The following is a 144,179-nucleotide window of genomic DNA, read 5'->3' as shown; positions in this document are numbered from 1 at the left end:
ATCATCCTCTTCTCCAGGCTGAACAATCCCATTTCCCTCAGCCTGTCCTCATGAGAGAGGTGCTCCAGCCCTTTGATCATTCTCGTGGCACTCTTCTGGACTCATTCTAATGAGGTCCATGTCGTGCTTGTGTTGCGGGCCCCAGAACTGAATTCAGGACTCCAGGCTGGGTCTCACAAGAGCAGAGCAGAGGGGGAGAATCACATCCCTCAACATGCTGGCCACACTTCTTTTGATGCCATCAAAAATGGCATGGTTAGTTTTCTGGGCTACAAGTGCAACTGGCTCGTGTTGAGCTTCTCGTCCACACTCTCAGGTCATTCTCCTCAGGGCTGCTCTCAGTCCATTATCCACCCAAAGATCTTCAAAGATTTTGAAGGTCTTTTCCAACTTTAATAATTCTATAATTCTCCTACAATGGGCCTTCATTATCCTAGTCTTCAAGCTTTTGTCTATCCTAGTCTATCCAAGCCTTTGCTTTCAGGGACTTCGGCGCTGTGGCTACAGCTCTTGCCCACAAAAACTGAAGCAAAAGAATTATTGAGTACCTCAGCCTTCACTATATCCCAGGTGACCAGGTCTTCCATTTCCTTCCAGAGAGGGCCCACAATTTCCCTAGTCTTCCTTTTAATCACTGGTGTGCCTATAGAATCCTTTCTTGTTGCCTTTGATATCCCTCGCCAAATTCTAACAGGGCTTTAGCTTTCCTAACCCCATCCCTGTCATCTTGCACAATTTCTTTGTATTCCTCTCAAGATATCTGTCCTTGCTTCCACCCTCTGTAGACTTCCTTCTTGTGTGTCAGGAGCATCTTGTTCATCCATGCAGGCTTCCTGACATTTTTGCCTGACTTCCTCTTTGTAGGGGTGCATTGCTCCTGAGCTGGGAGGAGGTGATCCTTGAATTCGAACCAGATTTCCTGGGTCCCTCTTCCTTCCAGGGCTTTGCCCCATGGTACTCTATCAAGCAGATCCCTTAAGAGGCCAAACTCTGCTCACCCAAAGTCCATGGTAGAGACCTTGCTGTGCTCTCTCCTCACTGTCCTCAGGATCCTAAACTACACTATTTCATGGTCGCAGCAGTGTGGTGGTTATACCCAGCTGGGCAGCTGAACTCCACCACAACCAGTCTCTCACTCCCCCTCCTCTTCAATGCAAAAGAAGGAGTAAATATGATGAAAGGGGCACAAGAGTTGTTATGAGAACAGGGAGTTCACTCAACAATTATCATCATGGGCAAAACAGACTCAACATAGGGAGATTAATATAATTTATTACCTATTGCTAACGGACTAGAGCAGTGAGAAACTAAAAGCAAAACAAAAACACCTTCCCCCCCAACCACCCTCTTCCACCTCCTCCCCCTGAGCAGTGCAGGGGAACAGCAAATGGGGGCTGCAGTCAGTCCATGACGCTTCGTCTCCGCCGCTCCTTCAGGTCCCTCTCTGACCCTGCTCCCCGTGGGGTCCCTCCCACAGGATGCCGTCCTTCCCCAACTGAGTCTGTGGGGGCTGCCCACAGACAGCAGCTCTTCAGGACCTGCTCCCACATGGCTCCATACCACGGGGTCCATCCATCCCCCAGGAGCAAACTGCTCCAGCACAGGTCCCCCATGGGTGGGTGGCAGCTCCCCCCAGACCCCCTGCTCCTGCGTGGGCTCCTCTCCACGGGCTGCAGCTCCGGCCCGGGGCCTGCTCCTGCGGTGGCTCTCCATGGGCCGCAGCCTCCTCCAGGCCACATCCACCTGCTCCACCGGGGGCTCCTCCACCCATGGAGGGGCTGCAGCGTGGAGATCTGCTCCATGTGGGACCCATGGGCTGCAGGGGGACAGCCTGCTCCACCAGGGGCCTCTCCACAGGCCGCAGGGGAATTGCTGCTGTGTGCCTGGAGCACCTCCTGCTCTTCTCCTGCACTCACCTGAGGGTCTGCAGGGCTGGCTCTCACTCTTTGCTCTCCCAGCTGCTGTTGTGCAGCAAGTTTTTTCCCCTTTCTTCAATCTGCTCTCACAGATGCCCAACCAGCATTGCTCACTGGCTTGGCTCTGACCAGCAACGTGTCCCTTTTGGAGCCAGCTGGAGCTGGCTCTGATCTGACACGGAGCAGCTGCTGGGCTCTGCTCATAGAGGCTCTACAGGCCCCCACTACCAGATCCTTGCCATGTAAACCCAGTACAGGCAGCCAAGGCTGCCCTTGAGTTTCAAATTCTCCACAAGCATCTTCATGTCAGTGAGAGGTCCAGTACAGCACTCTCCTCATAGGCCCCTCTATCACTTGTAGAAGGAAGCTATCATCAATGCATTCCAGGATCCTTCTGGATTGCCTGTGTACTGCTGAATCATACCACTGGCTATATAACCTATCACAAAAGGTACCAGGTGGCTTTTGTAAAGTATCACTCTTTTGGAGGAAAAGATTGAAAGGTTAAAAAGTGTGATTGTTCAACCAGGTTTTCTACAAAGACACTGGGAATTTGATTGCATGGAAAGCTCATCAATGACAGGCTAGCCCAGCTAGGGATAAACCCAACTGGAATAAATACAAGTTGCTGGAAAAGCCTCTTCTGTTTTTGGAATAGTCTGGACAGTAACACACTTCTAGAAATTATTATAATGGCCTACTAACTACTGTTACTAGGGGGAGAGGATTTGTAAAAAAGGAAGAAAGTGGTTAAGTATAGGATAAACAGATGTCAAATAAATATTTTATTGTTCCTTTTCTGCTTGTTTTATTTTGATTACTCTGGTTTAATGCACCTTCTGAGTGTGTGAGAAGCTGTATAAAAATAAATACACCCCAACAGAAAGGTGAAAATTCCCAGAAGCTGAAAGAGGTATCTACGCTCCTTTTTTATATAGGCCGTATGTTAAAATGTCTCTTCCTCACATATTGTGGGATTAAAATAAAGTGGAGAAAAAGACTCAGAATGTACAACTGGGCACATAAATCACTGGTCTCAATAGGCAGCCAAGACCTAATGCTGGGAATATTAAATGGTCCAGGCAAGGGAAAAAAAAAAAAAATCTTTTTTGAAGGTTAATATAGTAGCAATACTATTCTTTATCTTAAAGAAAGAATGAGAAAACTAAGAAAAGTACTGTTGAGCAAAATTAGCAATCAAAGGTAGCAAGTGTGGCAGTTTGAAGGAGGTGACAGAACACAAGAAAGATTAAGAAAAGAGGTGTGAAGAATCCCCAAGAGTGAAGCTGTTGGTGGCATTTAAATTCTTGCATCAAATTAAACCATTTGCAACTTGGCTTCATTATATCTTGTATATCATGGTGTCACACACTGACATTCCAGAGACACAGACTTTCTATTTGTGAGCAGGACTTTTCATGACTTTACACGTTAGCAGTGGAGAGAAAATCATTACAGTGATTTGCACTTGTATTCTGTACTGGGAGCTTGAACACAGAATTTACAGCCAGAATGTCTTCTGCCTTTGTTTTCAGCTTGGAAATAAGACAAAGGCATAGCTTTGCAGAGCCCAGCTAGAAGTCAATAATAAGAGTGGGAGCAAACCCTACAAGCCCTACAACACCAGCCACAATTACATCACAAACTAAATGCACTACTTGGATTATCTGTTGTTTAAAATAGACGTCTTTAGTATGCTATCTATGTGAATAAAAGCATAAACATTTCAGCTATCAACTCATCAGAACCGCTTGAGCAAGCATAAAATATCTTCTTGGCACCAGGTAGTCATCCTCTTAACGCGATTTCTCTCTCAAACTTACTCTTCAGCCACATGCTAATGGGTTCATCTTAAGATAGCAAAGCGATGCATGTTTTTAATATCAGACTTCCCTTGCATTGGTGAGAGCTACAGATTTTTTGCTGACAAGACAGTTTTAAAACTACATGAATGGTACATGCTTGTTTAGAGGAAAAATGAGGTGAGTAAGAATTCTGAACCACAAATGATGTCATGTGAAAGTCTAAAAAGTGTTACAGACCACTTTGTAAATGCAAATGAAGTAAGGTGAATAAAATGAGAGTCCAACAGATGTTTTTTTAAAGAGACTTCATTCTTTGAAATTTGGGGTATGTTTCAATGTTTATTTTCTGATTTTTTTTCCATGTTTATACTGAGCAGACAGTCTTGAAGCAGATCACCTAAGTCCTTTTGGTTCATCACAGTTTTTAATTTTCCCCTAAGTCCTTGGGTATTTTTATTTATTTTTTAGAGGATGAACAAGGCCTTCTAAAACCAGAAAATAAGCCCTGTCTGATTGGTCACAGAGCCCTCTGGGCAAAGACTGAAGTACTTGCATGGTGAATACTGCTAATGATTGAGTGCTGTGTGAACTGAAGCACAAGCCGCTTCCTGCTAGAAAAGGCCTGTGATGACAGGCTCACCCCATGGAAACATGATGTCTTCCCTTTTCATCACTGAGACAAATCGGCATGGGTTTCCTCTGTTTCTGCCATCCTCCAGAAGGTTTTCATCCATTATTCATCCCCTTTCCCTTTATAGGCAAGCATGTATGAATTTCTGTCCATTCTTCTCAAGACCAACATCGCGCCCCTCCCCTTCCCAGCTACACTCATATATATACACATTCTCTTTCCCCTAAAGAAAAAACAGAAAAAATAGAGGCAAGTGGGGAGAGAAGATTGCTTATGAAATCTTCATTGCCGAAGACAGCAGAAGAGCTTTATGGACAGTTTGAATGAGAGCCTCACACTGTCTTGAGCTGACTCTTCTTGCAATAACATCATCAGCACTGTTTTATTTTCAACTCAGCACCTCAACAGTGAAGGACTTCAAGCACTTTGGGCCCTACTCTCACACTGCAAGGAACCACTGACTTCCTCTGTGTTCCTGTGGGTGATGTGCCGTAGAAGATCAGTGAGAAATATGAGAGAAATCCACTCCTGTCCTAGGTTACCTTGGTCAGGTAATCCCTTTCAGATTTGTATCAAATTCCACTTAATACCATCAGTTTCTGTGGTCTTCTTTTACCTCCCTGCCACAGAGGTCCTCTCAACTGTCCCGCTGACAAGTCAACCTATTTCTGATGTTTCCAAGTGCCTGCAAGGAGATGGTATCAGATAAGCACTGGGATGAGTGACTGGCTTAACTGATAAAGTTGCTAATTAAAGCCCTGTTTTCAACACTCCTGAAATATTTACTGGGCCAAAATTTAGAGCACAGGGGAAGTTTACTTTTGACAATGTACACTATTTGGTAAATAAAAGGCTCTAACAATTTCAAAGAAAGTCATGGTAAGAATCTTGCAAAAACATTTCCCTCCTCAGATAAATGTACAAATGGTACAATTCACTTTAGAGTTTTGTAGGTTTAACTGTGAAAGTATCTTGTAAACACTGAGGCTAATTCACTAAAAATGCTGAAGCATTGCAAGCACAATCATTTTATAATCTCAACTATTCATTTTCAATTCCATATTACTAACATTTCAAACTGGCCAAAAATCAAAATTACTGGAAAACTGAAAATGGGTTAAAGGAAATAATTTCTTTCCTGTCCAGTATAAGGTTAGATATCTAGTTACTGGCAGGACTATACAAATGAGATACTGAAGTCATATTAGGATGGCAGTGACAAAGCAACTACCTACACCAAACCACTAAATGCACCCAGTGTAAACTACATGGCTCTGAGACTGAGCTGACCAAACCTGAACTGAGTCCCTGTTCAACCCATTGAAAGGCTACTCCTTTTCTTTCAGGTATTGGCAAAATTACCAAACAGTTCACTGGTTGTTTAAAATACTACAGAAAGTCTATCATAAGTAGAAATACTGTTGAGGTTTTAAAATGTTCTCAGATGCCTCATGTGCATGCACACCTGTTTTGTTACTTGCTTGTAATATTCCCAGATGGTAAATGATGAACACCTATTTTGAAATAGTGTGATGAGCTGCACTGCACTCTGTCTGGTAATGAGCAAAGAAATTTCTCAGCACATTTTTTATTTAAATTCTGTAACAGTGATTATTTACTGTGAGGGTAAGAGAACAGATGGTGAACACATACCTGACTGATATTTACAGGTTGCACGTGCAGCAGCAGATCAGGACTTTTATTGGTATTGAGGCAACCATTCTAAATTGCAGCTCTGTTACTTGCTTACTTTTGGAGAGAGCTTCTGCTAATAAGTGGAATGGAAAATGAAAGATGATTACCATTGAAGAATTACACTTATATCTCGATAGCCTTGTGTTTGATATATTCATATTTCATAAGGTAATTCAGTTCAGGCAGGTTGTGATAATAGCACTCATTTATAATCTGGTAAATTTAATTTAACATGGGTAATGCGACAAATCTGAGTGCAGGTCCTGAATAGATCCCAAGAAAAAGTACAACATAGAATTTTTTGATCCACATTAAGGACATGATGGAGAAATCCAAAGTTACTGATGAAGTCCAAAGATGCTTGGCTCTGGACAATTCACAGAATCACAGAATCACAGAATTGAAGGGGTTGGAAGGGACCTACAAAGATCATCAGGTCCAACCCTGTTACCGAAGCAGGTTCCCTAGAGAAGGTTCCCCAGGTAGGCATCCAGATTGGCCTTGAATATCTGCAGAGAAGGAGACTCCACTACCTCCCTGGGCAGCCTGTTCCAGTGTTCCCTCACCATGAAGTTCTTTCGCATGTTGGTGTGGAACTTCCTGTGCTCCTTTTTGTGACCATTGCCCCTACTCCTGTCCCCACAAACCACTGAAAAGAAGTTGGCCAAATCCCTGTCTCCCACACGTAAGGTATTTCTAAACATTAATAAGATCACCTCTCAGTCTTCTTTTCTCAAGGCTGAGCAGATCTGTGATGCTAAGTCCACCAAGAGCATGCTTTAATTTAGTGACATAGTGCTTTGTTAGCGCTATCACTCAAGAGAGATGATAAAAGCAAAGTTATCATCTATACAATTATATTTTCTTATAATGACAGGGTCACCATTGCTGGTATTAATTCTGCTTTCTAATTATATTTTGGATCAGGCAAACTCATTCCTTCCAGTTATCCTGCAATAGTTTATTAAACTCTTTGTACCATGCCTTTAAATCCCATTGAGAGATGCTTACATTGCAGCCATGGCATATCTTGGTGATGATGCTATTTCAGACAAAAATGAAGAGCTCACACCTCATTTTCTTCTTCTAAGCCAATGAATGGTACAGTTGTCAAGACTCTGCATGATCTTAAGCTACTTTGCAACACAGATACCTAATATTCATTAAAAGACCTCACTTTACAGTTATGAAGTTTAGAATCTCTTTGTTATCCACAGAACAGAAAAGCGACATCACAATGACATTGTTAACTGATCTGGCAACACAAGGCTTCATCCCTTATTTAGCCTCTTAATAGAGAGTACTATATGTGACTCTAGCATAACCTTATGACATTCTCTTTTGCATTCGCAGCAACAATTTTAGATTTCAACAACACAGGCTGCATTTCAACTGAAAGCCTAGTAATTATTGCAGGAACTTATTTCTTATTTTTCCTCTTCTTCAACTCCTCTATGAATTTTGTTCAACTTCCCCACTCCCAGCTCCCTCTAGAAGCTCTGCATATCTCTGGGAACAGCCTGCCTTTAGCATCACTACTCCATTGCTCTACAGAAGTCAGGAGCAGTAGCAGCTCTGTGAATCCTGACTTAAAAGCAATGTACAGCAGAAAGGATGCTAGAGAACCTGTCATAAAAACAGGAACCTAAAACTTTAAAAAAGCTATCACAAAAATTGTCTAAAAGGTCGTTAAAGCTGTAGCTTTACCCCACCGCCTTAGCCTGATCCTGTTCCCAAGTCAACATTGAAGACTGAAAAGCAGCCTCAGGCCTCCTTTAATCCCATAACTGGTTACAAAATTCCTTGACAGAAATTCAACTAGGAAACAGTTCTACTGACATGAGTCTGATCTCACACGCCCTGTATTCAACCATACAGGACAGCTGAAGTGAATAGAGGATTTTACTTTGGTACGAATAATTTACAGGAGTAACAGTTTGAACAGAAAACTACACAGAGCTAGGTATGTACTCTGCAGATCATGACTGTCTGTGAATGTTTGGGTTTAGACCCTAAATCTAATTTTGAATGACATTGGAATGTTTTGCCAATATTTCTTGGAGTAAGCCCTTAGCTCCCCACAAAGCTCTGTTCTCAGCTACCAGTCTACTTTTAAACAGTGTTTTGATTTACTTCTCTTTTCAAATTATTTATAAACCCTTCATTTTTTTCTTCTTTTCCTCTTCCTGTTCCACCGTGATGTCCACATCTTTTCTTCTTGACAACCTTACACCTTCTTTCCTTCTTAACAATCCTGTCATCCAAAACACACTAAAATTTTTTGAGAAGAGGTTGCTCAGGGATGTAGAAGAGAAAAGTCTCTGGAGACTTTTGTAAATCATCCTACGCATAAAGTGTAGAACATAGAGATCATTGTATGCAAGAAAAATGAAAACAAATCAATAAAGCAAAAGAAATTATGGAAAATTACAGGTGTGGAGAAATCAGATAATACAGCCAGATTCTGAAATTCCAAAAGAATGATGAAGCTATATAGTATGAGCGTCTCTCCATGTTGTGGAAAATAGTGCACCCAGTAAATGATAATAAAGTAAAAGAATGAAACATATACAGTGAGGAAGAGCAAACATTCCCTAGGAGGCGTGCTTACAACAGCAGAACTAGAAAGAAGTGGGATATTCACTGGCTTCCTTCCAACTACAGATAACAATGACTGGACCTTGCAAATGGTAGAAGACAAACATGAGGTTTGAAGGCAAATTCTTTTAGAGAGATCACAAAATGGAAAAATTCAACAAAATCTGTACTTTCATCTTCATGTCTTTACTTGACAGCTTGCTGGTCTGTAAAGTTACAGGGCGTTTTCATGTCCAGCAATAGCAGAGATGTAGAGGGGGGATTACTCTAGCAATCCTTTGCCCTGTCAGAAGAATGTTGCCACAGATGTCTGCATCTGAGTACTAGCTTGTATCTAGCTTGTGGTAAAGCTGACACATGTAAAATCTCTACACATGATTTTCTTCCTAATTTATGCTTTGCCTTTAATCTGTCTGGAACTTCCATGGACAACAGTAGGAATAGTAGCAAACAGTGCATGCGTGGGTATTGGCAGAACCATTAGGAAGAAATGCCCTGCCGAAATCAAAACAGAAGACTTGCCAAGCAGAGTGCTTTGGAAAAGGAAAGCAAATCCTGGCAACATATGAAAAAGCAGATGAGACAAAGCATTGTAACTTTGAAGTCTCACACGCAGGCTCGCAGATTACCTTCCAAGGGCAGCTGTTCTCTTTTTTACAGCGATTTCTGCCCATGCAAGAGTTGGACCATCCCCTTTAACTGGGAGCAAGATATAAACACATCTCCTACCAATACTTTGCACTACACAATGTATTACAAATATACAAACACTGGGAGCTAACATTTTTATGGTGATTTTTTGATTTTTTGACAACTATGCAACTATGAACATCAAATGGCTAACTAAAATAATTTGATAGTTATTTGATATTATTTGATAGAATAAGCATTTTTCTTTTCCTTGTTTTATGTCTCCTCTGAATATCTAGTCTTTTTCCTTTTTTTTCCTTTTTTTTTTTTTTTTGCCAAGTGGGGAATTTGCTTTAAAAAAGAAAAAAAAAAAAAAAAAAAAAAAAAAAGACAACTAAATTATCTGCTTTCCCTCAGAACAATGCTCCTGCCAAAGGAGCTGTGAATAAAAGCCAGCTTTCACTGCCTTCTCGAGCATCTTCCATGCTTTCTGACTCCACCAGATCTGTTTCACAGATGCCTTCCTTGGTAAGAAATCAGTGTTATCTCTACTCCCCTACACAGTACTGCCATGGTTTGATACTATCACTTACGCAATGCTCCCATCTCCTATCTGGTTAATTAAAAATATGCACTTCAGCTCAGACTGAAACAATAATCTTACAAGAGATTCTATAAGACCAAATATTGAGCCAGCTGGCTATATTTTCTAATGAAGTAATCCAGTTGTGCTTTCTAGTCGGAAATTGGGTCCAATATTGTATATCATAGAATTATATCTTTTATGGTTACCACACAAGCAGCCTGTGATCCTCTGGCTTCCAACTCTCTACTATCTACATACCCCACAAATACAGACTTTACATATGGCAGAAAGAACTCAGCTTCCCAAGATAGCTCCACAGGCTTCAGTGGGGTTACTCCAGGCATGAGTTTATACTCTGTAAAAACAGCAAATCCACTCCTGTATCGAGCATCCCCCCAAGTGCTCTGACAAAGAGATGCCTTGACATAACAGACTGTCTTTGGATCAGTGCCTGCAGAGAACACATTAGCCACTTTCCTTCTAGCAGTAAGTAAACAGCTAGACTTCATGCATGGCCTCCAAAGGAAGGTCCTTTGCAGTCTTGTTTGTACTGACAGCTGCTATTTACATACCTTTGAGAATGGCAACGGGTTTGACACTGTCTAGCTCTCCATATAAGTCAATAAGGTTGCAAGAGTTATAAATCATGAAATAATATTTCTTGCAAATAAGCCCAGAGTATTTAAAATAATCCTAAATAAGACAGCGTGATTATTTCTCAAAATAGCAGTAGAGAGAATGGATTGCCTGGAAAGCTGGATTTCAGTTCATCCAGATGTGTGCAATGGAATCATTTTTGTTTTCTTACAGCTATTAAAAAGTTATCCATCTTAGCTTTCACCGTGGAAAATTACTAAACTCGGGGGCTAGTCATGAATGACACGAGAATCAATTTAATAGAGACAAAAATATGTCTGAGACAAAACTGATTTAGAGACAGGAATGATTTATAATGCTCTTTCCCCAGTATCGGCTGTTATTTCCACTGCAGTCACTTTAATCTCAAATATCTGTAATGTGGCGTGTAGCTAAAAGAAGACTCCAGAGCTTGTTTGGAAAGACGGGGAGAAAAAAACCCACAAGTATTAGCATATAAAAATATGAATAGCTCCCCAAATATGAATTAAGTACTTTTTTTTTTTTTCTACCAGACATGACCAACATTACTGGAGCCTTTTCATCAGCTGTGTGGAAAAAAAAAAAAAAAAAAAAAAAAAAAGCTGTGTAGCAGGACAGTACTCAAATAATTCCTATGTCCTAACAGGCAATACTCCCCATTAAGGTAAAAAAAAAAAAAATAAAAGGCAAAATATTATCTGGATTTTTTTTCCCAATGGAATCATGTACATCTATACAACATCCTCTATGAAAGCACAGCAGTATGTAATAAGTAAACCAATACTAAGGAGCAAACATTCACCTGACATTCTCTCCATCAGCTTCATGTGCACCAACTCATACTAGATTTCCAACCTTGGTCTATTCTTCTGTTTGGAAAATTTACTCTTCTATTTACCAATTCTGCAGTACACTTCTAAAATACTACTGCAAAATAGCATGTTTGGATCATCACAGTAAATTACTCCCATGGGAGTGTTTACAAGTAAAAATAGTAAGAACATTTAAGTGTTTTTTTCCCCCCTTTCTCCTTGTAAGTGCTATGCTGTTTGCAAACAATGCCAGACTTAGCACTGGATAGAGTCGTCCACTGAGTAGAGACCAAATCATGGGAGAGGTAACAAAAAAAATTCAGTCCCTGGATAAATTAAATCCTTGGCCTCTCTGCTCAAACAGCCAGCAAGGATCTCAGCTGAAGCCAAACATAGTAGCAGTGTTTTACTGCGATGCAAATTCATCTTCACTATGATCTGAACCAAGACAATCCAAGAGATTTTCAGTCAGCTACAAAATGAACATCCTGAAAGAAAAGAAGTCAAACAATGAGATGAAAAAGGTCAATAGAGAGAAAGACTACAATATAGTCACTGCAAACAAAAGTGTAGGCTTTGGTGAACATGAAAACCTCATCAGCCTCTTCAATGACTTGGAAAGGACCTGAACAGTGTGAAGTGGGTTAACAGTTGATTTGCACAGTTTGTAAATACATCTGGGAGCTGCTAATGTGTGACTATTGATTTTGTGGTGTGGAAAAGGTAGAACAGGTGAGTTGTGAGGACAAAACTTTAGGCTATACCAATGCTGCAATGACCTTGTTCTTCCTCTTTAACATACAGACAAGAACTGGACTTGGGATTTGTCTGTGTTATCCTGGGAATAATTCCTCCTTTCGGAATTGCCCTTTTGACTTTTACTCCAGTCCTAGCTTTGCACTGAACAACTGAATCTCAAGCTCACTCTCTTCTGAATACAGACAACACTCATGCTGTTATATGGAGATCTCAAAAGGGATTAACAACGAGAAACCAGTCAAGATCCATTGGTGTCTGACAATCTTTCTTTATCAGAAGAAAAAAGAAAAAAAAGTTTTCTGCCAGTAAGGTCACTGCTTTGACAGATTGTGTAAAGAAGCCAGGGGAAGGTGGGGAGTATGCAAACTAGACTGCTCCCAGTTGAAGTATGTGAACAAAAGAATGACAGAGACCATGATAAAAGTTGATTGTGTGAGTAAAAAGGCCAAACCACTACCACATGCCTGATGAAAAGGCAGGAAAGATGTTGTCCAAACCAGGACTCCCAGGAGAGATGAGATCACACTAAGCGGGGGAGGAGGGTACGTACAGGATGTTGTTTTGTAACTGTCTAGTGTTTTCCAGAGTAAAAGTGATTGTGGCTTGGCTAAGCACAAGTTCCTCGCCTGCAGCCTACTTTATCCCTAAAGACTAGAAACAAGAGCTCCACCACCAGGTAGGCTCTCTGGAAGTGCATCAGTACAGCATGGTGCTGGGAATGCCTCTTGTGAGCAACATCTCTGGAAGACCAAACCTATCTATACAGATGGAGCTGACTGCCCAAGAATTGTGATACTGCCTCAGATTCCTGAAGCATAGAGTTGAACTGCCCAGTACCCAAAACCTAGAGGTTGGAACAAAACTATTTGGTCATGGGATGACTATTATCATAGGGGGTAAAGGGCTTCCCCATAGCATTCTGCCTTCGAGCTAGGTCTTCATTGAAAGGGAGTTAATTTCCATTTCTTAATGCACATACAGCCTAACATTTATGCTATCCTATTTAATGTTCAAGAGCCTTTTTACATAATATTTTAAAATATCTATAGTTTGCCAGATTATTTATTAGTGCTGCATTCTTTTCTATCAGGGACACAGCTTTAGATGAGATGTTAGCTATTTCTAACTTCTCTGGCAGGAAATTTATTCCTAGAGGCCCTTCTCCTTTCTTCCCTGATTTCTGGTCCCTCATGTACTATCCACTCTCCTTGATACTCTATTATCTTAAACTCATATTAGTTATTGCATTTTCCAGTACTGCTTTCCTTATCTTTTACACTCTCTACTTCACTATGTCATTGTACCGTTCCTCCTCTGCATTTAATGTTAAAGTCCGTGGCTGTATCTGTTCCACGCTCTGCATTACTTTTCCTGGTACTCTGATTCACTGGGCCTTCTAGGCTTTAGATTCTGCATAGTCAGCTTCCTCGAAGGACTGAGTCTCAGTTTCCATTCATGTCAATGGCAGGCTCTGGCACACAAGTGTGCATTCTGTTAAGACTACAAGAGACAGCATGCACTGATGGTTATGCAAGTCCTCTTGATACTAACTATTGCTTCATTCTACATGTATATCTTCTGTTTATGCCTTCAAATACGGTATTCCGTCTTGTCAACTTTTCTTTCATACTACTAAAGTTTTCTCTGGCACAGTGTTGTGCTCTTATTTCTCTTAATTATCTTCTCATTGGCTTAATTTCAAGTCTAATTAAATTCTAAAACTAATTAAACATTCTCAAGCTCCCTCTTATCCATGGTTCTACTTGGCAGAATTAGACATACTTCTTACTTCAGTTAGAAAAACAAATCACAAAAGCTGGACATTGATTTATTAAAACAAATTGTGCATCACCTGTTTTGTAAGCAAACTCATTACCTTGCCATGTATGAATGAAAGAACCATCTGAAACTTCTCTACTACCTTATTTTCTAAGTTGTTTATACACATTATAGTCTGATAACATAATGTGTTAAGAACACTGTAGACCTTGTCATTAGAGCTTTTAAGTTTGTGAACTTAGAAAGAGCTGTGCTGCAGGATTTAGGATTTTTGTTTTTCTGTTTTCTAGCCCAGTCTCCTATAAAGCAAATACATATTTCTAAAATGTATCTTCCTTTTGAATACTATTTCTTGCTCTCTTTTTTTTTTCAAAGTTCCATCTACTTCTGTTACTATCGATCTTTAAAACTGCTCATCTGTCTTGGCTGAATGTTTTGTTTTTTTTGATGCAATTTTGATGCAATTTTTATAAATTATATCATGGGAGGAAGGTGTTGCATTATTTTCATTTATGAACTGAGCTACAGCAATGAGGCATCTGCCTGAGAAAAGCAGTGTGGGCCAGAAACAGTCTTACTCTACTTTATAACATACTATGTTAATTTATGAGTATGATGCAAATTACATTGAATTACTAAAGCTTTTCAGTTATACCAGCTAGAAGAAGAATTGGTTGGGATAATCAGAGCTCTGGGAAAGCTATTCTAGTTTGTCATACCCCAGCCACAAAACAGCTTTGACGATTGAAAGGATCTTCAAAGTCCATTAGGAAGATCCATTCCTTAGGTTGCAAGGAAGGTCTCTGAGGCCCTGCATATGACGTACATCAGCCTCATTGCAATCCCAGTATCTATTGACCCAGCAATCAGAGGACAAGAACAAAACTGTGTGGTGTCCTTTGTCCAGCTTTGGTCATTCCACACTGACTGGAAACAAAATGTCACTTGGCTGAGGCGTCAAGTTCACCGAGGGGGCAGGAGCATCATGCAACGCAAGCTGTTTGTTATCCAGCTGACTTCCTAAGAGTATGAAGAAATGGACCAAATGTTTGGCTATTAGGAAAGATATGAAGGCAGATCATCAAGACATATAGAGTGCATGTAAGGACAGTCTGCATTGAAGACTTACACATCATTAGGACCACTCCATGCATATAATCACCTAAATAGGTGGATGAAGCAGCACAAAGAGATCACACAGATATTAACTGCATTTTTTTCTGCCTGTGTCTGGACCTTTTGTATGCACCAAAAACCCAAAGACTATATTTGTCCAATCGAATATACATGTAAAAATCATCATGACTTTTCTACTGCTCTGACCCAGTAAGATGAAGGCAATTTTATGGTGCTGTTATAATCCTTTAGATTTATAACCGAGTGTATTTGCCAGATGGTACTTATGGGGACAGTTAGAATAGACAGCAAACATCAAATATTTGATTAACCTTTACAGACACAACAGTGTACCAAAAAAAAAAAAAAAAAAAAAAAAAAACAGGCTGCAAATCTCAGAGTCGTGCAGCAGTACAGTAAGGTGAAGGTTTTCCAGACACTCAAATCAAAGAAGAATGCAGCTCCCTTGGGCAGTTAACAGATATGTCCAAACTGGGGGAGGGGGTGGGGAGGAGAAGTGTGTTTTCGGTAACAGGAGTCAGCTTCCAAACCCATTATTAGCTGTAAGCTGTATTTTCAGAATTTTAGTTCCCACCGAGGTCACAGGGGAGAGCACAGCTGCTATTCATAGCCTTTTGGTCCCTCTTACACTGTAGGGGAGAGAAATAAAAAAGAGGAGCACAGAGGGAGAGAGGGGAGCTTTGAGTATAAAGTAGATTTGTACACATTGTCTTACTTTTCACTACCAACATATACAAATGAACTTTACTGGTCATCATTTGAATGACTCTTCATGCCTAATCAAAATAAAATCCCATTTTTTTTCCAGTATGGGGGACACACTGCCTAGCCCAAGAGCATAAGCTGTGACTGGGGAAAGGGCAGGATGTATTTGGATGTACTGTACTGGAAGGTCATTTTCCATAGGCTATCAAACAGGCATGGCATTGCTGGGGATAAACCCAAGTATCTGAGCTCAGTGACCTCTTTCCCACACCATAACGTAGCCCTGAACTAATGCAGTTAAGCTTTTGACAGCAGGGAGGACATATGTACAGGAGAAAATATAGCTACACAGACTATATGATTTTCATGCAACCCAAGCTTCAAAGGACTTTTTTTTAGAACAGATTAATTGAAAGATTAATGGGCTTATATCTATAAAACTGGCAAGAACATCTCACTTATGAATGTGAAAGAGTTTCACTTTTTTGCTTATATGAGAGAAACATATACCAAGAATTAAACTCATAGATTTTAAAGCAAAGAGAGGTAATTTTCCAGTGGGGCATCAAATGAAACTACCTTTGTGAAAGGACTTGATTTGGAAGCAGAATAAGCAAAGATTCCAGAGATTTTTGTATGATGGTCTTGGTGATGTTCTGTACCAGCTGTTGGTAAAGGCTACAGAGACAGAGTTTTCTACCCTATTGAATGCACAGAATATCAGTGGCTGTCACTTAGAACATCAATCAAAAGTACTGCTTTACATTTACACAGCTCACAGACTGCTCTGTTGTGTGTTTTGTTTTGTTTTGTTTTGTTTTCCCAGCTGCCTAGAGCTTCAGTGCAGCTCTGGCAGCAACCAGTATGAGAAACAGCATCATATAGTCATAGAAGCAGAGTCACAGAATGGCTTGGGTAGGAAGGGATACTGCAGATTCATCAACCCCTCTGCCATGGGCAGGGACACCTTCCACTAGACCAGGTTGCTCAACCTTTGTTTTCACCATCAGACTACACTTGCTGGAGACTTGTTGACTTCTTCTGCTCTGGGAGAACTCCCTAGGAAGAAGTGAAGCTAGTTGTTCTTCTACTTAGAAGTCACATTATGACATAAAGCAGGAAAGGTAGTCATAATTGATAGCAAATGATTTCCACAGATGTGACCAGCAATGTGAGCAAAGACAGAAGCCTGCAGTTCTCAGTGACATTGTATCTTCACTAATCTACATTTACCTCCCATATGGACACTGACAAGTTTTCATCTAAAAGGCTGGTATTCTTTCAAGCTACATGGCCTCTTTAAGTTACACAGGCTGCTGTACATTTCTAATGCTTTGCTTGATAACAAGAGAGTTTGCAAACAAAAACTCTTTTTGGTCTTTACAACATACTGTGCATTTTTCTCTTTCATCTCTGGATGTCTCTAAAGAAATTGAATGAACACAGCAAAGAAAATCAGCAGAGCATAATATGGCCATTAGTGTATCAACTGCAGTGAGTGCGTTTATGAACCTGTCACTCAGAGATTAGACTAGACATGCTACTCTCATCAAAGGCTTCAAAGTCAAGCCTGAATACTCAGCCGACTTTCCCAAGATGGGATTCTCCTACTCTCAAAACAAACATGTCATTTATGTCTACGCCAGAGAGCCCTCTCATATAATGCCACATCAAGTATAATTAGTTGCGTTATTGAATCCAACTGCTCCAGCATCAAATTCTCTGTAAGTTCCAGTGTGGCTGACTTGCTGCCTTGCAATTTGCCGACATCGTTTCCGTATGCAATGGGACTGCTCTGAGTTCATTTACAGTTCCACTGAACTGTAATCTAGTGAAGCCTAATGGCTTAGAGCATTAACTGAAAAGCTATATTCCCAGGTCAGTTACCATTCTTGGCAAGTTGCTTAACATTTTAAATAATCTTTCTTTTAAACTTGTTATTGTTATATTTAGTATACTAACCTCACAATAATTTTGTGAAGATTGATTAGTATTTATAAATCTTCTGGCTTAGATAACAGTCTCTGTTGAAATACGAATTATTGTCACACCTATTAAAACTGCTTCTCCTTGATGCAAAATCACCATAATGGAAATGGTTTTAGGCACTTTTGTTACTCTCTCAATAGAACCTACACTGCTTGCACAACAGTTAAAGTACCAATATGAAGAACCTCCCTGCTCACAGGTCATAATGATTCCAATTTTATAAATGGGGAAGTTTCTCTTTCTTTCAGTTCACAGCTAATTAAGGACATGGCAACACAATGCATAGCATCAATTAGAACAGAAATCCATTTTTTGCCAGTAAATTTCAAAATATGTTCTTTTCCAGCATAGTGGAACATCACTCAGTTTGGTTCCCACTTTGTAATTCTGTGTTTGAACTCCTGCACAAAGTCAGAATGAAGGAGGACATCACTGGAGTACTTGTGATTGTGAATGTGTGTGTGAAAGAGGTTGAGTTTAGCTAACAGAGCATAAAGCTAAGGGAGGAAGTTTTCACGAGTTGTAACAGAAGTGAATGAACTTTGAGGTCTGTAAATGTAGATCGATGCTTATTTATTTTTTCCTCTTTGCTAGACTGAGAAGGAGACTCTGAGATCTGCAGTTGTAGGCTTTTATTGCACCTAAGTAATCCAAAGAAAACCATATTGTTGTTTTCCTCCTGCTGACTCCTAGTGTTGTGAGCTCTAAAAATTTAACCAAGGATATTCCAGTACATTATGTTTTTCTTAAAATCCCTGTTCCTGAAGAAACATAGTTTTCTGTTTTTAGGCAGGAGCATCCCATACCTACCTGAAGCACTCAACTTGCATTCAAACCCTAAAACTTAGGCAGACAGGATCTCCCTCTACAGGCCTCCACAGACATTTCCTTCTACCCCTTGATGCCAAAGGCATCCTAGGGCACTGTCCCACTGTAGTCAAAATGAAGCCACAGGTTGGCTGGCCTGGGTACTCCATGAAGTTTCTGGTTTATGGATGCACATCCCTCATGTCTGAAACTTGAAAGGCAAAAGACAAATAATTAGATGTTTTATGACTTGCCGAGTCATGATTTTGGAGACATCCTTGTAATTTTGGGGATCTGTTTATTGAATATCCGTAAGCACTGCACAAGCCCTTGCATATAAATATTCCAGCTCTCAAGTATATCACATCATGTCTCCTTCTGTCTAAATTGAGCCCGAGCAGCTTCCTACTCCTGATGGCATTAGCGACAAGCCCACAAGAGGTTGTCTGAGAGGCTGTTGAGAACAGCAAGGGCTGCATGTGTGCATCGTTGCATACTTCAGGCTTTTAAGCTAAAAGGGAATTCCTTGTGTTTGGACAAGCTGTAGTGGTTGATGTTTACAGCTCCCACTGTGTGAAGAAGGAAACTGAGGGTTAAATACAGAGGAATTTTCTTTTGTAACCTCAGTGTTGATGATAGGGTTTGCAATGCTGCCATGTGGCTGAGCAAATGTTCTGTTTATTACGAGTATGCGTATACACAAATAAATGCATGTGATGCTTTGGAAGAATCCTGAGAAGGGCTTTTACTTCCTTGTAAAAATGTCAGTGAACCCACAGGTGCATCCCAAACACTTCTCAATGTCTCTGCCACTCAGAGCCATTTTGGTACCAACAGCTTTGTCTGTATTTCCTGCCTTGGTAATAAAGTCCCACACCAGAAGGGTCTAGAACCTCCCTGTCCTCCGGTGAAAAAAATATGCTGTAGGCAGGCCATCTGGTATCAAACAGGGAAACTGTAGAGACACACACAGCTTTGAAGGATCCTGCAATCCTTTTTGCTGATTGCTGATGGCTGCAGTGGTAATAGAGGACTGTGACTAGGAGGAAGGCACGCAATCTGTTGGAGATTCAGTATGAAATGATTTCTGTCCAATTCTTCTTATAGTTATGAAGGTTTCTCACCAATAGTCTTGAACACCACTGTGAACAGCAGTGCTTAGGAAAAAAAAAAAAAAAAAAAAAAAAAAAAAAAAAAAAAAACAGTGTGCTAGGAGCCTTGAAAGGAATTTGGAACATATTGTTTACTGGATGTTAGCAGCTACTTGAAATTGAACTTTTTCTGTGTGTATACATTAACATCCTCCAATCCCACAGGAATTATACACAAATATCCAGCTCTACTGATGGAAAACATGACAGGGTGCATTTGGCAAAGATTTTTCATTCAGAACTGACTTCCCTGCCAGGAAGTTTTGAAGTTTATGCAGTATTGTTCGTATGGCACCTACCCTTCTGCAAACCATCAGTGCAGCTTAAAAAGCTTCCTGATTACATCACTCCTTTTCATTTTGTTGCCATTTAGTAAAAGCTTCCTCATAGTGGAAAAAAGGTAGGATTGTTTGTCTCAGCCATATTAAATATTCTCATACAGCCTCTTGTCCTAATTCCAATCAATTTATTAGTAAAAGTCATGACAGATTTAACGTAAGAAAGAATGGCCCAAAACAGTGATTTGGGGCTTTTTCTGTTTCTGGATCTTCCACATTTCTTCAGGAGAGGTGGGACACCAGCATAACAAACATAAGCTGAGCAACACCTTGATTTCATTAGCTGTTTTTCACAGACTACTAATAGAAAACCCCTATCCTACATGTAAATCATTACATCACAGAATGTGACTTGTGCAACTTTCATCTCTACCAAGCTGGTAAACTAGTCCTCTGCAGGATTACTGCCCATGATTTGGGCCATAATACCTTTGCAGGTAGTTTTCTGCAAAATCTATCAGACAATAAAGGAAAAGACACCTCTTCAAAACTAGATATTTGTCCACATGTCTCAGAGTACCTCTCAGTTTGTAGAGTATGTATGTACAGTGCACCTATTACGGTGTACTCATTTCTAACAATGGGGAAGTGAGGAGCAAAGGAATACCTTTTACAATACTTTCAGGAAAGTAACACCAGAGGAATTAGAAGCACGCCAGAAATTTTCACAGTGGAGAAAAATAACCTTCACAAGGGATGATGCAGAGCAAGAGGCTCATGTATGTATTGTAAATAGCCTACAGTACTCCAAGGGACTGCTGCCCACAGATGACCCGCAGCCAAGCAGGAGCAGTTTTGGTGGACTTTGGCCTGCAGGGACACCTCCTGAGAGGTTGTGGCTCACAGGAGACCCAGAGCAGAACAGGGACACCCCTGAGTGACTGCAGCTTACAGGCAACCCCCCTCGGAGGAACAGAAAAGAGTGGCAAGAAAACCTGAAGAAGCAAAAAGCAGCAGAGAAAATGAATGAGAAACAAAGAGTAGCAGAAGAAAAGTAGTAAGAAGCAAAGTGCTGGAGAACAAAATCAATAAGCAAGGAGAGGAGAAGAAAAAAGAGTTATGCACACAACACCAAACCTCCCAGGTCACCTCTCACCTGACTGGAGTAACAGCGACAGATTCAGTTTAACCTGAAGCAAATTAAAAAAAAAAAAGTGGAGCCTGGGAAAGAGGGATGGAAGGGTATTTGGCACAACTGCTTATTTTTAATTTTTTATGTACTCTTTTTTTCACAATACCCAAATCAGTGACCATAAGTCTATTCAATATAAAATACATAAAAATTCCCAGAATGGAGAAGTTTTGCCTGTGATGGATGCTCACATGCTCTTGCCAATAGGATGTGCTTCCACAGAGTGGATCAGCCCAGCAAAGCTCCAATTCTTCCCCATGGAAGTACATATTTGTCCTCAGTAAAACTGACCAGAACCCGCAGTGCCTGCCTCCCATCAGGTGTCCCAGCCAATAGTTTCCTTTCACTTCTGCAACAAAAAATGTCATAAAAACTTATTGATAGGCCAAGCCTAAAGCTACATGAGTATTTCAAAATATTCATTATTAAATTTGGAGGGAAGCAGGAACGGGAGTTATATTTGGTAGTAAAAAATTGCAGCCCAACAAACAACCAAAAAAAAAAAGTGTAGATATTATTAAACACAGAGTTAGGTGATTGTCATGTTACAGGTGAGGCTTTAACATTTATTTTTTCTTTCACTACAGTCAGCAGTAAAACATGCTTTTACTTCAATAGGAACTGAATGGAGCCATTAAGTAGAGTTGAACTGTTAGGCCATATGGCCTCTCTCCTTGTAGTTTTCTTCATGTTGCAGGTATTTGTTTCTGTTTTGTGTTTGTATTTACATTTTCTTGGCCCTTTTAGTGCCCTAAGGAGCCATTTATAAGTGGTCATAACACAGTAACCCACAAAATTACAGCCCTATAAATTATTCCCTCAGGCATTAAAACAGCCTGGGAAAACACAAACACAGACAGACTCAAAACTTTCATTTAACAAAATTTAGGCCATATTGGCAGTGGAAAAAAAAAATCATTTCAAAAAACAAGAAAACACTTTGAAATATACTTAATTTTTATCTACTTGTGTTATAGATAGACATCATTTGTTGGATAATATATAGTAATACAAGAATTAACCAGACCTTCCGTATTATCTAATTTGTCCAAAGTGATGTTTTTATTAACAGGAAAAATGAGTTTTATGTAAAAACAGTGAATATTGCTAAATGACAGTGTACTTACTTGTCACATCATTTACAAAGTGAAACGCTTAAAAGCCAGGAAATGAATAAAGGACATCTGAAATCTTAGACTTGCCACGTAATAAAAGAAAAATAAACTGACGTTTCTTGCAACGGTATCCTAGAATATCATCCATGCATTTTTTCTCCAAGCTTCTATCTGACACAAGGACCTGTTATTTTTAATCAGTGGGAAAAAAGGCACGAAGCGACAGATTTGGAAAGATCGACAACTTTGCAGATCCTGTGGACATAAATGATCACTCTTAGGTTCTGTCCCAAGGGGGTTTCTGAAGTGGCATAGGCTGTGTTTGCAGCCTGTAGGAGTGCAGACAAGAGGGAGATAAGCACGCTTATGTTCCCTATGTTCACGTGCAGGTTCCTGAAAGCAGAATATGTGTAACTCAGAGAGACACAACCACACCTCTAGACAGGATAGCTCAGGATAGTCACAGGCACATAACGTTGGGATCCTCACAACTAGTTTACACGATTTCTGCAATGTCATGATGCTGAGGTAAGGACAAGGGCAACATTGGCCAAAGCATTCTGCCACAAGACTGAGTACCCCAAAACTCTTGTGGCTGTACTCAGTTGCGTAGTCATACACTCCCTCACTCATACTGAGAAACAAGAAGCCACACTGAAAACTGAGAGCAAGGCAGGAAAACTCTGACTAAATTGACATACAGATTGCCAGTTGGTTCAACTACAGATTCTCAGAGGTTTTCTAACATGCCCTACCCTACTTAGCTTGTGAGATTTGGCAAGACTCCAAAAGAAGTTGATATAGGCATACACAGTCTCCATTTTAAGTTCTAGTCAATTGATATTACTTTCTTCATAGGAAGATTTGGACTAGAGATGTAATCGCAGAACACTTCAAACTAAAGTTTGCAAGAAGACAAATGTCTCCATGTTAATCCTAGAAACAATAACAACAAGAAAATGCCTTTGTCAGTTGTTTCCAAATGTTTTTTGACCTCTTAGTCCTAGAGATTATGAATTTCAGATGGTTGTATTGGATGCCAAATATATTAACTCAAATAATCAGTGCCCTGGGGACCCACCTCTCTAGGAGACAGAGTTCATCAGTAGAATGTGCTGCAGGACCTGATTTTGGCACACGTTAGTATAAAATCAAGCCCAGGGGAAAGAATCTTAGAAATCACCTTAAATAAATGTATGGAATAAATTCATGGTTATACATTATTTTTCTGGCTACAATACTGCTGTCATAGGATTTGTGGAATGTTTTGTTCCCTCCTTACTATGAAAAAGATGAAAAGTAGGTGAGAAACCACGTTTTTCAATAGGATGAGCTACTGAAGAGACCATACATCTGCTGGAAAGATAAATGGAGCTGTCAGTCCACCTACAGTTATGGGAAGACTCTGCGGGGTAATATGCTGGGGTATTTTAAGTCTCTACCATCTGCAAAGAAACAGCTCCAACTCATGTCAGTGGTGAAATAAGATCTAGAAGAGCAAGGAAAAGATATAACGTAGTTTCTCAGAAAGAAGAATTTGAACTGAGCAGGGAGACAACAGGCTACTAAGGAGCAACTCTATCCTGAACACAGACTCACACAGAATCACAGAATCATCTAGGTTGGAAGAGACCTCCAAGATCAACCTCTGACCTAACACTAACATGTCCTCCACTAAACCATATCGCTAAGCTCTAAATCTAAATGTCTTGTAGAGACCTCTAGGGATGGTGAGTCAACCACTTCCCTGGGCAGCCCATTCCAATGCCTAACAACTTTTTTGGTAAAGAAGTTCTTCCTAATATCCAACCTAAACCTCCCCTGGTGCAACTTTAGCCCATTCCCCCTCATCCTGTCACCAGGCACATGGGAGAATAGCACCTCACTACAGTCTCCTTTAAGGTAGAGAGCGATAAGGTTGCATTTCTCTCCTAAAGCATTGTGCACATTTTCTCTGGGGTATCATTTGGTGTTTTTTTCCAGAAGGTATTGAAACATTGTTCTTGCCAATAGAAAATTTCTCTAATTACAGATAGTCCTCAGTTCAGTCCTTCTAGATGCTTTACTGACAGGGACTGTTTGCTGGCCCCGAAGCCAACTGGCCACATATAGAGCACTCTACCAATGTCACCTTCCCCATCAACCCATGTAACCAGGGTAGTATCACCCAAATCCACTGCTGGAATGCACTTTCTTCCCCTCCCCCTGGATGATCTCTGAGTTATGGCCAGCTCCTGTCAGTGAAAGTGCCTATTGGTTTCAGCCACAAACAGGGACAACGCGTGCCATGTTACAGTTCCCTGGCCTTCTATATCCTACTAACATAGATAGAAATATTTAGCACAAGCTTGGACCAAATGAAGGCAAACAAGATCAGCTTAAGGCACTGATGCTTATGAGAGTAGTATTGCCCCCCTTAGAGGGAGATTAAAAAAATCTCCATAACCATCCTATAAAGTAGGACCAGAGAAATGACTGTCTTTAAAATCTTTTTCTGTGTCTAAAGAATAATTCCTTCCTGATCATTTTAACGGCAAGAGAAATATACCATTTTAAAACTCAAGTCTTTACATTCACAAAAATGAAATGTTACGGGCATCATAAATTTTATGACATTACTACATATAAACCTGTTTTCATATTGAGGGCAGACTGTGCCCAAGTGTCACGTATATATTTTAATGAATATTTTTATAAAATCAGTTATGTCATCAGAGATGACTTATCAACATTTGAGAGCTGAGTTAATTTTTATTTGTATACCTACATTCAGTAAAATTCACAGAAATAAGATGTGATTTACTGCAGAGTGTAGACTGACAGTTTTAAACAACTGCTTTCATTGCAGAAGTTCCATAAAGAAACTAACCAACAGTTATGTAAAACTCCAAAGCCACACATAATTAAATTTTTTACAGAAAAGTTGAATTATACATAGAGCAAATAATCTTTTTAAATTAAAATACTGTCTTCAAAACTTCTCAGAACAGACTTCCATTGATTGTTTTTGAAATTAAGTTATCAGGATACTAAGATTAGTATTTATTATTTGTCAAGTGTCTCAACAACCCATTTGACATTATGCAAGTCCATCCAGAATACGTAAGTGGCCTTCCAACTTGTCACATGTATAGTGTTTCTCAATAACTACTTCTGAGTTCAAATCATCTTTGACTTTTAATAAAAATACTAAAAGCTGTGTAAGTGTAATTTCCATGGATTATGGGGAGATCTGTAGGTTCACTACAACAGAAAATAAATTGAATAGCTGTTTGCCATATGGACATGATCATGGACAACCAGTTCTAGGTGGCCCTGCCTAAGCAGGGGTTTGGACCAGATGACCTCCAGAGGTCTCTTTCGACTTCAGCCATTCTGTGATTCTGTTTATATAAAGTAAAAACTGGGGAAAAAAAAAAATCCACTCTCTGAAGAGATTTCAGTCAATATTTTGGATATTCTCATGTTACGTGGATTTTTCCAGGGTACATGATCATCCAAGCAGAAGGTAGCAAATAGCAGGGCTTTACTGATACAATTGCATGCAAAATGTTGACTTACCTCCACAGGATGGACTTCATGTAGGGACTATAACCACTGAGAGGCAATTGTGTGAATTTAAAGCTTTCTAACTTGAGCATTCTGATTTCTAGCAGGATTTTCACTGAAGGGATGACCACACAATTCAGTTCTACATCCATCCTAAAGCTGTACGGTTTCTCATCCTAGGACAGCTAAGGCAATCTATAACTAATAGCACAGATGGGAGCATTGTATTTGCCTACCTTTGTTTCCAGCATCTTATCTGGCCACTTGCACACTAATGCCTGGCTGTTCACTCTTGTATCTTGAAAAAAAAATTACTTTGGCCATTAAACCTCTGGCTTTCTACGTGAAGAATAAATTAACTGGTGTTCAAAAGAGATTCAATTAAATACTCTTAACATGAGTGAAGGTTCTCATCTAACCCACTGGAGTAGCATGCCAGCTGGCAACTGGAAAGAGATGAGTATCCAGAATGCACCTGTTATCTGTCTCAACCACTACCAAGGCTTTAGAGAAAACTATTTTTGAAGACAGTCCCAAGAAAGTGGTTTGTTTCATTTAAAACTTAGTACATCTTAAACCTTATGACTAAATTAATGTAAACAATTGCTTCCTGTGTCCACATATACACTTAAGATGATATTGTTTTTCACTTATGGCAGTAGTTAGTTCTGCTGAGAAATACAGCAATTTTGTACAGAAATCTAATACCAACATTTTCCTGAGCTTAATAAATATGTAATTTAAGTTGTTATTCAGAATTTCTCTATGCTGAAAATACTAAAGATAATAAAAGAAAAATCCTCAGCTTCTCAGAACCTATGGTTATTTACATTTTTATATATTGCATATGTTTACATATCTACTTTTCTCTCTCTCTCTCTTTTTTTTTTTTTTTTTTTTACTATTCTCTTTCCATTCTCGTTTCCCATTCCTTCTCCTTTCTTTTCAGTTTAAATAATCATGGACTATGTCAAGTTAGAAGGGACCCACAAAGATCCAAATCCTGACTCCACACAGAGCAACCTAAGAATTAAACCATGTATAAAAGAGCATTTTCCAGGTGCTTCTTGAATACTGGCAGAACTGGGACCATGACCCAATCACCCTGGGAAAATGTTCCAGTGCTTGACCACTCTCCCAGTGAAGAAACTTTTCCTAATACCCAATCTGAACTTCCCTTGATTAAGCCATTCCTTCACCTCCTAATGAAGACCTTCTTCTCTGCTCCCTCTCGTGAGGAAGCTGTAGACAGCAATGAGGTCACCCCTCAGCCTTCTCTAAGCTGAGCAAGTAACCTCAGCCACTCCACATAAGTCATACCCTCAAGACCTTTCAACACATTTGTTGCCCTCTTTTTGACACATTCTAATATTTTTATATCCTCACTGTACAGTCCAACCACATAGAGCACAACCCTTCCACCTTGCCTGCCTTGCCTATCTCACATGAAGGAGTTTAAAAGAAGTTTAAAAGAAGAAGTTTAAAACCTTTTCAAATCAGCCCTGCTATCTCATGAGCAAAAATACTTTTTCACTTTTTCCCCTTTGAGAAATGTGAATTTCATCAGGCCGCAGCAGGAAGGGTATCACATAGACCATGCTGTGATTGAAAAACCCTAAATTTTACTGGTGATACCATCCTTGGAGCCAGGTATTGACAGGTTAGGTCCACCTGTTTCTTTCAATACCATTCCCTAGAACTGGAAGGATAGCGGAGAATAATACCTGTGCTCATTCCTCCATGAGTCCCCCAAATGCCTTGAAGTCTCCTGTGATTTCCCTTGAACTTATCATGACTACATCACTACTCACATGAATAAGAAAGAGTGGATAATCATCTGAGGGCTGTATCAAGCTAGGAAGTTTCCTGGACACGTCCTTAACCCAGGCCCCAGGGAATTAGCAAGCTTCTCTAAAAGGCAGGTCTGGTTGGCCCTCTGCGCACCTCAGGGAGTCACCTACAGCAATAAAGCACATTTTTTTACTTCATGGAGGTGGTCATGATGCAAGGAATCAGCTGACCTGACCTTGGTGGCACAGGTGGATCATCAACCACCTCATCATGTCCCTGTCCTTCCAATTCCAGAACCTCACAGATGTTTTGTAAGGGCACCTGGGAAGCCAAAGTAGACAAGGAGGAGCTTCCGATGATGCTCTGAGCACCAACTTTTCTCCATTCACCTCTGTTCCTTAAGTCACTGCCTTCTGCCTGGTAGGGAGAGGTTACTGGATCCCCCTTGTCACCTGCTATACTCCTAGCTGACATTTCTGTTCCACTGCAGGCAGAGTGTGGTTCCAGCACTCTCCTTGGGCTCCCAGATGCCCTTCTACCTGTCCACTTCCCCTGAAGCTCAGCAATCCTTCTGTCTGGATGCAAATCTCACAGGTATTCTCACTACTGCCCTTGGACACCAGCAGAAACTAGGCCTGGGTGGCTGTGCATTCCCTGGGAGCTGTGTCAGGTGCCAGGGGTTGCTGACACCGAAGGGGACATGGAGGACACAGCTTTCTGTCGTGTGATCACCACTGCTTCAACTCACTGGGGGGCAGCTTGTGACCAGGACTGAGGATGGCAGGCCCCAGCATCCCCTCAAACACCTATGGTCCCTCACAAGCCTCAGGCTCCCCTCACAGGCCCCTCACCAGGCAGAGTTGTGGCTGGTGCTGGTTTCTGGTGGCTAGAACCTGCAACAGGGAAGCCGGCACTGCCCATTTCCCACCTATCTCTCCCCACACCACCAGGGGTGCCGGCACCTGGGAGCCCCTCCAGATGTCCCCCGTGCCTCGCCAGCCTGGTGCTGCTCTCCACATGTGGCAGCCGCTGCCCCTGCAAGAGCAGAGCTGGTTTTTGTGCTGCGCTGCTGCGAGTAAGCATGTAAGTAGCCTCCTGGTTGTATTTCAAATGAATATGGTTATCCGCACTTGAAATACTGGAACAGGCTGCCCAGGGAAGTGGTGGAGTCACCATCCTTGGAAGTCTTCAAAAGACGTTTAGATGTAGAGCTTAGGGATATGGTTTAGTGGAGGGCTGTTAGCGTTAGGTTGGAGGTTGGACTCGATGACCTTGAGGTCTCTTCCAACCTAGAAATTCTGTGATTCTGTGAAATAGCCAGCATTCAAAACACAAATGAGCTCACTGCCAGTGATCTTAATTTAATACCTGTGAGCTAAAGACTTTAATTCCAACCTCTTGCCATTGAATCACATTCAGCCTCCACACAGGCTTAAGCTTTTGCTTAAGTTGCAAGACGACTCTTGCCAATTGTCGCATTTCAGTACAAATTTATATATATATGTATGTATATGTACGTATGTATATGTGTATTGCACTCTTTCAAACTGCCTTGAAGGAAGAAATGCCATAAGGATCTATGATGATCCTGGTAGGGCTTTCTTTGCAGAAATCTCATCCAAACCTCCTATGTCAATACTTCAGACTTCAGCAATGGTTGTCATCCCTGATCATAACCGGGTATACAGGGCTCTTAGCAGGCTGCACAATGTTCCATAAGAGAAGACACAGCTCCACAGCCCCCTTACCCTAGCCAGCTAGTCCTGCTTTATATCTACCTGACATCCTTTATTTGCATGCACTCTCCTTAATACATTGTTTAAATATACAGTAAGGTTGCTGCTTTTGCAGAAATGTAAATATACAACACTAGAGCAGGTAATCTCAGCCTCAGCTCTTTATTCAGCTGCATACACTGGAATACTGTAGGATTTCAGTTCAGCAACTGAGGAGGCAGGCAGCATTTTACAATGAACTTTTTAGTCTTGCATTTATGACAATTCATAAATGAAAGAAGAAAAGTAATGTCTTTCTTAGGGCTTCATTTTAAGGAGTGTTTTGAGACTGAGTGAATACATAGTTCATTCAAAATGGTAAAATTTTACTCAAAGGGTACTTTTATTTCTAATGTTCCAGTTAAGTTTTAAGGGGGTTTTGGCTTTCTTCCACTGTCAGGAAGTATTGTTTCCAAATCATCATTTATTAGAGCAGTAAGTCTTTAAAACGTACAAAGAGAGGCAAAGAGGTAAGCTCCATATTCTTTTTAAAAGTCTTTTATGGAATAAATGAAAGGCAATCCAGTCTCTATCATCATGCCTGGGTCTGCCTCCCTTCCATACAAATAGCTTTATTGATCTCCGTGTCATTACTCCTGGGAGAACAACTTGCATGCGTGGGAAGCCCTCCTGTTATGTAACACACCGTGACACACAACACATAGGGCAACGACGAGCTGCACTGTTATGCAATGTACAGTACTGTCTATGAATCAGGGCTCCCTTACAATGGTCAGTGCTTCACGGCAGTTTGTTTTAGTGTCTGCTGTAGTATCTCTCTGCTGGTAACTAAATATTTTAGAACAGTTTATATTGACTCCAGGGACAGCTGTTGAGGAGAAAATTCCTTTTTTCAAGCCAAATATGGAGTTCATGGCTTAGCTCAGGCATTGGACAGTACCCAAGAATTTGTTAGGTTTTCTTCCCCCTTGCTCTGAATTGTCCAACATCCCCCTGCCTCCCCCTTCACATACACACACACACTCACACACTCAAACACACACACAAAAAAAAACCCTCTACAATAATAAAATTTAAAGCATATCCAGAGCACTTACTATATGCTGACATTTTCTTAAAGGGACAGTGTCTGGATAATTTAGGTCTAAATTCTGGACTTAATAAAACCTTTTTAAACAAAATGTAAAGTTAATACATTTTTTAAGATGATTTTAAACTGTCTCAGTGAGAAGAGCTGTTCATATTTTAAGGGGCCCCTAATGTCATTGCATTTCTAAGAAATGTCTCACTCTATAAAAGTTAATATGTGAAATCAAACAGACATTTAAAAAACTGACACACTAGTCTGCTCTTACTGCCTAAGCAAAGAAAAATGCAAGGAACAATAGATATATATATATATACGTAATTGTCATTTTTAATGTTTTGTCTTTATATTATTCACATGCCATAGAGATATTAGTTTTCATTACAGCACTTACAACCTGGTAACCAATATCTCTTTAAAGGAAAATAAAAGTGTTGTCCTAACACTTAAGTTACAATTGGTAATAAAAGCAATATATCTTCTATTTCCGCTAGCCAAGTGTCTATCTACTTTTCCTATCACCAATCATAACAAATACATCAACAGTATTACAAAATATGAAATATTAATCAAACTCTTCTCCAGTAAAAAAAAGAAAAAGAAAAAAAAAAGTCTATAAAATGACGCATTTGTTACAGAAAACATCTCAGTTTGAACTTATTTTATAAATCCTGTATTATACATTTAATTTATGTTTAGTTTTAGCTTGCTTCTAAAATGTAGGCCAACATAAGAAAGATACAAATTCTATATGGTGTTTAGAAAATGTTGTTTAGCAGGACAATATTACTCTCCCCACATCTTACACTTATAAAAGTCTTTTGGGAATGACATCTCATGTCAATAAATAATGTCACAAGTCTTTTGTGAATTATATGTTACATCATTTCCAATAGAAGAGGAACTCATTTACAAGAAAAGATAGTTTTTCAATAAAAAAGGTACTGTCAAGAGGAAGAGCAAATCTGTATCTGATAACCTCTAAGGCATGGGTGAGTCAAAGCAAATAATGCTTAATCCTAGTGATATGTAAAGTATTTTAAAGATTTGGAATTGGGAGTATCTGTACAGTTAAGAGTTTAAGAAATGCTCTTGTTCTTTATTGAGAATTCTTGGTGGAGACAATGCACCTGTGTGATGTTATTCCAGCAATAACAACTTTATTGTGACCACTTGTCATGGGCTGGGGAGCTCTGCCTGCTGAAAGGATGGGTAACAGGAGGCCTGAGGTGCTTTCCTTGGTCATGTTCTGCAGCACCAGAAAGTGCCTTCAGCACCTACTGCAACCATCATCATTGGCAGGAGGGCTCTGTTCCTCTGGCAGGAAATGAATACTGGCCCTCTAGGCAGGCAGCAGTGGTAAACAGATCTCCTGCCTGCAGCTCTGCACAGCAAGGTATTAAAAGAAGGGCGGCTGCAGAGATACAGGGTCCTAGTGTGAGAGACCCATGGAGGATACCTCCTGTGGAAGCCCTCTTCACTGCTGCAACACACGCTGAGTTACATTGGGTAAATGGCTAAGGCTTAGATCTCCAAGGCACTAAATCCAGCTTACCTCCGGATGGATTTATATTTACAGGCACCTGCATAGATAGAAAGTACTTAAAAAGTTAGATTCCCAGTTCTAGATTGGTGTTTCTCTAGCCAAGACCCTTGAGAGGCTTTCTTTACCTTTTCTCAGGGTTAGCCTTATAGTTGCTTATTGGGTAGAATCAATTGAGGACATCTCCAGATGCGGTCAGCAGAAGCAATAAATGTGATTACAGCACCACACTCACCAGAGGAGAAGATCCAATTCCTTCCTCTCAACTCCCAAGTTCTCCACCCCCTTTTCTAGAATTTTGTTAAATATTCAAGATTAATTAAAAACAAAACAAAGCAAACAAACAAAAAATGTATGTTATAGAAGCCCATGGTTTAGGGAACTCTTTGGAGACGTAGTTTAGTTCTCTGAGGCAGATGTCTCCTCACATCTTATAAGCTTTACTTCCAGAAACTGTGTTCTGAGCACAGAGTGGGCTATTTTATGCAGACTATTTGCTCATATTGTTCTGCTCATTTTGTTTTAAAACAGAGCATCTGTACAACTGCATTTCCGGAAGAATCCAGTGCTTTCACTGGGACCCTAGTGTTAAGCATTCTGGAAGAATTCCCAGTGGACTGGTATCCCAGGGGAGTGAAGCTTCACTCAGGCCATGCTGAAGGCCTTCATAAGAAGATAGGTATTGATTTTCACATTAATAAAGAGAATAAAGGCTCATTTTTATATCAAAAGGCAAATGCTTATAGTACTAGGTAGAAGTCAAGTGAGGTTACTTCAGATTTGGCTTTTGATTTTGGTTCCCTGTTGCTAGATCTACATCTCTGAACAAAGGAAAACAGCGGAAAGACTCCGTATCAGGTGTTGTAAGAGATTTAGCTTTTGGCTGTAATGGCAGAGGATGTTCCATAATTCTGAATGCACCCTTACCTCCAGATCTTCCTGGTAACTGCTGGGTATGCCACCAAGCTAAAAGACTTATAGAACTGTTACTATAAGCCCTGTTTAGAAGGAGCTATGTTTTATTGTTATTATTATTATTTATTTCCATTGTAGGAGTTTAAAGATTATGGCTAAAGAATTCAGTGGCAGGTTGTAAGAGAATTCTTGGTACAATAAATATTAGAAGATTTGCTTTTAGTGTACTATGCCTCTCAACATTGTTAGACAGATATCCAAAAGAGGAGAAATAAGTTAAGGCTAGATGTGTTTCATAGATCAGGTAGTCCTACATTCACATCAAGCCTAAGTGCCTAATTCCTGCTCTTGTCTGCCCTTCTAACACTGATGTGGTGAAACTTTCTTCTCTCTGACACAACTTGCACTGCTCCCGTTTAGCTGAATACTTTTCATAACACCTACAGGTTATCACCTAATAGTGCTTTGGCTTGTGTAAGCAGGGGACCATGATAAAAAGGTCACAGCTTGCACATGAGGGAAAAGAAAAACATGCAAGTGTTACTGCAGTTTTTCTAAAGTGAACTCCTGGAAAAATTCATGTAAACTGTGCAGAGCTGTAATGTGAAAGGGGACATTTGTTTCTTCAGAAGGAATTATTATGGTGCAAGAATTGTCTTGGCAGATACACAGAACATATTTGCCCAGTATGTAAATAACTTTTTCTTCTGTAAAACTTCAAGTGAATAAGTAACTTTTTGAAAGGAAAAAAAAAAAATACATCTCTTTACCTTCTATACGGATACACATACCTGTTCCTTAAAAAAATAATGTAAAAAAAATAATGTTAACAAAAAGATAGATTTAGATTTTTAATTCTGCCTTTTGACCTCAGTGGTTTTGTTTGGTTTACTGATCAGCACAAGTTTCAAATGTCAAATCAAAGAGCATTGCACATGAAAAGAAATCTGTTGGCAAAGGTAACTCTCCTATTGAGGTCACATTCTAGAATTCTCAGTGTGGGAAAATTGATAGTTTTTTCCCCATTTTCCTAAGAGATTAGTCATATAAATATTTTCTAATTGCAAAAAACACTACACATGACTTTGCCTATTGAAATGTATTCATTTGAGTGTCTATTACGCAGATTCACTAGATGGAATGCCTGCCTTTCGCAAATTGCGTGCAAATGGGTCATTCCCAATTGGCTGACCTAGGGAGGAATGAAACCTCTCCAAACCATTGCAGCTACCCTGACAGAAATCCGTCTTGAGCTCAAACCATGGGAGGTCTGTGCTTTTGGAGATGCTGCATGCAAATCCAGTGTTACATGTCACTGAGCCATGAACTCTTCATCTGTATGCAGTAGCACGTTGGCCATGTTAACATCCTAAATTAATGCCAAGCAGAAGCTCTGAGCTGGACCAGCTCTGTAGAGTCTAGAGTCAATGTTTTCTGCTGGAAAAGGATTATTAAGACAAACTGCACATAGCCAATGCTAAAACCTGCCTCACTGGACAGCTTGGGAGAAGAGAACAGCCCAACTCAAGCAGAAAGACGCCCTTTTACCCTAAGCTACAGTCATCTCACCAACTTTGATAGTAGGACTCCAACCGCAAATGCTCTGACTACAGATGCAGATTTTTTCCAGTTTAATCACAAATGCGTTAGAACAAAGAACCCACAGTTTTATCACAGGACATATGTATTCACTGGTACACCACAAGTCACTCAGCTGCTTGCCTGAACTCAGTGAAAAAGTCAAATCTTCTTGCCTATTTTCTTTGGGAAAAAAAAAAAAAAAAAAAAAAAAAAAAAAAAAAAAAAACTTCTATCTACACTATTTCACCTAGTTTTTTTCTCTGTACTTACTTTGTGAGTTGTCAATGGCAGGAGTGTTACATTATTTTCTGTACTACAAAGGAAAAAAGATTTGCATTTTTATCCTAACAGCAGCTTAAAGTATACAGGCACACAAGTTTTCAAAGGAATGAACAAAACAAAACTGAAATGACTTTCTCTCATTTGTCATTTCTTATCAAAATCCATTCTTTAATGGATTTTGACACTCAGCAAGTTGGAACTACTTGTATTTTTTCATGATTGCCAAGTAGGTCCATCATATACTTTAAAAGAATTAATGAATATATCACCCTGCAGAACACTAATGCATGCATTATTCATTTTACCTCAGCTTGTTTGAAATGTTTGCATGAAGAGAAACTCTAGTAGGTACTGTTTCATTTCATCACTTACAGTGTGTGCAACCAGAATGCCGTAAAATTTACAACACTGAGCTCTTGTATGATTAATATACTTCTGCCATAAGAATATGCTATAATTTCAGTACCATTACACAGATGGGTCTCTGTAGTCTTTGTGACTTTACATATCTTGAATTTAAATCTAGCAAATGTTTCTTTGAACTATGTTTTTAATAGTATATATCAAACATGGGATACATTCTATGAGATTTGTTAGAAGAGCTCTTTTGGTAAAAGCTGGTAGAATTCTAGGTAAGAAAGCAGCCTAAAACTAAAGTGTTCATGTCTACTTATCTGCAATTTAGAGATGGATTCACTGCTAACACAAAAAGACCCATAGGAATTCTTTGTCTTGGTCTTTACCAGTAAGACTGGCCTTCAGAAATCCCATGTCCCAGAGGAAAAACAGAATGGCTGGAGCAAGGAAGCTGTGTCATTAGTGAAGGAGGATCAGATCAGGGAATACTTGAACAAACTGGAAGTGCAGAAGTCCACAGGCCCTGATGGGATGCATCCCTGAGTCCTGAGAAAGCTGGTAGATGCAACTGAGAGGCCTCTCTCTATAATCTTTGCTTGACAGTGGCAGCTGGGAGAAGTGCCTGAAGACTGGAGGATACCAAGTGTCATTCCTATCTTCAAAAAAGGCAAGATGGAGAACATGGGGAACTAAAGGACTCTTAGCCTCACCTCAGTGACTGGTAGGTAAACCATTTCCAGGCTTTTATATAATGAAGTGACCAGCCAAATGAATGAAGGAGAGAGCAATGGGTTTTGTCTTTCTGGACTTCATAAAGCCTTTGACACTGTCTCCCCTAAGATCCTCACAGAGAAACTGTTGAAGTATGGGCTGGATGAGCAGACAGTGAGGTGGATCAAAAATTGGATAGTGGTCAGTGGGGCAAAGTCGAGCTGAAGGACAGCAATGAGAAGAGTACCCAAGGGTTCAGTAATGGGTACAGTCCTGCTTAACATCTTCATTAATGATCTGGACAACAAGTTAGAGGGTACCCTTAGTAAATCTGTGGATAACACCAAACGGGGGGGGGGAGAGTGGGGAGTGGCTAACTCAACAGAGGGCTGCACAGCCATCCAGATGGACCTTGACAGGTTGGAGAGGTGGGCTGACAAGAATCTCATAGAGTTCAACAAGAAGTGAAAGGTCTTTCACCTGAGGAGGAACAGCCCCAGGAACCAAGATATGCTGTGAGCCACCTATCTGTAAAGCAGTTCTTCAGAAACAGGCCTGGGGGTCCTGGTGGACACCAAGTTGAACATGAGTTAGCAATGTGGCCTTGCTGCTAAGAAGGCTAATGGTATTCTTGGCTGCATAAGGCAAAGTATTGTCAACAGATCAAGAGAGGCAACCCTTTCAATCTGCTGAGCATTGGTGAGGCCATACTTGGAGTTCTGTCTTCAGTTCTGTCCTCCCCAGTACAAGAGAGATAGACATACTGGAAAGAGTCCAACATAGGACAACCAAGATGAAAAAGGGATTGGAGCACCTCTCCTGTGAGGAGAGGCTGAGAGAGGTGGAACTGTTGAGCCTGGACAAGAGAAGACTCAGAGTATGTGGGGGAGGATTTTATTAATCTTACACAAAGGGCATAACAATAATGATGAATTTTTATTTCTTTGCATTTCTCCATTCATCATGTGAGTGATTACAAAAGCTGCATTCATATTTTTAAGTAAAATATTCAATGCCAGAAAGCAGCTACACTTCCCAAGACAAACTGCTTTAGCTCCTATAACCTGTAGAACAGTCAGTCCCTTAGGGCATCATTTACCAAATTTGGCCAATCTGTTTAACTATTAAAACAAAATTAGCAAAGGTTTGTCTTATACACTGTTTGAATTGTATGTAATCAAGACTAAGCAGGCTCAGTTGTCTCCATTGGTATCTTATGTTGTTTTACAATAACCAGACAGAGGCAGCCCTTCCTGTTTGGAAATTAATGCTATATACCATAGTGAAAACTGGGGCTGAAAACTATACCATAGAGTTTTAAGAAATAACAGAACTGAAAAACAAACCAACAAACGAAAAAAAATTACCCCCACAGCATATGGTAAAGATAACAATTATATTAAGCGCATTAACTAGGGGATGTTTGATATATATATAGAGAGAGAGAAGATTTGTATTGTTCATTTAGGCAGTTATTTTATGTATTTTTATGTATTATTAATATATTTAGAACACTATTTGCATTTTATTATTTTACATATTTACTAGAATGATGAAAATTTAGCCAGGAACAGAAAAGAAGCAATGGGACAGTGTGCTCTGGCAGAAAGTTACCTGCAGATATACATTGAGTCATAAATGAGAAAGACTTAATACTGTTCTCTGTGCCTTAGTCAAGAGGAGACTCTTGTTCCTTCATTCTGGGTTTTGATAATGTTGTCAGATGCTGTAGTTAGGACAGAAAAGTGTAACTGTGTATGTTGATCGCAGAAGGACAATTGGAATTTAACCAGTGTAGGTGTTGTCCATACATTTTTTTCAAAATTTGACATGCCTTAACCAGATATTCTTCAGTGAATGGTCACAAATTCAAGAAAATCATACTTCTGGGGGCAAAACCCTTTTGGGGTTTGCTCTTTTCTTTGAATTTTTCTCTTTTTTTCTTTTTTTTTGGGGGGGGGGGGGCGGGGGTGGGGGAATCTTTTCTTTTCTGCCTTTGATACGTCTTTGTCAATGCCCACGTTTTCATCTCTAAGACATGTCTGTAAATGCACAGAAGATCAAAAGTACTTCTTGTGAAAGCAACCATACTTCTGTTGATTCAAACTCATGGTGCAAGTAAATCCTAACACTACAGTGAGGATGGAGATCAGCATGGTAGTGGCAGAATTAACCCCTTCCTGGTGCCTGTCTCATGGTTATACATTACAAGAAAAGCCAACCTCTAAACCCCACTTAAGCATTACAGGATAACATAAGCAAAAGTCAGTGTCACTACAAAATAGTCACTCCTAATTTGCAGATGAAAAAGCACAAAGCAGAGAAATAAAAGTTCCTCATCCTGTGCTCACCTAGGCAGCATTTCTGTATACACACAAGTTTTTGACACCAGATCAACTTCGTATATGTATTTATGTGGAACAAGTGACATCTAGTGGCCGATGCTGTCAATTACTATTCAACTCGACTAATTTTTGAGCGAGGTGTTTGTTCCAGCATCTGAATTTTTCTCCCTTCCTTCTTCTGCTTACTCCAAGTGCCAATAGCAAGTCAACCAGCTGATTTAAATTAAAATTCAAAATTCTACACAAATTTATCACCTTAATACTTTTTTTACAGAACACTTCTCAAAATAACACCACATGGTGAAAATTTATCCATCAAGCAAGACTGTACCAGAAGCCCAGCTTTCCAACCTGGAAACATTGGAATAATCCCAAAATGGGAGATCTATGACAGTTTAAAGAATAAGGCTCAGACACAACAACTGGACTTTAACATACCTGCTGTTCTTAAAACTGATATCAGAACACAAAGGAAAGGAACACAGCACAGAAAAGAAGTGAAGGTGCCATCAAAAGGCAGCCACTGACCATCTGTGCCATATGATAACTGTTAGAATCAATATATTATATGATTATCAAACAGCTTTGGGATAGCAAGCATTTATTTTATTTTATATTGGTTTAGTACCAATGAGAAAGACACAAACCGGAAACCAGTTAAGCAATAAGAGAAAAACTACGCTAAGCTATAAACTATGTAGAACAATGTAGTTTTGTAAAAGGCTGGAACATTTTAGTTAATTTGAAAGAAATCAGTGATAAAATAGTCAAACCAAGGACTCTGGTCTCAAATACATTAAAAATATATAGTATTTGTTTTTAAAATACAAAAAAATACTTTGCCTTTCTTCTCTGACTTGAAGTATTGTCTGCACCTGTTCACCATGTATGCACAACTTAAGTATTTGCTGTAGCTGACACTTAAATGTAAGATGTTTCCGTTTTTCTGCACTAATAGTAACATACATTTTATCTTAAATTCTTATCTAATGATTTTCAAGATTTTAGGATTTAAAGTGAGAAAGTAAAAACACTTCTGACAGAGAAAAAGATAAATATGGGATCATATAAGAATAAACTCCAGAGGGGGAAAAAATCCATGAAGTTCTAATACTACATTAATATTTAATATTTTAGATTCTCTATCATTAAGAAATGTTACAAGGTACATACACAAGGCCTGACACAGCATGGAAAACAAGTTTTGTAAGAAGAAATAATGTAAGATGAAACAATATAGCTGAGAAAAGAACCAGAGAAGCTTGCAGGCTGACACATCATTCAAAGCTGAGGACAAGGCCATTTCCGACTAGAAGAAGAAAATGAGGTCTGAAAAACGTGTCTATTCTTCTCTCAGCTACATCAATTGCCTAATAAAAGATGTCAACTCTCCCTTTCATTTTTAGTCTGTTTTGACAGCAACAAGCCACCAAACAATAGCAACGACCAAATCCCCAAGAAGGAAAGATCCTTTTCTATGACTGTGTCATAGCAATTCCATTACACAGTCTACATAAGGATTATTTCCCAGTGGTAATGAGAACACATGCTAAGCCAGAGATCTAATTTTGACATTTCTGGAACAACCTCTCCAAAAAAAAATCTCTAAATGTGTAGCAAAGCAGGAGTGTACATATACATTGTAGACGTTTGAGCAAAAATGTGTTTGTAGAATAACTATTAGCTGAAACCCACTTTTTTTTAATTCATATTTATATACACAAATGCATGTACAAATAGAGCCTTAGTACCACTGCTTGGGCCTCAGTAGCATTTAATGCTACGGGATTTTAATGAATGATGACAAAATATTAGCTTTAAAAGACATGGGGGATTTTGTGACAACTCATATTATACATCAACACCCATGTGATGCTTGGGATGGCAAAGATCTTAACTCCTCTTGCAAAATGGAGGTGTTAACTTCACCGGGCAGTCATGAGGGAAACTAGGACTCTCCTTCTCCAAGTATTAAACTGCCCCTGGAATATGAAGCTCTGAATCATGTGGTTCTTCAAGAGGCTTGCTTTTAAACTATCCCCTATTTTGAGCCAAAACTAAATTTATCTTCACAAGAAACACAATCCAGTAAGAGGATAATGGTTTATTTATCAGAAAACTTTAATGAGAAAACGTGATTTTTTTCATTTAAAAAAAAAAAAGGGTTATTCATTCCTGTAAATACCTCCACATTTTGACAGCTTGTGAACGCTGACATAAATTATTAATAGTTCTTATTAAGAGCATTGATATTGCTGTATACAACATCAGACACAAGCTGCATAAAATGTCTTGTGCCTTTATTTTGATGGCTTCTTAATATATATATAAAAAAAAAATCAGATAAACAACAACCAAAAAGCTTTTAAATGCCCAGCTCCTATTTGTGTCCCATTCCTATTATCTTTGTATTCAAAACAATTTAATCCCTGCAAACCACAGTAATTCTTTTTTTTTTCATGTTTCCATTCCTGTTAATCTTGGCCAACTCCTGCAACACAAAATGCAAACAATTAAGAAAATAACTAAAAGTAATTTAGGAAAATTCATCCACAAAATGAACTCAATAAAAGTTACACTGCAAGTTTATCAGAGTAATTCCCAAACCAACTGCAGCTATTCTTAAAAGTAAAAGCCATGTGGGAAGCAATTTTTGGAGCTAAGCAGACAAAAGGCAGCTGATTCTATCTCTGCTTGGAAATGGAAAAATATTAATGAATTTACACTGTGGCAAAATGCTTTGGTATTTCCTGCAAAGAACATAAGTCTTCAGGTATGGTAAACTTAGTGTCAAACTGATCAAAACCTGAGCTACTTCCCTGTCCTAACCTAATATATTATTAGGTAAGTCTGGCTGAAAGTCAAATCAGTACATTTTGAAGATTTTTTTTTTTTTTTTAAAAAGTGTTTGAAAGGTAAGGCTCAAATACTGACTTCTGCACCTCAGCAAAATGCCTTTTTTTTTTAAATAGAAGCGTTGCATGTGGGAGCAATTGTAACAAAACATCTCAAAGACATATCTTACAAATACTTGAGCTTCTGAATTAGAACGGACAGGAGGCTAACATTCCTTTACAGCTATTTGCAGTGAAAACTCATTCACAGAAGGATTTGATGCAAGTTTATTGAAAACTAACGGTGGGATACAGCCTAGCAGAACACAAAACAAACACGGAAGAAGTCTAGAGATGACGTGTTCCAGGTTCTGCTTGGTAAAATAACCAGCTTTTTTCTTTTTAAGAGCTGACAGTTTTAAAAGCAATTATTTTGGAAAGAATGCACTCACAGGAACAATGTGTTGCTAAGACCACCACTTACTTTAACTTAAAAGATGGTTGCTATCTGTAAGCTATTGTACACTTTCTGAAATGGAAGGATATCACACCCATTCAACCACAGAAATTTAACTGTTCAGTCCAAAGCCACAAGGCTGGTCCCTGAATAAAATGCCAGAGAAGTGATCATTAAAAAAGCCAAGCTCACTCCTCTTGAAAATATCCTCACTGCTCCTGTCATCAGCTGAGAATATAGAACTTCAGATGCCTTCTTCTTATCCAGAGGGGTACACTGCAGTTCATCAGAGAGACCAATTCAGCACATCTTCAGGACCACCAGTGCGAGTCTTCTTACCTCAAATTTTTTATTATTTCTTATGCTGAGCTCTTTGAATCATGTTCTGGTCTTCACCATTACCTCAGCTTCATCCCAGTGATATTTTGTTCAACCACTTAATAAAATCGATTTTAATAATTCTGGCTTAATCTGAGGAATTACAACATGTGTCTAAAATGAGTATGACAGTAATCCAAAAGTAAATATGGGTGTGTTTTCAGACTAAAACTGCAGTTTCTCACTCATATCATCTCCATTCAGCCATATTCACTCAGATCTGAACATGATCATAAATGAACAATAATGAACATAAAGGAATTACACCTATAAAGGCTCGGGTGAGCAGTTTTATGTTTGAAGAGATACGTTAGATGGAGCGACAGAGTTTAGGAGCAACTGCAATAGTTAGTCTACAGTTGAGGTAGCTGAAGCTGCTTGTCTTTTACAGATTAAACATAGTAAAAGAGGACAGTAAAATGGGTCTACTCTGTGGTTTCCTATAGGATCAGCTCCACCAAAAATGCAAAGGTGACCACCTCCTTCAAAGGATAACAGAAATTAGATTGCTTAAACTCTTGCAAATATCAGATGCCATAATGATTTCACACCAAAAGGAACAAGCAGGTAAAAAAAAGTAACTGATCCCCACACTTGCTCCATTGCCCTGCAGAAAAAACATGGTTCTGAGATCTACATACAGCATTCAGCAGCTTCATGCATAACTTTAACATATTGTTCATGAATCTAATTTTCCAAGTAGAAAGAGTGGCTTATGATACCTCAGAAAGTCTAAAAAACAAAAAACTCAATGTTACATTAAGAATTCATCTCCTGCCAGGTTCACAAAGACCTTTCCCCAAAACCTCTTCTCAAACCGAGACAGAGTTCCATTCTGCAATCACTGAATCAGAAAATGTTAAGCAATGAGGCCAGAGAGGCAGCAAATAACCTGTCTGGATAACTGTACCATCTGATCACTTTAATGTAGGTGGCTACAAATCACAGCCTCTACGTTCACTCACTGCTGCAGCTGTAGCTCTGTCCTGTGCCATCATCTGAACAGCAAGCAGCACAGGCAGAGAAGTCCCACTTAATGGAAGTAAAGCTATACATTACTTCTTCAAAAGAAGGATAAGTAAGTTCTGAATTCATGTAAGACTAATTGTAAGCCTAAGAACAGTAACAGAAACAAAGAAAAATCCCATCTATGATGAAGCAAACTTCCCAGCACAATGCAAAAATTATAGCAATAGTTTTATTTTGCATTATGTGGATCACAATCCTCTGGTTTTAAAATTCAGGTGTAGTTAGATCACCTTGTACCTTATCCTTCATTAAGCTAGCATTGAGTGGGTACCTTTGGGGACAGAATGTTGATGACAAATAAGGATTGTTGATATGTCTATAAATTAGAGAAGGGTCAACTTCCTGTGTTGTGTCCACACATTAACAAATCTACCATAAAACATTTAAAAGCTTAAATTCATTGTACTATGGCCTATGACAATAATGAGCTTCTGCAAATGTAAAATCAGAAAAACAAATGGTTCTTCCTACTCACATCTGTAATATTTTAATAGGGAGAATAGGCAACTGCTAGTTATTACTGCACAAGACAGTTTTAACATCTGCTTGAGCTTTTTATGTTCACTAGCTGTTAGTTTCCATTCTGCTAGGAATTTTTTAAATTATGGGTTAGACTGACCATGTAACAGAATAACTTAATTTCATGCTGTGTTAAAGTTCAACCACAATCTTCTTTCAGAAGACAATTCTTACTGGGTGTGAAGCCCCCTTCTATCCTCCAGTTCTTTTACTGATTCCTTCTTTTAATGGGGAAAGGTCTGGATAATAACCAGTTTCATGGGTTTTGTCAGCAAGAGACAGGAAAAAAAGGTCAAGAGACACGCGAGGGCTTTTCCTGGTCTGATGCCTAATTGTAAAACATCACTGTTAGTAAGTATATTCTGCACATCTAACAGAAGTGTTATCATGTATAATTTTATTTTCAAGCTTGTGTTCACATATGAACAAAAGGTCTGATCTTTGCAGTATGACTACAGCTCTGACATAAAATTTGTCAAAACCTTCCCTAATTTGTCTTGTCAACTTTGACCCCATTTTCAAAACCTATAACAAATATATATTTTTTACCCCCTGTTCATGTTACATTCCAAACCATCTGTAGCTGGCAAACAAGGTTTAAAAATTATTTTCTCTACCCTTGACCATCTAAAACTGCTTTGCAGAAGTACAACCTAGAGAGTTCTAAAAAGTGGCAAGAGGTATGAATATAAAAACTAGCAATGTAGAATTCAGGTACATTTCCTTAGCAGGTGAGTAAAGCTGTGCAGAAAATTGGGTTGCAGCGTGCCGTGTTTCAAAGTTAAGTACAAGGGCTACATGCAGTTTTACAGTGTATGGAGAAAAAATAAAATTTACCTATTATCATTACAGGAAGCACACTTCATATGCCTGCCTATGTTCAGTTGAAGGGTACGATCTTTCCCAGGGGAATCTATCTCCAGGGAAAAGGAAACTAGAGAAAGCAAAATAGTGATGTTTCCTCTAACACTTTTTTTTTCCCTCACTCTCTTATCAACTTGGCTCTGGGGAGTCTGAACCTTGAATACTGAGTTCAGCTAACATTTCTTATTATATTTATAAAACTGGAGAAAAGGCTCTTATTTTAGAAGTCATAATGATGACTGAAATAATGGCTACAAGTTAACGTGTTAATTTTGCAAATAATACTTTAATATTTTAGGTCTGTTTTTGTTACTTCAGACATCATCTTTGGGGAATTTGGAGCGTCAAGTATTACTAACCCCATTTATGAAAGTGTGCTTGTTGTATTCAGAAAGAACCATGTATCATGGTAGTCTAGTGTAGCTGGTGTAATATTATATCCCCTAGATAGCTACACAGCAGTTGGATTATGCAAATCATTTTTTTAAATATAATTTCATTTCTTTTTTTAACAGATTTTTTTTAAGCCACCCCACACTAGTGATTTTGTTGGAACAATACTAATTGCAAGTGTCACTAAATGAGTATTTGAGCTGCACATCTTAGGTAAAGACCAGAGTGCCCAGATTCCAGATTTCCCAGTATTCAGATTCCTCCCTGTAAAGTTTTCCTGCAGAATTTGGAGGTTTACAAAAAAAAAGCATATATGTGTCTTTAGAGCAAAAAGCTTTTTTATTATTATTTTTTATTGCTACATATAATTAAACCCTACAAGAGAAGGAAGTGAATTACACTATATAATCTCTCTCTTATGCTCCGGACATCTTGCAGTCTACCTTAGAAATTATTTTGGTGCAATATAAACACACCTAGCAAACAAAGCACTTGGTGGTAAGGATAAGAAATCCACACCTGTATATCTGAGGGTGTTTCATTGTGGACTACCCCTAATGTGGTCTTGCAGACTGGATATTTATTTGTGGCTCTAATGTATTTTCTGGTTTAGTTTCAGAAGAATCCAAGTTTGTGTGTTCCAAGACTACTCTGCAACAGAAACCAAAGCATATCAAGTGAATAAAATGGCAACTCACTCCAAAAGCCAATTTCTGATTCAACCACAATTAAAAAGTAGGTTCAGGTTCCAATCTCCCTTTTTGAATGGACCATTATCACCCACTTTCTTTAAGGAACTGACACAATAGGATACATATTACTCATTATTGTAGGCAGGCCACTCAGGAGGACTACAAAGATATTACGAGGCTATGCAGGGAGAAAATTCGAAGGGATAAAGCCCAACTGGGTCAATGGCATCAACCCAAGGGTACTGATGGAGCTGGTGGAAGTGCTCACCAAGCCGCTTTCCATCATTTATCAGCAGTCCCGGCTACCTGGGGAGGTCCCAGTCAACTGGCAGCTAGCAAATGTGACGCCCATCTATAAGAAGGGCAGAAGGAGGATCCAGGAAACTACAGGCCTGTCAGTCTGACCTCAGTGCCAGGGAAGCTCGTGGAGCAGATCATCCTGAGTGCCATCACACAGCACTTACAGCACAACCAGGTGATCTGACCCAGGCAGCATGGGTTTTTTGAGCAGGCCCTGCTCAACTGTCCTGATCCCCTTCTAACCTTATTAGTGACCCTCTTAGTGGATGAGGAAAGTCTGTGAATATCTACCTAGACTTTAGTAAAAGCGTTTTATACTGCTTCCTACAGCATGTTGTGGAGAAACTGGCTGCTTATGGCTTGGATGGGCATATGGGTAAAAAACTGGCTGGGTGGTTAGGCCCAAAGACACTCTTCAATATCTTTATCAATTATCTGGACAAGGGAAGCAAGTGTACACTTGGCAAATTTACACATGACACCAAGTCAGGCACAAGTGTGGATCTGCTCAAGGTTAGGAAGGCTCTAGAGAGGGATCTGGATGGGCTGGACTTATTGGCCAAGGCCAAATGTATTGAGGATCAACAGGATTAATGCGAGTGCAGTAACCCCACACAATGCTACAGACTGGGAGAGACGCTGCCCAGTGAAAAAGCATCTGGGGGTATTGGTCAATGGCTGGCTGAATGTGAGCCAGCAGTGTGCTCAGGTGGCCAAGAAGGCCAACAGCATCCTGGCTTGGATCAGAAACAGCATGGCCAGCAGCACTAGGGAAGTGATTGTCCCCATGTTTGGCTCTAAGGAGGCCACACCTCGAGTACCGTGTTCAGTTTTGGGCCCCTCACTACAAGAAGGACATCGAGGTGCTTGAGTGCGTCCAGAGAAGGACCATGAAGCTGGTGAAGAGTCTAGAGAACAAGTCTTATGGGGAGCAGTTGAGGGAGCTGGGGTTGTTTAGCCTGGAGGAGGCTCAGGGGAGACCTTGTCTCTCTGCAACTACCTCAAAAGTTATAGTGGGCTGGGGGTCGCTTCTCCCAGGCAACAAGCAACAGGATGAAAGGAAGTGGCCTCAAGTTATGCCAGTGAAGGTTTAGGTTTAACATTAGGAAAAACATCTTCATTGAAAGGGTTGTGAGGCATTGGAACAGGGTGCCAAGGGAAGTGCTTGAGACACCATCTGTGGAGGTATTCAAAAGACATGTTGATGTTGTGTTTAGGGACACAGGTTAGTGGTGGACTTAGCAGTGCTTGGTTAATGATTGGACTCAATAATCTTAGTCTCTTCCAACCTAAATGATTCTAAAATTCCAGACCAAAGCAAGAGCTTTATTTTAGCAAGGTCTTTAACAAGGTTTCCCACAGTATCTAGGTTCATTAGTGTCATATAATTTGCATAGGTAGAATATTGACCAAGTGGAAAAGCGGCTGGTCCACCAGACTCAAATGGCTTGGACTGCAGAGCAAAGTCCAGCAACGGGTGAGGTATAAGTATCTCACAAAGGGGTCAGTGCTGAAGTCAATACTCTAACACTTTTATTACCGACCTGAACATTGGGAAGGAAAGCACTCTCAGCAAGCTCACAGATTTTAGCAAATTGCCGGAATAAATGATATACTAGAGTGCACAACTGCCAGAGGGACTTCAGCAAGATGTAGAAATGAATTACATGGAAGCTCGTTATGTTCAAAGGCAAATCCAAAGTGCGTTATTCAGGACAGAATAGCCCCATATGACAGTGTGGGCTGGGGTCTGCCTAGCTCAAAAACAGCTCTGCAAAAAAGGGTGAGATTGTCCCACTGAACAAATCAAACATGAACCTGCAGCACAACCTTGGAGCAAAGGCCAACTGCATATTGGGCTGCAGACTGATAAGCATACAGCCAGGAGGTAAAAGAAGTGGTTGTTTCCCTGTACTTCGTCCTTGTGAAACTGCATCTGGATTAGCATGGCGAGTACAAGAAACTACTGACAAACTGCACTGGGTCAAACCACGAACCATCATGCACATGACATACAAGGAGAAACACACAAAAGGAAAAAAAAAAAAAAAAAAAAAAAAAAAAAAAAAAAAAAAACATTTTGTCAGCCTTAGAAGGATAAGGAGAGAATGTGTTTTTTTCAACAGAAGGGTGGGGAAAAACCATTCTCAGAGGGGAACAGTAAAAGGATTAGGCTAAGTAATAAACACAATAAAGAAGAAAATGCTGGAACAGGGAAACAGGCTGTGGAATCTCCAGAGGCCCGTGTGATCTTCAGATCAAAGCCTGGAGCAATCTTATCTAAAACTGGATCTGTTTTGAGAAGAGGGTTGGACCAAATTATCGCTAGAGGATCCTTCCAATCTAAATTCCTCTGAAACTTCAATAATGCAACGATTTCTATTAAAAACAAACATCCAAGGTGTCTCACAGCCATGACAGACACTATAAACTGGGAAAGTTCTGCCAGGTAAACAGAAATTAGTGCCCTTCATGATCTCCTTTTGTTCTTGCTCAGTGCTTTGCCATGATCTGATCAGAACAGGTTTTCATATTGTGTTTGGTTCAGGCTACAGTAAATACATCTTAGGTGATAATAAGGACCTGCAGACAGAGGATAGAGTAAAATCTTCAAACTAGCAGTCAGATTAAGGAAAGGACATAGGTCATAGCTTTATTATTTGTCAGACTGCAAATCTACAGTGTGGGTACGTGCTCCCTAGGTGGGCTACTCAATCAAGGGGAGAGATTATCTCATGAATCAACCCTAGACCACAGCCTCAAAGGCCTCAAGTCTCAGCTTGACCAAAGCTTGAAGAAAGCATGAGAGCTACATGTCAGACTTGTGTAACTATACAGCTGAACAGACTATTAGATGGCTAACATTATCCATTTATCACTCACTTTGAAGGTAGATGCTTAAATCACCACAACAACCAGCTTGACCATCTTGTAGAAATAAGAACGGAATTGTATTAGATTCATCTTGCACTTCAGCCAATGGAAAATGAGGCACTCAGCCAAGCCAGTTTTTCAGGTTTTCTTTAAGGCAATAGAGCAGTTGATGTCAATGTGTTGCCTAAAGTTGTCTAAGCCTCTTCTAGAGTTGTCTAAGCCTCTTCTTACTAGAATAGGTTACAGACAAGTTTCTAAAGCCAGATGATGTCATTCATACCTCAGACATATTTCAAGAAAAATCCAAATTTAAAAAAGGCGGCAAAAGCATGTTTCACTATTATTCCTTTTCACTATACGCTTCAATCTCAACATCGTTGGGTGGATATTCTAACTCTCAGAAAGAACTTCAGATTACTTGCGTAATCAGGAAACGCAACAGGTGAGAAAAGAGACAGTTATCAATAAAGAAAAATAACTGACTTTTTATTAGCACTTCAACAATTACCTGGTGTTCCATGGTAAAGCACAGTTTTAAAGATAACACTGGTACCTCTGATCCAACTGTACATTTTGTCATCAAAGGAAAAAAAAAAGTCTTCCCATCGTTTTTTGTTTTTTTAAAGAAAATCTAAGTCTGATATTAAGTACTTAAAAGCAAAGACATGTTGCATACTACAGTTAGATACCCGAAGTTTGACAAAACAAAAATTAATGCTTTAGGATGTTATATCCCTTCAAATCCCTTTTTTACCTAGTTGTGAGGGAGAGAGGGGATCATTTCTTAACTCTCCCCTTTCTCACATTTCACTTTTTTTTCTTTTTTGCAGACCTAAAAGAAAAGTTGAATACAATGAAATTAAAGTGGTCATTCATGCTACCTTTATACATAGCTGCCACGATGTTTTAAATTACAAATTAATTTCAAGTATTTTCCTGCAGTATACAACACATTAATGCTTATGTGGTAATTTTTGTTTTCAAATTTTATACAGGAGATTTGCAAAAAGGGTAGCTTTCATATTCTGTTACATTTCTAATGCATTACCTGTTCAAAGTCTGCATTTTAAGTGATCTTCACATAAAAACAGAGGTAGCTACGTGGAAATACTATATTTTATACGAAGTCTCAATACATGGTGTAATAAAAAAAAACAACATTTGTTCTGTCAGTCAAGATGGATTAATTTCAAGACTTATTTGATAGCAGTTTGACTTTCCCAGATATTAATGCTTTTTAACACAAGTACAACTATTTGTTTACAGCCTTTGTCACCACGGACAGTTGCTACATCATTATGCAAACATGATAAATTTGTTTTATTAGGCAAATATTTGAGTTCCACTCAAGTACACTTAACATAATAAAAATAAAAGAGCAATCTATGTCATAATTTAATTCTTTGCTGAACTTATTGTGGGAATTTAAACAGTGCTTTCAATTGGATTAGGGAGAAGTCAAATAATCAAAACATTGGATTTTAAGTTTAGTATGTTTCTGTGCTGTCCAAACAATAGCTTATTTAGAAAAATTCTAATAAACTCCAGCATCTTAAATATGTTCAAAAGTGCCTTTTCCAGCATCACAAAAATGTTGATTAAGAAAGCATCACTAAAATTTAGAGTAGCAAATACATTTAGAAGTCTTAAGTGAATAAAAACTGAAACACTGTGGTCCAGATTCTGTGAACAGAACATCTATGCAGCATGTTCTGTGCAGAACTGGACCTTTTTTTATATAAAATTTAAAAATGCAACAACTGGAAAAGATGGATAATCTAGCAGCTGCTGAAAATGGTTAAGCAGTACAGGTGTACATTTCCTTGTCAGGCTTGAAGATCACTTGGTAGGTCCCTGAAATCCCATGTTTCATTTTACATAAGTGGACACTACGAAAATGTGGAACTGTATTTTAAAGGAAAGTAATTTTCCTAAAACGTTCCTCATCCACAGCATCCATATATCCCCAAAAGGAAGAGTTCCATTTTTTATAGAGATTTAATATACTATTATGTTTAGAGTCTCAAATCATGCAAGCGCTCATTTGTATCTGTTCACAGCTGTTTGTAATTTTGCTTTATATTTTGATGAAATAAACAGTTATTTTTGTTCATACTGGCCAAAGAACAGCTTTGATGATAAGACAGAATACAATTTTGGCACAGTAATTTTTAGTGAATTTCCATGACAGAAGTATAGACAGTTGGAAAGAGGAAGCCAATAACCATTTAAAGATGACAAAGAGTAATTACTTCCTGCTTCCAACAACTCAATGCTAACCTTAAAAAGCAGACTTTCATATTCTAATGCATTGTCTCATAGGAGGTTTAGTGTGAAGAGCTAATGTGCCTATTCTTTCATAACAACTTAAATCCCTGACTCAACTACATCTCCTAGGAGTCAATGCTGTGTTCTGCAAATGCTGACTGAATTTTGACAGTAAGAAATTCTTCTAACTCGTTTTCCATGACCTCTGTGACAAAACTGTAGTTGCAATTATGAGTTGAACATAAATCAGTATTTAGCTTTGATATGATTCCCTGACTTTGGCCTGCAGGGCATCACAAGTCTTCTTAGCATCTCCCAACAACATGGCAGTATTGGGTTTGTAGAAGATCGGATTGTCCACAGCTGCATAACCGACTCCCAAAGACCTCTTCATTACAATGACCTGCATATAAAGAGCTCATGTTTGATACAGGAAAATACAGACATCACCCTTGCTCAAATACAGAAGACAAAACCATTTTACTTCACTCACATTTGTGAATAAAGTACGTTCATCACGTTTTTTTTGACTGAAGTCATCAGTCTCTCTAAAGCACTCACCAATAATTATAGAATTATGAGCACTGCATCATATTTGCAGACTATTGACTGTTTTGTTGAACATCTGTTAGAAAAGCTTCTTATAGAAAATAGAATATAAAGAAGATCTTGTTAGCTTCTCCTATAAACCATATTTTTAAAAGCATACTCTCTATAGGTAGGCAGATGCTGACACAATCCAGTTAATCTCACCTGTTTGGACTTCCAGACCTCAAGAACTGGCATTCCAGCTATGATCGAGTTTGGATCTTCCTGAGCTGCTGAATTAACTGTATCATTCGCACCAATTACAAGGACCAAGTCAGTATCTGCAGCAAGAGAAAGAAAACAAAAATGAGAAAAAAAATTACGTGAAACCTGAGCACTGAGGCACTGGCGTACATGTTTGTGACAAATCTGATCTTTAGAGGCAGAAGAACCCACTGTGGTAAGTATTCTACAAACATTTACGAGGACTCCATTCACAAGTATTTTACAAACTTAATCAGGCAAGTTACATGTGAGAGCCCAAGTGTGCTACCAACTACCCCCAGCAAGCCTGTAAGAATCCAGAAACCCACTCTAACAAGTTCATTAGATGATTCTGCCATGCAAAGTTAAATCCTTCAATGTGACTTCATACATACATAGTACCAGCACTTTCAGGTTTCTTTGTGCCTGGCTTTTCCTTTAAATGTTCTTCTGAAAAATCTTTTACCAGCGACTTCCTGATTTTTAATTAAAGCTTTACTACATCAAATTTTCTATGCATCACTATTCTGACTTGCAAGATATGACAGGATCAAATCATCCACAGCATCTGACCTAAAAAGGTAGCTGCAGTTTTCCTGTATGGAGCAGTAACACAGAGGGGAATAAATAATAAAAAAGAAAAAAAGAAAAAAGAAAAAAAAAAAAAAAAAAAAAGACATAGCGTTTTCTCACATCCACAAGCAAGAAAAACAAAATAAAACTATTCTCTTAGTTCTGGAGGATATAAGTTCCACGAGCCTATTTATCCCTCCCCCTTCAATGCCTACTCTTTTTCTGTACTCCTCCATTCAACACTGATCTTTGCTTTACCTATCGGTACTCAGTTTTCTGCTTTTGAGTCGGGCTATTCTTTGTATTCCTCTACACTTACTTGCCACCAGCTGCGAAACCAGACAGGTTGCAAACGAAAGACCTCTGCTCACTGAGTGACTTTTTTCTATTTTTAAGATCTTTGTGCAACATAAAAACAATCACATGAAAATTGGCAAGAAAAATGAAATCTATTAGAAGCTCCTATCTTGCATGGTAACCTGGGAAGTCTTCATTGATCTCGTCCATTTCCAGAACAATATCGTAGGGAACACCAGCTTCTGCTAGGAGTACATTCAACTGGCCAGGCATACGGCCAGCCACAGGGTGAATACCAAACCTAAAAGAAAAGTAAGTCCAGTTCTATTAGTAAGTAGTGACCACTCTGTTTTACATAATAAAATTGCCACCTTTGACTTCAAAGGCCAAGAAGTTCTTCGAGTGTAAGTGCATGTGAATTAATAAAAGGAAACGGTTAAACCTTAAAAATACTAGTTTTCAAGGATAGCAGGGAACTAAATGGGTGGGAGTGGGAACAAGGCCCACTGATTTGACTCTTCACCTAGACAGCTGTTGTTCCTTTTCAGGAAAATTAGAAATGTAACTTCCACAACAGATATGCAAAAAGAATCTGCTGAGTTTCCAGTAAATCTGAAGAGGCTAGGAGATCATTTTCAACCCTTCTGTCATAAGACTCTAAGAAACTCATTGCACCTGCAAGAAGAGCAGCTTTGGAGAGCCTGCTGCACTGACAATGCCACACACACTTCTAGCAACAACGCAGAAGCAACTAGTGGTCACAAATGCTGGGAAACACATCACTGCAGGATGGAACAAGAATGTTAATCTTCCACCCAGCAGCAGCTTATAAAAACAAACTTGGTGGGTTTTCTTCAATTACTTTTGAAAGTAATAGGTCTATTTTACCATTTATTAGCTACAGCCACCAGCCTGAGCTCACACAACAAGCATTCACATCCACCTTCCAAGATGTACCATATTTAAAAACTTGTGACTGACCTCTTTGATTCTTTATGAACCCTGCTTTGTGCAAAAACAACCCTTGACATTGTTTGCATGTCCCTTACATTACTGAAAAGTGAAAGCATCACAAAGCGAACAAGCCAAAATACAACACTCTTCATGAAAAGTCTGAAAGACTGTGCAGTCTTCCTGAAATAAGAGCATTCCTACACCTAGAAATGTGCTTGGCAAATGACTTACTGAATCAGGTATCTCTAGAGCATGCCTAATGATCAGTAGCCTAACGCTGCAGTCCAACAGGAAACATAACAGGGACTCTATGCACAAGACAACACCTTGCTGAATTTGGGTAACATGCCACTTTCTTCTCATGATTCATCTTGGGAAGGGAAAAAAAAAGGAGGGGAAACAAGAAGTTAAGCAGCTCTACCAGCTTAAGCATAACGATTTGAGAAATGTTTTCTGAACAGCTTAAAACCAATATATAGGAAAACACATTGTTTGTGAGTTACTAAATATTCAGACAGATGCACAGAGCGGCAGGGGGGACGTTAAAGCATGTAAGACTACTGAACTGACAAAACTCAGAACAGAGGTGTTACACTGGTTAAGCTGCAAATCCCACAGATGTTTTTGTTAGAAGCAAATCTATTTCTTGTGGGCAGAGTGTATACTTCTACTCATTTACTGTCCCTAAATAAACTAAGTGTGTGACAGCAGACGCGATCTGCACTTTCTACCTTTCCAGTTCCAGAGCAATCAAGCATAATGCTGACTCAAGCACAGCAGAAGTGTCTGGGATGAATGTTGTATATAGATGAAGCTAAATGTTTAATACAGAAGCATGCATGTATTCTGGAATAGACAGAAAACACCCAGGAGAAAACTGTAAAATCTTGGATTTCTAAAGAAAAATTTCAGAACAGAAATCCAAGTGAGTCAGGAATGCAATAAAAGGACTTCAGACAGAATTCCTCAGAAAGAAATGAAAGACTGATAAATCAGCTTGCCATGTCTGAGGGATTGCCACATATTTCTATTTTCAACTCCACAGAGATGGAAGTGGATACCACATGACTGAGGGTCCACAAGTCAGAGTACAAATACATCCTTAAAAGGGCAACTGAATGCTCCATCAGCAACACAGCATTAACACAATGCAAAGATGAGACAACTGAAAATCCAGAAACAAAATTAAGGACATATGATTAATCCACATAATGCTAGATACACTGCAGCTTTAAGCTCCAGGTCAAAGAGTCAGCTTTAAAAGTCAGCTTTAAAAGGAACATTTCAAATAAATTAATAGAACAGAGTGTATTCAGCTAGCAAACGTTTGAGATCCTGATGCGAAGGATAATACCTAGAATCAGAGAAAGGACTGCAAATACACAGGACAAAACATTAACAGTTTATGTTTCAACCAATCTGTCAGTAATATAAGCCATGCGTAAGACATGCAGCTAGTCCTAAACTGTACCAAATTCAAACGCTTTTAGTACCCTAGGAGAACTTTTATTCTGAAGTATACTCTAGAAAAACCATCACTCCTCTGGCAATGAAAACAGATTTTCCAACAAAATTCTCTTTTGTTTCTAATAAAATGATTTGAGCTTCTTTGTGACCAAAGCTGCTTTGGCAATACACAAAACAAAATACTCGTGAGGTTTCTATTAAGTATTATATACATATACAATCTTATTTCATGAGCTGGAAAGCCAAAATTTAAGCTGCCAAGAGAATGAATTTCACCTTTCGCTTCACCATTCCTGGCAACAGGCAGAGAAAAACGAGAAAAGAAAGGGACAAATAATCTTCATTCAGGAAGAGTTATGGCATGAACGATCAGCAGTTGAAATCTTCTGACAGACTGTTTGAAACCACACACTGTGTATTCAGAAAGTTTGAAAAAGCTGCTCATACAAAAGCTTTTTGGACAAATATTGAAATTACTCCCAGAAATCTGTTTCTGAGAGCCTGTTAACCAAATATGACAGTAACAGCCAGTACCCCTTGAAAATTGACATGCAAGCATGTCAAAAAGAATCATTAAAAATATATGCTTATCTAAAGGCTTCTGTAATTTCCCAAGATATACACACAGCTGGAGTAAAATTACCTAGTCCAACTGAAAGCAGAATTCAGGTAAGCACAAAAAAAGAGATAGCTAAAATCCTTGATGGCTCAACAGCATGCCCAACAAAAGCCACATATCTTGCTCCTGACTCAAAGCAGCAGCAGTTCTTCAGAGCTACGTGCTCTACAGCAGAAACAATTTGTCACATGTGCTCTCCCAGATGTTCAAAATATGAATCACATTCGTATTTAAAAATTTAAAACATGAATGACTTTAAAAAAGAGATATGTTGTAAGGAAAATGTTTTGAAGTGGAAAAATTGCTAAGTTTCTTTAATATGCTTTTCATATAAAGTCACATAAAAACTCCCCTAGCTATTTTTTCTTGTAATCAGAGCAGAATCTCACACTCTTGATTTTCTGTGTATCTGGCATTAAGTTTTCGGTCTACACGTACTTTACCCAAAATAAAGATGCAAAATCATGTTGTGGCTGACTTGAAACTTTATTCTGGTAGTTCATGGAAACACAGGCCTACCAGGAATTTTCTATCTCAGCCCTGACTCAGACTGTATAACATGGGACCTGCTTATCGTGCCAGTTGTCAGATACACTGAAGTTAGCACACACCTCTGTGCTACTGACAGACTTCACACCTAACAGTATGGGTACCAGGCAAGAATATACAGCTTTTTTTCAGCCTCTTTCGGATAGCTTTTTAGCTTCAAGAAAGACAACACAGCACAACGAAAAAATGAGGGCATACAAGAAAAGCTTCAAAGTAACAGAAAGCAACATTTTCCTTTAAATTTATACTAAAGATCTAAAACCTCTCACACACATATGGCATATCTGGGACAGCTCTTTCTAGCACAGAAAGCATTTAAATTCATCACTATTGCACTGAAATTACTGAAAAACTCAAGATCGAAATCCCATTTTCTACAGTTTAAGTCAGCATCTCTCTTTATTACAACTGGCTAGATAACATTCTTGTAATTAATACTGAAAGAGCTAACATACCTAACCCAATGCAAAAGTGTTTCAAGATCACTTCATCACATAAAAAAGGATTCCTGCCATTATGCCAAAGCCGGACAGAGTGATTAAAGTATGTAACATCTGGCTGGTGCCTGATTTAGCTTGGTCAACATTTTAGAAGCTGTATATACAGAGAATAATTTGCCCAAGAGTTATGCCTCATCCTCTCTCACCGCCCACCATCAGCCATTCATTCACTTTACTTATCCTTTGACACAGGATTCCTTTATTTCTAGTACAGACAGCAATCTGTTATTCAAGGTAACAGGAGGCAACAAACAAAATCTAGATGAACAGAGGACTGCACCATTCAGACAGCACGCAGCTTAAATCCTGACATATTCTCACCTGCAGCGCCGCATGGCTTCAAAGTATCACAATATAATGCTCCGATCGCACATTATACACAAAGCACATAGCTAGCTCAGGTCTGATTACATGCCTCACGCAACAGATCACCCCAGAAACAGTACTTGAAAGGGACAAAGCTCAATGGATCTGCTGGAATCAGGTTAGCTAAATTGAAGCCGAATTGAATTACTTAATTTAACATATTAAATGAAGGCTGGTACTGGCTCTGTATTTCCAACCATTCCGGTGAGAGAGTTTATCACAGCAGCGGCAAGATCCATGGCATGGACCTGGTTCGGTGCAACAGACCTCCCAAGAACCCAACAGTAGGGAAGTCTGAAAAAGCATCACAAGCTGACATAAGAAAGTCACCCAGAGCTGAGCTGATGCGTTGATCACTGACATACCAAGAATACACCCTGAGAATCATGCAGCCAAGTTGCATCTTTGCAGAAGCAGATCAGGTACTGCAAGGTTTGATCATTCTCTCTAGCTACACTGATACAGCACTTGAGCTAACAGATCTGTGAGACATCATTTGTCCCTCCATCTGCAGCATTAATGACTCAGAGCTCACCCAGTTAATTTGACTACAAGAAACAGAGAACTGATGTATGCATACCCACTTAGTTTCTTCCTAGTGAGCATACTTCAGTTTCCTAGAAACTTGTGTTAACACAGACAATGCTGCCATTCAGCAATTTGACAGTAATCTCTCTCATGTACACCTGAGTTATGCAATGTCTAAAGGTTGATTAGGACAGCATCTTAACTGCTTATGCTTTACAATTCCAGCAGATTTTCTTGCATTACAAAAAGCAATGTTTTTAAATTTAAATAAGTAATTTTAGTAAATTGATTTTATTCGTTAAGTTACAAAGACACATGTAAGAGGTACCCATCCACATGTTCTATCACAAACACTTAGCACCACTAAATAAAAAAACAGAACCTTAAATACATTTGATTAGAGCTCAGCCAGAGGTAAAAAGAATTCAAAAATACAGATCCAACACTAAATCCATCCTGTCACATTTTCAAATATGTAAGAAACCCATAAGTGTTTCCATGTGTTTAAAAATACTCAGATTGTCCAGCACCAGAAGACAAATGAAAGTCCTGCAAGACATCTACCTATACATATTAGGTTTAAAAACATACAGCATTTTAACATCTAATCTAAAAGGGTGTTAAAGAAGTGATCTGTATTTTCCCCAACTATGAGAGGGAAAAGAAAACCATCATACCTTAATTATTAGTTAGTTTTTTAAAGTCCATACAAAGCATAATTTTAGAAGTCCTTTCAGCCTGGAATTGAATTTTTTCTCAATAGTACTATGCAGGAAATTAAAACACACTGACAGAAAAGGTCTTAGGAAAGAGATGCTATGGCAGAAGCTCAGCATTTTGGTATGGACATGAAACTTGTCAATTACCCATCTACATATGAGAATACATATAATTTTTAACTGTACTATAATACTACAGAAGAATTATATACTCTATATATGGAATTATTATACAATTATATAAAAGAAATCAGCATTTCACAACTACGGGCCTAGAATCAACACAGCATGTAGTTGAAGAAGTTTGTGAACATGAGAACTTCCCACAATTTACTCACTTGTAACTTTGCAGAAACAAAACTAGTCATAAAACAAGCACCTTTTCCCCCAAGTCCAATGAATTCTGGAGACTGTGAGATTTAGACTATAAAACGTTTTGTTGTTTTGGCCATCCATAACTAGGTAACACTATAATTGAGGCTCAGCAATATCCAGTTTTGTATGTGATCCTACTAATGCATTAAAGATGTGATCTACTTGCAATACCATCTCAAGTAAGTGATGATGTGATGTTAGCTATGTCAGCAATTTAATAGCTACAGCAGTATAAAATTTCAAACTCTCCTGTAATTGTGAATTCAAGCCCTAGTCATAAAAGGTTACACATCATTTTATACAATCTGTGCTCTTCACTGAGAATGCTAGGGCTATAAGCATAGTTATTTAAAACAACAGTGTCTCTGGATCAGTCATGAGCCATGAAGGAAAAAAGACCATATGACAGATGCAATTTTTCTTGGCACAGTATGGGCATTACAAATTGATGACAATCGTATGTCCATGCTGGCACTCTTCCACAGTGGATGTGTGAGAGTGTCACTACATCTGGATGGTGAGTATACTTAGGGTCCCGAGGCGCTCCAGCCCTACTGAAACCAGAGGGACAGCAGCTGTACTCAATGAACACCGTGGGAGCTCCGCAAAGTGATGAAAGGACTAAATTACCACAAACTGTAAATACAGATTTATTTCATTAAAATGCTAGGTAACCACTGCAGTGATCCCTTCCTGAAATTAACTCATGTCAAGTATAAGCCAGTTATTTCAAGGATTCATTCATGTTTCTCCCCTGCAAAGCCACCATAAAAAGGCAAAACCAACAATCTTATAAAAAAAAAAAAAAAAAAAAAAAGCTCCCCCACACAGAAGCTCTAAAAGGAAAACCAAAAGCATATGACACTGTCATCACATCAGACAAGAAGGTTCATCTAGGTTCTTTTGTTGCACAATTAACAGGTCTTCAAAAATTTTAATGCAATTTGGACACACATTCAGCTTTTTGCTAAACATGGAAAAATAAGGAGTGAAGATAGCTGCTCCAGGAAGTAGATACATGACCATGCATCTCACTTTTCACATATCCAAGCAAAAATACCTCAGCAGAGCAATTTAATACGCAGAATTGCAATGCTGGATACAAACTAACAAATATCTGTTGCTAAAACGTACAACAGCACAACGCATGCTGTAAAACACTACAAAGACCTATATGCAGCTTTTCAATGAGTTTGAAAAAATAGTGAAAGAAGAAAAACAAAACCGAAAAATCCCACTAATTGCTGGAGTATAGATTCCAGAGGAGAGTCACCGTCTAAATGAAATAAACACGTGGAATGCAGAGAATGAGTATGGCTAACCAGCATCTGTCCAAATATCTTGTTTCAAACGAAAGCTGACCCTTGACTAATTTTAAGATATTATGTTACCATAATTAGAAAATACTTTCCCAAACAATTAAGAAGGGAGGAACGATGCTAGCTTTTCAGTATTTTCAATGCCTCTAAGTATTTCAGTATTTTCTAAGTATTCAGTATTTTCAATACCTCTAAGGTCTACAAAAAAAAAAAAAAAATTGAGGGAGAAAAGGACTTGAGGCCAGTACTAGCACCTAAGAATTCTCTCTCAGCAGTGCAGCAGAATGAAGTAAAATAAATAAAATCTGGTAGTGGCCACGTGCTCCTCCAGTAATCCTTCCATGCAATACTCAATAGACTCTAATTACAGTGTCACTTGCAATTGCAAAAACTTAACAGGAACACAAAAAACTACGTCTAAGATGCTTAAGGGATTACAGTATCTGTCATGGGAGAAAGGCTGAGAAAGCTGGGATCTTTTAACCTGGAGAAGAAAAGGCTCAGGGTGGTATCACTGTGTAAGCACCTAATAGAGAAGAGCAAAGACACCACTGAGGAGAATCTGGTTTTGTTATCCAGTGAAAGGACAAGAGGCAATGGTCAAGAACTGAAATACAAGGAATTCCATTTAAACCTCAGAAAAACAAATTGTTTTACTCTTTCCCAGACAGGCTGTTAAGTCTCCAACCCTGGAGACTGAACACTCAAACACAACTGGACAAGATACTAAGCAACCTGCAACCTAAGCTGACTCTGCCTTTAACAAGTGTATTGCTTGAACTAGATAATCTCCAGAGGTCTATGACTCGAACCATCCTGCAATTCTGTGAAGGTTCAGGTTACATTAAAATAGTAATAGAAGTTTATACACCTTCCTGGTTTAACTGGCTGCCTTGTGAACAAGTGAGACTGTAGAAACCTTAGAATTGTGGTGTGAGAAGAGACACTACAGCCTTGAAGCAGGCAAAGGGAAAAATCAGACAGCATATCTTATGGAAGTCCTGCTGCAAATGTAAGAACACGTGGATTGATCTATGAGGATTCTGGAGGAATCTGGATATCTATGTATAACTGAGGGACTGTCTGCAGCACGTTTTAGTCCAAACATGGGGCTTTAAGCATCTGCAAGACACTTTTTAACAGTATGCACTGACCATCTTTAGCTATCCCAGAGCACAGAAAGTGTTAGCAGAAGAGTACAGAAGACAGACTTCCTTTTTTTTTTTTTTTTTTTTTTTAATTTAAGAAGGGCATCTATCTAAACATGCCCGTCAGAATTGGATTTTACTGTCGCTATTATTTACTACTGCTGCTGAGTAATCGTAAGCATTGCTACCATTAACTCAAGTCAGTTATCCAACGAAAGAAATAAATCCTGTATTCTTGGTGCACAGGCCACTCTACCCGATCTACTCTTCCACTTCACATAAGACTGACACAAGCGAAAGCAGTGTCTCCATACTGCAGAAGACCCACATTTCCTTCTGAGGATCCTCCGCTACTCCCACTGCAGCCCTTCAGCTATTCCCCAACAGTTTCACAACCACAGGGATGAATTCCCTTAGGAAATTATTTCCTAATATAGAGCCCAGCATAAGAATGATTGCTGAAAGAAAAATTAACCAAAACACACACTTGCTGAGGATTTTAATGGAATGAAAAGAACTATAATGCTTTTCATCACAGGAAGTACTTACCTGACATTTTTCCCTTGTTCTCTCAACATCTTCACAAGATCAGCTATAGGGTACTGAGCTTTTGCTGCACACAGACCATAACCTGAAAGAAGAATTCCAATGTTTTAAGTTGTTTTCCTATTTCAGTGTAGATAGAATAGTTACAGGGAGTAAGCATACCTTCCACACAAACAGCAGCTGTCTACTCATATCATATACTATAAAAAATATGTTTTAGTTAATATATAATTAAAATTGTATATTTATACACAAACATATGTGAACGCATGTATCTCAGATACTCACATACTGATCAGGCTACCACTCCCTAGGAATGTAATTCACCTCATCTTTTTGGTCTCCTGACCACTAATAGTATAGTAGTTTGACCAGCCAAACTACAAAGTAACTTGTTTTGCTTTCTCTGAAATGTGTTCCCTGCTCTATCAGAAAAGGACAACTTTGTTTCTTGCATTCTTCCCATTCCATTGCAAAAAATATGATTTCCATGATTTAACACAACAGTGCCATTCAGTTGAAGAGAACATCTTCAACCACTCTTCATCTGATCTCTCCTAACAGGAAATATACTATTGAACCGTATGAACCTATGGCCAACACATAAGTTTAACAGAACTCATGGTTTTGGTTTTCAGGTTTTTTCCTATGTGAATTCCAGTATTTGTTGAATACTATCTTAGATTTAGATGTTTTCCTGCAGGTTTTCCAACAAAAACAATGCAGAATTAAGCAAGTATTTAATAAGCACAAATACTCTCAATAATGTAAATGATAGCTTATTATTAATTTTCTTACTGGTACCAATGGTACCTTGGAAACTTACATCACAACAACTGTACACAAAATTAACTGTAAGCATAGTTTACAAAAGACAGCCTCTGTCCTTATGAATTTAAAAACTACATAAATAGGACAAAGTGGGAAGAGATGCGCACACAGAAAAGTGAAGTGACATACATGTGATTACACAGAGGAATGATGACTAACCTGGGAACAAAAGCATCTCTCACAACTCCAGACAACACTGCAGTTTTTTGTTTTGGGGTGTTTGTTTTAATAATACATCCTCTCAATATCTTGCTCTATAAGTCAAGAGTGTCTTACCTGGAGTAATAATAATGCTATTAGCTTCCTTTATCATTTCAATTGCATTGTCCACATTGATTTCTGTGTGGGTTCCAGTAATTTCCATGGGCTTCCCACCAGCTGTTGATGTGGTGCCATAGCCCCCTAGAATCACATTTGCAAGGGAACGGTTCATAGCCTGAAAGACAAGAGGTTTTTGATCAGATAAGATGAAATGGAAAAATAAAGCAGAGGAGACATCCACAAAGGAAACGTCTGGAAGTATTAAAACCTTCCTAACAATAGTCTTTATCTGTTGGTTTTGCCTGCTGACTACTCAAAGTTCTTAAAACAGGCTCCTTGAAACAGAGACACAGATTACAATGATAATAGCCAAACAATAGCTTCTAACACGTAATACTACACAGATAATGACAGATAAACAGCATTTTCCCAAGGCAAAGAACAACACAAAACACACAAAAGACAGCTACATCGAATGTTGGTCTCTTTCTGTGATTAAAATGAAGGTATAAAAATACATATTTGATGACAGAAATTTTATATACATACATATAATTTTTGCAAAGTATTTCTCTAATTCTTGAGCAATTCAAGATGTAAGCACAGAACTACTGCATGGAAACCACATGGCTCTTACAGGTAGTACAGAAGCAAAGCTCCTACAGGATCACAACAGAAAAGAACAGGACAAAGCTAAGCAGCCACACAAAACTAACCAAATGCTAATTGAAAACAAATTTGAATGAACTAAAGGGGGCCATTAACTTACTGGCAGAGTACCAAGGGGGAACAAGAGATCTTAAACTAGGAGCTTTAAGAGAAGAACACATCCTGAAAATTCGGCTCTGTAGATACACAGCCAGGAAAAGCCACTGGCTAAATGCTTTCACTGGCATGTCTCCTTGTGAGCATGGTCCCAAAGCAATATCTGGAAGTAGGCAAAACTTGTAATAGCAATAAACAAAACTTCAGAAGCAGGGAAGGAACAGGCATAAATTTCTTTTTTAATTAAACATGTGTGTCATTCACCTGCTGTGCTAGCTCATAAATCACAGCAGATTTTAAGAATGGATCTGGAGAGACACACATACAAGTGAAAGAAAACACCCACACAAAAGTATGCTTCCAAGTCCATTTTCCACTGATATTTAATATCATGCAACTCCACGTTTTTTTCCTATAGCCTGAGAAGATGTGCCACTGTGAAATTCAGCATCTAGCAAATAAGCACAGCAAAGATGTTAGAAGAACTTTTGTTTATTCTGATACAGATACTGTAAGGATGGCGCACTGTAGGGCCTAAACGCAAGTTTTGTGAAATCTGCATTTTTGTACAGACTGCAGTAGTTTTATCCTTTAAGAACACACTGCCTTTGATGTGTATCAAAACACTAAACTTTAAAACAGGAGAAGAGACAAGTTATAGCAGTTGTATCTGGTAAACAGTCTAGGCAGAAGAATACATTTTTTAGACATTGCACACTGTAAGTCTGCAAGAAGCTAAGCACTTTCAAGTCTTACTTAAACCAAAAGACAACAGTAAGACCAAGACAAAGTAAAAAAAAAAAAAAAAAAATGTTCAAGTATTAGAAATCTGAGAAACTACACAAAGCATGCATGAGATTGTAGCACCCTTGCCTGGCTTCAGAACTACAGCCACAGAAGGCTTCAAAATGAGTGAAGACCTCATTAAATAAAATTAACGAAAGCAGCTAAGACCTACCCAGCATAGGGACAGTATGCTGTCTTCCACAGCCTCCTTCACCCTCTTTACTGCCACAAACATACACAAATAAAGAGCAAGCTTCATCACTGCTGTTATTCAAAGATAACCCAATTACCAGAAGAAAACCCTTTCTGCTGCATATACATATACAGGTGATGCTGCCTGAGGCTTCCAGCCCAGGTAAAACCAAGCCCTTGATCCCTGATCCCTTACACGCTCACTGTGCCCCCATAAACAGCACAGCTAGTACATGTGAGGAGGCAGCATACAATCTGTAAGACTAACACAGTCTGTGCCTTTTCTTGCTCTGTTTCATCACCTCGGCTAATGGTTCCTCTCCTACCTGAAGCATCTTCCCCATCCCTAAGCATACTGATTCTAATACTATAATTGCAATCATCAAGTATTCACTCTGAAAAAAACAGGGAGAAAGAAGTGTTAATACAATCAAATGTTCTGTAAAAAGGCATGTTGCATTAGTGCTTTGAAAGAACCAAAATCCACAAGATGAGTGAACAGTACAGGCCTTTGCTTTTTTGTTTGAAAGTTACTTTGTCCTCAACTCACCCTAATAATAGGCACAAAAGGAGAATGGTTGGAAAAATCAGTCAGTAAAATATGAGTGAAAAATTTTAAGGGATTATCTGAATACATGTTGGCCAGTTTTATTAACCCATGTAAAAGCTGTAAGGGATTATCTGGATAGGTTTTGGATAATTAAGCTACAGTTTTATCACAAAAAGGCAATTGGAAATGTAAAAGGAAGCTTTCAGCCATTGTTTCCACAAATACCTGCACGTCTGCACTAGATGAGTTCCAATACATATCCTGTTTTGTATGGAAGTCATACTGGAGGTTAAAAAAAGGTAGGAAGAAACTGCACTGCTTCATTAGCACAGGTTACAACACCCTGAAGAAGAGACCTCTGTTGGAACCACTGGAACTCAGAAGCATTTTTTCTTCCTGAAACCCAGCTTGAAGAAGGCAATGATAATGAATCCCTTGATTATAACAAGGCTTTAGAAGTAATGATTTCCATTAAAGGAAGCAAAGCACAAAAGAAAAATGCTGGGAGAGAAACAAGTTATTCTGTGTATTGTACAGAAGTTATACAAACTGATTTTAATTTTACTGGCTGATCAACTTTAATTGTCTAAGCTTATGTGAAACAGCACAAGACTTCTTCAGTATTATCTGAAAAACTAACCTTCCTGAGTGTTAAGAAATACACAGAGGAAAAACCCCTCTGTCACTGCATAACTGTTCTGTTAATTAAATCCCTAGGCTTCTTATTTACCTACATTAACCCCAAACAACATCAGCAAGTATCTCAAAATTCCAAGTACTGAAAGGAGCTAGCAGTAAAAGACAGAAAAGGGGCAGTAAGAGAAAAATTAAGCTGTAGAGAGACTGTGCCTGTGGGGAAATATATACCCAATAGATCGTATTTTCACCAAACCTAAAGGATCTGATCTTTAAAGAGATCAGATCTTTAAACTTTTCACAACTCTGTTGCCTCATAAGCATCATCTTTCTACTGATACAGCCTAACTTGCTGATTGTATATATATCACCAATTTAGGTGAACAGCTTTTGGTTTTTGTTTGTTTTTTGTTTTGTTTTTTTAAGTCTCTGTCATGGAAAGTACAAAGAAGAGAGATAAAGGAAAACAAAGAGGACTTTTTAGTAAATGATCCCCCAAAAAAGGAAGTCTATTATTAATAGCACAGTATGATTACATGAAGAGTTAAAGCTCAAGGTTGCTCTGACACACACATTAGTATCAGCAATCAACTTATGCAAGGTTGCTGCCACCCTGTGGTACTTCACAGTAACTATTTTCTGAAGAAACTTCAAGCACTCTGTCCCACACACAAAAAAAAAAAAAAAAAATTACTCTCTAACCAAATCAAACTTTTTTTTAAAAAAGGAAGTCACTATGTAAAGTATCTCCTCCTGCTGATAATTTAAACTAAATTTAAAGTTTAACAACACTGCAAAGTAACATAACTAAAAAGACAGTTGAGCACGAGCAATCATACCTATTTAAGATTCAAACCCCAAATGTGCAAGTCCAATGCAAAGGCTTTCCTTAGTTCTGAGGTGGGTCTCTCTCCAAATTAAGACGTATGACTTACATCAAGTCCAGGAGCTTCAATTAACAATTCTAGCTTCTAGTACTTTGAAGTCTGGTCTTCCGATTGCTAATCTTTCTAGCAAACATTCTGAATAAGGTTTTCCAGTACTTGGAAAACAAGCACAATTTCTGCTCACTTACCACACACATGATGTAAGAGAGGATGGCCCCAGAGGAGCCAATGAGTGCACCAACAATAGTCAGCAAGTTGTTGTTCAGTAGGAAACCCTCAGCACACAAGGCCCATCCAGAATAACTGTTCAGGACAGTAATAACTACAGGCATGTCAGCACCTCCAATGGCTGCTGTTAAAGTGACACCCTGGAAAAGGAAAGACAATGCATACTTCCAGTATAAGCTATGACGAAAAAGAACATGCAGAAAGGACAGTCTGCCTGAAGCATTAAAAAAATAAATACTAAGTTACTTAACAAAGAATCCAAGTATTTTTTATGTCAGAGACACCAAGGAGCAGGAGAGGAAGGCACTCCATTGTCCTGATCTGTGTTTATTTGCATATTTCTACACATAAAATCAACTGACCAGTTCCATGGCTTTTTTTTAGGAATTAACTTTCCAAAAGTCTTTTAAATGGAAAGGTTCCATTAAGTCATAGCTGCAAAAAGTAATTAGATGTATCAATGCCAGTTCTTCAGAACATTTCTGTTTTACAGCTAGATTTAGGAAAGTCAGTTCAACTTGCTACTGAAAAGTCAACATATAGGCACTGTGTAGGATGATAGTGACTCAGAATGGTAAAATGTAATTGTTAAGAGTAGACTTGAGAAGATGAAAAACAAGCTTGTTATTTGCTTTGCCTTCTGTAATTACCCAACTTACCATTATGGCTGAGAGAGCTGACACTGAACCTAGGCAAGTAATTCCCGTAGTATAACTAGGATCAATCATGTATGGAACCATTCCACCAATGCTGGCAGCCAGCAACCCTGCATTCAATGCATGTCGACCAGGCAAAAGCAGTGGTGCAGAATTCAGGATACCTGCAATCAAATGCATGTTCAGAAATTGAAACATACATGTAGGACAATCTGTCTCTAGCCCCGAAGACTGAATACCTCAACAAAAGAAAAAAGGAGGGAGGGGTAAGGGGAGAAAAGACAAAAGTTAGTAGAAACTGAGACCTTGTACTGACTCAGTATTGTAATGCATTCAGGTGTATTCTAGATTCTCAAATATTCCTGTTTAAGCTCATTTTATTTCCCAATCTTTCTTCAGTGCTTCAGAATAACTTACCTAATCTAAATATCCTTTTCTCTCAAAAAAGCCTTCATTATGTTGTTTGTTTGGTTTTGATTTTTCAACTTACATTCTGGCCCCAAGACTTCACATGCTATTGTGAAGCTCTGTAATAGGAAGTCTCTAGCTATAACTTCTTAGTACAGGTATTATCAGACTCTCAAAATGTGTGTGCTTACAAAAACATGACTACACAGATAAACCCCAAACATAAAAATACTCCTGCTAGAAATGCTTTAATTTCACCTCAGTCACACAGAATTCCCATAGCTTCCTACGTTGGCAGAGGCTTTACTAGAAAAAAGGGTTCTGTGATTCAGCTTAAAAAGACAAACATCCTTATTTTCACCTTAGGGGGTTGGGGGTTTTTTTGTTTGTTTATTTTAAATAACACAGCAAAGAGTCAGAATAATACAAGTTTATCCATTATTATCCATTAATTTTCATTTACATAATTAGATGCCAAGTATCTCATTTAAATTTATGAGAATTCAGGGGAAAGAATGAACTGCTAGTCTCAGGACTTGAAGACAAAGGCTGTGACCTACTACCTCTATTTCAGTAGGATGGTGTAGAATGGCTTATCATTATGATGCTGATCTGAAAACGGAAGGGGAAAAAAACGTGGGCTAAAATAGGCAGTGAAGCTCACCAAGGATGTGCACACATATCACTGGGGAGCGTGGAGGTGAGGGCAAAGATGAAGAAGTGGAACAAAATCAAGAATAAATGATTACTACTTAGCAGAAATACATACTACTGACAAATCCTTCAAAAGATTATTAGAGAAGACAGCTTTCCATCAATGTCATGCTTCCTCCTTCAATGGTGGTCTGAAACACTGAAGAAAGCAAACAGATGTTTCCCAAAGGAACTACTGCAAGGCTATAACAGGATTAGTAATAGGAAGCTCTTCTCTTTTCTGGAAGTTATTAGAACAGACACTATCTGTCTCTCAAAAGCTGCGTGCTTACATAATGAAAAATACATGTAATATGTATTTTTGTAAAATGAAACCTTCAGGTGCCTAAGAATCAAGAGTTAGTGTGTGTTTACCCACATTTACTAAAACATTAAGAGGCATGGAGTATGGAATTTGTGTGGTAGGTAAATAGTAAATCAGATGGTTTAAAGTAAGACAGTCTTAACTGACACTGCAAAACTATCTACCTAATGAAGCCTGAATGATGCTAAGAACAAAACTTCACAAATATTACTAGCGTTCAAAAAGTCCAGCAACACAAGGGTTTCAGTTAAAGTATCTGTACAGGAAGATGAAGTTGCAATCATAAGACTTCAATAAAATAAAGAAAATGTCAGGTACAGTGTCTCAATAACTCTATGGCAACACTTCTAGATGAGATGAATTGAGAGAAGCTTATTACCACTATTAATTACCAAGTCAGATATGTCCAAGCACTGAAGACAAACCTTTCATAAATAAAGCTGTACACAAGCAGGACCAGAATTAATTAGAAAACAGTACAGCCACAAGAATTAAATATATAAAATTTCACCTGATGCAAAACCCAAGGTTTCTTTCCAATTACATAGCAGTCTACAGGCAGAGCTAAACCCTGGCAGAGGGGGCAAGGGGGAGAGGTAGGCAAGCCTTTAATACTTAGTTCTGAACAAAAAGATCTCACCTTGCAGCTTTCCATAAGCAATAAGAGAGCCACTGAAAGTCACTCCTCCAATGTATGTGCCAAGGTACGCCACAATCTTGGTGAGGTTTGCAGCTGGATCAGTAGCGAAGTGAGGATACTCTATCATGTATTCTGCTACACAGGTGAGCACAGCAGCCAAACCAACCAAGCTATGGAAAGCGGCCACTAGCTGAGGCAGATCTGTAATCTGGATGCGTTTAGCAATTGTCAAACCTATTAAAGAGTTGAAGACAGAAGGGAAGACTTAGAAGAACATATCCAATCTATGCAGCTAGAAATTGATACACCATGGTTCACTATGCAATGCATACATGCAAATACACACCTGCTCTAATGGAAAAATATGTTCTACATTAGAAATTGCTGAGTAGCAGAAGGCTGTAAATGTGCAATAAGGACATGATACAAATTAGGGAGATGACTAAAGTACTTTTTGTTCTGATAAGCCCAATTAAACATTAAGAAATTCAACATTTTTTGGTGAATAAAGCACAATTTGAAAAAGGGAATTTGGTAGTATTCAGTAAGCAGCTGAACTTGGCAAGTAAGTATGAACTTGGGCAAGTTCATCTGCTTCTTTATGTCCAGATTCCACAACATAGGTGTACTCCTGCTTTTCCACCAGTCTCCCTATTCTTTCTCATCTCTCGATGCATTAATAATAAATGCCCTGGGACTTGTAATTTTTCATTCACATACTTGCAAAATAACATAAACAAGCCATAAATTAGTCTATTGACCAAGTTTTAGTAGCAGAGGGACCGCACAGATGGCCTCTGAGCAGAGCCCAGCAGCTGCCCCTTGTTAGGTATGAGCCAGCTCCAGTCAGCTCCAAAAAGGACCCAGCTTTTGTCCAGAGCTGAGCCAGAGAGTGATTCTGGTTGCATCTCTGGGAGAGCAGATTTGAGAAAGGAAAATAGGAAAAAATGCAGCTGGGAGAGAGAAGTGTGAAAATGTAGGGAGAAACAACCCTGCGGACACCCCCGCCTAGGGGGAACCTGTGGTGGAGCAGTCTGCCCCAACAGATGGACCCCGTGGTATGGAGCTGTGTGGGAGCAGTGCTTGAAGAGCTGCTGCCTGTGGGCAGCCCCCACAGGCTCAGTTCAGGAAGGACGGCATCCATGGGAGGGAACCCATGGGGAGCAGGGGCAGACAGGGACCATGAAGAAGTGGCAGAAACAAAGTGTTAAGGAACAACCGAAGCCCCCATTCCCCTGCACCACTCAGAGGGAGGAAGTAGAAAAGGGTAAACAGGGGGCAAAGGTGTTTGTAGCTTGCTTTTATTTTCTCAGTGCTCTAATCTGTTAGTAATAAGCAATAAATTACATAAGTCTCCCTATATTGACTCTATTCTGCCTGCAACAATAACTGGTGAGTGATCTCCTTCTGCTTATCTCAACCTTTGAGCCCTTCTTCATCGTATTTGCTCCCCTGTTCTTTTGTGGAGGGGAAGTGAGAGATCAGAGTGGTGGAGTATATCTAGCCATTGGTGTGAAACCACCACAGTACATCAATTCATCTGTGACCTGTACAATGTTTTGTATCTACAGCTTGCATAAATGCATGCACGGAACATATATTCATTAGTTTATAGTATAATACACATACCTATGGTACCACCGAGTGCCATTGCACCTGACATCTGAGCCAACAATTCAGGTGAGGGTTTAAGGCCTCCAAGAGTTGCTGCTAAACCTCCTGCAACACCAATCATACCCAAAGCATTTCCAAGACGAGCTGTTCCTTGCGTGGACAGACCAGCCAGGGCACCAACACAGCATAAGCCTGAGCCCAGATACATCATCTTTAAAACAGGAAAAGCATGATAAGAATATATGAAGTAAAGGCATGTAGTGCAAAGCTGATGTCAAAAGCTTTCTGATTATTACACAATACGGTTTTCTCCAGAATGTGTGTAAGTCACCAGGTGAGTTGCTCTTAATTGAAGTAAAAATCAAAGGCATGACTGTGAGAAATTGTTGTAAGAGATGTGATTTTGACCATTTAAAATGTGATCTTTATTAAAACTTTTTCCCCATTTTATGAGCTTAGTTTATCTTCACCATGAATATTAAACTCAAGTCAATCCAACTTTCCTCATCAGTTCAGAAGCAAGTTTTTCTTCAGTACTACTCCATAGCTGAACTGTCCCATTCGTCACAGGAATGCTTTCAGAATTTGCTCACAGTGCCCCTGAACTCCTGCTTTTGTAAAGAATAAGCAAACTTAAATGAACTGAGCTACACGTAATCTGTCTAGATAAGTAAAAAAATGCAGCATATTACAAGCACCCAGAATAAAACCATGCTTGAGTTTACTTTTTTCTTCCAAGCATAAAAGAAAATACAAATTGATTTATTTTTATTATTGAAACAAATGCAAACAAAAGCCTACCATAAAAGATTCTATAGGTACTATCTCTGCATATCCCTCTGTGTTAGAAGAAGTACAGCCAAAAGCACGACAGACACCAGCAGAGTCAGATCATGCTCCTCTATTTTATTGCCCGAATAGCCTAACTTTTATAGTGAACTTAACAGGGGCGGACAGTGTTTCACACAAGATTATTGGTCAAAAGCACTCAGACAAACAACTATAAGAAAACAACCCCACCTGCAAGAAAACAACCCCCTTGTGATTAGCAGTCAAGAAAACAACCCCCTTTGTGATTAGCAGTCACGTAGATCTTGTCCTTGAAGCCAGCTGCTGGTAACAATATTTTTCTGAATTCCTCAACTGGGCGACGTGGGAACACTGTCATGGGAACTTCTCATAGTTGCCCTGGTAGCTTGGTTTGCTCAGCTACAGCAGGCCATGGGATTTGCTAAGGCCTACTCCTGGTTGCTTAAAGCAAGCTCAGATCGAGCAATTGTTCCACGGACTCATGTCCATGCCCTTTGTGCCAATTCCCAACACCTCTGTGCTGAAATTTCATTCCTTACAGACATCATACTTCCTTTAATTGTCATTCCAAGTTGAACTTTTAGAAACATTTAAACCAAAGACTGATTTCTACAGTCACTATAACATTTAAGGTATAACTTAGAAAAACTATCCAATAAATAACAAAGTATCTGCGGGTTCTTGAGTTTAAAAAAAAAATGAAGCTTTTAACATAGATTCAGTATTTGGGGTATGACTGCAAGCTTAAAGTTAATCAACGTTAGCTTGGCCTTGTGGGAATACAAACCTGATGAAAACATGGTAGCTGATTTGCTATTTACACCTCAATAGAGTAAGCAGTAAAGAAGCACACCACATTGTGAATAGTGGGCTGAGTGCCGCAAGGTTTGTCTTCTTACCTGTTCAATACTATAGCCACCATTGAGAGCAGCTCCATAACCTCCTACAAATACAGCACCAGGAAGCAGGTACAAGTAGTTGTACTCAGGAGGATCGGTGGGACGTTTGAACATATCCAGCATTCTCTGTGTAACTAGAAACCCACCTAGCCAAAAAAGAAAGCAACAAGTTCACAAAAATAAAGTCTGAAATTAAGCACGTGCCAAGCTAAGAGATATTTCGCTGAACTATTATTACCACACAAAGCTAGTAACTGACACCAACAAACCTTCTGGAAAGCTAGTAAGCTGGAAGACCACAAAGCTAGAATCAGGGTGAGATGTTGCTTTCTTTTTTTAACCTTTGGAGGGAATTCCTAAAAAGATGAGTTTGAAAGCCTGGAGGACTTGCTCTTACTCCATACTGTCTGCTGATTATAAAGTACAGTCTGGTTTATGATTCTGCTCTTTTCCCTTTCTATTCTAGCAAAAAAGGTATTTTTTTTTTTTTTTTTTTAAGTCACACGCTTTATCTTCATATCTTTTCATTATGAAGCTGGGACTTCTAAAGATAAAGCAAACAGAATTTCATTCTATTCCAGTGGTATATTTTGCAAGTGGAAAAAGGAATTCGAGGTTAAATGCAATACCATCTGAAGGCATACAGGAAAATATATTGCATATAGTCATCACACAAAGAATACCGAAGAATACTGTAAAAGAAAAATATACATTTAAATGCTTCCTTAAAAAAAAAAAAAAAAAAAGAGAGAGAGAGGTTACTTACATGGCATACAAGCCAGAAACACTAGCTACCATGAAATTTTATTTTTTTTCTCCTTTATGGATGTTCTTAGACATTATTCCCAGAATAATATTTCTCAAGTCTATTCACTTAAAAATCTAAAAGAAATAAAAGAATTACAAAAGTACTTTAAGTTATCCTTAAAAAAAGGCTAACATTCATACCTGCAATATTGACTGAAGAGATAAAGGCTGAAAGCACTGCTAGACTTTGAGGAGCATTTTCAGGGAGATAGTTTCCACCCATCAATACCAGCCCACCAACCGCTGTTAGTCCTGTTTAAAAAAAGAAAAAAAAAAATGTTACTGAACCTTAAAAGGTCCTGTATCTAAAGAAAGCTTTCCTCTAGCTGTGAAACTGATACCAGTCAACTGAAATTTTGATCTTTTAATCAAAAAATCTTGATCTTTTTCACTAATACAAACATGTTTCGAAAGAAAACAATTAGTACACAAATGTAGTTTTAATGTACAGTACTTCAAGCACAGAGTCAGCCTTTGAACACTGGTTCAATAAAGAAACTGCTTTTAGTGGTCAAAAAAGATCAGGCTTCTAGCCTGTCACAAAGGTACAGACAGCCTCTCTTCCTCTCCTTATCTAAAATTTTTATGATGTTATCAGTCTTACAGATCACTGTTAGAATTTCCCCCCACACACCTCCAAAGAACGTATTTTGAGGAGAGGAAATAAAAAAAGAAAAGCAAGAAACATTAAAGACAAGTTATATTCAGGTCAATACTTTGGACACAAGTGAGAAAAAGTGTGTTGTATGACAGAAGAGACTGCAGCACTCCTGAGTGAAACAAACTTCAAAGCGAACAGTTTAAGAACAGGAAGTTTGTTAAAAAGATTAAAAAAAAAAAATACACAGCACCACATTTGCCTTTCTTTTGAAAAAACACTCTTGGAAATAAGTTATCCTTGCAACTGATGGAAGTAGAGATGCTCTTTGCCATTTTAAAAGACAAATCAACAGACATTTGTCTAAAGCTCACATAAAAGGAGCTGTGCCTCCTTCAAGTAGAGAACAAGCAGCTGTATGACTGTTACTTACCTGAGATAGCATTAGTCACTGACATAAGTGGAGAGTGAAGAGCAGGAGTCACACCCCATACTGTATGGTACCCCACTATTCCAGCTAGGCCAAACGTCGTCACCATTTGCGTGAAAGCAGTATTAGGAGCTACAATGCCCAGTCCTAACATGCTAGCCAAGCCTAGAAGAAAAGCAGAGGAAAATTATTTTACAACTTTTGGATAGTTTCCTGCATTTAAACTTATGGGTATTTAAGTCTCACATAATACATTAAAGATTGAAGATTTTTGATTCCACTGCAAAGTATAGACAATTCCTAGCAAGAGTGCTTCAACAATTTAAATGTTTTACTGATATTTTAAAAAGAAAGACAAAACACATATACATACACACCGCATGAGTCAGCGCTGTTTGAAATGTTAATACTTTTGCTTAGATTTCTAAAATGTTATTCTCCTCTCAAAAGCAATTACAGAGCACTGATTTTGTGCTAGGATACATCAGCCTGGTCTCTGAGCTAGTTATTAAATTCCATAAGTAAAACGAGGAGTCACTTAAAAATACTAATTAAATGAGGAACAGTCTACACTGATTCTCCAACTCCAGAAATTGCCTACCTGCTGTGTATACAGAAGCACTAGTCATAGTTTTTCTAAAAGGTGTAATAGTAGCTGCTTTTTCCGCTTCCAGCTCTGCTACAGTCTTCTGCTTCACAGGAGCTCCTTGAGGAATGTTATTTGGTGGTGGTGCTGGGAAAATCACCTTGCCATCCTGACAAGAGATATTTACAGTTATCCCTAACGTAGCAAATGCTTTAGAGTTAGAAGAGCATACTATTTTTAATCCTGTAACTCAGTGAAGTCTTAACACCCTAGAGCATCTTCCATTTTATGCGTCAGAAGTTTACAAGGCTGAAGGAATAGTAGTACATCCTGACTAAATTAACCACACTGGTTCGCACAATTATCTGACACGATTTAATGCTGGGGTCCAAGTGCACCAGGTAAAAGCACAGCACCTGGCTTGAAAGCAGGACCCAAGACAAGGAGGGAAGTTCTCTTAAATGGAAAACACTTTTTCAAAATAAAATGGGGGCTTGGAAAAAGCAAGTTCTACTACAGATCAGAACTGTAATCAGTCTGCCCAGACCTCATAAAGGTTCCAGGCATGTGTCTCACTTTTTTTTTTTTTTTTTTTGTGTTCCCAGGTCTCTGAAGGAGTACCTACTGGACCTGAAGACTGTACACACCTACTCGGTGGTCTATAGATCTGAAGTCAACATAAGCCTCCTCCAGAGTAGATATTTAAAAGCATTAAAACATCTTGGTAACGTTATCCAACAAAACTCAACAAAAATTAGTACCTCTTGTTACCTAATAAAAATGGAAGTGTTCTGAATACTGTCATTGCACAAGGAAAGCCCATACTGGCCCACGCCCAAAGCTTGTATTTTATTATTTCTTAGTAGAACTTAAACTATCCTGCATATTCTAGTTCCCCTTTTTTTTCCTGAAGTTACTCTTATATAAACAGAAACATGTATTTATGTATTAAAAAAAATAGTAGTAATAAAGGAGGAATGTTTTTATGGGCCTGTAGTAGTATTTCTAAACTGTTTTAAATAACTACTTTTTATCACATGAAAACAACATCAACATTTAGTATTTTTCTCTTTTTCAACAATAGACATAGGTATTTGTTTCACCATGGTAAGAAGACAGAACCAAAAGGTTTCCCTTCACAAAAAAGGACAGAGGAATTTTCAATTGAACATAGACACAATTGTTCACAACGTCCACCGAAGCACCTCTGAAGTCTGTCAGCATGCAGTTATCTTTGAATACATTTTAAGGAGACAGCAATAATAAACGTGAAAATATTAAAATAATTAAAATTATTTTAAAATATTAAAATAATTAAACTATTAAAATAATTAAAATATTAAAATAAAGTACCTGCAAGTTAAAAAGGGAGTATTTATTGACTTACCTTCATTACTACAGTTCCTCTAATTACATGATCCAGAGTGCCGTAATCAAACTGATCTTTTGGATCAAAGTAGAAGTTCTCTTTGTCAGGACTAATAGCCTTTAGTAGTTTGATAATGTTATTGGAATATAGAGTACTGGCCTGAGTAGCCATTCTGCTAGGCAGGTCTGTGTAGCCAATGTGTGTAACACCCTGAAAAAGATTCAAGTAAAATATAAGGACCAGTCTTTCAGTGTTCTGAAAAAGCAGCATCTCCTCCAATACATCCTTCTGGAAATATGTATCCGAACAGTTTCATTTTTCTCTGTTACCTGCTCTCTAACAGAATTAGCTGAGAGAGGGTTACTTACAACAGTTAGAAAATTCAACACGATCAAAGCCAACACATTAAATGTTATTAGCAACAAGCCAATATGACAAAGTCATACTGGTACAAGAGATTAACTTCTCCAAATTAATACTGTTCTTTCAGAACTTAGCTTGTCTTAAAGCAACCAGGTAAAAGATTATCCTGCTCAGTGCTTGGCACCTTCTCAATCCTTCCTGAGGGCAATTTTCCTGGAGGCAATTTTCTATACCACAAATGAGTAAAAGGAGCTTCCTCAGAGCTAGCTAGCTGTCCAAGAAGTATGCTCAGGTTCACACTTATGTAGAAATATAACACAATATATCCACACTGCTCACAGAACAAGTGTGAGTACACCTGGCTGTCAGACTCTTGAGCTTTTAGAAGATGTTGGAAATTGAGGCTGGCATACACCCCTCATGCTCTAGCAGATTCATGTTAAAACACTGCTCCTGCAGCTCACAGCTAAGAACTGTGCATACTTCTAGGAGCTCCAGCTTCTTGATGTAATGCTGTAGGACACTGCTAATAGTTCTGCACTGCTGCTCTTTTCCACAGCTCCACACTATATGCAGGGCTAATATGCCTCTGACTAAAAGCACTCCACATAAATTCTTCAAACAAGTATTTGTTTATTTCTGTTCTACGCACTCTAAGTTCAGTTTTTAAATAGAGACACCAAAAGTCTTGAAAACCACAAATAAAATGTATGACTCACAATATATGCGTACAGCCCTGTTTATATTAATGACAACCATGGTAGCAATATGTTCTAGAGGCTTCCCTAGAGTACAGTACTACTGGCATTATGCCCTTTCATTCACAGAATCAGAGAATGGTCTGGGTTGAAACGACCTTAAAGATAACCTAATTCCAACCCCGCTGCCATCAGCAGAAACAGCTCCCATCAGACCACGTTGCTCAAAGCCCCATCCAGCCTGGCCTTGAACACTTCCAGAGATGGGGCATCCACAGCTTCTGTGAGCAACCTGTTCCAGTGCCTCACCACTCTAAGTAAGAATTTCTTCCTAATATCCAATCTAAATCTACACTTCTTTAGTTTAAAACCATCACTCCTTGTCCCATCACTCCACTCCCTGACACAAAGTCCCTCCCCAGCCTTTCTGTAGGTCCCCTTTATGTACTGAAAGACCACTACAAGGTCTCCCCGGAGCCTCCTCTTCTCCAGGCTGAACAACCCCAACTCCTTCAGCCTGTCTTCACAACAGAGGTGCTTGAGCCCTCTGACCATCCTCATGGCCCTCATCTAAACTCATTCTATTAGGTTCATGTCCTTCTTGTGCTGGAGGCCACAGAGCTGGACACAGGACTCCACATGTATGTTACCAAATAACAACCTGGGAAATCTGCTACTTTGAACAGATTTCAGTAACCACTAATAGATTTCTCACATGTACTAAAAATAAAACCTATGAAATGAAAACAAGCACTCAACTGAGTCAATAAATACTGGAGCAAAAACAAAGTAGTTAGTCTGGCGCAGGTCAAAATTGCATAATCTAATGCTACTTCTGGTTTGGTTAACGAGTGGTTTGGATACTCTAGGGGAGATACAGTCATGTTGGCGAGGCTGATGACATATCAAGATGACACCCTTTTGAAGCTTAAGCTGCATTGAGCTAAGCCAGAGACTGCACTGAAGTACACACTGATACAGTCTGAACCTATTTAGTTGTACCTGTGACATGGATTATAACCTCCAGTTGTGGGAGGTGATGAGCAAGTCAAAGAATCTCTTGCTACTGATGTCTCTTTAGGTAGACCAAGAAACTCAGACCACACTCAGCTCAGCAGAAACAAATCACTGAACTGGAAGTCTAAGAAAAAACGCTTCCTTACTTACCAGCCTACCTAATACTACAAAAAGGTATTTGTTTCTGTATAATAATTTGAAGATTTTTAAAAAGAGATGACTTGCAACCAAATGCAAGTCTAAAGGATTATTTTAGTCCAAACAGACAAAATGGTTACTCGTTTTCAGCATACGATTTATAAAATCCTATCTTCAAATTAAGTATGAATGTGAATTCATGCAAACTGAGAACAATGTGCAGACCAAAATGCTTACCTTATGAACATACAGTTCTCCAGGCTTTGTAGTCTCAATGTTTCCTCCTGCTTCTGCAGCTAAATCCACAACAACTGAACCTTCCTTCATCGATTCAATCATATCTTTCTTAAACAAGACAGGTGCTCTTTTACCTGTCAAGACAGGACAAAGCAAGTTAAAAAATACAGCTTTTTTTCTGCAGACAGTTTGTGGAGAAAAAAGGTCACTTTAAATACAGATGTTTATGAGGAAAGAGGTACATACACAGAAAGCATCTAACACTTCTGTTTCAACAGCAGACACGGCGCCAAAACATGCAAACTTACACAAGCAGTAAGAAAAACTAGCATATTTCGTGTAAAACATACCTGGAATAAGTGCTGTAGTGATGATAATATCAACGTCTTGGCACTGTTTGGCAAAGAGTTTCATTTCAGCTTCAATAAATTCTTTGGACATTTCTTTAGCATAACCACCTTGGCCCTCTCCAGCTTCCTTAATGTCTACTTCCAAAGGCTCTGCACCAAGAGACTTGAACTGTTCCAGAGCTGCAGCTCTAGAGAGAGAAAATTGGGGGGTGGGTGGAGGAAAACACTGCATTTTCAGAAGTAGCTCGATCCACCATAAATTTTAGGATCTTTTTAGTGGTAGTCTTCAGACATGAAATCCAGAGCTTATCCTAGTACTAAGGAGACTAGGACTGAAGTCCTCAATTTTCTGCGTCTAGTGAAAGAAGTGTTTGCCTAAGTAATTTTAGGTCCCTAATGATGAGCCTCGGATAAGGAATGTAGGCAGCATTACAGGCGGGTTTCCTGTACAGTCAGTGGAGTGTCTCCAAGAAGCAGAAGAGCTGGGAACTTAGCTGTTTTGACTACATCTGCTCACCCAGTTCTGTTGCCTTGACTAGGTAAGTCTAGAGCCCTAACTTAGATGACTAAGGTAGGTGACTAATAAACACCATAGTTTGTGGCCCTGTCTTTAATCTGTGAAATGTGAAATACCAGTAAGTCTGGCTTTCACAGAGAGAATTGTTTTGAAACAGTTATTTGTACACTATTATGATGCAACGTAAATTACAGTTTTACCGTTAAAAACATATTATATCACAGTAAATAACATAATCCCAGTGAGGTGAAGATTCACAACATGCAGAGGATTTACCACAAAAATTCTCACACAATGAGATAAAAATATACAGGATGCTTAAAATTGGAATTAAAAGAAAAATATGAAATGCTTTAAACAAATTTTGTTCTTTTTATGACATACAGTTTTTCTGACAAACTAGAGTGAAAGTTTTTTTTAATAATGCACATCATAAATCTGGAGCATATTCATTTTTATTCTTTCATGTCAGATACAGCACTAGATGCTACTTCTGCATAAAAACAAACACAAGCAAGTAATTTAATGTAGATATAGTATCAACTATGGACAAATATAAGTCCACTTAACTGAAAAAAAAATTAATCACATTTGCATTCTCTGTATCAATAAGAATGCTAGTCTGTAATTTTCCCAGTCTATTACTCTAAAAATGGCCACTGGACAAAATAATACTTCTGAACATAAAAGAGATCCCCCAAGAAATCAGCACCTAAAGCAGCTTCAGATGCAGTTCCTGCTCCTTCACCTTGAGTTTCATAAATAAAATAACTTAATCTTTTTCTTTCCTTCAGCAGGCTGAAAGAAGTTCACCTCAAAAAAGTTCCTGGAGAGGTTCCCTCTGGGATCAGGAGAGTAGAGGGGAATGACAGTATGCAGCTATGAACCTGGATCAAAGCAAGCTATAAATGAGAGCACAGAGAGTCTTTCTTTACTCTTCTTCCCTGCAACCCAAAAAAACAGACAGATGCAATTCTGGACAAAGGCCCCACCTTTATCATTTTCATAAAGTGATTTTTTTATATGCATATAGTTATGAATGATTTAATAAGATCTTTGTAAAGTTTCAATGTTTTGGGGAATAAAAATTGAAGATATTAGGCAGGAAAAAAAAGGTAAGAAGGTAATTGTGATTCAGTGCAGAAAGTGTTTTCACAGGACTACTGCTGCAAACAACCTTAGCCAAAAACCATTTCAGATTGCTATTTCTTTTTTCACACACCCACCTTGTATCAAATCCACGAACCACTGCACCCATCGATTTTGCTGCTCCTGCAGAAGCCAGGCCAGCAACTCCTCCTCCAATGATCAAGACCTAGAACAACACCATTATCCTGCTTTGAGCATAAGCTAAAAGTAAAGCTGATTAGATAAACAGCAATGTTGTACCACTTTCACAACAGCAGATAAACCTCATCATAAACAGTCATTTAAGTGAGTTAACATAGGACACAAAACCCAGAATGACTGAAATTGCCCTATAAAAGTAACAGTTTAAAAGCTCTTAACTTCATTTATCTAAGAGCCAACTCATCTGTAGCTAATAGTTTATGGAAGCAGATATGGGTTTTCCCCTTAATTTCTCTCACTTTTTTTTTTAATCTTTACTTTCATTTCTCTTCATCCTAATCCAACTGCATGCAATTCCTTCAAGCGAAGCAACCCCTTCAAGCACAGCCTTCAACACATCAGAAATTCCAGCATCTCTGACTTTTCCTAACTGCTTCCTTGCCTTCCCCTTTTCCACCCAGAAAAAAAAAAGTATACATATATAAATTAAATAAATAAATAAATACATAAATAAAAGCATCCATGTATACCTAGTCTGAAGTTTAAAAGTAAGCAAACTTAAAACTCCAGTTACTTTATTCTTCCCCCGAGAAAACACTATGGGTAGTCAACAAAAATCCATATGGGAATACTAATGCATATTTCTGCAGTCTACAGAACTAGCCCCAAAGAAGCCTTGAACAGTTTTCAGAAGTGGTTAACTGTGATCAGGAACTCACATATTCCCCTGGCACAATATCTGTTTAATTGCACTTACCTTGGCCGGAGGAACTTTACCAGCAGCTGTGATCTGACCCGTGAAAAACCGACCAAAGTGATTTGCTGCCAGTACAACAGCCTTGTAGCTGTCAAGCAAGGAAGAAAACAGTCAGTATTTTCCCTGGCTCAGCACAATTCCACTCATGACAGCCATCAAAAAGATGCACATTTGACTAGAGCATACACGGCATGAAACAGGTTTACTGTTTTGCTCTTGGGCCCAAGTTTAACAGTCTTTCCATCTTTGCTCATGTTTATTGCCCTTTTTTTTAAAAAAAAAAAAAAAAATGATGCAATGCATTTTCAGAGAGGACTTTTGGACTGCAGAATACTGGATGTCCACAACTATTCACTATCTCAAATAAAATTTTCAATGAATAATAATGAATAATACATAACTTGCCAAAAGCTAACTGTTTTTCTGTGATGCTACTTTCAAAGGCTACAACCCAAGGTTCATTAGGGAAGGAACCATGCACACGCATTTGCAAAACCCAGAGTAATTTTGTAGAGAGCTCACTTAAACAAGCACACATTCAGGGGAAAAAAAAAAAAAAAAAAAAGGACAGCTAACTCTTCAGATTTATATGGCTTAGGGCAAGGTGCTCAACTTTATTTCTTTTGCCCATCTGCTTTCATGGCCTTCCTGGAATGGGTGACTGGACACCAAGTTAACATCACAGCAGCTGTCTGAAAATGCAGATTACTATGCAATTATGTTTCTTATTAATAAAAAGTAAGTTTCATACCCAGCAATGTTGGCCATGGAGCTAAGTGCATCATATCCCTGAGCAATGGTGACCCGTGGAACCTGATCCATAGCCAGGACGGTAGTTTTTTTTTCTGCAAGTTTTTTCAGGAGGTCTGGATTTTGTGCTGGGTAGATAAAACTAATCAGGGTAGCCGATGTCTTGAAAAGGTCTGCTTCATGTACACCTAGAGCCGGGTTATGTATAGGAGCCCTAACCTGAAGAAAGAAAGAAGTTTCCAAATTAATCAGTGGAAATAAGTCAGTGCACACTCCACTTCCTTTCTACAGCTTGTAGTCTGTTCATTTCCACCCACAAAATACACAAGGAAGGAAGCATATCAAAGGCTGTTTGCACAAATAAACTGAGTAACTGCATTTATTAGATGCATTCCATATATTAGAATTAGCTCCATGTAGGTGGCTGACAAAGCAATAATAGTCACACTTTCTGAAAGATCTCACAGCTTCTAACCAGCAGTTACTGGCTTTCATGACAGATGGTTTTCATGACAGACAGCTGTCTCAAAAACAGCCATCTGCAAACAAAATGAGTACTGAACATAGGTGAACATTACTCTACAGGGTAAGAATCACTAACCAATTTTGCAATGCACTACCACAAACAGGGCATTACAAGCATGAACCCCAGCAAATACCCATTTTGATCTATATTTAAGTTTTCAATGTTTTTTTATTTTTATTTTTATTTTTTATAAACAAACCAACTAAAAATGGTTGTTCACAAACTAACTCACGGAAACTCTGTATTCAACCCTAACAGAATAACTTGAGGAAAAAAAAAAAAAAAAGAAAAAAAAACACTTAAAGGAAGCCTCAACATCAAGAAGGCGGCACATTTTTTTCCCGTCAGAACACAGAATAACCTAATAGCTATCAAGCAACTTCGCTTTTAGCAGTCTTCCCTGATCAACTCCAATTACTCTAATTACAAGTACTTTTGAAACACACTGTTGCTGCACAATTTTTGGATGTCTGATTGAGAAAACTTAGAAACCTGCACCTTCAAAATTCCAAGCAACATTCCCTGAAGAATAACCTGGAGTTATGTGTTGCTAATCTTGGATTAGAAGTTTCTTATGGATCTTGTCTGATTAGTGTCCTGAACTAGACTAGTCTACCTTTCTCTAGAAAACAAATCCTCCAAGGTAGTTAAAAACTTGACAAGAAATTATCCTCAAATTTTTCAATGCTGTTGTTTACTAGTTAAGTACTATAGCTGCACACATGAGCTATAAATAAAAAGACTAAATTAAAGCAGAACTTAGAATGAAACAACAAAAAAAAAAAAAATGAAGGAACTTATTACTGAACTTTCAGTTGACTACTGGAAAAATTTGACCTATGTGTCTCTCCAAATAGAATGTAAGACAAATATATAAATAAAGCAATTACTTTGACAACCAAATCAGAAGCCAGGACTTCCTTGGTCCCCTGGATCTTTGCTCCAACTTCTCTGTAATGGTCATCAGAAAATTTGGAGGCTTCTCCAGCACCAGATTCCACCACAACATTGAAGCCTTGCTTAATCAAGGCTTGAACTCCAGCCGGTGATAGAGCCACTCTCTTCTCATTCTCAAATATCTCCTTGGGGACACCTACAGTCAGCTGTTTATAAGGAATTCCTGTAGGAGGCGGTAAGATAAGATAGCATTAGTTGCACTGAAGATTATTGAATTTATATTAACGATGCTCCCCAGTGTTGTACAGAGTCATGCACATGTCACATTTAATAATTCTCTTCAGGGAAACGGAAGAATTACTGTTTCTAGCAGTGCAGTTTACATTTCTTCAAATTATGCCATCTTTCTACATGCCCGTTCTCTCAGGTGTCAGCAGAGAAGCACAATCATCCACACAAGCACTAACAAGGGTTTACTGCAGTTCATACACATCTGATTTCATACAACTCTGGTTGTATAAATCAGAACAACAAACATACAATATAAGGTATTTTGGTGATAACACATTCAATCTGTTATAAGATGAATTTAAATTCCTCTCTAGTCACTTTAACTTTACTATGAAGAAATACAGAGATGAGTTTTAGTAGCAGAACTACGTTTTAAATAAACATCAGTTCTAAATGTCTATCAAAACCATATTACAGTTCTTAGGTCACTGCTAATGAATGTATCAAACATACCACAAAAGCAGATTGAAAGGCACTATTACATTAATGTACATCTCTAAAGGTTGCTAGAGAAAATGAAAAAATTAAGAGTTTTTTGAAATAGTGTAAGAATAATGAAATACCAGACTACTGGTTTGTTTATTTATACTTCTCTTTAATTTTATCTCCTTGCCTGAAGTTCTTCCAAGTTCTATTAAATAACACCAGGAAACCACAGAAGCTTCAATTTGCCAGTTTTAGCTTTGAATCACAGAATGGTTTGGGTTAGAAGGGACCTTAAAGATCACCCAGTTCCAACATCCCACACCTCCCACCAGAACAGGCTGCCAAAAGCCCCATCCTGCCTGGCCTTGAGCACCTCCAGGGACGGGGCATCCACAGCTTCTCCGGGCAGCCTGTGCCAGGGCCTCACCACACTGAGTAAAGAACATTTTCCCAACACCTAATCTAAATCTATTCCCCCTTGTCCCATCACTCCACTCCCTGACAGAGTCCCTCCTCAGCTTTCCTGTAACCCCCTTTAGGTACTGAAACACCTCTTCAGGGACTCCCCAGAGCCTTTTCTTCTCCAGACTGAACAACCCCAGCTCCCTCAGCCTGTCTACACAGTAGAGGTGCTCCAGCCCTCTTGTCATCCTCATGGCTCTCTTTGGACCTGCTCTTACAGCTCCACATCCTTCTTGTGCTGGGGGCCCCAGCGCCGGACGCAGCACTCCAGGTGGAGCCTCACAAGGGCAGAGGGGCACAATCCCCTGCTGCCAGCCACGCTGCTTTTGGTGCAGCCCAGGACTCAGTTGGCTTTCTGGGCTGCAAGAGCACATGGGCTCATACTGAGCTTCTCATCAGCCAACATCCCCAAGTCCATCAGGGTTTCTCTCAAACTTAACGTTTCAAGTTACAAACATCTAACTTTGTTCTTTGTAGTCCTCCAGTCTGATAGTTAAACTCTGATCCAGCCAAGTGTTTAAATACATTTATAAATAGAGTCTCAGGCAGAATAATCACATATCACACTGCCACGTTGCCCCAGTTACACTAGACAGCATGCACACAGGCCCAGTTCTGCAACATCTTTCACTCATGTGTACGCAGAATTTAAATCTGGATTCTGACATTTACATGAAAGGCCTACACTGCATACGTGTTCTTGAAAAATAGCGTGAGCCACTTAAGCAGTCACTCGTATTAAAGGTCAAGCAAACAAACAACAATGAAGAAGCAAACAAAAAAAAGGGTGATAGGCCTATTTTAAATTGCAAGTTTGCGTTTTAATTGGCCACCAATACTCTGCATTTTGCTATAAAAACTGTGCAAGACTAGGAATGTGTTGCACATTTTAGGAAGGCCTCCTTTTCATTTTTTGTTTGACTGCGATAGAAACAAGTAAAACAAAATCAAAGTCATATCATACTATGAGACCTTTACGGAAATTAATTATTTTGATATTTTTAAAATCTAAGCCTATCTATGAAATAAAACTGGGACTGAACTGTGCATAAAGCTGAACATCTGAAAATTTTAGATTAACTACTCTCAAGATACTATCAATTTGATTGAAAATACAATAGAAAGAGTTGCTAAGAGCTGGTACTTAAATATTTACCTGTACTTGTCATCCATTAGAAAAAAAATAAATTAAACACAACCAATAAGAAGGCAGCATGAAAGATAACGAAAGAACTACTTATTATAATTACTTTTTATTTTAGCTTTCTCTTTAAATTTCACTAATAAAACTGTAAGACAAGTGTTTTGCTATTTATTATGTTGGAGAATGTTTAAAAATTTTTAAGGCAAAAATCAATTTTTAAAAAAAATGCTATAAAGGAAAAGTAATACGAAGTACGAGAATGCACATCTAGAACAACAGACTCACAAAGACAACAATGCCTGGCAAAGACTTGCTTCATCAGCACACGCATCTAAACAGCACTGTGCAACTAAGGGCATCCTAATCACAGCATCACTAGATATTTGCAAACTATGGTAACTTTCTGTCAGTCATGCAGATTACATTATCATTTGAAGGGAACTTTCCCCTTATTTCTTCTCAGTACTGCACAATGAAGTCCCATTTATGACTTTCACGAAATCAACTCAATGCAAATGAATTCTGTTGTCTTTTAAAAGCAGAAATGAAACCAAAATGACTGAGGTTTGTTGGAGTGAGAGATGAGCCATAATTTCAAGAAAGAAGTATCTCCAGGACTAGAAGCAAAAAGCTTTTCAAGAAGCACTGAGAAAATAAAAACTAGGGTGCTACACATTTGCATTCTCCTCTTGGAAGTTTTTTGCAGTGGACAAATACAGAGAGAGAAAGAAATGAACTAGAGCACATACAGGAAATAAAAGGATGGCTGAAAATTTAAATGTGCGCAGCACTCGATGAAAGCTTACTTCCCAGAATATATTTCTATCCACGAAGGCCCAATTTTTTATGAAAAATGACATTTTGACTTATTTTTGTTCACTTGCTTTTGTGTGGAGTGCCAGAGCAGAAGAGCTAACAGCTACAAAGGACGTGAATATGTACTGTGTGCCAAATGTGTTTTCTCATTTCCTTCTTTCACATTATTGTGTTGCATGCAATAAAAACGTGAAGTTTTTTTTGTTGTTGTAGTTTTGTTGGGTTTTGTTTTTTTAATATAGAAAGCATTTGTACCTCCTCTACTAAGCAGAATGATTGGAAACCAACACTGAGGACTATGTCCTCTTCCAGTGCTTTGGGAAATCAAGAAGAACATTCAACAACTCTCATTGATCTATCCTCTTTTCTCCTCTGTCCCACTGCCAAACGTCTAGCAACCAGAACTCAAGTGAAAAGTGAAGCAAACAGGTGTCAGTTTGCCAGCCTTTACCCAGACCAGTTAAAAGACACTTTTTAAGGACACTACTCTGAGCTATCAGATCACTGAACACAAAAATGGAGCAGATGTCTACAATTTCAAAGCAAAGATCTATATTGAAACTTCAAGAGAGGATATGACGAATACTAGGTTTGAAGGAAGCTAAACCATTAACACAGATTTGGTTCGTTGAATCCAGCAGTTTCAGTTATAAAACTGGGACCCTGATTTAGTTTTTAACCTGAGAAAGCACATCTGCTAACTTGTCTTGGGTTTGAAATTGAATGAGTGAAGCTTCCAAGTTGCATTTTTAGGCCCCCACATTGGATAATCTCTTTACAGAGTGCCTTGACTATGTCTTAGTAACTTACTGCTTTATGACATCAAGAACATTTCTCAAAAACAGACCTCAAACACAGACCAATTTACACATACCTTGACCACTTTGAGTCACATGAAGACTTCAAATGTGCTGTTCATCCAGTAAGAGATACCCAGTACTTTTTCTGATATAAAGAATCAACACAAAAAGGATTTTGCTTCTATCAAACGTAGAATCATTAAATTTCACAGGCCTTAGAATATTAGCATTAAACATATGTAAATTAGAATTTAGAAAAAATGAGAATACTGAAATTTTAAGTAAGACACTCATTATTATGCTTTCTCACCCCCCTTAAAATAATCTCCACAGTGTAAGAAGAACAGTGGAAAGCACAGTCTTGAACTTTGGGTAAACACAATACATGCAGGTAATCTAGATCTCCAAGCTTCAGAAATCAAACAATTAAGAAGTATTATAAAAGCAATCTTTTCCACTTAGCTTCCATTCACAAACTGGGTATTTAAAGAAGATCCTAAATTAAAGCTAACAAGAAAACCCAGAATATTTTATGCAGAAAACATGAGAAAAATACTTTTTTTTTTTTTATCTCCTTAATCTGATTTCATGAAGTACCTTGTAGCAAAGTAGGATCAACAAATATCACCGACTGACTCAGACAAAACAGAAGGGAGAAATAAGCTACATTTTCTGGAACAGGAAAAAAGGATATGAAACCTGCCTAACTGCTAAATTACTCTAACAATAGCTTTAAATAAACCATCTCACCTGTTCTGAAGATGAGGACAAATTCAGCAGAACAGCAATATGATGTAGGCAAAAAAAAAAAAAAAGAATGATAAAGAAGATTAAACAAACACCTGAGCCCTGCCCTTACATGAGGAGAAGAGGTACACAGTTTATGAATAACATACAGATTAGCTTTAAAATTAATTGTCAACGAACTGTTATAGGTTTAAAGTCCTGCAAGATTTAGAAAAAAATATGAAAGAAGCATCTAAACAGAAAGGGCATTACAAATCCCAAGGTAGAGGGGGTTGAAAGTCACGTATCTGTGGACAAGCCCATCTGGATGCATAATAAGAAACTTCAGTTGGTCACTCTGTAAGCACCTATTAGCATGGTCTAGGAAAGCTTTGCATCTGTTTCTGAAGAACCTGATATTGGCAACTGGTTGACAGATTATTGGAATACTTGTTTATTCCTGTATGAAAACACTTATGATTTTAAGAAAGGAAAAAAATAGCAGCAACAGAAGCAGCTGTAAGAAACGTATCCATCCTCCAAGTTTACTTCTCAACTGGCTCCAAATCTCTTCACTGTGCAGGGAACTGTTATTCCTGTACTTACGACATCCTGGACTAAATGAAGGCTTATTTGAGATCATGGAAGTAATAACTACAGGCTTAAGAAGAAACACAGCACCGCTAGTCTTTTTGAAAAACTTGGTTTTCGTAATCTTACAGTGATTTCACCGAGCATCACTTTAAGCAATTTCCTAAAACAAAGAATAAAATGTATTTATTTTATACACTGTTGAATTTTGATTCAAAAACACTTAAGTATACAAAGGCAGCACTACTGTTACTGATTTGTCACTCAATTACTGCTTTATCCTTGATTTGTCCTCTGCTGAATGACAAATCTCAGGTTACCAAAATGAACCATAAGGACAGCTTAATTATCAACCAGAAGACTTATGGAACTTAATAGCTGTTCAATACTGAGAATTATATCGCATGAATATAAATACTACTCTCCCTTAAACAAAGGCTTCCACATGAGAGATTGGAAAGGACAGCATTGAATGCTTAAACATACTACACTAACAAGATTTATCCCTTCCTGTAGAAAAGTTTATGAAAATCAATTCATAAAAACAAGTAAAAAATATATATATACACATACAGACACAGTGATTTTGGAAAAAAAAAAAAAAAAAAAAAAAAAACAGAAGAGATCCTTCGGTTTCATGACCAAATTTGCAGTCAAAGCCAAACACAAGAAGTGATTACAAATCCAAACAACAAGAGCACTTACCTGGGATATTTGAGAAAGAACTTTGAACCTAGTTCCCCACATCCCAGGTTAACATGCTCAACTAAAGGATAATTTGCAATATCAAGACAGACAACTGTTTCTTTCTCTCGGATAATAAACACGGGGAAAAAAAATAGAAAAAAAATCACGGGATATCAAAACAATGCCCTGATCAGTTTTCACAGAACCTAGCTCCCTGGGCTGTCAGTCAAATAAATTCAAAAAAGAAGATTCTGAAATTCAAAGAAATTTCTCCATGCAACTTTGGCAAAAAGTCATGTGACAGATTATTAGAAGTTGTCAGAATAAGCAAACAACGCTCTTCTCCCACCACATTTCTTCAGAATCCCTGAACACCATGTCATTGACTTGTAAGGACCCCAAAACAGACCAGCCACTAATGCAGTTTGGCAGAAATTGTACATGATAAAGGTGTTTCTAAGTTATATGTTATGTGCTGTGTTTTCTCAGACATTTCAGTTCACAAACACTGCTGCTTTTCTAGACCTCAAGAAGATCTACTAACGTGGCATCTACTGTGCATCACATGTACTTTTTTTTTTTTTTTTTTTTACACAGGATAACTACAACCAGATACAGTCATGCTTTCAGATACTCTCTTTGTGAGGCAAGTACTTTCTACTGCATGCACACAAAGCAAAACTCAGGGGGAAGTCAGGCTTTTAGCTAAGAAAAGATTTAAGTACTACCCTCAAGCAAAATAAGCATCAGCAGGAGTTCTGACCACCTACCTGTAAAGAATATTTGGATCCATGTTATGCATAACAAAGACAAATACCTTCTGCATAAGCTCTGTAAACTAGCATAAAATTGGTAGCTTATTTTGAAAGCTTATTATAGCTTATTATGAAGTTTTGAAGTTTATTATATTGTAGCTTATTATGAAGTTTTGTCAACTTCAGCTGACTCAAGTAAGGTACAGATATGATTTAAGGATGTTCTTTTTAAGATTGTAAAATAGACCGTATAAGACTGTCCTAGCCCATCCAAAAGAAAAAAAAAAAAAAATCAAGCTATCTTTCCCTGTTAAAATAAGAGATTATTTACAACAGTTTAATCAACTTACCTGGCTTTGGAGTTGCCTGAGACCAGAGCGCCTGGTGGGTTCTAAACATCCGCAAGCATGGCACTTTTGCTGAATGCACCTTAGGTGGTAAGACATTGCCGAAAACAGGAGTGGAGCACCCACTAACAGCAAAGCGCAGGAGGCTCGTCATTTCGCCCAGACCTCCCGGCAGACTCCTTGCCACGTATGGAATCCCTGCTGCGCGTGTGGAAACAGAGCAGCACCAGTTACTGATGATAGCAGGCAGCAGGTATGTAAACTGGGCAGCCTGAGCCCCTGCGGCTGCCACCAGCCAGGCGCGGGTGCTTTCTCCCTACCTCCTCGCCGCAGCCAGAGGACAAAGCCCGCTGTTTGTCAGAGCGGGGCGGCTGGGCACAGCTAGGAAATTAACACAAAGAGGAGGGCACCCATGGCTCCCCAGGAGCAGCCCCAGCACCCCGCAGCTCCCCGGGAGGCGACCCAGGGCCCTGACAGGACTCCCGCAGGGGGTCGGTGAGGGCGTCCCGGGGCCAGCGGGCGAAGAGGGCTCCTCGCCCGCCTGTGCGGGGGGAAGGAGGCAGCAGGGCAAGGCGACGAGGCACGGCCCGGGGCTGGCAAGGCACCGTCCCCGCTATTTATAGCCCGCCGCCCCGCTGACCTTGGGCAGGCCGCTCGCCCCCCGCCGCCACCACAGCGCCCGGCGGCCATGGCGCCCGGCCGAGCCGCGCCGCCTCCCCCTTCCTTCCCCTTCCTCTCCCCGAGCCCCTCAGCCAGGACCGGCCGCCGCCGTCCTCCCTTCCTCCCCTTCCCTCCCCGTCCTGTCCTTTCTTTCCTTTCCCTTCCTTTCCCTTCCCTTCCCTTCCCTTCCCTTCCCTCCCCGGCAGCCGCTCCGCCACCGCCCCCCCCTCACCACAACGCGGCTCCCCACGGCGCGGGGCCGGCTCCCCGCTCTGCGCCCCGAGCCCCCCTTATCCCCGCTGCGGCCCCGGCCCTGGCCCCGGCCCCGGCACCGCCGCACCCACCGGCTGTGCCGCCGGCGCCGGCCCCGCCGCGGCACTGACCGACCTTGGGGCGAGGCGAGGCGGCGGGGCCGGGACGGGGGCGGAGCGGGGAGGGGGCGGGAGGGGGACGGGGAAGGCGGGGGGGGGGGGTCCCGGCCGCCGCCGCCGCCGCCATGGCGGAAGGGGCGGCCCCTTGTGAGGGGAGGGTTGGCGGCCGGGGGGGCGAGGGGAGAGCGGGGAAGGGGAGGCCCCCGGTGAGGTGAATCGGGGAAAAAGGAGCCCGGAGCGTGGTGCTCGGGTGCTGGCGCGGGGGCTGTTGGTGTAATTTGTAACTGCAAGGTGCGGGATTAGGGCTGGGGCTGATTTACGGCTGCGGGCAGAGCGCTCCCCTCAGGCTGTCCCCTGGTGTCAGGCGGTGAATTACGGCTGGAAGTGAAGCGAGGCAAGGAGAGCGTGAGGCTCCCGGGGTGGAGAGGAGGATGCCGAGCGCTGGTTGTTCGGGAGACAGCCGCTTTTAAAGGCGTTTGTGAGGAGGATTCGGCTCGGAGCTCTGCCCACGGGCTGCCGGGTCCTCGGTGTTTGGGGCTCGGAAACCGGGGGCAGCAGCATACCTCAGTAATATAAATATATTAAATGTAAATTAAATATATTAATGTAAGTTATAAATGTATCGATGTAAATTATAAATGTATCGATGTAACTTATAAACGTATCGACATAAAACAAATACATTAATACAAATTATATTAATCTTAGTTAAATATATTAGTATTGGTTTAATATATTTAATATTAAATATATTAATATTAGTTAAATGCATCAATATTAATATAAAGCAAACACTATATTTCTAATTATTAGAGCACATTTAGTTTTAAAACACAGCAGCAGTCCCTCCTCCCTTCTTCTCCCCAGGTAGAAACATGTTGTCACCCCTAAAAAAAAAAAAATGCGTTCTGAATAGTGATGAAGTTGCATTTTGTGGTTTCCCAGCACCAAGTACTGCAGGTCTGTGCAGGATTGCTTCTGAATTAAGTTTCAGGCTGTTAGGTAATGTGCTTAGGACAAAGCAGGTAACTCCTCTGATGGATATTTATAAGCAGCCATAGCTGCACTTGTTGAAAGTTTTAATCCAGTAGGATATACCTTGCTAATTTAGATATGCCAGATTTTCAGATTGTTCTCAATAGCTGAAGTAATCAACGCGACTTCAGTTACTCAGGCCAGAATGTTGTAAGGAGAACTTTAGGCATTGTCTAAAGGGGTTGACTACTGCAGGTAATATTTGGGGATTGTGATTTTTGGACTTAACCACCTGAAAATACTTTTTTTTTTTTTTGATGTCTACATTAGGAAGGAGAAATTAGTCTCCCAGTCAAACACAACTATTCTCGTGCAAACTTCAGTTGTGCATCTGTAGTAACAAGATGGATCTGGGATCACATTCCACTCTACACCGTAAGTAGTTGCCAAACAATCACTATATTAAAATAACATGGAGGGTTTGCAAATTAGAAAGAACTCACATTTATGACCAAAGATGAAATTGTCTGGCATAATAATGATAACCTGAGGCATTTAATTCATTATAGGTATATACACTGAAAAAGAGATGTGCTTTTTTGAAAGATTAGTGTCTCAAAAAGTGGTCACAGGATATCCTGATGATTTTCTTAGAGCTTCTGCATCCTTAACCAATGATTGAGAATCTCTGCTTCTTTTTTCGTGTTGATGTAAGCTTTTCATTCTCCTCATGGTAAAATAAGGTTTATAAATGCAACCAGATGTCACAATATAGACTTTAAAACCAGGACTGAAATAATATAATATATATATATATATATATATATTGATTTTGTTATTTTAGCAGCTACATTGTGATCTTCCAAGTTTTGATAATACAGCTCAAATTTAGTTTTAATAATTGCTTACACAAGTGAAGTCTTTTACTTTTCTGAAAACTCATTAGTCTCCTATATTTCCTCTCATTTCAGTTGTGTAGTTTAGATTATTTAGTTTACCAGTCTTCACTTTCAGCAGTAGCTGCATAGGAACAGTTTTCCCATGAGCCCAATTAATTCTAACTGTGTCACCTTTATAATCTGGCCAACTTTGTCTTACTAAGAGTCAGTCCATTACATGCCACAGGAATATAAAAAATCTGCACTAAATTTTGTATTCTGTAGCCTTTATTAGTAATTTTAGAATAGTAAAATGTAAAACTTTGTAAATGTTTTTCCTGCTTATTATTACAATAGTCATATTTTCAAAAAAAAAAAAATACCGGACAGCACTGTTCCAATTTCATACAGCGTTTCATACACGCCTGCCTATTTTTCCTCCTCTCATGAGTCATCAGCGGAGTTTGAGCCAACAACACACAAGCGTTTGGCTTGGGCTTTGGAAATAACAGGTGGAAAGGTCGGCACAGGCCAGGCTGTTCTGGGAGACAAACCGCAAATATCACCGGCACGGTCAGCTGAGGTGGAACTCAGCTGAGTGTGGAAGCAGGTTGGGCTCTGGGTTTCGCAAAGCAAGGAGAGCAGGACTCTGCCAGGGCAGAACAAAAAACGGCGAATTGAGTTGCGAATGGAGGTGTGAGTTGAATCATTTTGAGGTGATTAGCAAAATGGGCAGTCTCCTATAGTAGGTTTATGTTAGTGGAGGGCTTTAGAAGTTGTATGCGAGCATTTAATGAGAAATCTCGTGTATAGATCGTGCGTGAAAATACATTATCACTTGAAAATACGTTATCACTGATAACGTATGTTTTAACACGGTTGGTGTTAAAAAAAACTGCAGTAGCATTGTCTCGTGGGAGGCTTAGCCGTGGGATTACACTTACACCGCGGTTCAGCCCGCAGTTTGTGCCCCCTTTTTTTTTTTTTTTTTTGGGGGGGGGGAGTGGGGGCCGGCACCGCACCGCACCTGAGGCAGCGGGCGGCGCTGCGGGGCCGGGCCGAGGCGGGGCGAGGCCGCGGCGGCGTTGCCATGGCGACGGGCGGGCGGGCGGCCGGCAGGGGGCGCTGCGAGCGGGGCTCAAACTGAAAGTGGAGGCTGGGGCCGCGGCCAGGCGGGACCCGGCCGCCTCCTCCTCCTCCTCCCTCCCTCCTTCCCTGCCTCCCTCCCGGCCTCGCTGCCTCCCGGCCTCCCTCCCGCGACCGCTCGGAGCCGCCCCGGCCCCAGCATGGCGGAGCACTTCGACCGCACTCCCGGCGCCGGCCGGGATCGGGGCCGCGGAGGCGCGGCGGACGGCGGCGGCGGCGGCGCGGCCTGCCCGGGGGGCGACGGCTCCCCCGGCTCGGAGGCGGCCGAGGCGCTGCCGACCAAAGCGGGCGGCCCCCCGCAGCAGGAGGGCCTGCGGCCTCCCAAGACGGCAGCGCCGGGCAGCGGTGGCGCAGGTAAGGCAGGTGGGCCCCCCTCTGCACCCCTACCCCCACCCCGCCCGGCCGCTGCCCCCCTGGGCTCCGGGGGCGGTGGTCGTGTGTGTGCCTGCGGCTTCCCCTTCTCCCTCCCTCCCGGTGCGTTTTGTCCGTGTGGTAATCCGGCCGCGGCTGGGCCCAGCCCTCCCCGTGCTGGAGATCCCCTGGCTCCGGCCTAGAGGGTTGCCAGCGCGTAAATACAAGCCTGCGGTAGCGCAGAGCCCTGTTTGTCGGCCGCCTTTTTTTATATATATACATATATATATATATATTTTTTTTTTTTTCGGGTACGTGTCGGGGTCCCTTTTCGATAAACAAACGAGCTAATCTGTAAAGGCTGTAATCTATCTTTAGAAAATGTGCAAAACGTGGTTTAAAAACACGGTTTCATTGATTATTTTTTTTTTTTGGCAAATTACGCACTAGATGGACAATAGCTAGGTGTCTTTGGGGAGTGTATTAAAATTAGTGGTGCCTGCTATTTATTGACCTTTAAAGTCTTGCTTTTGCATTTAAAATTATGAAAAACCCTCAACAAAAACAAGCAAGGAAACCATTGATTTACTGCTCGGGTTAGCTCACTTAAAAAATGTGTTGGGGGGCGGTCTCTCTTTCTTCTCTCTCTCTCCTCTCCTCCTCTGTTCCTCTTTCTCTTCTCTTTCTCTCTTCCATCACTTCCACATGAACATTTGTTCACTTTCTATAATGTGGAAAGGCATCTAGAGTTTCCAAAAGCCAAAACTATTCATGTTTAAGATAATCAACTAAAATGGCGTCTAAATAACAATACAAGGTATGTTTGAAATTATATACTGTGATTAATGTTGAAAAAATACGTATTCTTTGTGTGCTCTGTGAGAATGCATACCAACTAAACAATGTCTAAGAAAGGCTGTTAATAAACACTTTTCAGAACACCTGCAACAAACAAGAATTCCATTTGAATCACAAGATAAAGCTTCAGTTCCTGATTCTGGACCAGAAATGGCTAAACCTCAGGTGGCTGTGGCTCCTGTGGTAGTATCAAAGCTGTCGGTTAAAGCACCTGAGTTTTATCCGTCAGGATACAACATGAACTTCACTCAGAACTTTGTGGTAAGTATTTATCTTTTCTTCTTAGTGTATTTTAATTTACTTATTTTCAATTTAACATTTTTTTTTCTCGAGATATTATCTAAGAAATTCAAAAGATTCAGATAATAACCTTTAGACATAAAGCTGGAATATTAATTGACAGTGGGGTGAATATTATGGTGACTCTGAGAGCCTTTAGTGTGGGAAGTTTTGCTCACTACAGATAACCACATTCCTTGTTGATTACTCCAAGCGTTGACTTCACCAACATCTGAATAAGCAATCTTCTCGGAGACTGACTCTGTTGCATTTACATCTACAATGTATTTTAAGTAAAGGCTTAGCTGCGTTTTTGTGCTGATTTCTCAGGATTTTGAAGTACGTGTGGGAAGAAGAGCTTTAACTTAAGCTTTTACAAATATGCTTCCACTTCTACAAATAGAATCAAATGATAATAAACAATTACACTGAAACAACTAGATTTTGAGTAACTAACACAAAAATAATTGATTTGAATCTTAAGTATAGTGTTTGATTTTTTTAAAAATTTTTTTTTCCTCCTTGCCAGCAAAATCATATTATCTGATGTTAACAGCTTTGCCAGCCCGCTGAATAAAATTACTGTCCTGGATAATACAAGTCCATGCCCATATACAACTGTAAAAAAAAAAAAAAAAAAAAAAAAAAAAAACATGAACATGCTTCGTGTTAAATGAATAATTATTACTTTGCCCCAGTACATTACATGTTCTCTGTAAATACTGGTTTTCAGTTTCAAGATTAAAAAATGCCATCTAGAATGGTATACATTTGCATGTGTGTAATCACAGGCTCCAGAGACCAGCAATGAATGTTGCTTTTCAGGTGCTTTGCAAAAACACACAAGCATGTGGGAGCTCCTCGTTGCTATGTTGTAAGAATATATTATAAATATGTGTGACTCAGCTATTAATAAAAATAACTCCAAAGTGCCAGCAAAACTTAGGCTTTTATTTGGATGTATTTGGTATATTGCAGGGACCTTAATTTAATCAGTGTATACTAGGCATGGAATAGTGATGTTTTTGACCACCAGTTTTAAATTGGAATAAAAACAAGTTACAAGAAACTTCTGTTTCTTCAACTTTGTATTTCTTAGCTTTCACTTGTAATGTTCCCTGGAGTTTTTAAATGCAAAAGCTCACATTTTTCTTACAAAATACACAGTGCTTTTGCTATTTATCAAACATGTATTATTTAAAAAATAATTCATTAATTCCTTGTGTGATAGTGCATTATTGTAATTACTATATGTGTCTATATAATATTCAGTTCATCTCCAGTTAGGTCATACTCAAAACTGTCAATTGCTATTCAAGATGCTCCAAGACCTGTTAGAAATTTCAGGAAATTCTGAAGAATTCTGAAGAATTTCCTGTAGAATGTAGAATTCCTGTGGAATTCTCTGTATACAGCTGTCAGTAGCATAGGAAGATCTGGACGTCTGCAGTAGAATTGGTGACTGGATTCAGATTTGGATTGCCAGTAGGAAATGTCAGACTTGTTCTTTGGACAGGGTATATGACAACAATACATCCTTCCATCCATCAGAAGGGCATAACGTCCACATGTCATAGTTCTAGTAGTAAAATTTGTGTTCCCTTGGTTGGAAGCTTTTTTTTTTTTTTTTTTTTTTTTTTACCCTTATTCTTCTACTTCAAAAGATTTCCAGTTAGAGGGTAAGCAGCCTCAGTGGCTGGTTTATTCATTTAGCCAAGCCTAAGAGTGTCACTTAACCTCATACATTAACTAAAATATGCAGCCTCATACATACAGCATTCTTTGTACTTAGTTTTTCAACATCATTGTAAACTTGATGAGAATATATAATCTGAAGGAGGAAAAGCTTGTTCCTAAGAAGTCTGAAGAGAAATCAAATCAATGATAACTTATTGGTAACTAAGTTCCTAAGTGGAAACATTTTGAGTACTTCTCAGGTATAAGTCAGTGTTATTTGGCACAGTAGCTGAAACAGCCTGAGAGCAGCTCATGAATCTTTTCTATATACTTTCTGATTTTTACTTTTATGTAAACCAGATGGTACTACTTATTTAGCCTGTCCATTCTTACGGCTTTAAATTCATGAACTGACTCTTAGTAGAAAAGAGACAAACCAACAACTTTCAAGTTAGCGTCTCTTTCTTTTTTGTTGTGCGTAATCCAGGGTCTAGTCCTATAGCTATCAAACATAAAAGAGAGGGATTAGGCAGTGTTGGCCTGACTGAGAAATCATTGAAATTAATGGAAAATTTCTAGTTGACTTTCATGGCTTTGAATCATAAATTTGTAATGAATGTGTAAACTTATAGCCTTTTGTTCGCTAACTACTGTTTAAAAATAACCAGGAGGAATTTGCTTTGTTTTCCATTAGTTGGTACAGTACATGGTGCTGTATTCTCTGTTAAATCTTAAAATCTGACGATGAGAAATATAAGTGACTTATTTTTAGAAGTTACTGAACTAAATCTAGTTTTTAAAGTATGGAACATTATTAATTTAGCAGTATACAACATACATTAACATTTTAATTACTTGTTTTTCCTTCAGTTTATTCTGTTCCCAGCATAGTTACTGAAACTTGGGCTGTCTTTGGAATTGTGTATTTAATATAAGTAGATGAATGTGGTGTTGAGTTTAACATCTTAAATTCAGAATGCGAGAAGGAACATGAATACAGGGACACCAATTTACCCTTTCCAAAACAAGGACATTCTTTTCTGAGACTACATTCTTTACAGTGAGGATGAGAAGATACTTTCTCTGCTGAACAAGAGTGTATTACCAACCTGGTGGATGTCAGAACAAGCAGATGCTTTTTCCAGCTACAGCAATTACTATTCCTGCAACCTGGCTGCAGAATTTCAAAACAGCTTGTTTGCAGAGTAGGTAGTTTTTGTAGGTGACTAAGCTGCACTAATTAGACAATAATGTCATGTTCATGTGGAACAAAATAGTTTTACTTTGTACAGTACTTTTTTCTGGGCTGTTTGATTTCTTTTAGAGGAACAGAATACTAGCAAATTATAAAGAGGCCTATTAGCTTTTACTCCCTGGTTCCTTAAGCACCAAATGGCTAGAGTCGTAAAATACCCAAGGTTGGAAAGGTTCTCCCAAGTTCATCTAGACCAATTGCCAGCTTAAAGCAAAGCAAACTTGTGTCAAGTTGTTCAAGGCTTTATCCTCATGTATAGTAACAACTAGCCACCCTTTCCTTAAAAACATATTTTTATACTGTTTCTGGTGTGCAATTTTAAGTAACATTGTCTTCAGTGTCATCCATTGGTCAAATACTCTACTGAGTAAAACATCACAAGAATGTGATGAGAAACTTTCTAGTTTCTCTTCTGTTATTTTCACATGTGCCTCATTAGTTTAAGTTGCATGCCCTTATGACATGGGGTCTCTGAATAATTTTGAAAATTATGCACTTTCCCCACACGTTCCTCACAGGTCCTGAAATTAATGTCAGTACTTGATTTTTAGCAATATGTGTCTGTATTTCTCCATAGTGCATGTACAGGGCTTTGATTTTTTGCAGGTCCATGTTGCTTCTCAGTCTCTCCTCTACTGTGGCATTTTGAAGCCAGAAAGTAAAGGGCATCTGCTCACTAAGGGGGGTGGGGAGAAAGAGAATAGAATGATAAACATAATATATGTAAGTCCACTAAAGAAAGGAAGTCTTATTGCTTTACCTCAAAGTTTCATTATAGTGTATATATTTTAAATTCTTTTCTTGTTAAATAGCAAGCAGTTGAGAACACTGATATTCTGACTGTTACCCTCATGTCCTGAATCAGGCTCCTGCTTGGACATCTGAAATGTCATATGAGATGCTCACAATCCCTTGGGTAGTGTGACAAAGTGAATTATTTGTGTGTGTTATTGCTAGTTATGTCACAAAGTATGTTGCTTCCTATGCTATTCCTCTCATGTACTTGCACTGTAATCATCCTAGAACAGTACTGAACTTTAGTGTTACATGCATTCACTTTTGAATGGGCAAAATTATCAGTCTTTTCTTCCATCACTGGGAGCATAAACACTGATAAAGTGCTATTGTGTTAGCCCTCCTCTTTCTTTAGGGAACAGGTATGTTTACTGTCTGCACTTCAACCTCAATATCTGCGAATCAATGCAATACCACTGAAATAATTTTATTTCATGTCATGTAATCTTTCATCCATTGCTAGAAGATATGCTTTGATAACTTCAGAAGATCAGTTTTCCTGACTTAATTTTGTGCATGGGAATGCTATATTCTATTTGTTATATTTCTGTAATTTCTTTCCCTCCTGCATATTTTGGAGCACTTTAGCACTTTCTGTAAGTGCAAAACATTTTGTTTCCTATTTCAATTTTTTTCCTTCTACGATTTGTTTATCTACAGCCCCGTGTGTGTGCATATGAAGTGTTTTTAATCTTAGTTGAATAGTTCTATTCATAACAGGTATACATGTACTTACTCGTGAGTTTGTTAGTTAATCTTACACTCACTTTGACAAACTGTTTAATTCTTATTTTTAAAAATATCTATATAATTGTCTGGGAGACCCTAATCTCTATAAAAGTTTGTGACTTAGTTCTTAAGTTGACAGGACTACAGCAGCTTTTTGATGCACTGAAGTTTATGCTCTCTAAAAACGTCTTTGTGAACCATGTACTAAAGACCACTGTGAAGCATGCATGCAAAACATCAGGAGTTATTCCTATCTAAGAGCTGTATGGTTACTTCTGGAGCTGGTAAGCATAACAACTTCATCTTAGGTTCTTAAATGTTGGTATGCTTCTTCACTGCTGTAGGATTCTTCCTATGAAGATGGATATGAAGGCTATCTGACTTTGGCAGAATATGTACAAGACTTCCTAAACCAACTCACTGAGCAGCCAGGTTGTTTTGAAACTGAAATAGAACAGTTTGCTGAAACACTGAATGGCTGGGTTACTACTGATGAAGCTTTGCAAGAACTTGTTGAGCTCATCTATCAGCAGGTAGCCTATGTATTCTGTCTTATACCATGGATAGCATAACTCTTGTTACCTAGTGTCCAAGAATAGGCATGGTATTATTAGTTGTTATATAATTGTATCTATATAGCATTTTGTAGCATAATATACATGTAATATAGCATTTATAGCATATATGTAACATAACATTTGTAGCATAATGGTGTGAATTGTCTTTCTCTTTAGACTGAAACATATAGCAAAAGATTATGCTGGACAGATTGAAATGGTAGCTCAGTTGTGGGAAGCTTGCCTCATTGACAAGTTTCACCAGTTATCTCAGTTGCCTTTGCTCTGTATTTGAATCTCCCAGGTCATATAGTAGGATTGAAACTGTGTCACTTAATTTAAAGAGTTACACTTGAATTGCTGTATTTTTGTAGTACAGATAGAAAGATGACTCTTAAGCCATGTCCGAGTTCCATGTTTTTGTTTTTTTCCTACAAAAAGGAATAATGCTTAGATGGCTTTTATTCCTTGACATTTAAAAAACATAGCTAGATACCTATTGTACACATCTCCCTTCAGGAAATGTTTCTTCACTGACAGGCTTTGTTCTTCATTGCTGGTCTGATGGTAACTGGGTCCAGTCCCATTGATGGCCAGGGAAATGAGGACAGAGACCTTAAACTGAACTCTGTACTAATTGGGGGAGCCACTGGAAAGAACAGCTTAATCTGTGTTGCTAAGCAAATGAGCTGCTGTTTCTGTCTTTTGGGCTTGCTGCACAGAACAAAGTCACACTTGCACTTGCTATTTATTACGCTGGATGTCTCTCACTTTCCTGGGTTGGTTGCTTTCAAACTCTTCCTTGAAGGATGTGAACAGCTCTTTTATTCACCTTTTAAGTGCAGGTACTTGCTGAACTTTCTTTTTTCTTATTGTGGAAATAATCTGGGGTATGTAGAAGCAGCATGACTGGTTGGTTATCATACAGGACTGTAGAGTCTTCAGTTTCTTATTATCATACAGCTGCCAAACCTGTACTGTGTCTGGCAGCATCATTTTCCCTATATTTGGATACATGGAGGGTAGTGATAAAAGACTACAGCATTCAGTATAACTTTACTGAAAGAAAAAACAGGAATTTATCCCACTTACAAATTTTTGTATGCATTAAATAAATTGACTCAACATTTAATGCAAATCTTTAATGTTACCTCTTCCTCTCTCTCCCTGTTTAAAACAGGTCCAGTGTTGGGGTTGGCTGTACCTTCCTTAACTGAGAAGCACTAAGTGTAAACAATCTGAAATTCAACAGTTTATGTGGAAAGTGAAACTCAGCTCAATATTAAAAAAAAATAAAAAATAAAAAAAAAAGCTGTCCTAGTATCCAAAACATAAGATTTTAGTTTTTTTAGGAGGTGATAGCGTTTGAGTGTCAGTCAAGTCTGCTTTATTATTTTTCTGTCTTAAGCTTCTGCTCACGTATTTGTGTTTCTTACTCGTAGCCTATCATAAAACTTTAATTGCAGTAGCCACAGTGTGTTTTTAAGCATCTGCCTTAGTGATATTAATTTAACCTAGTTGTGCAGATTTACAGATGCTATACTTGTGAAGGAAAAATGCTAAAGTGAAAGAAAAAAAAGCCTGTGCAGTCTTCCCTTTTTTTGGGTGCCAGGTATCTCAAGCTGTCTGTAAAGAGTAACCATCTACTTCCCCCATTCTTCCTAATCCTTTTAAGTATTTATTTTTCCTTGTCATGTTTTTGAATTCTTTCTCTGGGTATCCACTACTGCCAAGCATAGATTCTAGTATAGATAGCGCTCAAACTGAATGAACATGGGTTTTTTGTTTATTTTATTTTAATCACTTACTGCTCTTTGAGAGAGAGTGTGTCCTTGAAAAAGCATCTTAATGCCCTTAATTGACTTCCGTATAAATATAAACAACTTGTAAGTGATTTTCAGACACTCTTTGGTATAAGCTGCAATGGAGAAGTAGAGTTGAGGACACGTGGTGTAATGGCAGTTGTTTTCTTAAAGCCACATTATCACAGTAATACACTTCTGTGTGCCGAAATGCATGTAGCAAAGTGTTCATGAGATATGAAAGTTAACATGAAAAACAGTAGTTATTAATCTTCTACTCCTCAGTGATCTAGTCAACCATTGTTAAACACCATTTTCTAAAATGCTTTTTAATACATTTCCCGATAACCTAATCATTACTTGTACAAATAATTTATTATTTTCACTTTTATTTCGGAAGGCAACATCTGTCCCAAATTTTTCCTACATGGGAGCACGGTTGTGTAATTACCTATCTCACCATCTAACGATTAGTCCACAAAGTGGGAACTTCCGACAGTTATTACTTCAAAGGTCAGTATCTGCATGTCACTTTAAACGTATTACTTTCTGAGGTTTCCTGTCTTCCTCTTTTGTGTATAACTCTTAAATTACATAGCATAGAGGAAGTACATATTTAGAATAGAAGTTTATATTTAGGGTTATTAAATCCTCAGGTACGTACTGCATATGGAATACATACATGTATTTATTTTTTTAATATGAAAATAATGCTCAGTTCAGGTTCTGTAGTCTCTTCTGAACTCAGTATGTTAGGCTGATACCAAATTACAAGGTACATTTCAAAGCTAGTCAACTTCAAAAGTATCCTAAATGTACATATGTCCTTGTCCTTTGACTCATGCTAGACTTAATTATTCTGTGTTTTTTTTTTTTTTCTTTAATTACTTTTCTGGCTGGAGATCCAGAGGGAAGTTCATTAGATCAGCTAAGTGACTTTACACATGTGAAATAGATACATAAAATGCAGGAGGATAAACTTCCACAGATTTTAGAATTTTGAGGTCTTGCAGTTTAATGATTAAGGCTTCATAGATGATAAAAAATACAGTGTTTTTAAATAGATATATTTCCTTTTAAATCTTACTGCATTACATTTGAAGGAGTAGTACAGTTTTACCTCAGGAGTCTTTACAAATTATCCTTTTACCTTTAAGGACTTCTGGCTTTATAAGCTTCAGATTTACTTTTAAAGTTTCACTTAGTCCATATATGTTTAGGAAAAAATCATAAGTTGAAAAGATATTCCAAATGAATTTGTTAATCAGGAACAATACTCTACAGAGAAGCTGAAAATACTTATTTTTTAACTTGTTCCAAAGCAGATGGGCCTTTTCTACCTCCAAACAACACTACAAATTATCACTTTTTATCTTGTCGTGTTATCTACACTTCTTACCTGAAAAACAGCATGAAGGAAATCCCTGCTAATATTGGATTACCTGATTCCTGATTTTGAAGCTAATCCAATAGATAATGTTCTAGCACCCTGAAGCTGTAATATTAACGTAGTTTATTGTTTTGCTGCTAATATGGATGGAATTGGGGTGTGGATAAAAAGGCCAACCACTGAAAACCACTCTTTCTTTCTAAGCCCACATCTTTACTTAAAATTTGGTATTTCAACTCCTTATATTTTTCAGTTTCCTAGATACTTATTAATCTGTTGCGTAAGCATTGAGAATAAATGGGAGATTGTCTTGTTCTCCTTTTGTTTTTGAACTGATATGCAAACCTGCATATTTTTGACACCATTGTTGAAGACTGAAAATACTACATAACTATCCTGTTATCTTAAACTATATTATTAAATGTGTTCAATTTTTTTTAAATGTTGGTTTGTAACTAAATAATGCACAGCTGTTGCTTAAAATTGCTGGATAAAGAATTTATCACATAAGTGTAAAGGCATCTGTGGCAATGTGGGAAGCACCTTGAAACAGGAAAATATCATTTATGACTTTATTTCTGTTAACATTTAGCTGCCTTTGTTAAGCTTATTGCACCCATGTTATACTATGTGTATTTTTACATCTCGGATATCTCAGTGTTTGAAAACACAATCTTGTAATCATACCTATTCACCTATTGCATCCACAGTCTTGTAAAGCCCTCTCATGTCCTTCACAAATCATACTTCCCAGAATTCAGCATTTAACGATTTTAACACAATTCATAAGTTCTTAGCATTCTACTAAATAAGTAGCACGTTGTATGTGTTGGGATGTCAACAGATGATAACAATACAATTTTGTTTCAATTTTTCAGGTGTCGAACAGAGTTTGAAAACAGAGATGAAGCCGCAAAAGGAGATGAAGATACTCGAAAACAATTTCATGCCTTTGTGCTGTTCTTAGCTGAACTTTATCTTAACCTAGAGGTAAGAAGAAAGTTGTGTGTCAAATGGTTCTTTGTTAATTTTTTGTTGTGTTTAACTAAATGCTGAAATGGAGTATCATTTGAGGCATTGCTTTTTTAATGTAGAGGTGAATAAGTCAAAGACCTTGAGGAAAATTTTAATTATAGTTGTGCATCAAAGAAACAAATAAGCAAAAGTAGACAAGATCATTAAAAGAGAAATGTAAAAAGATACTCTTAAAAAATTATAAGAATTCCCTAAATGAACCAACCGTAAACCACCTTTTCCAAAATTTGTGTCTGGTCACATATTTTCTCTGTTGGAAAAACTGGAATGATGTTTTTAGTATTTTCTTTTGGCTTGCAAAACCATTGGATTACTTCACTTAACCAATGTAAGAAATGTTACAACTTGCAGAAGCAGATCAAAATCAATAAGCCATGTAATTCAATATTTAGCCACTAACCAGAGCTATTGTAAAATACTTGAGGAAGGTGTGGGAATCTTTAAGATGAGCAATTAAAAATTGAGACCTTTAATGGGATTTCTTCTTAAAATTGAGTCTTTGGCTCATGCATGAAGCATGTAATCTTGTATTAAGATCAGGTTTTTGTATCTATGATGTATGTGTACACATTTTTTGTATATCAAAAAAAAATCATACCTGTGAGTTCAACAAATTCAGCAGCTTCTGAATAATTTTTTTTTTTGACTGGATTATTTAAATATTGTAATCTGTTTGGACACTATAAAAAAATATGTCATGAGGAAATAAAATAATTCTCCAACTCTTTCATGTTTATACGTAAGTGGGCCTTGAAATACACTTTTCACTTACTGAAATTAAAAGGAAGCTTTCTAAAGGGCATGGAAGGAGAGGAGCTTGCCTGGTTTTGTGAAGTATATCCTCTATTTATAATCTATTTTCTGTAATTATAAAGTATATATGCCTTTTAGAAGCACACCACTCAACAGCTGTAGAGAGTGCCTAATGTAATAGAGGGAAAAAACAATTCGGGTTATTTGCCAGGCATTTTGCGGCCATTCTTAGCAATTTATTGACAAAGAAACACAATGCTAGAAGTGCATTGTTACAATTTTGTCAGATTTCTAAGAATGTTACTCAGTCTGTGTTCTAAAATAGTTGCAGTACTTGATATGGTCTTCCATCTGAAGAGTTCAACTATGTTAATCACCAACTAAATCATAAAGTATTTAAAAGAGAAAATGTGGCAATTTCTGAAACTTGAATCTTTTAACTGTTTTTTGATCTGATTCTATGATTTTTTGTTTTTTGATGTTTTGCAGATTAAAGGAACAAAGGGTCAGGTAACACGAGCAGAAATTCTTCAAGAAGGCCTTCGAGAATTACTAAATGCACTTTTCTCCAATCCTGTGGACAATAATTTGATATGTGCAGTGAAACTGCTGAAGGTGAGGCAGTTGTTCTGAAAGAAGAAAAAAATAATCAAGTTCTGTAGTTGAGGGGGAGAATCTGGTACTACTTATTTATGTAATTATATGTCAATCATGGTGTAGTTCAAACACAAATAGTAAGTTATTTTGCTTTTTCTTCATCTGGGATAACTAAAAACAGTGCATCACATGTAGTCATGTCATAATGATTCCTGCTGGTGAAATGGGGGGGGGTATAACAAAAAAAAAAAAAAAGACTGCAGGAAGTGGGGGGCTAATCTCATGAAAGCCTATTTCTTTCTGCCACATACCACAGTGGATTTCTAGGTTGCAAATATGAGATCCAGGCTAAGAGAGGTAGCCCCATCGCACAGTTCCTTTTATAGGTCAATGCTATAGTGTGTCGTTATTAGCTGTTCTTAAATAACATGATAAAGAGAGGTTTCTAATTGTGGGTAATTAGAAATTCAGAATTGGTAAGGTAAAAAGAGAGAGGGTAGTTTCCTTTCTTGGTCAGCACGAACATTATTGGAGTTAAGCAGCTGTCATTCTTGAATGTCCCTGTTATCATATTCTTCCATGCACTGGGAATGCTTTAACCAAGTGCCTCAAAAGAGAAACGAGCAGTGCATAAAGTCAGTGGGATGCGCTTCTGTAAACACAAAGTGCAGGTGACGTGTCTTCTGGAAGTATTTCTTGTCAGAACGATAAGAATTTTGGTTATCTAAAAAAAATGCTTGAAGGTTGGGAAGAGAAAGTGGATAACTGAAAAATAATACTTTAAAATGCCATAATAGATAAGGAAATGTATGCATAGAGCATTATATTTCTTTTTGAGATGATGGATGTACCATCTTCCTTTTGGTAATGGTAGGGGAGACAAAGCTGCAACAGAGAAAACGTTTGTAGGATTTTATGCACTACATTATTAGTAACACAATTACTTTTTTCATTGCAAACTTGAACAAACAAAAAAGTAAAGTACTACTGTAGAAGTAAAGTGTGAGGCCATATACAATAGCAGTGGAACTGAAGCAAAGGCAAAGGAGCAAGTAATCCTTTCAGCTCTCCTTTTCCAACTTGTGTTGTAGGAAAAAACAGTAACCAACTCAAATGAATTGTGAGCATTGGGGTATATTTTCTGTTTTGAAAGATGCTGAGAAGTTAGGGTCTATCATTTTCAAAAGTTCTTTGCAGCAAAAGGTTCTGTCCCACTTCCTACTGTATCATTTGCATCATTACCACAGTATAAATAGGTATTTCTCTTTCATAATGAAAACAAGTTTCTTTTGTCATTGCTTTTACTTTTCCTTAAAAAAAAAAAAAAAAAAAACTATACAGGGAGAAGCTTGCTTTCACAAGCCCTAGTAATATTCATACTTGGGAAAACACAGTTTATTTTAGGAATGAAGGTCAAAGTATATGCTCCTTTTCCAGAATTTTGTTTCAGTATTTTTGTTGCTGGTTTGTTTTTTTTTTTTTCCTTGTTCCTTCCCTGTCCTCCCACTCTATGGTTTTTCAGACTCTTCTCTTAAATTCTTCTCTTAAGTTCTTGTGGCTTCTTTTAATACAGTGAATAGGGAAGAGAGCTTTTATATCTTCCTTAAAACAAATGTTTGAATGTTGAAAACATTGAAACAAATTTTGAATGTTTAAGCTGGTGGCTTCATAGCAAGTATGAAGCTGTATTCACTGAGCACATTCACTCCTGCAGCTGATCCTTATGTTCTGTGTGTCACTACTGCAGTAATATATTTTTCCTGATATATTTTCTTCTTCATATAGAACCATTTAGGTTGGAAAAGGCCCTTAAGACCACCACATCCAACCATGAATGCAACCCTAAGCAGTAGACACAAAGTCTACCACTAAACCATGTTGCTAATTGTCACGTTTGCATGTCTCTTAAATACCTTCAGGGTTTTAAACCACCACTCCATCTCTTCCCTGGAAAAGCTCTGGTGGATACCAGAGCTTTTTACCTGTTTGCTCTGCAATGTGGTGTTTGTTTTTTTTTTTTTTTATATTAAACCTTCTTGATACTATTATCTAGTTATCTAGGATCAAGGCAGGACCCTTCGAGAAATCTGGAAATATGAAATAAGAGCTAAGATACTTGATTTTCTGTTGCATCTCATCATATAAGGGAATAAAATGCCATCCCAAGCATTTTGGATTCAGTGATACTTACACTGAGTAGACCAGAAATTGCTAGAGGTACCTTACTGTACATAGTCTTAAATAGACTATTTGACAAGGTCAATTTTATTCTATTTAGTGACAAGATTTAGGAGATTGGCAGGTTCAACCTTCATATAGTTGGACAATCTTGCATGTTACAAATTGTCAACATAAGAGTTTCTGTAACAACTTGTTAATTTTTTCTATGATTTGCTTTAAATAAAAAAAAAAAGATGAGTGCTCATCCGTTGTCTTTAGTTAACAGGCTCAGTTTTAGAAGATGCCTGGAAAGAAAAAGGAAAGAATGACATGAATGAAGTGATCCAACGAATTGAAAATGTTGTGTTGGATGCAAACTGTAGCAGGTGAGAAGATAAATTTGTTCGACATGTAGAATAGTTTAAAAAAAAATAAAGAATACTGAACATGTCCAAAACACACATTTACCGGCCTAAAAAACTTACATTCACAGAAAGTGATGTAAGTATCACTTTGCATCTAATAAACAATTTTTTTTTCAACTACAGGTGTTTGTTTATTTTGTTTTGGTTTTGTTTTTTTGCCTTAACAGAGGTGATTAATGACCTTTTGGTCTTAATCTCCAGTAAGTGGTTTAGGCTCTCAGAGCAAGTGTAAATATAATAGTTGTGATATCTCCTAGTTTATACTTTTAAATCATACTTAAATATATCTTAAATATGGTAGTTAAATTGCTGTAATTGTAGGGGTGAAATAGATTTTTTTTTTGCTGAAAAACATGCTGTTCTGGTAGGGTCTTACTACTGGTTGCAAACAGTAAAGGAAAACTGATTTTTTTTTTTTTTTTTTTTTTTTTTTACCTTTCTCAATGAGAACTCTTCTCCATGGACTTCCTTAGAAGAAGAAAACAATTTCTCTTATTTCAGGGAAAAATAGAAGATGATATTTAATGTATTGGAGAGATTAGTTTGCCTGTTGACTACAGAAATTCAGTGTGATTCAGAGAGGTAAAGTCAGGACTATAAATTAGATGTTTGAATATCTATAAATTAGATGTTTGAAAAATTCCCCACTACTATCCTTTTATAAGAAAAGGATTTGTTCCTCAAGTTGTGCTGCAGACTTGGTATCTTGATAAAAACTAGAGCTGTTTTATATTTCATATGGACAACCTACATCAACATGGAGGAAATGGAGAGTGAGTGTTTCATAATTGACCCATGGAGCATCTAGACTTGCAGAAAAAAAGACTGTAACTCAAAATTACCTGCAGACTGGACCAAGTGTTTTATTCCTTTTGGGGCTTCTTCTGTGATGTAACTGTCTAGAATTTGTAGGATAAGAGAAGCCATTTTATTGCTTAGCAGGAAAACATTCTAACTTCTGTATTGCTTCCCTTTATTTTAGAGATGTGAAACGTATGCTTTTGAAACTAGTAGAACTGCGATCAAGTAACTGGGGAAGAGTTCTTGGAACTTCTTCACATACAGAAGCCACCCCTGAAAATGACCCGAACTATTTTATGGTAAGAAAGTACTGACACTTTGGTTCTTTAATGTTAATTTAACTTGATCCATATACATTAATATTGCTGAAAACATATTTTGCTGATAACGCATCTGTAGTATATTTCATATTGCTGAAAACTAGAAAAAAACTACAAAAAGATGCTTCTCTGAATGCATACAATTTACTGTATAACTTTTATTCTTAGAATGAGCCAACATTTTACACTTCCGATGGCATTCCTTTCACTGCTGCTGATCCAGGTACATCATAGGCTTAATATATGTCTTCTCTAAAAAAATATAATTAAGTTTATGCCCTTCTGAAGTATACCTTAAGTTGTTTGTAAGATATCTGAAACTCATAGAATTTAAAAGGCAAAATAACATATGAATTTCTGACTTTCAAGTGTGCAATGCATGCCTTACTCAGGGTTAAAGAATGTAAGTGTTTGAAATGGAGGATATGTATTTGAGTTCATACAGTTCATATAGAAGAATTTGTGCCATAGTCCTCAGCACCTAGTCTCTCCACAAGCCAATAAAACTTCAAGTGGTCCTTTGTCAGTTGTTGGAAATGTAGAATCGTAATTAGGCTGGAAAAAAGCTTCCAAATCAAGTCCAATAGTCAACCTGGCCTACCAAGTAGCATCACTAAACCATGCTCCTTAGTAACAAGCAGAAGGGTTTGTTTCTTTGTTTGGTTTCTATCATCTGGGCACAACACGGCATGATGTTTCAGATGAAGGTATCTGTGACTACCTTTGCAGTTCTGTGGGATCATGGGTATCTTTCTTATTCTTAAAGGTTGGTTGATGTCCTGAAAAAACACTGTAGTACTAGGTTTTTCTGTATTATGTTTTCTGCCTTTTATGGCTTCATTACGTAGGCTACTTTCAGATTGTATAGATCAATGTTAATTTAGAGGACTATCCCTATTATATATGCTACTCAGTCTCATTTTTACTATGCCAGATTACCAAGAAAAATATCAAGAGCTGCTTGAAAGAGAAGATTTCTGCCCAGATAATGAAGAAAACGGAACAGATTTGCCAGGAGCTGACTATCTGTATGTTTTCTTTTAGATACTAGTTATTTTTTCTGCAAACTTAAGAATCCAATCTTGACAAAAATGAAACCATAATAATACAATTTTTGTTTAGCCCTACAATAGAAGTTAAATGTTTGTTAAGGTGTACATTGTTATCACACAAGTTTGTAACAAACTTTTATTCAATTGGTAACGAAACTTCAGCATTTCCACACAGGTACAAACTTTTTTTAATGTAGAGAAGAATATTGCAAGCAGAACACAGCAAGAGCTTCAAGTATCAGAAAATGAGGCAACCTGTATTCAGTTCACTGATGACTATATATCCTACCTAAAGGTGACCACAAAATTTTCAAAGGGGAAGCTGCTAAATTTTTCTACTTAGGATAAATAGCATTCCCCCATGAAATGGCTGTTCAGTATTTTTTGTAGAACAAGAAAAGCAACCTAATAGCAAAGGGAGAAGCAGTAGATAGGAATACGGTCTGATTTTCTAACACTGGCTTATAAGAATTTAAAATTTAAACCAGTAGGAGGAATGTGGTCTAAAGTAAATTGCTCTGAGTTTTTTATCTATCTGCTTAAAGCAGGACTTTCACATTAGGATTTGATACCTAAAAGTATTTTCGGTGTTGTTGTGTGTGCTAACAGGACTGGCCTGGATCAATATTTTTGTTAATAAATTAAAAGACTAAGATGGCAGCTAGCTGAGGCTAGTTGCAGAAGCTGTGGAAGGTAAATTAGAGATGTCATGAGGAATGAACAGGCTCATATTGAGGAAAAAATACCCATTTGAACTGCTGTGCTTAGAAGACCAAGTTAAGTGCAAAATGGAAAGACAGCATTTTAAAAAAAGAAAAAAGAGTATTTGAAGAGTGGCCCGTGGAAGACAGAGTTAGCCTTCCTGCAAAGTGACTATGGAACCTTTGTTTAAAGCTTAAGAAAAGCTTAGCCAAATACGTTCTGATCCTCTGTCAGCTATTTCTTGTGGCTGTCATCAGGGAAAAGGGTTCTGTGTCGAGTCCCTTTGCAAGTCTACAGTCCTACAAGTAAGGAGGAACAAATAAATATCTTAACTGCTTATTTAATGCACAATGCTCAAGAAAAAATAATTTCCTTAATTATACATTTCTTTTTGGCACTTACTGCAGTTTTGTGTGAAACAATTACGGCCACAGTGCAGATAAATCATGCTAATTCCCTTGTTAGGAACACAGGCACAGAAAATAATTTGGGCACCTGAAACAAAGGCACACTTACTGAGGGTCTATTTCTTTCTTTATAAGGGTGTTTAGAATTACATACCCTATCGTGTTCTAGCTACAACTCCATTGTCCTCATTTATAGTGGTGCATTGTCCTCATTTATAGTGGTGAAGACACCAGTTGGACCTACAGGGAAAAAAATGATGTGCAAGTTACTTAGCTGTGGGAAGGAGCAAAGCTGTTATGTGATCCCCATCACATCTCAGCTTTATTTTGAAACTCTTTGGTAGCCTCCCCTCTGTGCAGTACTGATTATTGTTAGCAGGATCAAGCCTTTTCTCTGGTCCAAATGTAAGAGATCTTCTTTTTATTAAAAAAAAAAAAAAAGAAAGACTGCCATATAATAGGAGGTAATATAATGCAGATCCAAAAGGGGAATGAATTAAGGTTGCCTTCTTCTGAGTATCAACAGGTAGGATAATGTATTTTTTTGACTCATGTGTGACCAAGACAGTTGATTCTGTATTTGAACTAGGATGAACTAACCAAAAATTATGTTAATCAAGCTTTCTGGGGGGGGGAAAAAAAAAAAAAAAAAAAAAAAAAAAAAAAAAAAAAAAAAACAGTGCAAAAACATCATTAAGTTTTGGAAATAAGTTGTTTTGCATTGCATTGTTGTTTTTTCTGTAATCTAAAAAACTCTTAACTGCTGGAGAGCATTAGACTGTCTAAAATGGTGACAAACATTATTGTGATTTGTATATGCCTGTGCTTTGCATTCTTGGGTTGTTTTTGTAGCCCTGATTTTGGTTTTCCCTCTTCAATCCCTTCTAGTAAATAGTTAGCTACTATTTTTGAAGGTCTGCTTTATATTTCTCATCTACATCAATATCTCACCTATTTACTGTTGCATAAAGTATGTACTTAATCTTATTTTTGTGTTTTTTTGTAGGTATTTTGATGACATTGATGATGAGATGGATCCAGAAATTGAAGAAGCATATGAAAAATTCTGTCTAGAATCGGAACATGAGAGAAAAGAGTGAGATGTTAAACATAAATCTTAGTTTATTAAAGCAGTTTAGGCATGGTTAGAATACATGGGGATATAAAACTTGTAACATTTGTACCAAAATAAGGAAGTTGAGTTTCTCCAAGTACTAAAGATACACAATTTCCATTTTGTTAAACAGAATCTGCCAAAAATTGTAAACTTATGTCCTGTATCTTAAAATGTTGTGTATATATCATAGTTTATTTTATGTACAGGTATATGAACAATGTTTTGGCTGCAATAAAAATTGATTTAAAAAGTGTCATAATGGAAATTAAAGTTTAACTAAAGGGGATCTGTCCCATATTTCCCTTTTTGGGAGAAGGGGGAAGAATAACGTGATCTAACTTTAATTGCTTGCTTGCTGGTTCTAGTATACATTAGGAGTTATTCATCCTTTTTGCCATATACAAGCTATCTTTTTTTTTTCTGCTAAGGAGAGTATGGTCCAAATATGGCTTACCTGTTCTGTAGATCATGAGAATTGGTTTGTTAAGGTTTTGTATCGTGTGGGTTATTTTGTGGCTTCTTTCTTTCTCTTCTTCCTCTCCCCAAACCCATTGGGGTGAGGTCTGGACATTTTTTCCTGGAATAAACATGTGATATGTTGATATTGTGAAAAAGCAAGCAGTATTTTGAAAGTCAGGTGCTTTCAAGACATGTGGTTCAGATAAGCTTATTTTCAACTTCTACATGCAAAAATGATCCTTTAAATAATTTGCTGTGTTCTTCAAGATTACCTGAATATAGTTATAGTTTAACCCATGCTCCTCAAAAGTATGTGCAGTGCTCAATATATTTTTGAATGTATCTAACATGTCTAACCTTCTGGAAACCCTTGTAACTTTTTCCATTCTAATTATTTTGTATAATTTGTCCTAATTTTGTAGTTTGAATACATTCGTATATTTCAAATATGTTAACATTCTGAAGCCAACTACTCTTCTTTGACCCAATATAATCACGTTAGTGTCCCTAGGATATTCCATTGCTGTTGGTGTTGCCAAACTCAGTTGTACTGTTTCCTGTTATCTGTTACTGGTTAGACTAAGTAGAACCCCCTTGCAAAATAAAAAAATAAAAATAAAAAATAAAAAAAAAAATCCCAAAAAGTAGCTACTGTAAAGAACATGTTGTAAATATGCATGTAAATAATTCTGTTAATATTTCACTGTACTACGTTTGGTTAAATAACTTGTGTGTCTGCTAATACAGTGAGCACTGACTGTTTTCTGGATGTTAAAACATTCGTTTAGGTTGGAGTTTTTGGAAAATAAAATTTAACTAGCTTTGTTTCCTTTGGTATATTTTCATTCTTTTGCCTTTTTTTTTTAAAAGAGGTTTTGGTCCATTCATCTTCTCATTTTCCTACCTCTAACACTCCTTTTTTCTTTAAAGTATACAGATACAGAGAAGATTATCTTTCAATATAGATCGGACACACAACATCCATAAAATGACAATACTAGTCATAATATTTATATTAGCACTGGATGAAAATCCAGAAACAATAGAAGTATAAATTAAATAATTTTCAGATAGAGAATGTCTGTGTGAAGTATCTGACTTTAAGTTGTGCATAATTTTCTTACAAAATTTTTAATTCAAATGTAGGTCAGTTTTCTTCGTTACTTCACAAGTATCTTGTAGAAAACAGATTGCTGAAAATGGAAAATCTCGATAGTATGACCACAGAACAAGGATTCACCCATGCATGATAGTAAGTTAAGTGTCTTCAAGGGGCTCTGCCTTTTATGTTTACTTTTACATTTCTTGTTTAGTGTCTTTCTATCAAAAGTAGCAGTCTGACTCTAGATGTATCTAGATGATAGAATCACAGAATATCCCAAGTTGGGAGGGACCCCTAAGGATCCATCAAGTCCAACTCCTGAAACATCCTGTGAGCTTTTGGGGACAGTTAATCTTAGATGTAGATGTAAGAAAGAAATATTGTAAGTCATCCTGTATAAAAATGTTTGAATTAGGAGTTGTATATTTTAAACAATTCAGATCAAGTTTTGCAAAATAGGCTTTTCCTATTTTTCCAGCAAAACTATTTAAAAAACTATTTAAAGCTCTGTTTTGGGATGTTGATTCAAAACAGTGGAGAAGTTGGTGTTCTATGTGCACATGAACATTTGTAAGAGCTGTAGACTTGCATTGCAGTAAGGAGAAAATGGTTTTAACTCTCCTCTATTGATTAAGAAAAACAAGATCCTGTTTGCTTTAAACCTTTTAACTATCTTTCCTATTTGTCTTGAATCTCACAGGAGACTAATACAAATTAGTGAGGATGGAATGAGATGAGGAAACGAATGAAGCAGCTTTTGTTTTGTAACAATCACTTTTTGCAGCTTGTCTGCCCACTTTTAACTGCTCTTCTGTGTATCACAGAGGTGAGTCTGGGGGGTTTAGGGATGATTTCAACTACACTAGCATTTTCAAGTTAGTGGTGCACTGTGCTATGGTGCTTTTCATTTATTGGTCTGATGAAAAACCCTTTGAAAAGATATTTTCTTTTTATTTTTTTTTTCTTCATAATGGCAAGCCCATGAAGTCAGAAAAACAGGGCAATTAAACTTCAGGGGAGAAGTTAAGCCAACTTTTTAAACACTAGTTCTGCAAAGAAAGACTGCATTTGAGTTCATGCATGTGACTAAGCAGTTAGTTTCACACATCATGAAAAGTATGCACGATATTTGCCACTATTGACAAATCAATTGTGAGTTAAAAATGATTAATATGAGAATCTCACTTTGCTTAGTCACTTCATGCTGGGCTGAAAGATGGGTCACTTTGCATGCTGTTTGTTTTTAAATGAGTTACATATTCAGAAACCTTTACTCAGTAATTTCCTTTCACGTCTGCTAAGAGCTTTTGCTACTAACCTACTTTTTTATTAGGAAAAACATGATCAGTAGTTTTTTGAATATTGGTTTTAAGTGTAATTGTAGCACTACAGACAGAAGTAACTGGCTTAGTTACATCAGATAGCACAGATTATGTATAGTTAGGATTTTTTTTAAGCAGCATCCATTATGGCACTGAGCTTTAGTGACAGGTGCTCCAGATTGTGATACTTGTTTTTATTTCTCTCATCTCTAAATGTTCTGCCTTTCTCTCCTTTCTACACGGAACTCATTTACGCAATTAGCAAGTTCAAGTTTGCAACTTCGCTTCTCTTTAACACAATTATAGTTCTAATTATCCATGTTATGTGCATGGTTCCTACTAGTTGATTTAAGTACAGAAAAATGCCATTTCAGCCAAACGTTGAGAACATTACTGTATGTGTATGTAAATATATTCCTGAATTGCTTCTGTCACCTCTACTTCAGTCTACTTGACCTGCTTCCACAGCTAGCTTCCAAGTTTAGGGTTCCTACCTTAGCACTGAAATTGCCAGAGAAAAAATATGCATCTTCCATAAATAAAAAAAATAGAGCAGAGAACTAATATTATTTGTGTTTTAAATGATTGAATACAAATAATTAAAAGCTCAACCAGGACTAGAATCTGCATTTCTGAGCCCTAGTCCAGTTCTATCTCTATCAAGTCTTATACTTGCTTACTTTAAAACCAGTTATCTTTACACTACTAGATTTTACAATAAAGGGGATAAAAATAATTCATAATCTAAAAATATACTCTGAAACTTGCTTGAGGCAAGTATAGTGCAGAAAAATAGTAATTAAAAACAGAACCAGATTTATTTCGGTGCACTCTTATTTCTGTAGCCACTTGACTGGAAGCTGACCTTCCCTCTGTAACTGCTTTTTCAGCAGAGGATGAAAATTTGTCCTTTATGCAATTCCACGGTCGCACATTGATCTAAGAAACATGTACTTTCAAAGGTAAGGAATTATTTTTACAGCAAGATGAACCATGTGATCTAGAGTGCCATTTTATGGCAAAGGATCTTGAATTACGTTTACTTAGTGCTTTAACCAGGCATTGGTAATGAATTGTCCTTTAACTGCAAACTGTCATTCTATTTAAAATAGCTTTGATTAAACTGTAAAGGTGGGTGGTGGTGGTAATGTATGTATCTTCCAAAAAGGCAAACTAAATTATAAATTGTCCTTTGGGATATTAATCTGTCAAATCTTTATTCAGCTAGGGCTGCTGAGATCCCACTACAAGTAAGTACATGGATTAGATTTCAGTATATGTATGTAGAACAGCAGTCACAAGAGAAATAATTCATTTGTAATCTGTCTTTGGGCTATGTTGTAGATCGGCAACCTGCCTCCTCAATCCACCCAAGCCGCCTCCTCACTTTCCAGAGATGTTAACATGTGGAGGAAATCAATTAATGAATTACTCAGCCGCTTACAGGCCGAAGGGGCAAGGGCAAGGACGAACACCAGCAGGTACTGCTGCAACAGCTCCCCAGGCAGCTGTCCTCGGTGCAAACACAGGTGTCGAAAGACGCCTGTCTTAAAGTAGCACAGTTACCAGTAAGCAGTCAGGGCATCCACACTGCTAATTTTCATTTCTGGATTTTAACCCACGTCATTCTCTCCCCTCGTTATCGAAAGCCACGACTTCAAGCAGCAATAAGCTCTGTTTGTAGAGCTACCCGTTGCCATTCTCCTGTTATGTGCCTGCTTTCCTCACAGCCCCCCTGCCAAGCCGGCGCCTCAGGAACGCCGCCACAAACACAGCGGGCGTGGCGGCCGCAAGCGGGAACCGCACGAAGGGGCTGTTACCTCCAAACAGCCATATTAAAAAATAAATAAATAAATACATAAATACATAAATACATAAATAAAGAGTTCAAGCGGTGGTGCACGCTGAGGGAGCTGGGCGGCCCTGCCCTGCCTTTCCCGCCCGGCGGGCCGCCCGCCCTCGGTCGCCATGGCGGCGCGGGGCCTGATGGCGCTGCTCGGGGACGGCTCCGTGGAGCTGCGCGGCGCGGGGGGCGGCCGCCTGTTGCTGTCGCCTTGCGGCTCCGAGTACCTGTACGAGGAGGCGCTGCCCCCGGCCGCACACCCCCTGCAGCCGGCAGAGACCTGCCGCCGACGGGTCGCCTTCGTCCTCAGCGCCCACAGGGTACGTGGCGGCCGGGGAGGGGAGGGGAGCGGGCCGGGAGGCGCCTCCGCGAGGAGCGGGGCATTGCACAGCCCTCCTAAGGGCTCGGTGTGCGAACGCCTCCAGAGATCCTGTGATGGCACTGTTTGCTTTTGTCTTCGTCTTTAATTAGGAACAAGTTGCACGAGCTCTGCATTTCCGGAACAAGTTTTCCCCTCGGCCGTACTTACCTTCAAGCCTTATATCCCCGGAAAGAAAGACTGTAAGTGTTACACACACAGCGCTTCTGTAAACTGAGCTGCCCTGGAAGTCTGACAAAGTGGGCTTACAGAATTGCACACGCGTGTGTACGAGTACAGACCTTGAAAACTGACAGTGCACAGTTTGGTTCACGCATTTGTCATCTCACTTGGAATACTGCTGTTTCAATTTACAGTTTTAAATCTTGCTTAGTTTTTTGTCCTTAGTCCTGCATATCCTTAGCAGCTGAACAGTACAGATTTCACCCGGTCTTAGTAAGACTAAAACCCAGATATTTCATATTCTTTAAAAGACTGATGAAACACCTGGATTGGACTGGCATTCCATTAGCAGCACGCTTTGTGCTAATGTTTATTTGTTAAACATTGACTATCAGCACATACTTACAGCAGTCAGGCCTTAACAGCCCTATCATGTATACACTATGCATGTACATAGAGCTGATGCTCTGCTATGTGCAGTAGTGGGTAACCTCCCACCTTCTGGTTCAGGATCTTCTCATGGCTGAGTTTCTAGACAGTTCCTAACCATACTTTACACCTGCACTACCTGCTTCAGGATGCTGAGGAGTAACTTTTGAAAGCCACAGTAAGTGGCTTTTTTGCTGGGCTCTTGTCCTCTTGGTTTAGCCACAACTGCTTTCCTTAAAGCAAGAATGGTGTTTCTGTAGCTTCTGATGTTGTACTCCCTTGCTGACCAGTAATTTACATTCAGCTTGTTTTTCTGTGCCCTCTACTTTCCACCAGTGCCGATATTTTCAAGGCCTTTGCTGTTTGTCACACTTAAGCTGTACAGTATAGCAAGAGATACCAGCTGTCAAGTTCCAAGTACACACAGCGAGGTCTCATAACAAGGTGGTCACGAGCCTAACAAGCCATTCTGGGACCTGGAACAAGTTATCTTAAGGCACAGTTAGCATAAGGTCTGTGACCTGTTACTAGCAGTGATGATACTATTTTTACAGGGCTGCTGCATACAAAAATGCATCTACAGTTACACTGTATTACTTCACTTATGCATAAATTCAAACAAATGCCATTCACTTAGGCTCTGTTTGGCCATGCTGACCATCTGTATCTTTAGGAGGCTTGACAAGGGGGATCCTGTCAGTTAAGTGGACTGCTTAGAGCTGTACGTAGTTTTGAACATGCAGATTTAATCATAAATGTATTCAGCAGTAGTTGTATGTTTTGTTGTGTTTGTTGTTTTTTTTTTTATGTTGTTTGTTTTGTTTTTAATGTCTAGTTAATTTCCTAGAAATTTGGAGTATGTGATATCAAAGAGTATGTTACCAGTCAGTCATTACACCAGTATCTCATTCCTGGTGGAAATAGTCAGGTCAGAGCCCATCCTTCTGTATGTAAAGTTAGGATTTCTTTTCTTCATTTAAATCACACCATTTATCTCCACTAAATAGTTATCTGCAGCCTTACTGAGCAGTCCCTTGAATGTTTTTAGGGTCCTTTTGCAAGTCTTTATGGTCAATTTTCATTTTTAGCCAGCCCTAAATACCTTTGGCAGATATTTTCACTTTGCTAATGCACTCGTGTTGCCATGTTTCATTTTATTGGACTCTGGGCAGAAGTATGATCCTGGTTTGGTTTTACAATCAGTGCTGTGGTTTAACCTGGCAGGCGCCTCAGCACAATACTGCTGCTTGCTCACTGTCCCTGCCCCCAGTGGGATAAGAAAGAAAATCAGGGTGAAAAACAAAGTAAAACCTATGGGTTGAGGTAAAGACAGCTTAATAGGAAAGAAATGAATGAATGAATACGCAAAACTCACGCATAATGCTGTTGCTCGCCACCTGCTGGCCGATGCCCAGACAGTCCCCAAGCAGTCATGTTGTCCCTGTTCCCCCCACCCTAGCTGACTCCCCCTGTCTTATTGTTCAGCATGAAGCCAGGCTGTGTGGGACACCGCTTTGGCTAGCCTGGGCTGGCTGTCCTGTGTGTCCCCTCCAGCTCCTGGTCCCTGAGTCCCCTTGCTGACAGGGCTGCACGAGGAGCTGAAATGTCCTGGGCTCTGTGAAATTACCTCTCTGCAGCAACTAACACATTGGTGTGTTATCAGCATTATTCTCATCCTAAATCGAAAGCACAGCATCACGACAGCTACAATGAACAAATTAACTCTGTCCCAGCTGAAACAGCAAACAGTCAGGTGGGACAAAGCTGATTAAACTGAATGAATACTCTTCTGCTAAGAGAGTTTTTCAGGCCTTATTTGAAGTGGGTATGCATTTCTTTGTTCATGTAGGATCCAGTACTTTACCTGGAGTCTCCAAATGAGAGCAGAGTAAGAGTATTTCCTGTGCAGTGATCAGGCATAATGACAATGCAAATAAATACATGTCCTTTTAGGGCAGAACATTTGTAGGTGCCTAGAAAAACACTCTCTATCTTGAGTTTTTTGTTTTATTTTGTTTTGTTTCTTTCAGAATGTGATTGGTGCATTTTCTAAATTCAGCTATATTTATTTAGCTAATATGTATTTATTTAGCTATATGTATTTAGCTATACCACCTCTTTGGTTAAAGCTATAACCTGAGGAGTGAGGTAGATGCAGTGTTTGTTTGGAGCAATTTGTAGAGAATCAGCTGCTTCATTTAAGAACATATTACATCTGCCATTGCACATGGTACATTTTGCATATGCCATGGTACATTATATGCCATTTTACAGGCTTAATTTTATAAATAGTAGAATTCAGACTACATTGCATTTCAGTGTACACAGTTTTAATGTGGACTTTGCATGAATTCCACTGATAACAGATATGATCAGTATAATGATATTGATCATTTCCTGATCTTGAGCTTTATCTTCAGTGTTTCTTAACAAGCTTGAAATAGCTGTCAGTGGGCAGTTATGCCTGGTCAGTTGGCCATGCATCTTTCTGGTTTATGAATGGGTATTAAATTATAAGCATATTGCTAGAAATAATCCTGTTAGAACAGGAGGAAAATGATTTGAATGATAGATATTCTGAGTTCACGTGTGCAAATAAATACAGACTAATGTTTCATGCCATACATCAGCATGCAGAAGACATGAATTATTTCAAAAAACTCACAATCCCTCCATTGTAATTTCTGGCAAGCATGTAAGTTTTATTTTGAAGCATATTTCAACCCTTTTTCTTGTATTAGATTCTTTTCAGTGATGTCTTAGAAGTTAGATGGCCTGACCCTGTTACGGCTGACCTGACAAGATGTATGAAGAATGGCAATGTGAAGATATCATCATTAGATGGTTATGCCCACCTTTACCTGTCAGGATTGCAGAAAGAATTTACTGTGGAGTTCTTATGCAAAGTCAGCCAACCATCTGCAGCATATTCACATTCCTCTCAAAAGAACAGCAACTATCAAAATGAAGATCAGTATGGAAAATCAAGTAAAAATTCTCTTCCAGAAACGTCATCAAGACAAACGAAAGCAGAATATAGAAAGAATGAACATGGCAGTGCTGAAGGAAAATACAGAGAACCAACCAAACCAAAGGACCAAAAAGACAGAGATAGAGTTCCTATGTTTTACACAAACTGTTCTTATGAATACACATGGGTTACACAGTGTTGGTCTGTTTCCTCGTACCCAGAAGAATGGAAATACCCTTTGTCTTTGGCATTAATGTGCTATAACTTACATACTGTTAAGACTGAAATGAAAACATGTGAGGGAAATGACCATACATCTATAGGAGCAGATGTTTTAATAGACCCCAAAGCATGTTCAACAGTATCTCGTTTGCCTACAGCTTTGCCACTAAGCTGCAGAGCACCACATTTACACAGGTAATTTAAACTGTTTGCATTTTAGTTGTTAACATATGTCTACAATTCTGAACTTCAACCTTTAGCAAAATAACTGAAATCTAACTGTAAGAAATAAAAAATATCATCATAACCTATTTTGTTATCACCTTCTTGAAATATGAAATTTGTGAAACCAACATTCTTTATCCTACTGTCAAAAAATAAAAACTCATTAGTCCAGAGGAAAAAAACAAACAAACAAACAAACAAAAAATATTTCTGATATGCTATGTAAATGAAAAAGAGAGTACTGAAAAAGAACACCGTGCTGGGATTAGAGTTTCTGTTTTTGTTTCGGTTCTGAATAGATGATACTTCTGAAGTGGGACAATGACATATATTCTTTGTCAGCCCTGCTAAAAATAGTTGAAAAAATAATTGTAGGTTTGAGAAAATAAATTTGGTAACTAGGAACTAGTTACTAGTTAGATATCCTAGGAACTAGAGGACATTGGAAATACATGGCCTATTTTCTTTTGAGTAGTTGTGCATGCATCTGTTTTGGTATAGAGAAATATTTTTGTTTAGGATACAGAAATAATTACCAGCCAAGAAAAAAAAAAAAAAAAAAAAAAAAGAAAACACATTCAATCTTACTGAAGCTCTTATTGTATTTTATACAGGTGGAGTTTCTGTGACTTTTTTCTACAAAAGAAGGAAGAGTCTGGAATGTATTCATACCCTCAGCTAATTGAAATTGTATGGTGCGAAGGTATTTTTTATAGGTATGTAGGAAGTCATGCATTTCATTTTTGAAAGACTTCATTTGTATGGGAATTAAACTTCAAGATAAAATGTCTTACTTTGTCCCTTTACCATTCCTTTAGAGGATGGATACAATCTTTATGGAAGATTCTATTAATGGCTGCCATTTGTTTGTTCTTAGAGCTTAAAGACAGAGCTTAAAATTTGCTTCTCATTCTCTAATACATTGTAGTTCCAGGTCTGAAAGCAGGTATGCCTGAAACAAAGATTTTGAAATCATACTTAAGGCTTTTAAAGAAGTGGTCAGATTTCTTAAGAGACTTAAGTAGAGAACTGTAACTTCCACAGACTTCATTGACAATTATAGTGCCTTTTTTTTTGTTGTTGTTTTGGCAAATTACATCACTTCTATTGATGCTAAAGATTTCACGTTTAGAAATGCTTGTCTTGGTGACCTGTGTAATTCCCATGTTACAAGCAGCTAAACTCTACTGTGGATTTTCCTGGAAAATCAGCTTGCCTGTATGTTTTGGTTTGTTTGTATTTAAATAAGAATTTTGTAAAGTAGGCTCTGCAAATCTGTTATACAAACTTTGAAAGGGCCACAGTCACTATCAGCATTCAAAAGTTTTTGATAAAAATATAATCAGTCTTTAAAGCTTTCATCTTTCTCCCATACGCTCTGTGTTTTTTTTTTTTCAGTTGATTGCCTAAATTTTTATCTAATCTGAACAAAATTTTTGTCAGTGTTTTCAGTTATATATAATAATAAACTTATTTATTTGGAAGTATGGTGAGTAGCCATACTTAGTCTTACAAGGCCCAGTAATATTTAAAGTCCCATTACTGAAGTTTAGGCATCTGACCACATGGTGCAGAACTGAGCCATTAAATAAGCGTAATGCTCCAAGATCACAAGAAAAAGACTGGCAATCTTAAACAAAACAAAACAAAAACCAGAAACAAAAACAAAAAAACACAGGTGCAGCAGAAATGAAGACTTTGGTTGTTTAGGAAGCATTCATTTCTACAGCTTTTTTTTTTTTTTTTTTTTTTTTTTCTGTGCACACCTGTGAGGGCTGGTCCCCTGAAAATAATATCTTTTCCTTCTTTTGCATTGGTATATTTTGTGTTCAGTGGAATGGGCATTGAACATCTTTTGTGAGATACCTACCTCAACACAAGGCTTTCCTTCTGAACATGCTAATCCTGTCCCCACCTCCACCCTGCAAAAGTGGCTTGGTAATGCTAATAATCGAAAAAATAATTGGTGTGCCCTACTGTTTGTGAAACAGTATAAAGTTTTTCCTTTGAGAGTTGTTGAAAATATGTTTAGTGCTTTATTCTGTACTGTCTAGTGATACAGCATTTTAAATACTTGTTAAAAGTCTTCTTATTTCTCTTAGATTTATCCATGGCAAAAGAAACATTGCAGAAATTTATCCTGGTGATGAATCATTTTTCAAGTCTGAAGGAGCTTTTTTGGGAAACTACTTCGTGCATTATGCAATCCAGAAAGGAACAAACAAGGTAGGAATAAAACTGTTTAAAAATATGTTCAGAATTCCTTCAATTTAGCAGCTGTGTTTTAAGACATTTGGATATGTAGTCTAAAGTCAAGACCCCTTATTCAGGTGATTCTACTTTGCTTTCAAGTGATTAGTTTTTTTAGCATCGCTGTTATTCCACTTCTCTTTCTTAACTTTATTTTTTTTTCTTTTAAGTTTATTGAGTTGTGTGTGCTAATTTCAATGTTTTTTTCTTGAATATTTGTATTTTTAAAGCAGTATAAAGGATCAATGCTGCACCTTTTGAACCTGGCCTCTAACTTGTAGTAAAACTTAGTTACTCAGTAATGAACGATACTCTCTGATAAAATAACCTATTGGTCCATGCTGAGTGTATGAAAACTGTGAATGTGTCTGAGACTTAAGGGATGGATACAACTGCATTTTTTGTTTGTGTGTTTGTTTTAGCTTTTAAAGGAGATACCTGTCTTCTGCGATGAATTTAAATGTGGTTAGAGTTGTCTGGGAGGTCAGAAATTTCATCTCTTTCAAGATTATAAATAGTTTTGTCATGTTACAGTACCTATAAATAACTACTGTTTCTTCTGCTGTTTACTGCAGAGAGAAGAGAAGATGTATTCAGTAAACAGTCTTCCTCCTGATGTACCAGGAAGTCCATACTCTATATCCTCCATCATTACTCAGGCAACCAAGTAACTTATTTTTCTCCTTCATTGTTGTTATATTAACTCCTCTAACTGTGAAAGGACAGTAATTAAACTTACATGTGATACTTATTATTACATATGAAAATTAAGCAAATTTATTATATCACTGGTGGCATCTGTAACTTACAGAACAAAGATCACAGCTGTGTAGGAGATACTAAAGTAAGGACAAAATTCTTAATATTTAATATGTTTTTTCCTCAGAATGCTTCAGTACTGCTACAAGACAAAACTATCATTAATTCATAACTATCATCTCTGCTGCTGGAAGATGGTATGTAGCTGAAAATTTATAAATTTTCCCATGTTACAAAGATGACTGAATGTGCTATAGGGAGTAGGACCAATTCTAGAGGGAAAAATCTTAAGCAAAGATGAAAAGGTATATAACTGAGAACCATCACCACAGACTGTTAAGGTAAATTGGTGAAGCAGAAAACAGTGAATTGCATGATAAAGAGAGCTGCTTATGGTCTAGAAAAACATGAAAATTTGGGAGAGATACAACCAGCGGTGACATTTCCTCTTTTTTATGTCCTTGTTTGGTTCTAGGTACCTGAGACAGACGGACGGGAAATGTTGCCTGTTTTGCTGGATGAAAAGGTTATTCCCAGCATTGGAAGACTTCTTGTATACTCAGACTATAAAGTCCATGCTACTTTTACGGATGGAATCACCTTGAATATGGTTTGGGATTTCAGCTCTGGCTGTAGAAAGATTCAGGTAACTTATGGTTTATACACTACTCTTAAAACTCTTCATTAAAAAGTGTTATTAGGAAACTAATGGGGTAAGTAAATCAAGAGTTTTTCTGTCTATAAAATACAAACTGAGCTCTTTTGATAGAGTTGTGATTCAAAGCAGTTTTCTGCCATGGCTTGCTCTCAAGCTAGTATAATAGGCATAGAACTACACAGCACATAAAGACAGCAAAATGTATTGTGAGTATTTTACCCAGAAACTGAGGAGGAAAAATATTTTAGTGTATAATTCATGCCTAAAAAATAAAATTGTATCCTTTTAAAAAGTCACTCATATCAGTGTAAGAAGGGGGTGTTTCTTTGGTGGTGGTGGTGCTGGTGTTATTTCAAAATATCTATAATTGAGCAACTGAATAGTGAAAAATTGCTCAGGAGTAGCCTTGTGGATATGGAATTACATATTTTTTTAAATATTTTTTTTAATCTACTGAATATTGAAGTAAAAAGATTATGTTGACTTTTGCACTACAAAGTGGTGAAAATGGCAATGGTGGTAAAATGGCACTACAGAGAAAATTATGTCAGAGCGGAATTTAAAGTTGACTGCTGAGACTTTTGGCTTCCATCTCTTTGCTTTTACCCTATGGTGACTAGACACAAAAAGATGTTCCTGAGGATATGTGTACTATAAACAATAAAAGTGTGATACTTAGCCTCTTAAAAGATATTGTAACTTTATGATGTGAGCCAGCTCAAATCTGTACGCTCATTAATGATAAACGTAGGAAGAAACTAAAGTACTACAGGTTTGGAGACATCCCTACACATTATTGGAAATATCTCAAACAACACAAAAAACAGTATTTTCTATGCCAGGTTTTCCTTTTTTTCCCCCCATATCTGTGATAGCAGAATATAAGCAACTTATAGCAAAACACAAACTTTAACTGTTTAAAGTGGAGTGTTCACAGATAATTTAATTTTTAAATTAGCAAATGTTATTCACTTGCTTTTTTTTCTTTTCTTTAAAGCAGAAAATTAATACTATTTTTTTTTTCCCTTCTAAGGTAAATGAAAATGTAGGTTGGTGTAAGCTAACTACTCCTGATGGGGTACAGCAGCTAATAAAAATAAGTCATCCTGGAATCTATGAAAGGTATAAGTAGTTTAAATAATTTATAAGTAAAGAACTCTAAGCAAACCCTTTTATATGTAGAAATGTTTTTTTACTGGAAATGTATCAGAGGAAAAAAAAAAAGCCCAAATACATAATGATAAAAAACACATATCTGGCTAAGATTCAGGAACTGTATGACTCAGGATCACTGCATTCAGTCATTCCAGTATAATTGTTATGGAAATGTAATGTCTTTAAAAAAAATAAAATCAGCCAACCTCAAACTAGAGCTCCAACTTGGCACTTAAATCAGTGAGTAAGCAAAAAAAAAAATCTTTGTGCTGTATAAAGCTGGCATCTAGAGCTGAAAAGCACTTTATCCAATTTTTGCTTTATTACAGATATTGACCTCTGCCTACAGACTGCTTTCTCTAATCTGCTTGCTCTAATTGCAGTCTTATTATGCAAATCATCAGAAGCTTACTCTGCTGCATTTCAGCAAGCAGATATGCACACACAAAAAATAACATTTGGACACTATTCATTTCAAATCAGATGGCTTTGTTATAATTTTCTGTGACTGTATAGATTTAAATATGAAGGATATTCTTTTTTAAAAATGTGAATCCAAAAAGGGCAAAGAAACATAGAGAAAAGGCTAGACTTTTAGTCATGTTTTTTGCTGAATCCAGATTCATTGCTTAATGCTTTTTTTTGTTTGTTTGTTTCTATCTTGAATTAACGGTGTGTTTCTCATCTAAATAACTTTTTTTTCATGTTAACAGATACATCACAACAGTAATAGAATGGTGCAGAAGTTTGAATGAAAGCAAAGAGACTCCTGAACATACCGCACACTCTGTAACTGAAGAAAATTGGTACTCATTTTTATTCTAAATAATGTTGAAAATAAAACTCAAAAAGACTATAAACTCTGAATTTTATAGACAGCATTTCCTAAGGATCCAAAAAGAAAACTGTAAATCCTTTTATTTTGTGTGACTTCATATTTCTCTGTTGGAACTTAAAATGTACAGTAAGTTGAATTCTAGGTGAAGTTTATTTTATGTTGCTTCTGCCTCCCCTAAAAATAGAATTATGGTGACCTTGCCAAATATTACTATAAGATTAATGTTATAGAAATAATATCTTGCAAAGTGAAAATGAGAAACTAAACTAAGAAAGGCGACTTTTAACAGAACGGCAAGCTGTCCAAAATAGTACTTTGAACTTTTAAATGACACCTGGATCTGTTACGTATTTGTCCTTCTTAATAAATGCTACTGACCAAAGGTCTAGTGACATCATGTAGTTACATAATCAGATATTACAAATGTGATACATGAATCTGATTACAGATTCACTTATCACATTATAGCAGATGCAGTAGATGGAGTAGATGGTGAAACAAAAATGTTATCTATATATACACACATAAATATACAGCAAAGAGTCTATTTTTAGAGCTGAGCCTTGATTTTTAGAAACAAATGATTAACAAATGCAGCCATTAGCTAGTAGTATGAAAAAAAACGCTTTTTTTAACTTAGAGTTCTCTTTCTAATTTTCTGTATTTCTGAGAATTGAAATTAAAATCTGGTGTACAAAAGTACAGTTGAGAAGCTTTTTAGATACTATTATAAAAATCTTTATTTTCTTGGACAGGTCTGCTGATGCTGAGCTTGAAAAAATACAGAGATTTAACTGTATCCTTTTGAAAGCTGTGAAGATTTTTACTTTGATATTCTGTTGTTCATCTGTGTATTCAGACCTGCATTTTCAGAACATCAGAAGCTCTCTATTCTGTTCTCACCTGCTTTTTCCTGCTTTACCTGATTCTTAAAAGCACCTTTTTAAGTCACTGTTTTCTCATTAATCTTGTTCAATTCCTTTACAACAGCACTAGCAATAAGAACAGAGTACAAAACATAATAAAAACATTAACAAAATAGGGAATTCCCATAATGAGTATTGCAGTTCACCATTTATTATATGTAATATATATGCTATTAATAGATTATATATTAATTCCACTAAAACCATCTGCTAATCTGTTCTTGAAAGAGGGATGGTACAATTGCCTTTTGGCATGTTGTTACAGTAAAATACTGTCTTATTTATCACCTACCTCAGGATTGTCCAACCAGCTCACAAAGTATGCAGTGCTGCAGTGCTTTTTTTTTTTTTTTTTTTAAAGGCAGTGTAAAACTCTCTTTATGCTGACTTTTAATTTTATTAGGATGAAAAAACATACACGCTATGAAACTTTGCAATGTAACATCAGTTTCCTTTAAATTAACTATTCGGCAAATAGAAGCCTTAGTTAAAGACATTTTCTAGAAACATTAGCATTTTTTAGCTTTATGTAATTACTGTGGTATGAAATGTGAGCCTCTGTAATGGAGAATCATGATTATGATACGGCAAAGCGTTTTTCTCGTTATTAGGAGGAAGGCTTTGAATTTTTCTTGACAAACTCATGCTAGATATATTGGATAATAGCAATGTTCCAGAAAGGACAGCAGCTGCAAAAACCAATCCATCTACAATTGCTGTTGGAAAAACAGAAAATAGAACTGATACTGAAGAACTCAATGAAGGGTGCATCTTGGAGGCTTTGGAAAAAACATCTAAAATAATTCAAGATATTGAATCTCTGCTTGCTGCTTCTGGAAAGTGAAAATCTGTAATACGTTGTATCCTCCAAGGAGTTGTCCCAGCTATGTCTGACGAGGCTTTGAAGTATAAGAGGGATGAAGGATGAGAAGGCAGCAATTAAATGCCTTGCCAGACAAATTACATGTGTAATTTGTTATTGTAATACCACAGTTGTATAATGTGGATAGGCAAAAATTAGGGGCCAAATAGTGGGGCATCACTGGGTAAATGAGAGATCTGATGTGACATTGCTACGTCTGAGTGTATGAATGTCTGTTCAAGTTGTGTAGCTTTGTAGAGGTTTGTGTGACCAACCTGGTTAGAACTTGCCAGGGTAACTTGGGGGGAGGCATTTTAACGGTAAAAACATGCTTTTGTCCAGAAACTGACACCAAGTATTAAAGTCACCCCAATGACTCCATATTGAATAAAGTTGCCCAAAAGATTTATACCTATTGTTTTCTAATAAAAGGCATGGTTTTAGTCAGTACTGTTGTGGTTTTTTTTGTTGTTGTTTTATGCGCGGTCAGTCACTAGCCTTTCAGCATTAGGTTTTTGTTTGTTTTGTTGTTTTTGTTGTTGTTTTACTCAGTCTCATCAGGAATACTCAAAAACCAGTCAGTAACCACTCTGGGTTTCTCTGCAGCCCCAGTTCCCACTCCCTTCACCCCAGTGCGGGGCTGGCTGAGGAGGAAGAAGAAAAAGAGGATGTGATATATGGAGTAAGGAGGAAGGTTAATTGGGAAAAGTCTCATCACCACAAATTTTAGTAAGCCCTTATCAATCAAATTTGATGTATGTGATGACTGTAATCCAGTGAATTTTACTTTTCTGAATCTGGATGAGTTAAAGCAGAGGAAAGAAAACCAATATTGAATTGCACTTGGGAGGAAAGGGAAAAGATCCTGGGACTACTAACAATCCCGTGCTTAATTCCTTGTATTACATTCCTTGTACAGAGAATAATCCAAGGAATGCAGTAGTTTATCGCAATCCAGGTGGAAAGTCCTCAAGAAGACAGAGTCTTTCTTATGGTTCAATTGGCCTTGGCCAAATTTGAAGCCAAGACAAGTATTAATGACATTCAAAAGAAGAGGAGGGAGTGTGATCTATGGAGTAATAATTTGTGTCAAGAAGATGGTTGATGTTAATAAAGAAGGGGGAGATGTGGGAGTCTGGCCATGGGGGTCGGCAAGCCCCATGGTTGGTGGTAACATCAGACTCTTAGCAATGAGACCATCAGGAATGTAAGAGTTTAGAGGGCGCAAAGAAGGGTGATTCAGGAGAGGCCATGCCTTCTGGGGTTGCTTGTTCTGCAGCTTTTAAGGCATGGAAGTTGCTGGGGGTTTGCTGTTGCTGGGCAAAGTTGTTTGACCGATGGAAAGTTGTTGGAAAAGGATTGCTGCAGGGCGAAGGGTGTTAGAGGGGAGCCCGTCCTCAAGATGGAAAGGCAACACGATGTGATGAAAAAAGGAATGAAAAGGAACAGGCTGGCAGAAAGGAGACCAGGACAGGAACAGGCACACTGATCGCCTCATGAAGATAGGTTCAGCCAAACTCAGCAAACTGCTCAGAGAGGCTCGCACAGAAAGTCGCTGGAAACAGGCACTGGAGCTGGGAAGAAGCTCAAGCTGAGACAAGTGGAGCCACACACACAACTGACCCTCTGGTAAGTAGCTGTGCATTATGAGGAATCACACATCCTTAGGAACATGGACAGTCCTGGTAACCTTGCAGCTTATTTCCTTTATTAACAACCAGACAGTTTATGATCCTGAAATATGGGACCAAATTGATATCAAGGTGTGGGACCTACTAAAAACGACAAGGTTGTGGTGGGATTGCTTGGCACTGGGGAGCAGTCTCTGGGGCCTTACAGAGCCCTGTGGGGCCACAGTCAGACGTGTGGGTTGCCAGGCTGTGAGGGAGCTGTGGGCTCAGCCACCGATCCTCCTGCTGCACCATCGGCCCCCGCCACTACTGCCACTGCAGGCCTTCGCTGTTCCCACGACTACCCCTGGAATTCTCTGGTGTTAGTAATCAAGAAAAGGAATGGAAAATGAAGACCATTATATGGTCTGAGAGAAACCAGTGAAGTCACGGAAGATATGGGAGCACTTCAACTGGGATTACCAACCCCAACAGTGCTCCCCCAGTCATGGACATTAATAGCAACAGACTTAAAGGATTGTTTGTTAAACACTTGCCTTTTAAAACTTTGCCATGCTTATGTTTCAACTGATACCTTTTCTGACTGTACATATGTACAGGCGTACTGGGGTTTCTTATGAATACGTAAGAGCAATGTTCTGTATTTTTAGAAGGTTTGATGTTCGTGTGTGCGTGTTGGTAGAGCATAGACTCCCCGCGCACTCAGCGCTGTTTAATTGCCTTTTATAAATATGACTAAGTTCAGACTGAGTTGTAGCTTCGTTTGCGACAGAGGAGAAGGAGAAACAGAAGGAGGAGAAGGAGGAGGAGGAGGAGGAGGAGGAAGAGGAAGAGGAGGGCGCCGCGCTCCCAGCCTGCTCCTCGGCCGCGCATGCCCGCGGGCCCGGCGGCGGCCCGGCGCCCGCCTCCGCTTCTCCTCATGAGGCGGAGGCGGGACGGGGCGCCGGGGGCTGCCGGCGGCCGCCGCTCCTCAGGTGGGCGCCGGGGCCGGCGGGAGGCTGGGGCTGCTCCTCGCCGCCCCGAGGCGGGTTGGGGGGTCCCGGTGTGCCGAGGGGGCCCCGCGGGCAGCTGCCGGCCTTTCGGAGGGGGCGTCCCCGGAGGGAGCTGCGGTGTCTGCGGGCGGCTCGTCAGGCGTGACCGCCGGGAAGGCAGCGGGAGCCGCCCGGGCTCCCAGTTTGGCGTCCGTCAGGCTCCTAACTGCGGGGTTTTTGCCCTAAAGGTGGCTGCATTCGTGTTCCCTGAGGGCCGAGGAGAGGTCTGCGGGGAAGCTGTGGCTGCTCTGCCGGGAAACAAAAGGGTGCCCCCACCTCCGGGCAGCCCTCTGGCTTGGCTTGTCGTCCTCCCTCACCCCCAGTCCCCTTACACAGCACGGCAGTGCTTTAGTCTTAAATTGGGTTAGCTGTTTATGGCCCAAATGGCATAGTTGTAATTAATTAGGGTAATAAATAAACCGTACTTTTTTTTATTATTATTATTATTTTTGATGCCGGATGACAAATGAAATTTTCCCCTGCTGTCTTGCACTGCGGTTTGTCTCCAGCTGCTGCATACTTTTGGGATATTCCCTTCAACTCTTTCCTTCCCCTCAAATTCCTCTCAGCTCCAAAGTGCTGTTGGAGGAGCAGGGATGCATGTTGGTAGCTTGGGAGGGCTCTTTGCGAGCACTTTGACTTATGGTCCCTGAAAGAAACAATTTAATTAAAAAGTGCTCATTCCTCGTTTTGTGTTTTCTTGCTTGCTCACTTCTTTGCTTGTTTGTTTGTTTCCTCCTTTGTTGCTTTCTTCCTTCTTTGTTGCTTTTAATTCAGTTCGTTCCTCAGTATCGTGGTGGAATTCTGCAGATGTCTTGTGAGCTTTTGTCTGTTTTCCTCTTTGACCTGCTCCAACCCTCTGAGCCCTATCATCCACTATAATTATCAGACGCAAAATATTTGCATTATTAGTCCTTCGCAGATCATTCTGTGCTCATACCTGCTTTTCCAGGAGGTAACACGTTAGCAGTTTGAGCATGTGTCTTAAAGGGTAATACTATTTTATGAAGTTTTTCATATAGATTAATATCCGCTATTAAATTATATTCTTGAGGAGATTATGGAATTCTAGGGGATCACTGTGATCTTTTGACTTCTTGTATAAAACAGACAATAGAACTTTAGACATTTAATTCCTATTTGCATTCATGTATTTCATTAAATTGTAGCAAAAAATTTTGGAGAGCAATAACATTTCTAAATGCTACTTTTAGCCATTGGATTTTTATTTTGCTCTTATGCCAGGAGGTTGAAGGCATTTTAGTGTCAGGTGTTTCCCTGAACGCATATTTGCAGCTTTAATATAAATATCTTATTGCGTCAGTAATTTACAAAGACAACTATATATTTGTTGAAATTAGTTTTTTAATGTTTCCATAAAAGAAATCAAATATATCTGTAAAATTTAATTTGGGGAGTATAGACAGATTATACTAAATGCTGTATCCCATATAAAAATGTCATGAGCAATGACAGCTCGAAACAGTGGTACTAGATCAACTGTCATGTGCATGTGTTTCGTGTAGACCCACCCTAAATCTTCAGCATGTTAGCTGGACTGACCACGCATAGACTTTATTTAATTTATTGATTTATTTGATTTATTTAGGCACAGAAAAAACTGCATTTTGTCTTCCCTGCACTGGATTGGACTGGATTCAGCAAGCGGAGTACACTCAACTCTAAGGCATAGACCACATTTTCTACTGGAATAAAGCAACTGCAATGGGAAAAAATGTATTCTCCTAGTTCCATGGTAAGTTTGGCTCCGAATATCAATGTGTTTTTTTAAGGCTATGTTGCTACATCAGTTCTCACCAGATTGTATTCTTTGTATTCTAACACAGATTTTATGATAATTTTAAATAAAATCCAATCTGTCATGGTGCCTTTGTAAAAGAAACATTTTTTGAGGATATTGTGATTTGTTCCTTGAAAAATAATTTATTCATAAATATGCAGTATATTGTAAATCACTCCTCAAAAAATGACAGTTCCAGTGTTTCAGGAAATATTTTGTATATTTATTCAGAAGAGGCGCAGTCATGGTTAACAGGCTCTAAACTTGACCCACTTCTTTTCATGTGTGTGCAAAGACCATGTATTATTCATGCTTTCTTTTCTCTTTTTAACCTTTTCCAAATAAATCCTTCAGTGACTTTTTTTTTCTGTAAAGATTAATGCCAGTAGTCATGTCTTGTGGATAATTTTACAATAAATAGGCATGTAAATAAGCCAGAAAAAAACATTTTATATTTTCTGGGGCTTATGATTAATAATGATTAAAATTCTAAAATACTGTCAATCGATGTTGTTAGAAGTGTTCATTTATAAAGAAGGTCTGATACATTCTGAAAACGCATATTTAGAATAAAAATGTACCTGGTATAACTACTAAGAAAGGAATTATCAAGATTTAATGTATTGCAAAGATATAGCAGTGTCTTAGGATGCAGGCTTTGAAACTGCTCTATCACAGAACCACAGAGCAGTTTGGGTTGGAAAGGCACTTAAAGATCACCCAGTTCCAAAGCCCTGCCATGGGCAGGGACACCTACCAGCAGACCAGGTTGCTCAAAGCCCCATCCAGCCTGGCCTTGAGCACTGCCAGGGATGGGGCTACACAGAAGTAGAGAACATTATAGTAGTTGGATAGTTAGAATTGATACTGTGCTTTAAAGTCTGCTTTTCGGTGCCTGTTTAACAACACAAAGCTAGGGAATACATCAATTATATGTGGATATACATGTATGTTTCTTTTTTCTTTTTCTTTTTTTTTTTTTTATTTAGTGTTATTATTAAAATGAGTGCTCTGTCTTTATAACCCAGGTGTGTTGTAGTTGCTTCTTTGGTGAGGTCCTTTTGGACCTCAGATTCCTTTTGAAATTTCTTTTGAGGTGTCAACCATTTTTTTAAGGTCAGGGTAATTATTCCCAGAAATAATCTTGTGCAAGTGGGTTTCATAACAATTACATAAGCATAAATATTGTTTAAGGACTTTTAAGTGATTATTAATACTTATAGCAATGCCTTTATTTTCAACTTATAGTGGTCAGCTCTTGAAAGCTAAAATGATGGGGATTAGTTCTTTTATAAGTTCTGCAGAAAGAGCTGTTCTGAAGGTAACGTGACAAATAATAGAGGAGTCCTAGAAGTATCCGTAGAGTTTGCTGCTGGAATGCTAAGGAGGTAGAGGAAAAGCATACGTAGTTTCACTCTGTAAGAAGTTAGTTTTGGTTACCTCTGCTTGATTGAAAGGTGTTGTCTTTTTGTGTTTATTGTCAACAGTGAGGATATTACAGTGTTTCTGGAGTTCTTAATGCTTATTCTAATCGCGAATCTTATTTACCCTGGAATAAACAAGGAATAGCTCAGAGAGGTGTACCATGGCAATAATAAATATGTTTACAAACTATGAAAGATATTGAAAATATAGATTAGAAATTTGTTTTTAACTGTTCTGGCATATTTGAGATTTTTTGAGCATAAATTCCAAGGATACTTGAAACTGATGTTTTTTGTCCTATTGTTATAGCGGAACGGATTTAATTTGATGAATATCATGAATTTAAGGCCAGGAGGAATCTTGAAAGATATTCAGTGTCTTATCATAGACACAGCTCAAGTTATTTTGTGAAACTGCATTTCAAAAAGCGGAGTTAGAGCTTTTTGTGTTACGAAGGTGTGTGTGCTGATTGGAACAGGACAAGCATTTTAATTCAGAGTTGTCACCTAAATGAACTTGATTAAAATAAAAGCTTCCGTAGGAATATTAAATGCAAACATTGTTTTCTTGTGCTTATTTGTAGCTGTGATGACAAATGCTTTCTACTAATGACTTTTTTCTTCAATACTTTTTTCTTTCTGACATTTGCAGAACTGAAGATACGTGGGACAATGCACAGTGTATATCCTGATGACATTTTGTGTGCTGTGACGTGGTCTTTGCCATGGCGTCTGAGACTGAAAAGGCCCATGCTCTCCTCCAAACTTTCAGCACAGCTTCAGTTATTTCTAGTCTAGGTTTGGGAGTATTCTGCTTTGTTGCAGACAAGCTTCTGCAGTTTTCCTTCATTCAGCAAAACGACTGGCTCCGAGCCTTCTCTGATAATGCAGTGCATGGTATACTAGGAATGTGGTCCTGGGCGATAGTGATCGGACTCAGGAAGAAAAGCGACTTCACGGAAGTCACCCTGGCTGGCTTCCTTGCCTCCGTCATCGATGTGGACCACTTCTTCCTTGCTGGCTCCCTGTCATTAAAGGTAAGTGAATAGATGGGTGGCAGCTTAATTTTATTGTTCATCTACCGTATCCTAAACAACAACAACAAAATGATACTTTAATTAGATGCATTTTAAAAAGATATATGGGAATTCATATTTTTATAAAATTGTTATGATTTTAAAATGAAGAAATACCACATCCCCTGTTAAGTTCTACCCCTTACGAGGCTCTGAAAAAGTTCTGAAAGCCTCTTTCCATGGTATCCTATGGTTATGCAAATATGGTTGTTTGGTTATCCAAATTAACATTTAACTGCTGCCATGCACGCTTTGTGTATGAAGTGGATTATTCCATTTCTGTGTACAGTAAGGAGTAGAAATCTAGAAAACAGATCATCCAGCTGATGTTTTGTTTCATTCAACCACTCATACTGAGCAGTAGGAGGTTTGTTTTTAGTCAACTCTATAAACATGTCTCCCACAAACCAGCAATATGTATATAGCATGTTCACCTTTAAAAAGAAAAAATAATCTGAGATTGTCCTTAAATATAGTTGGTTGTAAAAGAAATCAAGCAAGTGTCAAACTTGTTAATAAAAGGAAAAATGTGAATTGGCTCCTGCTAAGGAATATATGTGAATATATGCCTAACAGACAGTTTGCAGAACTGCCTTTATCAGTACCATTTATCAGTACAATGAGTTTACTAGGTTGTGGTGTTTTTTCTCAGGGGTTCTCCTGTGTTTTTGGTGTGTTGTGTGCCCACTCCCCTGCTGACACACGTACATATATCCCTGTGTGCTCCAACCACCTGTTCTCAGCTTCCCCTGAAACAACACTCTCTTCTGCAGGCTCTCCAAAACATTTGCTCCGTCCACAAGCTCTGGCTGTACCAGCTCATGGTCCCCACCCCTAGAGCCATGCCACTCTGCTTGTAACCAGGCATTGCTATGGTGTTGCTAGCACATATATGCATAGGTGCTACTTTGTACAGAAGGGGAAACTTTTATTTATTCAACCAGAGCATAAGTTGTTCCATGGTGTCCTGTTCTTTCTTCTCCTGCTTGCTCAGACTAGTGTTAAGCTGTTTACATGGATGACAGAGGACATAATTCTTAGGACACAGAGGCAGGAGAGGAAGGAAAGAGGTGGAGAGGAAATTGCTGTTCTTTGCAATCCTTTAAATAAAGAACTACAATCCAAAATGTTTTACCTTTTCTTAAAAAATGGACGAGAGAGATATATGCAAGAAACATTGTTTATAGTTGAGATGTAAAAAAATCAGACTTCCAGTGGGAAAACAGGTTTTTTATTTGTGTACAGTATCAGTATTTATTGTAAATAAAAGATGTTTTCCTACTGGTAAGTTTGATGGACCTTCTGATATGATCAGTTCTATTCCTCTTTGACAAAGAGGATGTTTTCACAGCATCACAGGGTGGCTGAGGTTGGAAGGTGCCTCTGGAGGCCACCTGGTCTGACCCCTGCCCAGGCAGGGACACTGACAGGGTGCCCAGGTCCGTGTCCAGGTGAATTTTTAGGAAGGAGAGTCCACAGCCTCTCTGGGCAGCCTGTGCCCAGGCTCCATCACCTGCACAGCACAGAGGTGCTTCCTGATGTTCAGAGGGAGCCTCCTGTGCTCCACTTTTTTCCTATTGCCTCTGTTTTTGTCATCCTGGCACTGAGCCCCACTGAAAGAGTCTGGCTCTCTTCTCTCCTCACCCTTCCTTCAGCTATTTTTAGACCTTGATGGGTGAGATCTGCCCCCTTCAGCCTTTTCTGCTCCAGGCAGAGCAGCCCCAGATTTCTCAGCCTTTCCTCCAGCGGGGAAGGCTCCTTCAGTCCCTTAGTTACCATGGTGGCCCTTCATCGGACGAGGTTTTCCATAGCTCCACCTCTCCCTTGTGCTGGGGGGCCTGGAGCTGGGCACGATACCCAGAGGTGGCCTTACGAGTGCTGAGGAGAGGGGGCGAATCGCTTCACTCTGCCTGCTGGCAGCGCTCCTCGGTGCAGCCCAGGACACCTCCGGCCTTCTCTGCGGCACGGGCACGCTGCTGGCTGCTGCTCAGCTCCCTTCCACAAGGACACCCGGGGCCTGCCCTGCAGAGCTGCTTTCTGCGCCGGCTGTACCCACCCAGCAGGTGCTGGTGCCTGGGGTGGTGCTTCCCTAGGTACCCCTGCTCCTCCCCTCTCCTGTACTTTTTGCAGGTGGAAATGCCATAAAATTAGAGAACTAGATAAAGAAAAGGAAAGTTTGCTTAATGAGTCCTGTAATGGCGACGTTTTAGTACAGCATTTAAACATAATTATTCTCACATTTATTCTTTATTTTAAAATCGTAAGCACAAGTAATGAGGGACTAAAAACTTATAAAAAAAACATTAAAATGTTCTTGCAACTTTTTCTGGTACTCATCACGGGTATTTCTTCTCAATGACGACTAGATGGCGCCCTTCATCAGTGCGAGTTGAGAAAATCGGGCGTTGTGTTGTGGGACTGGGAGGTGACCTGCCTCCTTGCTGCCCGCAGCGAGGCAAGGTTAAATATGCTCACACTTTCTGTGATGGAGAATGTTTGTGTAGGCTGCCCCTTGTGTCCCAAACAAAGGTAACTATTGGAATTATATCAGTTAATTTCTTCCTGTGTTTTTTCAGTTTCCAAGCAGCTATATGTATTTTTTTTTTTCTAGTATTGAACCTAAATTACCGATGTTGATGGTTAGATCTCGTTTTCTTTAATACCCGTGTAGAAAAGATGTCCGGTTGCTGTGCTCTCTTCATTTTTATTTTTATTTTTTTTTAAATTAGGAATACAAGTGCAGCATGCAGAAGAGTAGCCCTTGAGTAGCCACACTTATAAGGAGAAGGCAAGATGCCCAAAGGCCCTGTCAAAGTCCCTTGCCTACCTAACTCCACTCTCCTCCGTATGTTAATTGGGTTAATAAGGGATATTTACCTGTAAACTGTGTCCTGTGTAGGTTTCTAAATCAGGGATGTAGATCTGTAACGGTGTGATTTTTGCAACTTGAATAGACATTCTGCTTTACAATAAGTCTCTTAACTAAGTAACTCACTGAGTAAAGGCTGGAGGACCTGGATTTATGATTTCTAAATGTCCTGCCATTTTTCTGGTCTCCTCTGGATTGCCTCTTGCTTAAATTGTCTTTAAAGGGCCCTGTCCCAAACCACATACAGTATTTTAACAAAAATAGCCTAAATTTGAGCTAAGTTGTTTGTTTAATTCTTTTCGCTTACAAATACATACAATTTTGTCTTTTTTTAAACAGCATAAAAATCCTGCTATGGGTTTTGTGTCTTCTTGCAATGCCAGCAGTCTTTTTAGTTTGTGATCTAACCTAATCCCCATAAACTTCTCTGCTGTGTTGTTGCCTGGCTAGCTAGACCTGATTTTAATGTGTGATTTTTTCTTTCCTCAGCTTAATATGATGCGACTTTTGGTTTCGTGTCGTAATTTCAGACTGTTGCCTGTATGATTTATTACTTACTACCTTTTTACTGCTTATTTGTTAGTCCCAGTCTCATTCTCCCTTACCAGATTGCAGGACTGAGAGTAACTGTTTTACGAGACTACAGCGTTTGTTGCTTATGCAACTGAGAAACTAATAAATTAAGAAATCTAATTAACTAACCACTCCACTGTTACTAATTTATAACAGTAGTACTTTTTACATAGCTATACACAATTAATTATCATGCTCTTAATCACAACTATTAAATCTGATGATAGGTTACTTTATTGAAGTAGCTCTTCAGTGCAGCACAAGGCAGTTTTGCCATTACTGCAGGTTGCTACCTATAGACTCCTCCGCTTGTTCCTGCTGACACTGCTTGTTGCTTGGACTATTTGGCTAGTGGGCAGCTTTTCACAATTTCATCATTATTTTTTCTGGAGTATTCAGGGTAAATAGTCACCTGCGGTCCTTACATTTACTCTGACAAATACTTGTGTACCGAGCAGCATGTGATCTAACCTTTTGCCCACATTATTTTTGGCAATAAATATGAAGTCTACAAAGAATTTGCTGGTTGGAATTTGTACCTCTGTGTATTCCAGATTTGCACGCAAATGTATAAAGTCTATGAACCAGTGCTCAGCCTCACTGACTCAGGAAGTTTCTGCAGCCTGCAGTTGCTTTCAGCTTGGCTGATAAACGAGAGTGGCGTGAAGGGTTGGATATGGTACAGGTGTGTCTTCAATGACAAGAGTCCCCCAGGCCTGTAGTCCATCCACCTGGGGATGTTGTACTTTTTGTGGGGTGTTTGGATATTGTAAGGCAGGAAAGGAATATACTATTTTTTTTTTTTTAAAGATCTCATCATGATTTCTAAAGGGTGAGCAATTTGGTAGGAGAAAGAATGTAATCGCTTATGTTGCCAAACAGAACTACATCTTCCTCTCTTGGGCTTGGCAACTTAAGGATGTGAATGTTGATCTAGTTACAGAATGTAAAAGAGAAAACAGGCCATCCTTTCAGAACTTGGGCAACAGCATTTTGGAAGCCTGATGACAGTACTGCAATTACAAAAATATATATGTTTTAGCTTCTTGCTGACAGTAACACAAATCTGATTGTCTTTGTAGGGTAGGTGATAGACAGTTTCACCATCACAAGATTTTCTACCTTTAATCCCTGAACAATACGCTCATATGAAACAAAAACAGATTTGCTGAAAATGTACCCATTGCAGCAACTTAAAGGAGTTGGGTTTATACCTCTAAAGTTGTTGCAGTTTCATCATTGTTGTTTTTTTTTTTATTTGTGATCTTTTTAGTCCTGTCACCTAAACAGGACTAAGCTTAGTCACTACCTTGTGACCTAAGAGTCACAAACAAGCATGTGGGAATCTAATGGAGCAAAGCTTAGGCAAGTGAAATATATGTAACTTCAGTATTTTTTGCTGAATTGGAAATTTCTGGCTTGACAGCATTTAACAGAGAACAGTACGACTTCACAGGTATTAACAAAAGTATAATTTTTGAGAGTAAATGCCAATGAAGCACATTAGATGTTCCAAGTGTATCGTATGGTTGGTCTCCTTCCCACTGTTGTGAAATTAAATATATATAATCAGTGCAGCACACTGTGCGGGTTCCTGTTTGCTGTGTGACTGGATGACAAACAGCATACCTCATCCCTCTCGCTTCCTCTCCTGCTGCTAGTACTGCTCAGTAGGGTGCATGATTCATGTCACAAAATAGAGAAAAGCCTGTCCCAGCACCCTCAGCCCTGCTGCTGACAGGACAGCACGGAGCTCTGACACATCTGGGTGTTCGTATGGTTGGCTTTGAATAGCCACAGCGGGAAGGAATGGTATGTTTATCTTTGCACTTCCACTCAGCCCCTTGGTAATACACCTCTAAACATCCATGAAACCTTTTTTTTGCTTGTCATGATTGTAGCCATTGCCAATTATATTTTTCTTCTCTGCAGGCTGCTCTGAATCTTCCGCAGAGACCACTTCTCCACTGTTCTACTGTGATTCCTGTTGTGGCTCTGACATTAAAGTTTATTATGCACCTTTTCAGGCTTAAAGACTCATGGTGCTTTCTTCCTTGGATGTTGTTCATATCCTGGACTTCTCATCATGTTCGTGATGGGATTCGTCATGGCCTCTGGATCTGTCCATTTGGAAAAACTCCTCCTTTGCCATATTGGCTGTATGTGGCAATAACAGCATCTTTACCTCATCTGTGTTCATTTATTATGTATTTGACAGGCACTAGAGAATTAATGTCTATAAAACATGGGATTCACATTGATGTGTAAGGATGATAGGTCTGAAGTTTTTCGTATTAGCAGTTGAAATGAGCTGTGTTTGTCACTGATATGGTTTCCTTATGTTCCCTGTTAATTCCAAGTTAGGCATTTGAAGCCTGTGAAGCCAGTTACAGCTCCCATGTCGATTCGTTGTGGTCACAGAAACCTACTCCATAAATGCTAATAATTTCATATTTATACATTCCCCTTGAAAAATATGTGGTCATTATCATTCATGTATAGCTAACTTATTTATGAAGCTCTTGGTCTCTCTGTAGTAACTATGTTACACTTCGCTGTCATCGTGCCATTCACCTGATCACCATTCACTCCAGATTTGGATTCTGGCTACATTTTGTCTGGACAGCATTTGTATAGCACTTTAAAAACATGAAGTACTATATAGATGCTAAGTATTATAGCGTAGTAGTGTGTGCCACTTCTGAAAAACATCAGTTAGCCTTTTGAGGTGATTTATTTGTTTTTCTGCTGGACTCTTGTATTCAGTAGTTTTTTTTTAAATGCTTTTTTTTACTTCAAAAAGTGAAGCTGTGAATCTGCACCTCGTTCAACACGAACTGCCATAATACAGTGTTTACACTAAATTCTGTTCTTCTGTAGTTGCTTGATACTCAGTTTGCAGACAATTAGACAACGGAAAGAAGACAGTTTGATTACAATGTTATGTGTGTCAACAAGAGTGCTTGATTTAAAATACATTAATTATGAATATTTAATTTGGAACTAAGGAATTCTAGTAAATATTTAAGGACTGTTTAAAGGCAAACTTGCTAATTACAATAATGTGTAAGCTTTACAGAAGATTCTGGAAGGTATAAGAAAAT

The 144,179-nt window shown here is 38.5% G+C and overlaps 4 protein-coding genes across 6 annotated transcripts in view; 3 read left to right on the top strand and 1 right to left on the bottom strand.

The window, feature by feature from the left end:
* Positions 1-48,901: 48,901 nt before the first annotated feature.
* On the bottom strand, positions 48,902-92,077 carry NNT (nicotinamide nucleotide transhydrogenase). The gene is made up of 22 exons (XM_032205309.1): positions 92,021-92,077; positions 91,020-91,217; positions 83,965-84,194; positions 82,550-82,767; positions 81,799-81,886; positions 80,978-81,066; positions 79,235-79,422; positions 78,885-79,018; positions 76,450-76,641; positions 75,078-75,231; positions 74,480-74,641; positions 73,590-73,700; positions 72,642-72,787; positions 70,948-71,143; positions 69,319-69,552; positions 67,256-67,416; positions 66,557-66,736; positions 62,568-62,727; positions 61,464-61,545; positions 52,553-52,671; positions 51,462-51,577; positions 48,902-51,111 (listed from the first exon to the last, which is right to left on the bottom strand). Exons 2-22 carry the CDS (start codon positions 91,168-91,170, stop codon positions 50,962-50,964), a joined length of 3,261 nt encoding a protein of 1,086 aa, XP_032061200.1. The 5' UTR covers positions 91,171-91,217; positions 92,021-92,077; the 3' UTR covers positions 48,902-50,961.
* Positions 92,078-93,352: 1,275 nt separating this feature from the next.
* On the top strand, positions 93,353-115,404 carry PAIP1 (poly(A) binding protein interacting protein 1). Of its 2 annotated transcripts, none has more exons than XM_032205311.1 (11): positions 93,353-93,457; positions 96,335-96,516; positions 101,335-101,523; positions 103,750-103,862; positions 105,618-105,729; positions 107,017-107,142; positions 109,564-109,670; positions 110,692-110,809; positions 110,999-111,053; positions 111,765-111,858; positions 113,998-115,404. In XM_032205311.1, exons 1-11 carry the CDS (start codon positions 93,427-93,429, stop codon positions 114,089-114,091), a joined length of 1,221 nt encoding a protein of 406 aa, XP_032061202.1. In that variant the 5' UTR covers positions 93,353-93,426; the 3' UTR covers positions 114,092-115,404. The 2 variants fall into 2 exon arrangements, with proteins under 2 accessions (XP_032061202.1, XP_032061201.1); XM_032205310.1 differs by lacking the exon at positions 93,353-93,457 and adding an exon at positions 95,175-95,400.
* A 3,555-nt stretch (positions 115,405-118,959) lies between these two features.
* On the top strand, positions 118,960-131,092 carry CZH5orf34 (chromosome Z C5orf34 homolog). Its single transcript, XM_032205969.1, has 12 exons — positions 118,960-119,154; positions 119,306-119,395; positions 122,546-123,192; positions 123,837-123,938; positions 125,325-125,448; positions 126,048-126,139; positions 126,359-126,428; positions 126,707-126,877; positions 127,923-128,011; positions 128,758-128,850; positions 129,638-129,678; positions 130,459-131,092. Exons 1-12 carry the CDS (start codon positions 118,960-118,962, stop codon positions 130,650-130,652), a joined length of 1,908 nt encoding a protein of 635 aa, XP_032061860.1. The 3' UTR covers positions 130,653-131,092.
* Positions 131,093-133,174: 2,082 nt separating this feature from the next.
* Positions 133,175-144,179, top strand: part of TMEM267 (transmembrane protein 267) — an 11,025-nt gene continuing 20 nt past the window's right edge. Inside the window, exons 1-4 of one of the 2 annotated variants that reach the window (XM_032206410.1) lie at positions 133,175-133,275; positions 134,942-135,088; positions 137,210-137,594; positions 143,008-144,179. The exon at positions 143,008-144,179 is cut by the window's right edge and continues 20 nt beyond it. In XM_032206410.1, coding sequence (XP_032062301.1) covers positions 137,283-137,594; positions 143,008-143,343 — 648 coding nt within the window. In that variant the 5' untranslated portion in view covers positions 133,175-133,275; positions 134,942-135,088; positions 137,210-137,282 and the 3' untranslated portion in view covers positions 143,344-144,179. Of the gene's footprint in view, positions 133,276-133,333; positions 133,521-134,941; positions 135,089-137,209; positions 137,595-143,007 lie in introns of those variants that run through there. The other variant, XM_032206411.1, reaches the window with a different exon arrangement.

The sequence above is a fragment of the Aythya fuligula genome, chromosome Z (assembly GCF_009819795.1).
Source record: "Aythya fuligula isolate bAytFul2 chromosome Z, bAytFul2.pri, whole genome shotgun sequence".
NCBI classification, from domain to species: Eukaryota; Metazoa; Chordata; class Aves; order Anseriformes; family Anatidae; genus Aythya; species Aythya fuligula.
Note: the sequence above shows the minus strand (reverse complement) of the source record. Positions and strands in the feature narration are given on the sequence as shown.

What these genes read in the sequence shown, in the direction of transcription:
- CZH5orf34 (XM_032205969.1), top strand. Translation starts at nt 118,960, where the DNA reads ATGGCGGCGCGGGGCCTGATGGCGCTGCTCGGGGACGGCTCCGTGGAG. An exon ending in TATCCCCGGAAAGAAAGACT is followed by an intron (nt 119,396 to 122,545) that starts GTAAGTGTTACA and finishes TTCTTGTATTAG; the next exon opens with ATTCTTTTCAGTGATGTCTT. An exon ending in CATCCTGGAATCTATGAAAG is followed by an intron (nt 128,012 to 128,757) that starts GTATAAGTAGTT and finishes TCATGTTAACAG; the next exon opens with ATACATCACAACAGTAATAG.
- PAIP1 (XM_032205310.1), top strand. Translation starts at nt 95,187, where the DNA reads ATGGCGGAGCACTTCGACCGCACTCCCGGCGCCGGCCGGGATCGGGGC. An exon ending in GCCGGGCAGCGGTGGCGCAG is followed by an intron (nt 95,401 to 96,334) that starts GTAAGGCAGGTG and finishes AACACTTTTCAG; the next exon opens with AACACCTGCAACAAACAAGA. An exon ending in TTTCACTGCTGCTGATCCAG is followed by an intron (nt 111,054 to 111,764) that starts GTACATCATAGG and finishes TTACTATGCCAG; the next exon opens with ATTACCAAGAAAAATATCAA.
- NNT (XM_032205309.1), bottom strand. Translation starts at nt 91,170, where the DNA reads ATGACGAGCCTCCTGCGCTTTGCTGTTAGTGGGTGCTCCACTCCTGTT. An exon ending in TCAGGCAACTCCAAAGCCAG is followed by an intron (nt 84,195 to 91,019) that starts GTAAGTTGATTA and finishes CGCCTCCTACAG; the next exon opens with GAATTCCTTATAAACAGCTG. An exon ending in GTAAAGTTCCTCCGGCCAAG is followed by an intron (nt 81,067 to 81,798) that starts GTAAGTGCAATT and finishes GTGTTGTTCTAG; the next exon opens with GTCTTGATCATTGGAGGAGG.